The 121,896-nt window shown below is 41.3% G+C and overlaps 6 protein-coding genes and 1 long non-coding RNA gene across 12 annotated transcripts; 5 read left to right on the forward strand and 2 right to left on the reverse strand.

Annotated features, from left to right (window-relative positions):
• Window positions 1–3,459: 3,459 nt before the first annotated feature.
• On the reverse strand, window positions 3,460–13,073 carry LOC119902882. 2 transcript variants are annotated; one of them, XR_005444377.1, is made up of 4 exons: window positions 12,926–13,073; window positions 12,145–12,328; window positions 5,921–5,967; window positions 3,460–3,614 (listed from the first exon to the last, which is right to left on the reverse strand). It is a non-coding gene; the product is annotated as an uncharacterized LOC119902882 (long non-coding RNA). The 2 variants fall into 2 exon arrangements; XR_005444378.1 differs by lacking the exon at window positions 3,460–3,614 and adding an exon at window positions 5,399–5,821.
• Window positions 13,074–21,997: 8,924 nt separating this feature from the next.
• On the forward strand, window positions 21,998–24,593 carry ticam1 (toll-like receptor adaptor molecule 1). Its single transcript, XM_038719264.1, has 2 exons — window positions 21,998–22,266; window positions 22,492–24,593. Exon 2 carries the CDS (start codon window positions 22,640–22,642, stop codon window positions 24,428–24,430), a length of 1,791 nt encoding a protein of 596 aa, XP_038575192.1. The 5' UTR covers window positions 21,998–22,266; window positions 22,492–22,639; the 3' UTR covers window positions 24,431–24,593.
• Window positions 24,594–25,874: 1,281 nt separating this feature from the next.
• Window positions 25,875–66,264, forward strand: camsap2b (calmodulin regulated spectrin-associated protein family, member 2b). The gene is given in 23 exon segments (XM_038719263.1): window positions 25,875–26,553; window positions 33,648–33,907; window positions 42,028–42,207; window positions 43,214–43,300; window positions 47,795–47,827; window positions 49,067–49,208; window positions 50,322–50,461; window positions 51,987–52,077; window positions 52,230–52,334; window positions 53,061–53,130; window positions 53,224–53,499; window positions 53,763–54,489; window positions 54,610–54,756; window positions 54,853–55,084; window positions 55,335–55,405; window positions 55,407–55,519; window positions 55,610–56,303; window positions 61,762–61,898; window positions 62,047–62,261; window positions 62,341–62,440; window positions 63,787–63,902; window positions 64,032–64,150; window positions 64,238–66,264. Coding segments are annotated over 23 exon segments (4,494 nt in total). The 5' UTR covers window positions 25,875–26,414; the 3' UTR covers window positions 64,538–66,264.
• A 1,183-nt stretch (window positions 66,265–67,447) lies between these two features.
• wdr47a (WD repeat domain 47a) lies at window positions 67,448–83,125 on the forward strand. Of its 3 annotated transcripts, none has more exons than XM_038719265.1 (17): window positions 67,448–67,605; window positions 69,347–69,519; window positions 69,967–70,050; window positions 70,205–70,289; window positions 73,096–73,227; window positions 73,449–73,625; window positions 73,776–74,287; window positions 74,438–74,555; window positions 76,558–76,739; window positions 77,562–77,807; window positions 77,897–77,960; window positions 78,459–78,616; window positions 79,263–79,432; window positions 79,565–79,735; window positions 79,857–79,988; window positions 80,181–80,399; window positions 81,586–83,125. In XM_038719265.1, exons 2-17 carry the CDS (start codon window positions 69,362–69,364, stop codon window positions 81,726–81,728), a joined length of 2,751 nt encoding a protein of 916 aa, XP_038575193.1. In that variant the 5' UTR covers window positions 67,448–67,605; window positions 69,347–69,361; the 3' UTR covers window positions 81,729–83,125. The 3 variants fall into 3 exon arrangements, with proteins under 3 accessions (XP_038575193.1, XP_038575194.1, XP_038575195.1); XM_038719266.1 differs by having other exon boundaries at window positions 67,450–67,605; window positions 69,350–69,519; XM_038719267.1 differs by lacking the exon at window positions 67,448–67,605 and having other exon boundaries at window positions 69,329–69,519.
• A 40-nt stretch (window positions 83,126–83,165) lies between these two features.
• Window positions 83,166–92,893, reverse strand: gpsm2 (G protein signaling modulator 2). 2 transcript variants are annotated; one of them, XM_038719268.1, is made up of 16 exons: window positions 92,674–92,893; window positions 91,831–91,869; window positions 89,722–90,086; window positions 87,294–87,515; window positions 87,074–87,209; window positions 86,809–86,948; window positions 86,573–86,696; window positions 86,297–86,412; window positions 85,719–85,874; window positions 85,526–85,634; window positions 85,260–85,389; window positions 85,096–85,172; window positions 84,760–84,948; window positions 84,499–84,658; window positions 84,184–84,374; window positions 83,166–84,010 (listed from the first exon to the last, which is right to left on the reverse strand). In XM_038719268.1, the coding sequence occupies exons 3-16, from the start codon at window positions 89,784–89,786 to the stop codon at window positions 83,828–83,830; spliced, it is 1,998 nt and encodes a 665-aa protein (XP_038575196.1). In that variant the 5' UTR covers window positions 89,787–90,086; window positions 91,831–91,869; window positions 92,674–92,893; the 3' UTR covers window positions 83,166–83,827. The 2 variants fall into 2 exon arrangements, with proteins under 2 accessions (XP_038575196.1, XP_038575197.1); XM_038719269.1 differs by lacking the exon at window positions 89,722–90,086.
• Window positions 92,894–93,045: 152 nt separating this feature from the next.
• Window positions 93,046–105,300, forward strand: LOC119902888. 2 transcript variants are annotated; one of them, XM_038719270.1, is made up of 23 exons: window positions 93,046–93,427; window positions 93,972–94,015; window positions 94,145–94,402; window positions 94,834–96,035; window positions 96,184–96,258; window positions 96,345–96,501; window positions 96,926–97,074; window positions 97,150–97,209; window positions 97,360–97,493; window positions 97,603–97,795; window positions 100,341–100,483; window positions 100,818–100,982; window positions 101,296–101,455; window positions 101,658–101,752; window positions 101,889–102,094; window positions 102,196–102,310; window positions 102,489–102,671; window positions 103,250–103,356; window positions 103,491–103,634; window positions 103,758–103,862; window positions 104,128–104,242; window positions 104,632–104,800; window positions 104,923–105,300. In XM_038719270.1, exons 3-23 carry the CDS (start codon window positions 94,198–94,200, stop codon window positions 105,088–105,090), a joined length of 4,050 nt encoding a protein of 1,349 aa, XP_038575198.1. In that variant the 5' UTR covers window positions 93,046–93,427; window positions 93,972–94,015; window positions 94,145–94,197; the 3' UTR covers window positions 105,091–105,300. The 2 variants fall into 2 exon arrangements, with proteins under 2 accessions (XP_038575198.1, XP_038575199.1); XM_038719271.1 differs by having other exon boundaries at window positions 104,131–104,242.
• Window positions 105,301–110,380: 5,080 nt separating this feature from the next.
• Window positions 110,381–120,531, forward strand: fndc7a (fibronectin type III domain containing 7a). Its single transcript, XM_038719380.1, has 13 exons — window positions 110,381–110,437; window positions 110,903–110,921; window positions 111,119–111,376; window positions 113,266–113,526; window positions 114,112–114,369; window positions 114,522–114,776; window positions 115,386–115,640; window positions 117,151–117,408; window positions 118,019–118,276; window positions 118,366–118,620; window positions 119,488–119,751; window positions 119,884–119,913; window positions 120,500–120,531. Exons 1-13 carry the CDS (start codon window positions 110,381–110,383, stop codon window positions 120,529–120,531), a joined length of 2,460 nt encoding a protein of 819 aa, XP_038575308.1.
• The last annotated feature ends 1,365 nt before the right edge of the window (window positions 120,532–121,896 follow it).

Genomic DNA, 121,896 nt, shown 5'->3' on the forward strand with positions numbered 1-121,896 from the left:
CTTTCAAACATTCATATTTCTAATTAATAACCATATAGGCCTAATAAATGGACACAATCTCCCATGACCTAAAGTGGTTATCCAACATAGACACAATCATAAAAAGGCAGCCCAGGATGTACTTTCTGTGCCTTAGGAGCTTCTAATCCAGTTCTACAGTGCAATCATCCAGTCTGTTTTCTGTATCCATCACTGTCTGGTTTGGATCGGCCACCAAACAGGACAGGAACCGACAGCCAGGACTGCAGAGAAAATCACTGGTGCCAATGTCCAGAGTCAGGCAGGAAACATCCCAGCAGCCTCAACCTGCTCCAACAGAGTGTAGCCGAGGCAAATAGTGAGGGGTTCAAATTCCCAACAGGCTATTCTGCCCACAAGTTCTGGACGACAGGTGGCTTAAAATGCCTTTGATGAAAACAAATTAAAACATGTTCACAAAAATTAAAACATTGTTAGCCTTGACACATGACTTCTAAAAGACATACCTGCTCTCTAGCCACACTGGAACACAATGCCAACAGAGAGATCCCTAAGTGTTCCCTATAAATCAACTCTTAAGGACGCACAAGTGTGTGCCTGCTTCTGGAGAGACTGGGGCTTGAGCTTCACTGAGAGGCTTCAACCGACCCTGGCCTTACTAGGCCAAAAGCCTGCCTATCACAAGAGAAAAACAGTTTCTTTCCACAGGCCATCACTCTGATGAACAGCTAACATCAGTCACATAATGTTAGAAACAATCCCTGAGCAATAACCCTGTAACACTAAAAATCCAATTTACTGTACGGTAAAAATGATAAATATACATGTACATTTCATCACTGACACATTTAAATCTAACCACAATGTATGCATACACTGTGATATCCACCTACTTCCATATCTATATAAAGTAACCTATTACATTAACCATTGAATATTTATTCCAGCGCCCTTTGTACTCAGCAACATTGCACTATTGTATTCTTGTTTGCACTTTACAGGAACAGTTTGACTTGTCGACATTGTATGTTGTTGTTCATTGTTTTGTTTTTTTAATATTATATTTTTTCACCTACTTGTATGTACATACTAGTAAAAAGTTGATGTTAAAAAAATAAAATAAATAAAATTGAAATTGAAATTGAATGTTTAGCTCTGTTGTCATTGGTCTCCACTGTATGTCTATTTCTGTGTTGTCTGTGAGTCACATTCCTTTAATGTGTACACAAATTTGGCCAATAAAGGGGATTCTGAAAGTGTTGAACTGTTACAACAGATATGATAATAAAAAGCAGGAACAGAAGCAAATATTGTAGATGCAGAATGCATTGAAATTATACACAAAAATAGGTTATAATGTGATAATAAATAACCTAATTACAGTGATTTGTTCTCACTCATTTCCACAATAATTACAGAAAGGAATGGGCCGCTTGTACAGTCATGTAAAAAAAAAACACTAGATGGCAGTAGTATCACGTATAAGAAGTTCTCAAGTTTTGCTGTTTCAGTGCTTTTAAATGTGTTATCACACAGCATGATAATGTTCAGTGCTAGATCCCACTATTTCCTTCTCTTTCACCACCTTAACATTTGCACAGCAGAGCTCGTCATGTGTGGATTTCTGGGTGTTTTTTTTCTGAAAATTTTAAATTTTATTGTAGACTTACTTTATGGCTAATGGCCCTCAGCTGTAGCTGTTGGCAACACCAACAAAGCTGAACCGACAGACAAACGAGGGTTTTCTCCTGTCGCATGAATCCGTCCCAAATGAGTCTGGAGCCACGCTCGCAGCCACTATTACATCACCTCCACTGTTCTGCACCAATGTACAGAGTGCTTTTCTATGAATAATACAGAGAGACTGGGGAGAGGGGGACATAGACATGGGGTTTGGTTACTTAACGACAATGAGTGCATACTGTTATTAAAGAGTAATAGAGACTACGGAAAGAAGGAGTTGGAACTTGACTGAAAATGAGTTAGCATAATTCACACCGTAAATAATCACATCAGACACTGATGCAGTCTAATTGAACTTTATTTAATTAATTAACTCAGCAAACATCAGCACTTCATGAAGCACATTCCTACATATATATGAACTGTGTGAGCTGTGTGTTTACATGCCGTGAATTACAGATAAAAGACACAGATCAAAGAGTTGTAACAGAAGGGCGCAATGAGAAATGGCAGCAGCGTGGCCGGTCCCAGACTGTCTGAAGGAAGACAAGGTTATAGACTGTGTTTTCCAATGAGGGAGCTGACTGCTTTAGTATAGAAAGAAAATAACATATTGCACTCTGAGATCACCAGACAGGTCCTCTGTCATGGCATACGTGCACGCACGCATGCACGCACACACACACACACACGCACAGAGTCAGGCAGGAAACCAGACAGTCTCATGAAACTCAAACACAAATAATGAGATGTGCTCAGTCAGAAAGGTGAAAACAATCTTTCTGCATTTGGAAATTGCTTATATCCGGGCACATTTGCAGCAACACCAGGAAGATTATTATATTATACAAAATATGCTAAAAACAGGATCATCATTTTGCTGGTGCTATAATCTTTCTACTTTTTTGTTTCACCTTGTCCTCCCTCTCTCTGTCACTCCTTCATTCTTCCCAGCACGGACGCACAGTGAACACAGAGTTAACCGAGCTCAGTATATAATTAGACGAACAAAAAAGAGAGGGATGAAACATCTAAAGGAGAAGAGACTCCAAATGATTACACATTCACTCCGCTTCCTTCCCCTTGCTGCACACATAACCACCAATTAGAGGAGAAAAGAGGAGGATGAGGACAAGCAAGCAGCCAGAAGTCTATTTGTGTCTCTCTCTCTCTCTCCCCTGAAGACTCCCAGCACCGGGGAGGGAGGAAGAGTGGAGAAAATAGAAGTGAAAAACAAGAAGTATATAAATAAAGAAATCAGAGTGCTTCACATCCGGTCGGCTGATTGGCTGAGACATGAGTCAGGCAGATCTGGGCCACAGTTGCACTCATTGTTCAGTGAGCTTTTCTACACAGTCCAACCCAGCGACAGCAATGAATGTTGATTGTGACCTTTGGTCTTTGGGCACAGTGGAAACAGAGTTTAACTTTTATGCATCTGTATGTCTTCATCTCTGGATTAGCATGTGCCCACTTGCCCTTTTGTTCGTTTCTGCTCTTTCCTGACGTCGTCGGAGCAAGCCACGGGGCACAGTCAACGGTCGATGGTTTTTATGTGATCCATACCAAACTCACCGACAGCGTTGAATGTTCACCGAGGCAAGCAGGACAGCGGCGCGTGAGCGTGAGCCGAGCTGACAGACACGTGCAGGGCGTAGAGGAGGGAGGACAGACAAGTCAGACAAGCGGGAGGCAGGGACAGAGCTGAGGACGTCGCTCAAACCACAGAGGTCAGGTCGCACAGTGCAGGGACATAATGACGCAGGACAGTGGCAGACTGAGTCAACTGTCCAAAGGTTAAGATGGCTCTGGTTTTATTATACATGATTATGTGGTGCTTTTAAGCTGGAACATAAACTGAGACAATCTGCTTTGTTGCATTACCACCTCCTCATTAATCAGAGGAACTTGAAGTCCTTTCATCTCCAGCTCAAAATTGGTCGTAACAGCATCTGAAACACAGACGAAGAGGAAGTTGTTAGCACGGCTATTGCAGAGTATTTTTGTCTTTAAAGGGTCAATTCACTTAAAATTACAAAAACACATTTTCTCTATTTATTTCTGTAGCATCTAGCCATGCAGCTTTAATTTTGGCTTCCTTTGAGCAGGTTTTCAGATATTTTTTTTACCTATCTGAGATTTATGCTGTTAACCAGTTATGGTCACAGCATTAAGAAATAACATTTAAAATGTCCAACAGAAATGTGTCTTTCCAGACACAAAGTCCCAGCTACTCTAAATTTTCCACAAAACAGTTTCCACAGGGACTTTAAATGCCATTTTTCAATGCAATGATCAACTTAGACAAAAAATCAGTCACCTCCATTGTTTTGGGGTGAAGGAAGACAAATGGATGAATGAAACCTAATCTGTTTGCATGGATAGATAACACAACAATAGAGAAAATGTTTTTGTAATTTGGGTGAACTGACCCTTCAGTCAGTTTTACAAGAAAGAGATTATATAAAAGTGTGATAAATGAATAAAATATATCCTTTAAAAAAACTCTCTGTGGTTTACCATTTCTCAGAACAATATTAGAGAAATATCTTTGAGCGTTCCACGGTTCTTATGAACATCTAGTCAAGAGAACAATGCTGCGATGTCCTACTGTGCAGGCAAGCTTTTGATACCCCAGCCACAGCCTGAGAGCTCCCATTGTCAGAAGCAAGCCATAGCTGGGGAACAACAGTGTCACTGCGCTGCTGCACGGACTAGGGACTGACGTAAGGATGGTAAACCCTGATCTATGGTCATTCATTGCCACCGTTTCATCGGCTTGGGGCGCTGATGTCATTCAGCAGGCTAGACCTGCATCCATTACTCTGCCGTGGGAGGCCGACGTCAGGCTAGCATGATAACACACTGGCTACAATAGTTGAGTAATGCATCACGTTATTGCAGATGTAATTCAGACGGTCATAAAACAGACAATTTGGTTTTTGTCCTGTGAGTAGGCTGGGCCTCTGTGAGTAGAATGATTGCCTCTGCATTCTTTCACGGCATGCTTTCTATTATGAATATGCAAAAACATACAAATTCATTTGTATGATCGTATAAAAAGAAATGTTAGCTAGTAGGTAGTCAAATAATGTAATATAATTTTTACTAAATATCATAAAACACTAAACTGCCTGCATAATTAAAAAGGAGTTTTTAGAGCTTTTTTTCCTGTGGTCTGAACTGCAGCATGTGAACCAGAAGTCTCTTTTCTCTCAGGGTGAAGCGGACCAGCTCAGATAAGAGACAAAATTCATAAGCCATATTACATCTTCCCAGCTCCATCACAGTCTCACACACACACACACACACACACACACTTACACCTCACCCCACTATGAGACCTAAAATGAAAAATAGGCGAAGGATCGAGGGAGAGGAGAAAAGGGGGCTTTGCCATGGCAACCCCAATGTCAACCATCCATTTTTTCTTAATCCCCCCCAGTTCAATGTCGCACCCTCTGAGGGACCCCCCTCTCTACAGCTGAATATTTCTTTTGTGTTGAAACACTCTGTATATATGTGTGTGTGTGTGTGTGTGTGTGTGTGTGTGTGTGTGTGTGTGTGTGTGTATGCGTGTGTGTGTATTTCACAGAGGGGGGAGAGATTGGGGTTAGAAGGGGGGAGATCATAGCTAACCCAGCTTAAATGGGGGGCCAAACTACAGGCCACAGAGTCTCAACATTACACCGGGGGTGCAAACCAGAGATCAAATCACGCAGACACACACACACAATTAAATTTTTTACATTTACATTTATTTACTACTGGGAGATAATCTTTTGAAATAGCAGATAATTACATCACATGGCAAACAGCCGGACCTTTCCTCCCCGAGCCTATCAACGACAAACTTTTTTTTTCCTGCTATGAAACTCTCATGGTCACTCGCTCTAGCCTGAGCAGGCCACTCTACATTACTGACAAAGGTGGTTTTTGGAGGAGTGGGCGGCGAGAGGCGTCAGTTGCTAGACAAAATTAAAAGGCCTCTATTTGCCCCTGACAATAAACATCCCCATCTTCGGAGCTCCTCCACAGTTGCAGCCAGATAGGCTTTCATTTCTAAATGCGGGCTAATAGAGAGCGATGTCTCCTTCCTCTACCGTAAGCCGATTTAGTGTGCAGGATCAAATTCGGGATGTCTATAGTAGTCATCTTTCTGTGATGCCATTCCACCAAGAAAGAGGACAAAAGAATGTGACACATGGTGAATATTCAGTAATAGAAAAAGATTTTTTAATGATGATGTGCAGTGTACCTGATGGATATGATCTTCATGGAGTCACAAGTCAGCATCAGGAACACCTGACAAAAGCGATTATATTAGCACAAAACAGCAAAGAAATTGAATGGAGATGATGATTTTTGCATCGTACAGAAACACCCCTTTTTCTGGGAATCTGACCATCTATTATCTAAATTGACAGTTAGTCTGATTTTTGCTTGAAAGTTTCCTAATCAACAGACGATTAATGTCCAGTGCATCCTCCGGAAATCCCAAACGCTGTTCCCCCAAGGCTGAGAGGCAGGGGCGGAAGGAGGAAGTGCCAGTGGTGTGTCTCTGGGGTGGTCTGATGTGGCCGTGGGCGAGGCTTTAATGTAGCTGCATGTCCACTCCAGTGTATACTGTACATTCACTGGTAATGACTAACAGACCTGCAGTCTGCCTGTAGGGGCCTCACACGCCACTCAATGCCTACACATGGATACGCTCCACTTTAATGGCAACATTCAAACTTTACTTGAAGTGCGCTGTGGTCAGCCGGGCTTTTCACAAGGGAGAAAAAATATGACTTAGAGGACCAACAGTGCCCTCAGCCTAATATTTGACCCATGTGGGTTGATTATTTAAAGTGGCGATTTAAATAAAAAATATGGGTAATTACAGTTATGCTGCTTTATGATGGTTCATTTTCTTGCATATTGCCAAAAATCTGACTGGGATATTATATGTGACACAGGCTGCAAACATAAATTTAAAAAAGTATAGTGTTTTTGCAGCTTCTAGCAAACTTATGTTCTTGCCCTGTGTAGCAGAATTTTTATTTCTCTTTAAATGATACAATGAAAGAAAAAAATATATAATCTACTTCCTTACAAACCCGACATTGTACATTTAAACTATCAGTACCTGAGCCAGATCCGACTTAACAAACATTATAAAACAATGAAAGTGCTCCACGTCAGTCTAGTCTATTAGAGAGCAAAGGGCACATTGTAACACAAGGTGCAGGGTCTGTTCAACAAGTGCGAAGACATAAACCAAAAACAAAGGCACAGAGTTAGTGCCTTGGGACTGAGTGGCAGGGCGGGGTCATGGATGACCCTTGACCTTTTTAACCCCAAGGAATGTTGTCGTGCTGGTGCATGTATTGTTCCAGCCTCCCTGAGGAGCCCCAGCCGAGCATCAGATGAATGTGAACGCTGAATGTTCCTGAAGGCCTCCCCTTTTCCTCTTTTCCCCCCAAAAAGCTCCTCTATCTTCCCCTAATCCTTTTTTTCTGCTCTTCATCCAAACAAAAAGGTAACAGGTCTGAGAGTGTGCTGTTGTTGTCGGTCTGAAGAGCACATGCACGCAGAGAGGCTGGTAACGTGGGTGCCAGGCTGACTCTCCTCACTGACCTAAATGACCAACAAAGATGCAGTAAAAAGCTAAAGTAAACCTTCTTTGCCCTATCACTCATGGAATTGTGTTTCAGTTTATTGGTCCATCATCCAGATCTAAGAGATCTGAGTATCTTCAGGCAGTATGAGAGTCTGGCTCTGGAGGAAGTCACCAGCAGTAGAAGGAGACTGACAGATGAGAGGGCCAGACAGACAATTACTGGCCAGGTATGTCCTTTATACCCACCTAGGGCTGGTCAGAGGAAATGGAGGAATTTATGATGTCATAAAAAGTGCCAGAAGAGAAGTGCCTGAGAACAGGTTGTCTCTGGAGCTGGAGCCATAAAAGACTCCTGCGGCTTCCACTCCCTCCCACTGACTACCACCCGAGATGATAACACAAGACTGAGCGCCAGCGGGTTATAGAGCAGACAGAGATATGCAGCAGAGACACAGAACATTTAAGTGTATGTATGTAATTCAACTCTTCTGTACACAAGTAATTATGTGACAAAATATTGTTAACGACTGCCACACAACTGCGTCACTGAATACTAACCCTGTGTCTGAAAACTAGAGATGTTAAGTAACAAAAGTACCTTTATTCTAGTATGAATAGATTTTAGATTTACACTAATTTTCATCTGGTGTTGTTTTATAATTGTCCTTTTCAGCAGAAAATATTTGACTTTGTTACACAATAAGCTCATAAAATATGGTACATGTGTTAAATTCTCCAACAATAGATGTATTTATTCAACAATTAGACCCACTACCAGCCGAATCACATAGGAATGTTTTACTTAAAGCTATATTTTACTGCTAATATAAAATTACTTTACTATTTTTAATATGAAGGATTAAAATTGTACTATTGCCACTATTATAAAAAAATATTTTATCACTGACACAGAAAAATTTGTCCTAGTTGTTGAAACTGGACTGCTCATTATTAAAAAAAAGATTCCCTATATTCTTCTCTCCCTCCTTTCTAAGCCTCTTTTGACAGTTTAAACCACAACAAAAACAAACCTTAATACAGGAAACATCTTTAACAAGAGAAGCACCATCTGCCAGCTCACACTAAGCAGGTGTAAGGGACAGAAAGCCCAAAACATTGTATGCAGATATGAAGAATACCCATTCCTCTTTGCTCACATCTATACGTATACAGCACTGCTCTTCCTACAAGAAAAAGAGAGAAACACACTCTCATAGTCTCAGTGCTTGTTAAAAAAAAGGAAGAGAGAAGGTGGTTATTGGCTCTACAACCTAACTAAGGAGGTTTCCCATTGTAAAAAGGAGTGGCTGCACAGCCCCGTTTCCTTTCATCCCTCTCCTTGAGGCACGCTGCCTTTGTCTCAAAGAGGACAGAACAGCCAGCCTCCCGGCTACGGATGGCTACACTGGTCGAATACCTGGGAACTACCACTGGCCTGGTGGGAAAAACAACAAGAAGGAGGAGGAGTAGAAGGAAGAGAGACCGAAAGAGAGGAGGGGGGATAAGGTGTGAGTGTTAATCTGAGGTACGGCGAGACTGACCAGCTAAGACAGAAGAGCCTGTTAAATAAAGCCTGTTATTAAAACTCAAAGGGAAGGAGGGGGAAGTGGTACAAAGCTGCAGAGAACTATGAACACCTGGTACCAAACTACACTTGAAAAAAAGATGTTAGACTTGTTGACACTGAAGAAAAAAAACGTTACATGATTTTAGAAACGTAAATCATGACCACCTGTTTTTACTTTTCTTTTAGTTTTCAGTCAGTGTTCCACTTTCTTCCTTTTTAAAAGGTAGCAACTGCATGTGTGCAATTAAGAACCCTGAGGTTAAGGAAGGCAGGTCTAACATTTTCTTTTTCTTTCTTTCTCCTTCCAATTTTAAACTTTCATGCCAGCTCAGCAGAATGAACGCTGGTCCTGTATACGAGGTATTCTATAGGGGTGAAGTGAGTTTAAGTCTTCCCCAAGCCCAACCGCAGCTGCCTGAATGTAAAGCTTTACGTTCCAGTCCACACGGCCTGCCTCGGCAACCAGACCTCACTGTCACGCCTCATAAAGCAGAGCTCAAGCAGCGGGGTTGTGTTTAAAGCCACGGGGAAAGATAAGGCAAAATAAGGACAAATAAGGAGGAAAATAAGAATGCACCCATTCAAGAAACTGTAGAGAAGAGAGTCAAAAGCCTTTGACAAAAGCTCTTTAGCTAAAACTCTGATGGCATGTCTCCAGTGCGCTGAATAAGAAAATATACTTTCAGGACAAATTGCAGCAGGAAACGTTAAGAAAGTGAAAATGCCAGTGAGGGATTGTTAAGACCATAATCCTCTCTTCTTATTTCAAGTTTTTGCTTAGCTGTCGAGAAGGAAGCGAGAACCCTCAAGTTTATTTTCAAATAGTCCACAAAGAATGCCTGTCATTTCCTGGCGTTCCCCACTTCCATATGAAAGCCCCCTTTCCTTTAGGAACAATGGGAAAGATTCCAAAATTTCCATGGGGAGTTTCTTGCACGGCGATACAACAGAGAGCATGTTGTGCCAGAATTGAGACAGGCTGTTTCTCTCAGCGGTGACAAGATCGGGGCTAATGCAATGTTTTGTCTTACAGCGACTATACTTCATGATTAAAGCGGCCACACAACAGCTGTAACATCTCATGAATGAGCTGAGAGCGAAGTCTTTGACAACTCAGTGGAATATCTTTTATTTCTCATACCTAGGATGTTTCAAAATCTTAGTGTCAACTTCGGGATAAAAGGTAAAAACTGTTTGGACAGATGTCTGACTTTATTAAGCATAGAGGTGGGCTAAAAATCTAATTATTTCAACAGATGTTCTGAGTTTAACCTCTTAATCTGTGATTTCTAATCCACAGCTTTACCTGTTACACACACCCAAACACACACGCACACATCTTCACACAGTCAAACACAAGTCGTAAGAGTTTCTTAATTGACAAAAAGAACTTGTTTGGTCCTGAAGTGGAAAGAGTTCAAGTGTCATTTGCTCCTGGACAGGCCAACAGGCTCTTGAAAGCCACCTGGCTTGACCCGATCAGACTTGAGCCTTTTGGCTAGACATGAGGTGAGAGGTCATCCACTCATCTAGATAGGCAGTAAGTTGCGATGCTTGAGGCAGGGTGCATTACCTAACCTTTCCATTTACCCAACACTGCACACACAGAGAAGCACAAACACACACATATGGGCGCCGGTTCCTGCTGCTATGAACTCATTCAACGCTTAACTAAATTTACCTGCAATGCATGAACACAGTGACAAGTGAATGTGGCAAACGGCTGCTGTAAAATACGTAGGCCTACAATAAAGTCTGAAAAGCGACACGTGCACTAGGTCTGACTCTTCTGTGAATTTAGGTCATTATCCACTGGGCATCTGTGCCTTTTATGTCTGATGACTCAGAAATAATGAATCAAAAAGCTTGCATATTGTATTTTAATGACTGAAAGGAACGAGGCGGAAGCATGTGTGGAAGCATTTTTCTTCCTCCTCGTTTGTGTGCTCGCTGTTTGATGGCAGTAGGGAAAGAACTGGGTGTCTGCTGGGAGTCATGTGATGGTGGGAGAAGTGAGACGGGACTCCCTGATGCTAACAAAATAACACTTTCACTGACTGACATAAACTATAAGAACATAATATTTTTATTTGAATTGCTCTATGCATTCTGTTGAGAAAGAGATCATGTCTAACTATGTGAGGACCTATCGTGATCTTAGGCTGGGAGCCTCTCCACTGTGATAGCAGGTTGCTTCTCGACATAATTGCAGGGTGCTGTTGATGAAACTCATCACGTGTGATAATGAGCTACACAGGAATGATGATCATAGTTCCAGCAGGAGATGAGATAAGCCAACATCCAACCACCTCTGTGCCCACATAACACCAGCAGGAAGACAGTGGCTTTGCTCCATTCACTCAGCCTGCCCTGATAACTATCTGAGAGCAACTCTAAACTGAATTAAAAGCCCTACAAGAGATATGCACTTAGATATTCTCCACTCTTTGCTGTGAGGGAGCAGGGGGCTGCTGCTTTTTCTCTTCATGAGGGACAAAGCTAAAGTGAATTATGTGTAACTCAGCCCTGAGAGGGACGGAAGTGAGGCTATCACAGCACATCAGCACCTATCTGTACTACTCACTGACTGGGCATCTCTCTATATACCATGACACAGACTTTGCTTTCTCTACTGGACAATGTATAAGAAATGTAAGCACAAGCAGTTAATTGCCTGCAAGCATTAGGTAAATGTTTTTTGTATTTAGTTTTTTTCATTAAAGCATGCTGTGTACAATCCATAGCCAGTAAAATGTAGTGCTGCAATAAGCATCTAGAGCTACTATATCCAAATGGCAGAAGGATTTATGGAGACTGCCTCATTAACCTTAAGGCATATTAGTGCTTGGCACTGCACGCTGAGCCAAGAACTGCAGGTTCCACGGTCTCCTTAAAGAAAGCCTGTCTCAGCTGCATTAAACTGCCTGGAGGGTCACTAACTGAGTTACACATTAGGCCATCGCGCCCCCTAAACTGAGTATGTAACGCTCCTGATGAAGTGCGTTTATCTGGTCATTGTGCATCCTCTCAGAGTGTCCACCCTGAAAATGGCAGTCTGGTTGTTTTTGCCATGTGCAGGAGGCCCAAATTCCGGGAGGAAGTCAGATGCGCAAAGACTGTTTCCGAGAATTCAAGATGCGCAAAGCCATGCCTGTAGTCTGCACTATTCCAATTCTTGAATCTTTGAAAAATAAAACATACACGCACGCAGTACGTTGTGTTGCACCTCTCCACGACACATATGCCTACAATATTTGAACTGCACCACTTTTGTTCCAATGCCTATTTATTTTCTGGCTACGTTACTCACCCATCCACACAGACAGATCACAGCATGAGTCACGGCTTTGTGAGAGACGGGTGGCGGCTCTGAACGATCCGCTGTCTGTTTTCTGCTCTTCAGGTGTCTCGCTCGGATTCTTTGGGGGCAGGAGGGCTGCTGTATGTCAATACAATGACAGATGGTCCACACAAAGCCGGTGCGCGTTGTTCAGCTGAAAATAATAGCCACCATTTATCAGTGTTCGCCGACTTTCATGCCCAGTAGAAAGACGAGACTGTCTGCTGAGTGAAATGAATCAAACTTATATTGTTTGGGAGGCTCCTACCAGGATTCCTTTGGGCTACACTGGCTGTTTGAACATACCGTTAGAACTTCCCAAGCAACGGAAATAACATTTGTCTGCGCACTGGTGTAGGCTACAGTCGATGCGTCTGGCATATCATTAAAAGTTGAAATGTGCGTAAAAAGGCTACACAGACCAATCGCAAATCACGTTTTTCCTCGAGTCACATGTATGCCCTTATGAAATGACCGACGAAAGACACGCTTTTTCTCTCCGCTGGTATGTTTCCCATGCGCTGGATTTGGACACGAGAAGCCGCCTTTATTAGTGCTGAGCGCCAACCCAAACCCCATCACATAATGTCACAGTTTCACATTCATGCTAGAATATCTACTTCTATTAAAGAAACATAATTTCCTAACTAAATCATCAGTTTGCACAATTTGTACTGGATTTAGCAAAACGCGGCGTCCCTATTTTAAGGTTAAGCTATAGTTAATGCATTTTACATGATGGCATACTTACAACATTTCCTTCACCCCCTGCTTGTAAAACAGCAGGATTCACTGTCCTGCGAGGTGGACTGATGCGATATCTTCAAGTCTGCCACAGTAGGTATTTTCACTCTCATCACTTCGGTCCGAGTCCAACTCCTCACCGAATGAGCGTCTGCCTCCCTGATCCACAGATTACGTCTGTTTGAGAGGCAAGAGGGAGGGCATCCGGTTTACAGGGATCACCGGGAGGACCGGGATTGGCTCAGAGGAGATAGCTTGATAAAATACGCGTCAGCCATTGGGCGGCGGGGCGAACGAGGAGGGGGCTGTCGTGTATTATTCAGGAGAAACCGGGTGGGGAGAGGAGGAGGATACTCAGAGCAAAGCGGCATATGCAGACAATGCCCTATGTCTCAGAAATTCAGATTTTCATTGGTGGATTTATCCACCGCAGTTAATGGTTTCCAATAATCTCTTCACATGGACTAACAGTCAAATTGGAGGAGCATTTACGTTAACCCAGGAGGGTCTGCAGTAGCTATTAATGCTTATGATGACCTCAGAGTGCTTAATATAGGCTTTGGGATCATTGTAATAAACCCACAATGGCAATTTCCTACAGGAAAAAACAATATGACATAGAGAAACCCCTCAAATTTCCACTATTACAGCAGTATATTTCTCTTTTTTAGCTTTTTTCTTTCTATGTTTGTTCTATTTTAAAATTCAAATTGGACAAAAATAAAATATGCTGGACTAACCAGATGGAAGGGAACAACTATAAATAAATCAACATCAAACCTCAAGAAAGTCTGTGTGTGTGTGTGTGTGTGTGTGTGTCTCTTTGTGTAATATGTGTATGGGGCCCTGTGTGTGTTCTGCTGTGTGCAGGCTACGAGAAAGCTGGAGCTGCAGAATTTTCCACAGAGGAGTAGGGGAGGAAATGGTGCATGGATAATTCTCTCTTCAGATCCTCTGGTACTCGCTCTGAGAGTACTCGGCTGAATCAATACTGCTCAAAGCTTTCTCATGTTCCCCTTCGCACATCAGTGCTACTGTTGGGAGGCCACGGAGTCTAGGGCAGTCCACTTTAGGCATACTCAAGTGATGATGCTTTGAATTAAAAACTCCACCAGTACTTCTGTAGAGGGTTAATTACAATAAATCCCAGTTGACCTACAGGCCTCCCGAACACACACAGATTCACATCCATAATACAGATTGTGAGTTGTTAACCTGAATACTGAGCCAGTGTGTGAGCAGACAGAGAAATCCTAATAACCACAGCGGGGGATCTTCACTGACCGGTAGCCATGGTGATTGAACACATTTCTCCACACAGCAGAAAGGCAGTCTGTGGTGCACCACACAGGCCTTTATTAGGCCCAGACCCTTGGACTGCAAGGAAGGAAACACCAAGTGGATGATCACGCCCATTTCATTGTGACTCTACAATTTTTACGACAGTCAAGAAGCCGTCGACCACAAATTAGCTCATTTTTGGGAGACGCTCTGCTCTTGTCTCCGTTAAACCGATAAAATAGCATGCTCAAATCTCAACAAAGCGGCACATCATCTGATTATTGTGTGAATGTGAAGGCTCATTTGCATAACTGGTGGGAATGATGCTCTCAGAAGTATAGCACCTAGATTTATTCAGTATTCAGTCTAATTTCAAACATCAAAATGAGAGCAACAGCCTTGGCTTAATTTCCTATAAGCTTCTAATCTCTCTTTCCTCTTAATTTAGCTGCAGCTTCAATCACAGCTCTTTCACAAATCTAACCATGTGGGAGTTTGTGTGTGAGTGCTATCATGTTTGCAATTCACATTTCCCATATTGTTCTCAGTGGGTTTAAAGATTTTGGCACAACTTTCTGATAAGGCAGCCCTTAAAATGGATGTATAAATTGTAACTTTTGGATGGTTTTTAATTCATTTATCAACACTTTTTGTTATAAGCCATAAATAAAAACTACTTTTGGGCTGGGTTAAAAAAAAAAAACTATGGCTGGTGTGGTTTATTCTTCAGTGCACCTCTCATCTCTGGAATAATACAGAGGATCTATTTATTAATCACATGCTAGCATTTATAACACCAGGCTAAAAACTGCATTAGAATGTGAAAAACAGTCTTGAGGATTTATTCATCTTGTAAAGTGCCTAACTTTAGTGGATCATAACGTCGGGTATGGAATGAATCTGCAGATCCTGCAGTTCAACATGAAAACAAACTTTTCTATCAGTGTCAGTTTTTGAGCCTAGACAAAGGCCAAATTTTCACATGTAACAGATATACATTTTAAGAGTTTTACCACAAAAGTCACACAATAAGTAGCCTAAATGAAATGTGTACCGCATGTGTGAGGTTTTGAGCCATGCCTGCTTAAGCTAGACTGATGTGCGATGTGTCCATATGTGTGTGTGATTCAGACAGGAGCCAGCCCTGGACTCAACACAAATGGTAATAGTCCGATGTGCTTCTGTTGATTTCCATGACAACGTATTAAGCAGAGGCTTAAAACCATGGTTGTGCCATACTGTGCCTAGTGAGAGTGACATCTCCAACTGCTTCAGTAATGAGCTGTCTAACAGGCTGTCATCCTCTACAGATGGAGTACATACAGTAGGCCAGTCAACACTTTAGAGAATTATCCAGTCAGAAATGTTTTAGTGGAATACTTTGACATTTTAGGAAATGTTTATTCACTTTCTTGCTGAGAGTTAGACAGCTCTTAAGTCTGTACGGTAAATCCACCCACCAGCACCTGGGCATGTTTGGTTAATCCATACAAAACTGAGGTGTAAAAACATGAAAACAATTTGGTTTTTTGGAAGCCTAGAAATAATCCAGCTCACAACCCTCCATAAAACCACAACATGTAGTTTTTACACTTACCTCCCCTTTCCAGCCATTATGATACACTAAGGTAATTGGCTGCTGCTGGCTATACATGAAAGTGGGATCGATCTTCATCTAACTCTCAGCAGGAAAGAGAATAAAAGTATTTTCCAAAATGTCAGACTATTCCTTTAAAGTTTCAGCAGTTACATGACGTACATTTATCTGAAAGGTAAAGTAATGTGCACATGTCCAACATACAGGGCAATGGTGCTTGGGTAATTTGGAAATCCAGATATCAAGAGCTTCTAAAACAGAGCAGGGGATATTAGTAATAGACATAACCCTCCCTCCCTACCATCACCCCCCATCCAAACGTATTGTAAATAGCTATAAAATCTGGATAATCATTAGACACACACAGGTTTTGTTTACTTGATGGGTCAGAACATCTTCATATAGCTGTTGTCTGGTGACTGTTCTCATACAGCTAATTGCAAACCACAGTGTGAGTGCCTTATCTCACATCATCAACAGTATGGCACAGTCTCAGGCAACTCCGGACCACCTCCACCAACCCTGCATACAACTCTGCCATCATGGATGCCCCCCTGTTGGGTTTCATTCTTGCTTGATGCCAGGAGCAAATTCTCCATCTCAATTAATCACTGAGTTTCTAATGGAATGCTTCCCTTCAGGATGAGGCCCATCACAGAGGGGGCTGCAGTCAGTGCTGTCGGTGAAGCTGCTCTGATTGCCTGAATACATTCCCAGCTTTGGAGTCACTGCAGATGTCTGCTAATTGTGGTGATTATGGTAAACGGAGGGGGGTAGGAATATGTAATGAATTTCCCATTGCTTTCATGCCTCACATCCTTTGGTTATGTGCATCTGCTATACAAGCGGAGCATCCGCAGGGTCTGGAGACGGACAAAAGTAACATTGGCTTTTGGACGGGCAGCTATTCTAATGCCAAGTGCAGCCAGATTGGGTCCATTTATTCTTTTAGTTCTGTTCATTTTTTTTTATACAATGCTGGTTTAATTCCTCTCTGCTCCTCTTATGCTCTTGTTCTGCCACTTCTTTTCTCCTCATCCATTCACTGTAGTCTATATAGCCCAGAATCACAGATTTGTTTTAAAGGACTTTACAGTTTGAACAATTCTATCATCAAGTTGACAAGTTGTGGTTTTTCAGGAGATTATGTCTCGGACTACAGAGCCAGGCTAGGTGTTTTCCTGTTGTGATGGCTGCACTAGCAGCCACACATGCAAGCAACAACTCACAGTGGTAACTCTTTCATTTGTTTTGAGCACATTACATAGGTTACAAAATAAATAATTGGACACAGATTTTAGCTTTAAAAGCAGTTTTATTAGTTATTTGACATTAGGTCTCTATTTGGTTGCACACATTTAGTTAACTTTGTCAATTCTGCTAATTTCAGGCTCATTATCTTTGTTTAACTGAAGTTATATTCTGTGAAATTAATACCTTTTGTTTTGAGATACCAGTTACTGGGGAGTTGCTACTGGGAGTCTCTGGCTAGCTGACAGAAGGGCTTCCAACTGCATCTAAAGTGTTTAAGTAGGGGAATGGATAATTGGACTGCACCATGTTTTCCCATAGCGTGCTAGTTCTGCTTTTGTTGTTATAATTATTTGATTGATTTACCATTAGTTCATATTAGGTAGCATTGGCTTAACATATTTTGTAGTTATTGTGGTTTGTTTATATATTATGTGTTTGTCTACTCCCTTTGTGTCAGAATGGCCTGATCAGTCACTATATAAGTTTCCCCCATGTCTCCGTCTTGTTAGGTCTGTTATGTTAACTAGTTGCTAGCTGTAGTCTTATATTTAACTGACAGATGGGAGTGGTATCAGTTTTTTCATCTAACTTTTGACAAGAAAGCCAAAAAAACATGTTTCAAAAAATGTCATACAATTACAAGAAGGGGATACATTATAAATATACAATATTAAGTACATATTAAATGTAAAACTGTATTTGTGATAAAGCACTCCAATGGCAGAAATCTGTTATACAGTCCTCAAAACGTCAGAAACACTATCTAATTTTAATATTTTTTACAAGAGAAATAAAACTGGTTGTGCTCATTTAAAATCCATATGGTAATTTGGTAATTCATTGTGCAGTTTAACTGCCTATTAAATTGAGAGGATTATACATGCAACCACTGGCGACCTGTCCAGGGTGTACCCTGCCTTTTGCCCACTGTAAGCTGGGATTGGCTCCAGCCCCCCACGACCCTGTACGCAGGATAAGCGGTTGACGATGGATGGATGGATACATGCAACCTGAATTTCTGCATATTCTTCTCTCTATGGTTATCATGCCACTCTTGGACATGTAACTGAACTGAACTGGAACAAATAATATTCATACATTTAGCATACTAATTAAGTTAAATATCAGACATTCTCGCCCCTCTGTGGCAAATGCAAACATGCCTGATTCATTGTGGATGTGCTTTTGCAAGGCAAGAGTTAGCTAATTCCTTTGGGGCGAGTGCCCTTCCTGTCACACTGATCAAAGACTTTCTCTTGATATGAGCATAAACTGCTCCATGCCCCATCACCGTCAATGTCTGTGCATGCGTGTGAGTATCTGTGTGTGTCTTTGTGCGGGTATATGTCTATGTGTGTGTGCGTGTGGGTGGGTGTGTGTGTGCGTATATGAGGTGAGGTGGGGGTGTTGTGTGTGTGCATATGCATCCCCCATCACCGGAGGCTGTATTATGCATTGTTGTTGGCATGGCCTACATGCTCACCCAAGCATGGACCAGTGTGGTACAGTACACACGTCTTCCCATCTACACTGCACTCCCTTGTTGTGTCCGCAGGCCTGCTTCATTTACCTTTGCTCCTGAATTAATGCTAGTTATCTGTCACATTAACTCAGATCTGTTGGCTCGCTTTGTCAACAGCATAATCCAGCCTCAGTATGTGATAGCCAGGGTTATTTTTGCTTTGATGCACCGCACACGCATGGACTGAGTTGGACTCAATGTATATAGGCTACCCAAAGCTGCAACCATCCATATATAACTTCCATCTTATCTGAACAAAATGCACTGTCGCATGAGATTTTAAAGTTAAATGCTGCTTTGTGTTTTCTCAACAAAACTGTACAGAATGCAAAACTTCTCTGCTGAGTGCAAAAGTGGTTGTACCGCAGGTGTTTCATTCAGTGTTTCAAAAGAGGCCGAACTGTGGGGGTGGACGCTCGATTGAATGAGTACATGGCCTTGTATCTGTGTATGTCTTCACATGTACATGTGTGTGGAGCATATATTTGCCTGCCAGAAGCGGGTGTGTTAAATTCTCTTAGCATGTGTGACGAATCAAGTGGCTGGGAAAAAGAGCAGCGTGTTGCATGGCCTCTCTCTGTCTCTCACAAACTGAATTCTAAAGAGGCTATCGATCTGTCAGGGTCTCAGATGGTATTTTGCTCCGCCCCTGTCTCACTATCTCATCTATCTGGCTTTACATTCCCCTCTCTGTGTTTTCCTCTGTGTCTTGCTTTTCATCTTCTTCTTTATTTCTTTCGCAGTTTGAATAGGCGTGATGCAGAATATGGGAGAGAGATGCAGCAAGTGTGTGAGACAGATAAAAAAGAGAGAGCATCCCCCACTCGTACGTCTTTCATCCTAATCCGTAGTCTCTGTCCAAGAAAGGGCCTCCTTTTCACTTGTCTGCCCTAAAGCCTCTTATATGTGACCCCTCTGTCTCTCCCTCAGGGCTCTCTCCCACGGCCAGAAACCACACTCACAAGCAAACAGACACACACATCTGTGTATTTTAGTTCACGGCATGTAAAGAGAGAGTCGGATGTGTTTGTGTTGAAACAACGTAATATTTCAACCAAAAAAAAAAAAACAGGTCAGAAAGCATTTGCTCCAAACACCATTACCGAAGCTGTACAAAGTCACGATATGCCAAACTGACAGACCTTCTTTCTATATGTTTTGCCTGAAGGTGAAGGCAAAATACTGCCAGGCTGACTAACACAGCTGCTGGGAGAGTGTGTCTCTCTTGTTGAAAGAACTGACCTCAATAAAGATGGACGTTTGGCAGTCCGTTATGTAACTGACAGATGAGGATGATCCTGAGGCTGTGTAGATGTGTGTGTTGTTTTTTTGTGCAAGAGCTTTCATGTGTGCATCTGCTTGCATGTGTGTATGTGTTAGGGATGTATACCAGGGCACATATGGTGTGGGGGAGTTTATAAAAAAAATCATGTGCATATCATGGCTAATTAGGGACCGTACGGAACTTACTAGGGTGGGGATTGTTCTCAATCTTATGTTTCACTTCTTGGAAAAAGAAAGACCCTCCCAAGTGTGATTACTATTTTCATTGCACCCTTTACTTGACTTAATGCAACACTTCAACAACCTTCTCCTCAAATTCCAACAAGTTGTTTAATCGTGTGCCCCAATTAAAACCTCACTATCATTTTGGAACAATAATATAGCCAATGTACAAGTTTAGAAGTGGAAATAAACAGATCATGACAGATACCACACAATTAAGAACTTTCTATTTTTTAATAAAGAGTTACCAATACATAACTGATTATTAATGCCACTGATGTGGGTATAGATGGCAGCTTCGACGTGGGACTGCAAGCTATAATGTTTTGACCCCACCCAGATTTCAAATAAAAATAATAAATGTTATTAGATATTAGATCAATTGATGTTACAATTTATGTGTAAGACAAGTTGTCTGTCCGATTGTCCGTCATAAATAGGGATGGGTTTCCTGAAAGCCAGTTCCACTTTGGATTCAGTTCGAAGTTGGTAACATACCAAAGCTCCGCAACCAAATGTTCTTTCTTTCACAGTTGTTCTTATATGATCTCTTTTGTCTCTTTCTGACACTACAGACATCTTCAAAAACTGTTGGCATATACAAACACATGTTAACACATGCTAACTGAGCAACGCAGTTGTTGAGACTGACGGACTGAACATGGCGGATCACCTTAACTAAGACAAGTGGATACACTTCAGCAAAGTCAATAGAAAAACTGCTAAATGCAATCACAACAGATCCCTTGCTAAAATATTAATCTACTATTCTGTGACCCATCGGATTCTGTGACATGTAGCAATGCAACAACCATTTTGCCTTCAGGTAACTTTCAGTGCATTGTGCATGCAAAAACCACAAAAGTAAGATAAAGTAGAATTAATATTATTTCCTCTGTGTTGTTTTTGCTCAGCAATGAGCAAACAGATTTCCCTCGCAGCAAAAGAAAAAATGCGTCACGACAGGGTTAATGAATATCAAAGAGCAGTGACAAAATATGCGAGGAAAGCCCTACTCAGTAGAATCTCTGTGGTTGAGGTATGATACTGAGTGAAATAAAAACTAAACATGTTCTTTTAACTAAGAGATGTATTCACAACCCCCAAAAAACAAACTACCTAAAAAGATTCAACAAGGGATTCAAAAGGATATTTCTATATATATAGCTATGCATATATAAGCATATATATGCGTATATATGCGTATATAAGTTGGCTAAAATTAGCCAAAAGAAAATTTATGACTTCCCTCTTTTCTGAGATAATTTTCAGACAGTTCCTTAGTAGCTCGGTGTACTGTTAGCTGGTTAGGCAGTGAACTTGGAGGCATGTAATCTATATATCAAATTAATGGTGATACTGTATTCTGTAAGGGCACCACACTTCCTATAGAGTCACTGTAATCCCTCAGAAGTGGTCATACAGTAAACATATCACGCAGCACTCAGCACTAAGAACAGTGAGGCTCTCTGTCTGAATTGAGGGATTTGATGTTGGCTTTCACTCTGCCTGGTGTGACCCCACCCCTGGTAAATACAGGGTTGGAGGTTTCCTCTGTGGATAAAAATACACTTGCCTCTCAGCAGAGGGAGAAAAGCCAGAATTCTTCTCTCATCTGCGCCTATTGTGCGCGAAGAGCTTCCAAAGTCTCACTCAACATTCATCTCAAGTGCTTTATTTTTGGGGCAGATTTGCAATGTTATGTGAAATTTAAGCACACAAAAGTTGAGTGTCACAAAGTACGTTTTATTGAGGTAATCAGTAACTCTTGTCAATGTTTGCATTACAGTATTTTTAACACCTGGTGGAACTTATTTGGTAATGTGGAGAACTGTGTTTTAAATAGTCAAGAACTCTTCTTCCTGTTTTTCTCTTTTGTCCTTCAAGAGCTCCCTTACTTCACAACCTGTGACATCATCATCATCGTCATCACTATGCACAAAAGTGCAATAAGCTGGAAGAGGCCTCCAACTGACAAGTACCGTTGCTGATAAACTTGATACCAAAAGTTTCACAAGGCTCACACGTTTAGTGGTGTTCTGTCGGCGATCTTAAATGTGCACTAAGAACTTCCTGTTAAAAGGAAAGAGTTTTTTACTGGTGGAACCGAAGGAGAAAGTGACTTCCTTGTTTGAGCTGGAGGCTTACAAACTAAATGTAATGTTTTGGCACGTACAACTCCATACCAGTGAGTATTTGCTATCAAATTTTTTAATGTTTTAATGTCTGAAAATCTTTTTTTATCTGTCAGTTTGATCTTTGTAGAACAAAAATGCAAAGTTTAATCTATTCAATTTAATTTGTACTACACAACTTTATAACATGAGGTCAAACTACAAAAAGCTCATCATGTTGTGACCATATATATTGACTACATAACTTCTAAAGTTTATTGATTTTTGTCTCTTGACAGATATGACATTTTCTATGAAATTGTGCACCTCAACTCAGGTTTTTGAACAAATTAAGTTCAAATGAAGAAGAACATGTTGGAAAAGCGTGTGTGATCCTGTCGGCTTCTGTCATAGGCTGAAGGGGTTGAGTAGCAAGTGCAACTGAACATGAGTCACAGGGGACAAGAAAATCAGGGGACGGGACTGAGAGACGTTTTTGACATAATAGTTAAAGCGCCTCCCGAGCGACTGCTAAGCCTGACATTCCAGCTGGGCGAGTCTCCTGAAGATAATATCATACACGCCTTGTGTCTGATCGTTCTCCAGAGAGAGGCGCGGGCCCTGAACAAACTCCAGACGCTGAGGGACAACTACCTTGCTAAGTATCTGGCTGAAAAGTGGCAGACGAGTGGAGGTAAACTGGAAGATTTTAGCGTTCATTGTGGTCATTTCCAAGAGTTAACAGAAGAATCTTTGGCCGTGTTGGCTCGCATTTATAAAATTTTGACAGAACAGAGGCTGTGTGATCCGCACCTGAGAAATCTGGCGTATAAAAGAGCCCTTTCCAGTGACAACCAAAAAACAAGTCAATGTGAGGATCTGAAGTATGATCAACTCAGAGAGGAAGCTAAAGTGGTCTGTGGGCCTCAGTTTGCAGAGTGGATGTTCTCCTCCACGGATCTCAAGTCAGGGCATGATCCTCATAGTGGCCTGAATGAAGGAAACACAACTTTAAAAGTTTCTCTGTCCCAGGATCAGTCCGAGAGAGCTCACAGTCTGCCCAGCCCACTGCAGGCGAGCTCCTCAGTGCCCTCATACCCTTCTCATCTCGAGATAAGCATACCTCCAACAGCCTCATTTCAAGAGCACAAAATAATGACCCCAGAAACATTAGATAAATCCAAACTAATCGGCCCTGTCATACCTGTGAGTGAGTGTGCAGCAAAAAATACACCTGGGAAGTCTCAGACCTCTGAGGAGCCTCTTTTGTTAGGAGCAAAGAAACACTCAAAGATGGATGAAACATTAGCCGCTGAGAGCAGTAAGTTGGTTAGTCTTATCACTCAGAATGAGACTCTAGACCAAACCACCAAACCAACCGCTGAACCAAAATTTGCACTTCCCACTGCAACAAACATTGTTCAACCCAAGATGCGTGTTACAAATGAAATGCCTGAAAGTATAGGAGCAGAAGGGGAAGATGAGGCAATATTTTATGCCTTTGTTATCTTGCATGCGCCAGAGGATGCAGATATGGCCGAGAGCATGAGAGAAAAACTGGAAAAGGTCATTGATGGTGAAGGTGCAACATTCTCTGAGGACTTTGAGGTGCCTGGAAAGAGCACTCTGGTGTGTGTGGAGGATGCTATCAACAACTCAGCCTTTACTTTTCTGCTGCTTACCCGCAACTTCAACACTCGCATGCTGGAGGTGAAGACAGACTTTGCCCTTCACAACTCCATAAACAAGGCACACAAATACAACACCGTCATCCCTCTGTTGCCACGGGACAACCGCATGCCCAGCCTCCCTGGGCTTTTGCAGAGAATAGTTCCACTTGAGGAGAACGAGAACTTTGAGAGAAAAATCAAAAAGGTATTGTCTCCAGCAAAGATTAAAAGACAGAGGACAATCTGGACTGAGGAGCGGAAGTTGAAAATGCAGATGGAGAGACGAGAGAGACTAAAACGTTTAAACCAGCACCAAAAGCAGTTGATCACAGAGTGTAAAACAGCACAGTTGTTGGAGAAAGAGAGCCATAACCTTTTAATGGAACAAGCACATGTTTTCGGTGACAGTGTGCCTCCACAACAGGAAGGAGGTGCTTGGTTGCAACAACAACATCCAAATATTCACATTAATAATGCTAATTACATTGTGATTGGCAATAATTCTCAGATGGCTGTGGATAGGGGTGGAGGTCCAGATGATTCAATTTACAGAGAGGAGGGGCAATAAACTAAAATGACAGTTTAGAAAAAACCCAAAAATGATCATGTTCTCTGAACACTAAATTATCACAGCTGAAAGAGTCACTGTGGGAGGGTATTTACTGCAGCTTGTTCTACTGTATTTACAACTGTTGGTGAGAGAAATTTCAATAAAACTGTCAAAAGAGCAATTGAGTGGCATCTTAATGATTTTAGGGGAGGCTGTTAAGAGAGTCTATCAGCAGCATTTTGAAATGAATATATAGTTAAGGACTGCCATCTACTGACCGATATGTGATGTATACTTTCTGTTCTCATCAGCTGCATGAACCCACTTTAAGCACTAGGGAGCAGTCCTGTCACATGCTCCTAATTGCTCCTCATTGCCCTTCACATGATTTATGTAGTGCAGTGTCAGACAGAAGCACTGCTCTTCTATTTTCCATATTGTTCAAGTGCATGTTTAAATCGTTTGGTACAACAGTAACTTTTTCAGTAAACAGATCAAGTTCTAGCAGTTGAAACAATCTCCAAAATGTTTTATTTCTGACTCTTGAACTAATGCTCAAGGTGTTAACAAAACAAATCTTAAGAGTCTGTGTATGCCACTGATGACATATTTTAGACCATTCTCTGAGTGGTTGCACCTCTTATCCTTTCCAAGACTCTAAATATTATTAAAAAAAATATCATTGTAACCAAGCAAAAACAAGATTGTTTTTCTATGAAACACTGACAGTTTGGAGACACAAGTGTTCTTAGAAAACAGATTTTTAAAAATCTGATATTGATATTCAGTAACTGGGCCACAGCCCAGAAGTTTAGTGGTGTAAGAGTCTAAAGTCTTACAAAATGCAAATACTTGGTGTACCTTGATATGCAAGTGAGCTATTTGTAACAAAGATTTTTCCCTCGATAATCAATAAAGTATTTCTGATTATGAAATTAAAATCAGCTTTCTTTCTATTTCTTAGCATCTTTAACTTTTTTTTTAATTGACTCAATGTACAATAATAAGTAGGCTAATATAATATTCAATCACATCCACTTTTCACATTAGAAATGATCAAATAAATCATATCTTAAGTAATGAAGGGGGTTACACTAAAAGGAAGTAACAATGCAAAATACTAAATATTCGTTTAAATCATTCCACATTTCTAGTGAAAATAAAACAAATTAAGTAGATATGATATATAGGCTGATATAATATTAGGTGTATTTATGACTCTTGTTTCTTACAAAATGAGCAGCTTTTAGACAGTGTCTGCAAATCCACCAGTCAAACTGTCACAGAGATATATTTTTTTGAAGAATTAAAAAAAAATGTTTTTCTTAATCAGTTTCTCCATGGAAACAACATCTGGGATTTAGTCAGAAACCCTGTCTAACTCCACCTTTGGTTTGTGTTACACTCGAGGTGACTCGTGTCGGGATTGAATAGACTGGGTGGGTGGATCGCGCGTGCGCACTGATTCTATCCTCCGATCAGTGCGGCAGGAAAAGCGCAGAGGAGAAGACGCCGCGGAGAGATAGAGGGAGAGAGGAAAACAGTTAGAAAAGAAAGGCGAGAACAACATGGACACAGACAGCGTCTTTGGTTAATGTGGGAAACTGTCCTCCGCTGCTGGACTGTAGCTTTTCCTCCTCTGGCGCACAGCTGCTCCGTTATGTCGGACATCCTGAGGTGAATAATGTCAGGGAATGGAGGAAATCTTCAGAAATCCTGCTGAACTGCGTTGCGCTGTCAGGGTTTAAGGATATCACTAAAACATAAGGACATAAAGACGGATGCTCAAGTAACAGAGGAGCGCCTTTTTGGTGTCCAACTCGTCGTGCTCTCCAACAATCAAGGCCACGCTCAAAGTTTTTTTTTTTTTTTTTTTTCTGGAGAAGGGGAAATTTTTGCTGCATTGAATTCCTCTGGACGGGATGTCATCCGCAGTCAGAAGGAATTCCTCGGGCTGACAGATCCTCCTGCTGCAGTGTAGCGGGATCCGGAGAGAGAAAACATGGGAGATGCGGCAGATGACAGGGGGATGAGACAGACCTTCATCGTCCCTGCCATCAAAAGCTTTGATCACTACGACTTCACCAGGGCCAAGATATCATGCAGCCTGACGTGGCTTGTGGCCAAGGCTTTCGGCTCGGGTAGGTGGCGCCTCCTAATCGTTCTCATCTCTGGATTAGATTATTGGATTTGATGATAAGATTATCATAATGTAATAATGTGGACTGAAGTTGAGTTGAATACATAATGATCACCAAACATAGATAGGCTAGGTCTCCTGTATCCATATAGTTGGCTAAATAATATCACTGATGATAACCATATGATAAGCTTATTGCATTTCTGTTTACATTACAGTGTTTACCTGCAGTTCATAGGTCAAATCCTCTACATCACTGCCCTTGTCATCACACGTGTCATCGATTTAACCTGTTGCATACCTATGCTAATTATTCCCCACTGCAGAAGTCAGGCCAAACCTATTATGTAACACTCTGACTACAGATGTCTGTGAAGATTCTCAGTCATCCAGGTCAGAGTTATCCAAAGAAGGTTAAAATCAAGGTCAACTGGACTTGGCTTAAGATACTTGACTGCACATCTACTGTCAGCCTTTACTGTTTGATGGCTGATCAACAGACGCAGGGACTTAAGGTCAATGTTTAGGACTGCCAACAAGCCAGAAAACTCAATGCAATTTGAGGCAAGCGAGTTTGAAAACACAATTCACACATGTATTAACACGCATGAAAACAATAAATATTTTAAGGTAAGAAAATAGTTGAAATGCATGACTAAAGGTTAATGGCAGTGGTGAATCTGTAGCTGGCCAACAGTGTGCAACACCACAAAGACACATCATGTCAACAAGTGCAAAAAGGGGAAATTAATTTGTCATTCTGTACACACAAGAGATGCACACAGTTTACTCTTGTCTTGTGCTGTGGATGTTCATAAGTCTAATGGCTGCCTTCTGTTTTTTTTTTACTTGCAGGCGATCCAAATGTTCTAAAATATTTAATCAAAATGTTGATTAATGCTCATCACACTTTCCTGAAGCCCGAGGTGGTGCCTTAAAGTGTCTTGTTTTGACCAAACAACAGTCCAACTCCAGAGATATTCAGTTTACTATCACACAAGACAAAACAGAAGCACGTCCTCTTTGATGCATCTGCTTGAAAAATGACTTAAAAGCTCAATTTTTTGTTCTATAAAATGTCAGAATATAGTGATTAATGCCCATCACACTTTCCTAAAGATCAAGGTGATTTCTTAAAATGTCTTGTTTTGTCCAACCGACTGTCTAAAACCGAAAGATATTCAGTTTACTTAATAGTAAGACAATAAAAACAGCAAATCTTCATAATTAAAAAGCTGGTGTTAGAGAAGCTTCTTCCGTATTTGGCTTGAAAAATGACTTCAACAGATGAATTTAATTCAATAAGGGTTTATGATATAACTGACTAATTATTTCAACTATACTAAAGTCGTTCCTTTCTAAGCACAATATAACAACTGCAGCCAGCCAACTGTTGTGTTTTGCTTTTCTTGACTGTTACAGTGGTGGTGTTTTCATATGGACATGTGCGTCAGTAATTATTCTTTATACGTGACTACATGTGTCTGTGCTCTGGCCCGTCTCCTGTCCTGAGTGTGGTCTGAAAGCAGCTCTGGCGGCCTGCCCTCATAAACAGTAATGCCAGCCTGCTCTCAGGCCCGAGGTTTACCCCAGCTCCTAATGGATGCTTTAACTGCTGCTCCTCCATGTACAGTACTCAGAGCCGCCACACGGACAGACAAACCTAGAAAGAGAGAGATCAAAAGACCGACCTCTGAATCATACCCATTGATCCAACAATGAGTGCCGAATAGAGCTGCATATGACCCTTTTTTAAACTCTTGGATAGCATGAAATGGTGGGGGAGACATACAAAGTTAAGGACAGCAGCATGTGAGAAAGCCATTCTTAGTTCAACAAGACCTGTGGCTGTTAGCATACCGCTGCCGCCGTGTTTTTTCCCCATCCCTTTAGTGACACAGTTTCAGCTCCCGGCACTGCCGAGAACTGTGGCCCAATTCGTTACCAACCAGTCCTCAGAGCCTCGTTTGGCCTAGTTTGGATGCATGAGCGATGGTATGAATCTGGTGATGCTCAGATGCAACAACCTGTTCACCTGCTGAAAACTTGTAGTTAAGCTTCAGAGAGACAGATGTATGTGCTAAAAATACTCCACATATACACAAAGTGCAGTAGCAAGCACAGAAGTAATCAGTATAGTTCATATAGCACTTTTCAAACATAAGTTCCTAAGTTACGAAGTGATATACAATAAGAAGAAAGAGGAGGGAAAAAGAGGACAGTTTATAAAAGGAGGAAACTATAAAATCAAAAGAACGCCAAAGAAACCAAATGGGCTTTAAGATGCTTTGTAAAGATGTGGACCGACATTTGTGCATGTGGAGTTTTGTGAGAGGGTGTGTAATAAATGTCAGAGCACAGCTTTACTGCCTCCACACTTTTGCCCTGATGTGTCTCCATTTTGGCATCATAGGAACAGTGCTTAAGTGCTAGCATGATGGGTTCAGTATTGTTAAAGAGCCCCACATGCTTTAAGACCAAAAAAAATCTGCTTTGATTAATTATTGCAGCCTGATTTTTCACAAAAAGTTAAATTACCTAATTGAAATTAATTAAAATTACATCTACTCCATCTTATTGAAAAATCCACAATATATTAATACAAAAGCAAACAATAAGCAAACCACATTTTTGATTGGAGGAAGATTTTAACAATCAGTGCAGGGATAGCATTGTCAATTTACATTTAAATTTAAATTGTGAGGTCAGATCTTTGACACATGGTGAAGTTTTGTAAATCACAGCCAGCGATTACCTTGTCAGACAGTTTTGAATATTGATTTCATTTGATGGTAGGTTTACACCAAAGGGTTATTATAGAGCTGCTCCGATAAGGATTTCTTTGGCCGATCACCAATTGCTGGCTCTATTTGGAGCATTGTATTTATCATGTAGCATTATACAGTAAACTGTATTTAATTGGTCCTAAAAACAATGTATTATGGTCATGTAAGTGTTAAAGTTACCAGATGATAAAGTATCATGAAATGACAACTGTTTATTTTATTGCCAGGAAACATGGGCAACAAATTCCGCTCAATCTGTCTTAGAGACTTAAACCAAAGCAGCCACGAACAAAGTGGAACTGTTACTGAAAGTAACAAGGGAGTACAGAGAGACGGCGGCGGCAGAAGCAGACTGGGAGTTGTCGCAAAGTAAATACAGCAACATGCACAGTAGGCTAACTGTTAAGTGTTATTTACACAGTAGCCTACATATATTTTTAATAAAAATATCAAAACTAAAATTGTAAGTAGCGTGTTTTTCCTTTGCATGATTGATAAGACCGACTCACAAAGCCAAATGTGAGTGTGTGTCATCGTATTATAAAGTCCTCTGTTTGCCCACTGGGGCAGCTGGACGGGAGGGGGAAACGTAGCAAAAGGTGTCTGTTTTGTAATGAAAACTGAAAAAGAGAGGCATCAGTAAACTTACACTGAAGGATCAGTCTCTCTCTGCCTGATGTGTCTATTAAACTCCGGTTGCGGGTAGCGTGTGGTTGAGCACAGCCGCGACAGTTTCACATGATCGCTCCTGCTTGTTGCTCCACTTGTCTGATTGCTGCTCAACTCTAATTGTAAATGATTAAGTGGGCGCATCAATCCCTTCCTGTCTGAAAAGGACTTTGGTGCAAAGCTAGCTTTGAAAACCGCTCAGACCGCGTAGTGAAACGTTTTAGCTGTTTTGTCTGGTGAGCATTGCATCATCTGATCGGCTTTTCTTATCGGCCTTTTTAACGACCACTGATCAAACTAGTTAAAGCCATTATGGTCCGATTACGATCGGTGACCGATCAGTCGGAGCACCCTTATCCCATTATCAACTGCAGCACAGACACCACATTGATTCTGGATTGACTTGGCTGCATCACTCAGGTAACAGCAGGGATGTAAGCAGCATCACCACAGGTCACCAACACTAACCTTTCATTCAGCTCATTCAGAACTGCGGAAATGCAATTCCTCAGCTCCATCAGCATCACTTGAAGAACAAATGACCACAGAGAGCCAAGAGTAGGCCTATTATATCCATCCATGGTGGAATAAATTCTGCTTTTTTATCTAAAGCAATGAGGGAACTTCAGTGAAATCAGAATTCAGAATCAGTGAAATCAGATGGAGTACATTAGTGAAGGGACTTGATCAGCTAACAGCTGTGCAGGGATTTTCATGTCTTTCTGCTCTGTGTTACGGTCCTTTGAAATGAGAAGCTAGCTTATGTGTAAGGAAATAAATACATAATGGTTATCCAGTATATGATTACGTTTGCCACCAACAATCAAGTAGACAAATGCTATGAGAGATCATTTGTAACCTATCTTGGCATCCTGTTCTCATATGGTAGAAAGGGTTGGCTGTTAATCATGAGGTTACTGATTTTATCCGTAGCTTCTCCTGTCAGTATATGTGTCACTGAGCAAGACACTGAAAACTAAAATTGCTCCTAATGTGGTCCTCATGAGCTGAATGGTCGTAAGTCGTTTTGGACAGCAGCATCTTCCAAATTAGTTTAATGTTGAAAAAGCGAACATACTCAATAATTTTATATGTACAATGGACATGAGTACGTGATAGATTTTGCTTGTACGACAAGTAGTCCAGCCGCAGAGAATTATCACTAGATTCTTATAAAAGCTGCATACAGTAGAACAGCTTCCAGACTGTTATGTTTTGTTATTCTTGGTGGTGTTTTCCTTTGGATATGTGTGTGTGTGCGTGTGTGTGTGTGTGTGTGTGTGTGTGTGTGTGTGAGTAAATATTCTTTCTACGTGACTACATGTGTCCGAGCTCTAGCCTGTGTCCTGTCCTCATTGTGGTCTAGAAGCAGCTTTGGCGGCCTGCCCTCATAAAGAGTCATTCCTGCCTGCTCTCACTTCCCCTCAGAGTTTTAGCCTCTTTCAGCTCATTGTTTTGGTTTTACAGTATGTAACTTTACTGTTTTGGTTCACTGTCATCATCGCTCTCATAGAGTTGTATTTCGTCACAGCAGGCAGCTGTTTTCAGAAGAGAAAAGTTGTAAAAACCCGACTTCACGCTAACTACCCAGCACCAAAATACAGACAGACACAGTTAGCAGCAAGCTGGTGAACATAATGCAGCATTTAGCAGCTAAAGCACCAGATATTTCCCGCAGGAGTTGGTAGAGACCAAAAACAGAAAGAGAGAGAATATATCACTTACATTCATCAGGTGGCCAAAAATAGGGCTCTAAATGAATAATGATGTTGCTCCATGTCTGCTTGATATGTAAATTGGCAACTGTTTGCTAACAAGTTCACCATACTAGCTAAAAAGGTGATAATATGTCAGTGTTCTATTCACAGCTTGTTTCTCAAGTAACAAAAATGTAAATGCAGGGTGAAAGTCATTTTTTATTATCTAGTCTATCGTGTGACAATAATCTGTATAATTTGGGATAGCGCTATTTCAAAGGGAGAGTGAGCCAGCACCACGTACTAACAACATATAAGCCAAAGCTAACTACTAACCTAATCTCTGTAAAAAGTCTAGACCTCATTACCATAGTTCACCAAGTTTTTTTTAACATAGAGCAGTTAGGCAGCAGAGATAAACACTGCTGACTGTGATGTTGTGTATGCTGAGCTGTGATCCCGCGGGTCTTTAGGGAGCAGGCTTCTCCGTGCCTGGACTTCCTGTGGCAGCTACTTCCTGTCTGTTTCCTCTTTGATGGCCAAACACAAAGGAGAGGGTTTTTACTTGACAAGGCAGATTTCCATGAACTCTGGAAAAACTAGCCTGCTGTTCATTATTAAAATATATGTTATAAAAAATGAGTTTGTTAACCTCGAAGCTTAAAGGTGAACACTTTCAAGAACTTTCAAGTGTAAAGGCAAGCCATTATCTGAAATGAAAGCTTTATCTTTATGAACAGCTTCTAAGTGAATGCTCTTCAGAGAGTGTACTTTAACTGACCATTTTTAACGAAAGTACCTTAATCACTTTGCACAAATATGGATAAAAGTTGTATTTAATAGTTGTGACTAGACACAGGAGGGCTTGTTATAAAGTAGATGCTAAGGTGGTTTAACATCTGCCTGTTGCTTTAAATATATCTTTTCATCACCCAGCGCGGGGTTATGGGGTGGCTGCTCTAACCACAGACACATTCAAAACTGCTGAGGTTTGATCACACGTTATTTTTCTGAGCTTTCATTATATAATTTTAGTTTTGTTGAGCTTTTTTTGCTTTACATTGTTGTTATTTTGGAGGGTTAAGTAACAGAAAGCTGTAGCTTTAAGATAGATTCCTTTAGTGTCCTTTGTTTCCTTCAGTGTGATTCAGGCAGGCAGAGAGGAAATGACCCCACACACCAGGAACACACACTCACACAGAAGCATGCCATGTTATAAAACACTCACAAACACACACACACACACATTCCCATACAAAGTTTTTTTGCATGACTAAAGCGATACACATGGGACAGAGGTGCATAGGATGTATAGGATAACTTTGAGTCACAACATGTGGTTAACAACAACATAGTCTGGTGAAGAAAGAAGGAGAGACGAAAGTGTGTGTGTGTGTGTGTGTGTGTGTCCAGCTATTTTCAGATTTACTGGATGAGGTAACAGGATTAGAATGTACTCCATGCTATGTAACTTCCACTTCTACCTACACACATATAGGATGCAGCATGCCTGACACACACGCACACTCACACTGCGGCTTGTACTCACAAGTTGCCCTGTGTAGATCTTCAGTAAGATAAGCACCTGCAGATATACACATGGCATTGGTGTGCCTTTTGCTACTAACTGAGTTTATGGCTTAGATGAACTTGCTTTCCTCTATGTTTTCGTGTATGTGCAGGTTTTGTGGTGTTCTTTTCTGGGTGTATGTGATCGTACATGTGCAACAAGCTTTGATCTGGATGTGGCCAGGAGGGCGAGGCTCTGAGCTACAACGTAGTGAAGCCATAGCAACAAAGGCAGTAAAATATAGAAAGAATAATAGCATAGCTATTTTTATTGCCTGCCTGCAGTAACTATTTGCTTCTCTGTCGATGGTGGCGTCTCAGCATGTTGCTCAAATTCAGCTCCAAACCCATATCCTGTCTTTCTCTCCCCTCAGATGCAGTACCAGAGGAGCTGGCTGAGCCTTTATACAGGGACCAGTACAACCAGGAGCACCTGAAGCCTCCGGTGGCCTGCTTGCTCCAGTCTGCAGAGCTCTACTGTCGGGCGGGGAGCCTGATCCTCCGCAGTGATGCTGTCAAACCTTTACTGGGACACAACGCTGTCATCCAGGCCCTGGCCCAGAAAGGCCTGTATGTCACTGACCAGGACCGACTGGTCACTGAGAGAGATCTGACCAACACGCCTATACACATGGTGAATAGAAACATCCAAATTTTTAGCTGGTTTTGCATTTTACAGTTCAGACCGATTTATCTTTTTTCATGTGTATGGACAAACCTAAACGTTTGCATTTATTCATATGCACTTTTCCTGTATACATTTTTTATTACTGCACATAAATGCATAGGTTAATAACCTCAGAGATATGGTGAAATGGGATGACTTTATTTAGATCTCAGTCTGTTATCCTCAACAGTTCTGATAAATGTATATTCACTCACTGTGATGGCATTTTTTATGCATTTATCTGTAAAAAAAAGAAAATCAAAATGAAAAAAATGAAGTATCTATAAAATGTCAAAAACTAGCAAAATTGCCCATTAAAATTTCCTAGAGCCCAATATTCCATCTTTTATCCGCTTGATTTGACTTATTGATGCTCAGGTTTTGAACAGTCCGAATCCCTAACATATAACATTTACTGGAACCAGCAAATGTTTGTTACATGACTTAAATTGATTTATTTTCTGTCAGCAGACTAATTGATGAATCAACTAATCTCTTCAGGCCTGTAACAGTGGATTTTACTGTGTGCTTTGCTGTGTCTTCCCTTCATGGGCAGTAAGTAGGGCTGGGCGATATGGCCAAAAATTTTATCACGATATAAACATTTCATATCATTCGATATCGATAATTATCACGATATATGTCAAATCATTATTTCTTTGAGTTTAAAGGCTGATTTTTGCTCCTGAGTGTAAATAGAAGAAACCAGATGGTTAATTGTATGGTTAGTCAGAATCTGACAAACACTTGATGCCACACAGTGGATCACTTAACAAATCTGAGGTAGAACAATTAAAACTATTATGATAAAAATCTTTCTCAACAAATATGACTAGTAAATCTTTTTCTCAACAAAATAATTATTTTAAATGAAGTGCTAATTTGTTTGTGATTCAAATTAATCAAACCAAATATTTATAGATGCTATATTGGACATTTATTATATTGTTATTGAGGAAAATTATAATGCGATAATTATCATTATTGTTTTATTGCCCAGCCCTAGCAGTAAGTGAGTTACATGATAGTGTGTTTGTGTGTGCCGCTCTATATGTCCTGCTGTTAGACCGTCCTGCAGATCTGTCCAGTTGAGGGAAAACAACCGCTAATGACGGGTTTCCTATAGCAACCTATTACTCACTGTTCAGCCTCTGTGTCATTAGACAGCACCGGGCAAACATGCCTTAGCTCACACCACCAAGAGATGTTCTAGTATTTTGTCAATACTGGATGGATGAATGTAATAAGGCTGCAACGTACAATTAGATGTTTATTTATAGCATAGGCATTTAATCTATAGAATATCACAAAATAGACAAAAATGCCAAGGAGTAATGTCTTTTTAATGCTCCAAAACCCAAAGATATTCCGTTTACATTTATATGAAACAGAGACAAGCAGCAGATTCTCACACCTGAGAAGCTGGAAAAAGCTAATTTGGGGCATTGTTGCCTGAGAAACAACTTAACTTAAGCAGTTATCACAATTGTCTGTAATTCCTTGTTGATTGACTAATCAATCAATAAGCTCATTGTTTCAGCTGTCGAACATAGTACTATCACCTTGGCTGTGAGTGGAGTGGAATAGATTCTAAACCACAAAAAGCGTTAATTTATGGTGTTTAAGTTATGAAAGGAGGGAGAGTCTGTGGCAGCTCGATCCAGACTAGCACACGCATGGTTGGAGACCAGGCACTTCTGCTGACGCCAAAAGGTGTCTGCATTGCAGTGCACCCCCCCCCCCCCCCCGTCTCTATCCTGTCCTCACTCTCTCTGTCTTCTGCTTCTTTCCCCGACTCTCTTGTCTATCTCACAGTTTGCCACCTTCTGTCTCCATCTCTCTCTTCCTGTCATGGTCCTGTTTAGCCTGTGCTAACCTCTGCCTCTGTCTCACCCAAACTGTCATTTCTGTGGATTAAATGAGACTGGGACATTGTTATCTCCTGAAAATTTTAATTGAGGCTTAAGGGTATTTCATCAAGCCCTCTAGTGCCCACACATTCTTTCCTTCATGCATGTTGTAGCCAGTATTTTACTCTGCTTGCGCTCTCCCTTTTTACAACTCATAAGTCAGTGAAGGATATTTTTATGTTTACGGTTGATTGTGCTGACTGCATAACTCATTGATTGAGGATGTCATGAAGGTGCAACACTTGTGCATTCACACCTATAAAAGTGCATGTGTAGTCTCTGTGTATGTCTTAACATCTCTCTCTCTCTTCGTCTGTGATTCTGTGTGTATGGTGAGAGATTTAGTGACAGCAATAAGTAGACAAATGGAGCCTGTAGTCCATCGACTCCCTATGACTATTGACCTTCATTTGTGTAGCACACAGCCAGTCAATTTGTTAATCTGTCCATCCTTATTGTTCCTCTGAGCCCTATGAATTTGTTACATTGGTTCTGCAAAGTAGAGGAGCTGTGTGTGTGTGTGTGTGTGTGTGTGTGTGTGTGTGTGTGTGTGTTGCGCGCGTGTGTGTGTCTGTGTGTGTGTGTGTGTGTGTGTGTGTGTGTGTGTGTACTCAGCAGGATAATTTCAGTCACGCTAAAGTAGAGGCTTTTCATTTTGGGTTATGGTATATCTGCAGAGAAAATGATGACCTCATGCTTTTCCAAATACAGAAGAATAACTCATGTCGGGGGGGGGAGGAGCGAGTCAGTCTGTCAGACGGCGAATTGATATAGAGGGAGAAAGAGTGGTTTGGTTTTGGGGGTGCTAGGGATGGAGTTTAGGTACTGCCATTTGGCTGTGATCCAGGGGGAAAGTAGAGTGAGAGAAGAGAGGAAGGGGTGAATGTGAAGTCTGCAAGAGGATGAATGGAAAGGGGAAGGAAAGAAGAGAGGAGAGGAAGGAAGGGTAAGGTATTGCCTTTTTGGCAGGCAGGACAAAGTGTGTGTGCCAGATAACGAGTGGAAAAGGTCCACTGTTAATATGGCCATCTGGAAGGGGGAGGGGGGGGTGTTGGGGGAGGAGAAGAGCGGAGTACATGGGGAGCAAGGGGGGTTGATGGGAAGAGAGGAGGAAGGAGGAAGACGTGATGTGCATTACTGCAGCACTGTGGAGGGTGGAGTCTCGCAGTGAGTCAAAGCACGTCTGATGCACAAATGAGAGCCCCCCCCCAAATTACCCCCTCTTCACACACACACACACACACACACACACACACCTCCAAAGAGGTGTCAGAACTCCTGCAGTCTGCACAAGTCCAGTGTGTCCTTTTTGTAGCTCTACTTTCCTTTTACTCAATGACTTCTTTTCCGTCTCGCGCATGCTTCGAACGCGCTGCCTTCTGAGCGTTAAAACGCTGAAATGAGAAAGTGATCTAGGAACTAGAGCCATAGTGGTAATTGAATTTTACTGCAGAGGGGCGTGTACCTCCATGTAAAAGCTTTCTGACAAATATTGCTGAAGGATTTGTGGGATTTTTTGGATGTGTGTGAGAAAGATAGCGAGAGTGTATATTATTATTTTTAGTGGTGGTTTGTTTGTCAGTACACACTAACGCCTCAGTAGGACCAGACAAGCAGGTGTAAAGTTGTACAATAAAAAAACATTTGTGTTGCTCAGATGTAGGAGCGTGTACCTGCATTGAATGGACACTTGTGATGTTTGTGGAGAAAGAGCTTACTTTGATTATCTGTTTGCTCAGCTGTATTTTGCTTTCCTATACATGCCTTTGTTCAACGGCACACACACGCATACACACTTGTGTAGCCACACTGTAGATCTTTACAGCTCTTTATGACCAGTGTCTGCCATTTCCACAGCCTTATAAGGCGTGTCTGTCACCTTGACTGGTTTAGACTTGTGTCTGTGCGTGCGCGCGCGCGCACACACACACACACACACACACACACACACACACACATACGCCAAAGGTCTTTGTGACTGGATAATAGACAGCACATGGCTTTTAAACCCATGCTGTAGTGTCAACAGTAGTGAATACGAGAACAGTCTGTAGATATGTAATCAGCGGCTCCATATACACAGTGACACAGAAAAACCTAGATGTAGTTCAGTCCTCTGACCTTTCAATCTGTCTATATTTAAATAGTAATAATATAATTATTGTAAAACTTCAGTTAATAGTCGTGCTTTTATTTGCTCCAATCACCGAACTCACCCTGCCTATATTTGGGACAGGCCTTTAATTCCTTCTGCACAAAACTCTTGTTCAGCAAAGATGGGAAATAGGCTACTATTAATTTAGACTATCGGATAACATATTAATTATGAATCATTCATTTGATCTAGGCCAACCTCAAGCACAGAGAGAAAGAGAGAGAGAGACTAACTGAAATAAAAACCAGACCAGGCTTCTAATTGAGACCTGTGTTTATTTGTCAAAACAGGTAGCCATACCAGGCCAGTTAAAGGGACAGGCATCTGACTGGGACTGGGCTTGTAATTTAAGTTTTACGGTAATAAAATTATAATAATAATAGTTAGGGCTGACCCCAAATAGTCGGAAGATTCGATGCTTTGATGTGCCTGATTTGACTGTGAATCTCACAATTGAAGCTTCGCAGCAAAACAAGGATCATGCCATTTATGCGATATGGGGGTGCAAAACGTTTGATTTTACATAGAACTACCAGTTTTCTCCCAATAAGTTAATATATTAAATATATTTTTCACTTAATGACTGGATGAAATGATTGGGGTCTGGAGAGGGGCTGAACATCATGTTTCACTTTTTAAAAAGCAACGCCCTCCTCAATGTTATTAAAGGAATAGTTTGACATTTTGGGAAATACACACAGAGTTAGATCAGAAGATCAATGCCACATGTCATGTCTGTTTTTTTAATTACGGAGCTAACTTACCTCAGCAAACAAAATGGAAACAGGGAGAAGCAGCTTGCCTGGCTCTATCCAAAATATGCCTACCAGCACCTTTACTGCTCACTAATTTCACATGTTGACTGTTAACGTGTTTGTTTAATCTCTGCACAACACAGAAATGTAACAACAATACACCGGTTAAGGACATGTGGTTTGACACACACTCACATACAGGGCGTTACCTGTTGTAACTATTAGACAGTAGTACTATAATACTAATACTTTACTTTACTAATACTCCGCTTTTCTTCAAAAAATGTACTCTCCCCTCAGAAAAAAGAAAAAATACATACAAATACTCCTCCTCCTTTTTTGACCACCTCTAATACCTTTCATACTGTTCCTTAGAAACTATATAAAAAATTTGTCAAGTGGTGGCCAAACTTTTACGTTCCACAAAATATGTTTTTTGAATGCAGCTATTTGATTGCAGATGTAAATTTATAAAAATCCTAATTAAAGTGATTTGCCATTACCATTTAAATTCAAGTGGCTTCTCCACCCAACACACACATACACCCCCACAGGCACACATAGATGCATGTGCACACACCTACACAAGTTTCTCCGCATCATTAAAGATTTAGGGTTTTATGCAAATGTGCTCAGAAAAGCTTCAATCACAGAAAAAGCTTAGTGGATGTCATGAAAATCATGTTTTCTGGACCTGCAGCTCCAGTGTAAGCTGCTTGGCCTGTCTCTCCCTTCCTCTCTCTGTCAGTCTGTCAGTCAGTCCAGCTGTCAGCCAGGCCGGCTACTGTACCTCTGGTGGAGAATGCATGAAATGTCAAATATCTGGCAATATCCTGAAGATGCAGGAATTCAAAATAGTGTCTGCAGACTGTTTCATGGATAATTCAATATCAGGATCCAGCAGTGTGGCAGCTCTGTGTTCAGAGCCAATTCAAACAATCCTGTATACCCATGTAATACAGTACAGCTGTAGCATTCAGCATATATACCGTAGGTCCACCAGCATATATCTTTATACAGTGTCTATAAACAACTGTTCAGCTTACAGTAAGAGTTTATAGTTAATCTCTCTATTTGGTTAAGGAATTTCTGTCAGGGCTGGAGCTGAAAATTATGAATTTAATTAATTAAATTAAAAATAAAAAAGTTAAATTAATTGCTTAATTGTTAATTCCCCCCCCTCCCCCAAATAAATTAACTCATTTGTGAATTTATTATTCCTTTGAGTTCAGTTTAGGAAAAAAAATTCTCTGGTTCCATCATCTCAAATTGTGATGACCTCTGTTACTATTTTATGACATTTTATAAAAAAAATTAATGTTTATTTGGAGAAAGAATTAATAGATTAATCAGTAATGAAAATAATGGTTAAAGGAGGAGCATTTGCACAGCAATATTACATTCCTGTCAAACAATTGTCTTTTGTTGCTGTTTTTTCCTTTTTAGTCAAATCTAATCAGATTAAATGATAAAAGACCAGTTAATGACACATGCTGACGTCAGTTGACACTTGAGTCCAGTTTATTTAAGCATCTCAGCACTTATTTCCATGAGGAGTGTATTTCTTCTGTACACGCTGCGTCTGTTTAGACTGGCAGAACAACATGTGGTGCTCTAGTAGCAGCAGACCAGAGTCATAGCATTGGATCAGTTGTCTGTTTCTTAGGGAAACACTTGGTCACACTGGCAGTTACGTGAGGGCCTTGTGGTTATGAATAGAGGCTTGTGCTTGACAGTACAGACTCTGGTGGGACAAGGTCTCACTGCTCATAGGTGTCTGTTGGTGTGACTCACCTGGATCATGGAACACCCGACCTTAGGTGTTTGTTCAGTTAGGTCGGACGCACAGACATACACACAGAGCTTAAATGTTTTTGAGTAGATCTATGGAGTGACAGGAAAGGGAAGGGGAGGTCTGTTGGTCTGAGTGGCCTGGAATGGGATTAGAAAGGCCAACAGAATGTCAAGCTTTGTGTAGGTGTTGATGGCTGGTAAAACCACTCACATAAAGTCAGGGACTCAAAATTAGGTCATGTGTGCTCTGTAAAAGTAGTATTGACATTTAAGAGTGTAAAGTGGTTTCAGATGTTGGACTAATGATAATGAGAAACCTCTTGTTCATTGGATCCCATTTAACTGACATCTCAGAAACGTCCTGCTGTCCACTCAACTTCCTCAGCTGACATCCCAAGACATGATAGATTTACAGTAATGTAGATCACATACTACACATTGAGCTAACAAATGTGCGTGGCACATGCAAGATCCTTGCTTACATAGCAAACAATTGCACAGAGGACTTGCACTGAAGTCAGCAAACATGAAACTGCGCAAAGTGAGTGTGATGGTGAGGAGCAGGCTGAAAAATAAAAAGCCACCATGGGGGAATGTGTGCTTTCATAAGCTAAATTCATGCATCGTCCCCAGTTTGAGTAGTGAATTTTATTTTATTTTTAAATGTATTTTTACAGCTGGATGTTGCATATTGCCCCCCCATCATTTCCTGTCATCGCTCTACTGTCAACTCTCTCATTTAAAAAGGCGTAAAATGTCCCCCAAAGATATCACTGTATGGCAAAATCTTTGCTATAGACACAGTTATATTGCCTCACAGTATATAGCGTCATATTTACCAACTCTAATCCTTAAGATGAAAATTCTCACCTTTTTTCCACTATTGCACCAGTAACTTGGAAATTACTTCATCATTATTAGTTGCTTAGTATTTTTCTTTCAGAACTCCTAGTTGAAATGTGTAATGCTGCAGCAGATGTCAGCATCACTTCATTGCATTTGCATCATCAAGCGGGTTCCTGACACAATTTCAAGGAATTTGGCAGGTTTGACAAAACTGCAAGAAAGTGGGGTGGATACATACGAGATTGCTGAAAAGCATTTTAGACAGAGGACATGTGACATTTATGAAATTAGTGTTGTGAAATCATAATATCTGTTTTGTAGGTGCTGTTCCAGACACCTTCTGGAGCTGTATCCAAAGGGTTAATACTTTGGATTACATCCTTTTTCTTTCAAGAGAACTAAACTTATCATTTCAGTTTTTTGTTGAATGAAAACTGAAAAATCTGTTTTAACCATTTTGGCAACTTCAAAAATACCCAGAAATTGTCGATCCACAGTCTTTGTGATGTGCAGGAGCACAGAGAAGCACTATGGAAATAAAGAGTTAGGCCTTTAATTGTCAGTTTGATGCTTTTGGAAAGAGAGAGTAAAAGGCAATCCTTGCAACGCTGCTGTGTGTCTTTACAGAGTTCCCATCTGGCGCTCATAGACACCCTGATGATGGCGTATACCGTGGAGATGGTGAGTGTGGAGAGGGTGATGTCCTGCATCAACAGGTACTCCTCTGCTGAACCCTCGCACAGTGATGGACACATCCAGGAGCTGCCTTATGACACTGAGGATGCAATCACCACTTGGATCAACAAGGTACACATACACACACTCGTGTGCACACAAAACCACAAGGACGTGCTTTCTCATTTCAGAAGATAGCAACTGTACACATCTGTGAGCCTTTTGTGACAGCGGACACAGTACTTTGTTTTTCTCCAGATATAGAAGGCACGAGAGGTGTGAAAAGTGTGTCAGCGCTCAATTCCTCTGTTCCTGGTTCAAAATCTAATATATTTACAAAAGAGCTATATGAAGAACTGGCACCAACTTAGCGAGATTACTAAACGATAACTGACTCTCCCTAACCCCTTCTGGTCTGCTAAAGCAGGATTGGGAGGGTAAAGTCAGACCAAGAGCCTCTGCTGTAAGCTTTAAGAGGGAAGTGTTTAAGTCTCTGTGATTGCATCTTTAGTTTAGTTCATCACCTTACAGATTATTTAGTCATTTGAAGTAATTTTTACAGACGTTGCAGGACATTTTAAGGGAAGACAGTTCTCTCAAAAGACACTTTGCTTAGTTTCAAATAATGAAACAAGACCCAGCATGGCATGAATGAGTCAATTAAACATACAATGTTCACTGACGTTTCTTGCTGAAGAAGCTCATGCGCTTGCCGCTCTCGTTCCAAAAGCAGGAAGATACATGTGCAGGATTCAATTACAGACACACATAAAGAAAGCACATGTGCATTTCTGACCATGTGTATCCTCAGGACAAAATGTTTTTCAGAACCTTTGAAGACGGAAAAGCAGTGACTGTAAAAAACGTTTTGAAGGAAAAATACTATCATTAGACTACATTGAGTTTGAGTACTGTAGGTTATATTGATAGCATCAGTGGCTAATGAGCAGAGGTGGTGTTGAAACGTTTTTCTTTGATGTGTAGAGCCTCTTGTTCTAATGTTCATGTTTCTCCTCTTTCCATTGCAGACTCACTATTCAGTCTGTCAATGTGCACAAAATTCTCTTCTGAAATTTTACCTTCATCTCTGCCTGTGTGTGTTCTCTCTCTCTCTCTCTCTCTCACTCTCTCTCTCCAGGTGAATGAACACCTGAGGGATATCCTTGTCGAAGAGCAAAAGCTAAGAGAGGCTTCCTTCCAGGAGTCAAACACAACAGCACACAAAGTGAGAACAGACACACGCACTAACGAAAACAAAACTCTCGTTTGTCAGTTGTCCAAATAACAGGGCGTCTGAAGGAATATTTCTTCATTTTGTCAGTTTAAAGGAGCCAGTATGGAGACTGTTCAGCTTAGCTTAGCATAAAGAATGGAAACAAGGGGAAATAAAGTTAGAAAATCTTCCTATCTTCACCTCTAAAGGTCACTAATTCATTACAAGTTACTGCACTCAGCAGATTGTTACAGTGCGTAATCCCTTTTGAAACCACAAATTGTGGATTAGCTTAGCTTTGCATAAACACTGGGAGCAGGGGGAAACAGAATGCCTGGCTCTGTCCAAAAATTTGAAAATACACCTACCAGCATGTCTGAAGTTCACTTAGTAAGAGGTTGTATCTCTCATGGTTTAATCCGTACACTATGCAGTACAAGATTCATGTTAAAATTAATATTTGTAGTCTAGGTACCATTATTTATTGGAACAACAGCATGTCAAATTGCTTTTTTTACAACACGGCTTGTGCATAAATTGAACAAAAGAGAGATACGGCGTATTAATTTGTGAGCTTTTAAGGTGTTGCTAGGTGTATTTTATTACTTTAGAGAAAGCCAGGCTAGTTGTTTCCCCCGCTAAGCTAAGCTAATCTGCTGGCTCCAGCACTGTACTTAATGCTCGGGTATGAAAGTGTCAATCGTCTCATCTAACTCTGCAAGAAAACAAACAAGTGTATTTCCTAAAATGCAAACTGTTTCTTTAAGAACAGCAAGGAAAACAGCAGCAAAACTTTTGTTGCTTTTGTTTTTAGTTGTATTGTCTGCTTGTATGTAAACATTAGATTTTCCTACTTTTACCCATAGGCATAGCACATGTCTGCATCCACGCAAGGCACATGGAGATGCACATGATATGTACACACACAGATACAGCACAGTACACAAAGGTCTGTAAATCAGAGGAACAGATAAGCTCAGTCTCAGACCAGCTGTGGAGAAATGTTTCCACAAAAGTTTCCACACTGCTGCTTGAGGAGACGAAGAAATGTGCAGGCGGAGGAAGAGAGAGAGAGAGAGTTAGAGAAAGAGAAGAGAAATGAAGAGGAATAATCAGAGAGAGGGGAATGGGAGAAATGACACCAGGGTGGAGAACATGGGGAGAGAACTTTGTCAGCTGTAGCAAAAGAGAGTCAGTGGCAGACAGAGACAGTGTTGTCACCCTGCAGGCCTCGTAGTTATGTAAGGTCCCTGTGACACAACGAGTCAGTCTGCTGGGACAAACACACAGCAGTCAGCTACCGTCCTCTTCCACTCACTTAACCATGAAGTGACAGCACAGTGCCGTATGAGGTCTCGACCCTTGCCTCAGGTCAGTGATCTAAAACAGTGATGAGGATAAAGGATAGGTAGAATAAAATTATAGTAACAGAATATACACAACTTACACAAAACAAACAAAATTTACAAATATATTCATACACACTACGATACTACTAGATAACTTTAATAAAATAATAGGCTTTAAGATATATCTCCAACTATATCTGTGCAAATGAGTCTAAAAATAGGATAGGTAAACTTCATGCAATTTGATACAGACTCAAAGAGATAAACATTGCTTCAAACTCTGATTTAACTGAATGTGCCATTGAGTAAACCTGTGCTAGCCTTTGTTTTGAGTCAACAAGACTAAGAGTTTACAGCCACGCTAGCTGCTTTGTGAGGTTATGCTTAGACACAGGGCTGCTTTGAGCTAAAAGCTAATGCTAGCATGGCGACATGTTCACAGTGACAATGCTAACATGCTGATGTTTAGCAATAATGTTTACCATGTGCACTATTTTGGTTGAGCATTTTAGCATGATAACATATTCCAAACTAGAATGGGCATTTCCTTAAGAAAATGCGTGTGAGAGCTGCCAGCTATTTTTTGCGATTGCTACCGCTGTCAGTGCAATGTCCGGCTCCATCAGCCAAGAGACTCAATGATGTGCTGCACACTTGTTCAGCAAACATATGTATTAAGTTTGGCCCCCTTTTCGTTAACATGCTGTGAGTAGGGTTTTGTCCATCAATCTCTGGATCTGGAGCAAGAGCAAAACCTCCACCACCGGACTACTCAGATACACTGTGAAGGGAAGGCTTTCAAGTTTCTTTGTCAATCATGTCTTATTCTCACAAAAAAATGGCTCCTAAGCACCAATAGAAGGCATGTTTTGCTTATAAACATATTTTCTGTGATGGCTACTGCGCTGTTGAAGAACAAAATAAATGAACATACATTTATCTGACACTTTTATCCAAATTACAATTGCTATACATGTCAGAGTTTGCACGCCTCTGGAGCAACGAGTGTTAAGTGTCTTGCTCAGGGACACAATGGTGGATGGGTCACAGTGCGGGATTGAACCCGGGTCTCTCACACAAAAGGCAGGCATCTTATCCATTGTGCCATCAGCTATTGAGTTATCAAGCTATTAAGTCAATTCTTTGGCTGTTCATTTATTTTATTCTTCAACAGCGGAGTAGCCATCACAGAGCAAAACATGCCTTCTATTGGTGCTTAGGAGCCATTTTTTTGTTAGAATAAGACATGATTGACAAAGAAACTTGAAAGCCTTCCCTTCATAGAAACACAGTCATTTAAAAATGCATAAAAATATTAATATAAAATCAACCATTACAGATATCAGCAACACAGGTAATAGCACCCATCTCATGATGTACAATTTGAAGTTGGAACCAAGTTTGTAGGACAAACGGTACAGAACTAGTTAGATGCCAAAAAAACGGCGGAATAAATAATAATAATAATAATAAAGAGTGAAGAGAACAAAAGCGTGAGATCTGCAGCTTGAATCTGAGAGGGACATGAATGTTTGTACCAAATTTCATGCAAATCCATCCAATGATTGTCGACCCATTTCACTCAAAACCACAAATGTCAACCTCATGGTGGTGCTATTGCCAGGGGATAGTTGGAAGGGGATAGGATTCATCCTCTGGGCACCATGAATGTCTGTACAACATTTCATGGCTATCCATCTGAAATATTTATATCTGGAACAAAGTGGTCAGACACACTTTGCCATCCATAAAGCCACAAGCATGGCTGAAAACACACACACAACGGCTTGTAAAATGGCTGTACAGTGTCACACGTTGTGTGTGCCTAATCAGTTTAGAAGGAGCTTTTATTTGCTGTGGGAGAATCTTGGCAAATTTTCTCCCTCTCATTGTCTGTTTTTGTGTTGGTATAGTGAGACTGCCTTACTGTGATTGCTCTGTAAACTGATAATACACATGGGGTATGTGACCTATCCCACACTGACTGACATATTCAGGCTTTGTGAAAGGCAACAAGTTACAACGAGAGAAGGGGTGTGTCTTTTAAAGAGTGTTAGGAATACTCTGCACACAGTCAGTGTCAGTTAGCTGCTTTCCTGCTCCATGCTCCATCACACAGCTCCCTCTCTGCATTATCAGCTTCAACAGAAGTCTATTCACTCAGTAGGACATACTCAGAGGAGATAATTTCACATGTACACACACATACACTCCTGTGCGAACACACACTCTAATGGATGAGCACAAGACACTTCTCAGTAAGTTCGGTCTATTCTGGGACGGTGTGAAAAATCTTAAACTGCTCTTGTGACTAAGTGTTCAGCATTTCTTTGTGTGGATACTCTTTGAATTTTTGTGCTTATTCATGTGACTTTGTGGAAAGTCAGGACAACGGACATGTTGCATTATTCTATGTGAATCAGGAGCTTTATAGCAGTTATAAAAAAGTTTGTATCTTTGATTACTTGTATCAAGGTGGTTAAGTTTTAGGTCCCATTTTTTATCTTGTCATTATTTTGCAACATATCTCAAAAACCTTTCAACAGATTTCACCCCAGCTGAAAAACATCAGAGACAATTGGATGGACTGCAATTAAATTTTGTACAGGTGTTCGTGTTCCCCAGAGGATGAATTCTTTGGTGACCCCATGACCTTTTTTCTAGCGCCACCATCAGGTCAAATTTGAAGTTGTCCTTTGTTGTTGTGCGTATGTTACCATGTTGATGTTCACTTTTATAGCCTCACAGACAGTGTAAAGCGTTATAAGGAGAGAATTTAACCAAATGTTATGTGATTTAGGTGAAACTGAGTCCATTTTTATTACTCCTTATATGACGATTTAAAGGCGATTAGTGAAATGTTCCTCTCTTCTGAGGACTTCTTCTGGTTGGATGATTGCAAAATAGATGTGTTTTAGAAAAGCACCGTTTTGTAGCAGACCATTTATAGGGCCTTGCTTGCAATGAAATGTTCAGTACTGTTATAATAAATTTTGAAAGATTTAGATGGTTGTGCAACCATGTTTTTTCTAGCGTTAAGAGAGGGCTTTGTTCACTAGACTCAGCTGTAGTAGCAAAACATTTTTGCTTTCTGTCTGGCCTAATTCCTGTCCCACTCTCTCCTGTTGTTGTTGTCCAAACGTCATCCACCATCAAGTCTCCTAGCAAATGGTACTGGAGATTAGTACCTGTAAGTCCATCCATTCTAAAGAACTCTTCTTCACCAACCACCACAATCTACCTCCTCAGTATCTAATCTCAAACCTGCAAGGATACACCCATTCACATTCTCCTCTCCAATTACCTTGTCATTGCATGTGGCTGGCCCTGAGCCCCATCATGCATTGGTTAGACACTTCCCACCCTATCCCACCCCAGCCCTTGTTTCTACTCCTAGGAGTCTGATTGAATGATATAGAAACCATTTTAAACATGCATCCCTCTCAGGGTTCTCTACCTGGAAGAGCGAGAACAGTCTGGTAGCATGGTCGTATAAAGAATTTGCCAGTTTGTGATTTGTAAGACTTTCCACTTAAAACAGATCAGAAACTAATGCCATTGCTTACCTTTGTAAGTTACCCATTACATTGTTAGCTACCCATTTGTTGTTTGATCTGGCATGTCTGTTGCACATTGAAAACAGTCGCAGGTTGCTTTTTTGTTCTACTGTATGCATGTTAATTGGCTGGTGTGGAAACTGTGCTCAATACGATGTACCATATTACCGGTTTATACAAACCAAATGGAACAAAGGACAGCATTTTATTCCTCAGAGCTCGATGCACAGACTGAGAGGCTGTCAGACAGATAGAGCTGCTGGGATTAAAGCTTCCATCATATCTCTTGTAAAATGCATACATGACACCACTCGTGTGCTGATGCCCTGAAGACTTACGTAGTAGTGTTGTCTCTGTGGCTTTTATAGGCCCAGAGGGAAATAAAGAAAACCTGCAGGCAGGACGGACACATTTAACACAGATTATTATTAAACTTTAAATCACATGGATTGTCTGCTACAGCACCACAGTTTAGACCCCGTTCACCCCCCTGATGCATAAAGCTGAAAACAATGAGTTTGCAACATGCAAACCTCCCCCCTCCTCATCTGCCTCCTCCTTCTACTAACTACTAACTAACCACTCCTCACAAGCGATCAAAGGCAACCAAATAATGTTTAAGTGTCATGATTGCATCTTTTCTATCAATTAAAATTTTTGATTATTATGTGCATGAACAATTTAATCTGCACTATCTGAGTCGAGCCTGAAGCCCACCGTATGCTTGAAATTCCTCAAATTAACACCTGGTTGTCTGCGAGTGTGGGTGTGATGGAGTTGTGCATCTGCACCAACAATCAGAGCGCCAACTGTACATATCCACCCCAGTGACACATATAGGTGATGTCTTTGTGCCGTTGCCATGGTTTCAGGCTCGCTACAGGAAGGAGCATGCTCAGCAGAGGAGCGCTCCATCGCTCCCCCTGGTGGAGAACCTGCTGAAGGACAACACAGACGGCTGTGCCCTGACCACCCTGCTGCACTTCTACTGCCCACAGGCCGTCAGACTGGAAGGTGGGACCAACCCCTCATTCTGTAACCACACCCACTTGATCTCACTGGCCACACCCTTTCCAAAAGCAAACAGGCTAAAGTCAGTTCAGTTGTGCAGTTTGAAATAGGAACGAAATGACACACAATGAGCTAACCACAATGATCAGTCAGCACAAAGGACACTCTTTTCTGCTCTCACTGCTCTAACTGCAACCACACATTTAAATAAGGGGCTTCAAACAAAGAACGTATTTATTAATAATTATTTTCTATTCACTGAGTAAATTCAATAAAAAAGTAAATAATTCTAGTGTAGTAGCCTTTAGCAGGAAATGTTCTAATTGTAATCTTAAAAAACAACATAATCAAAAGATTAAGACCAGTTTTGACTTTCTGAGGTTACATTTAATGATTTCCAGGATATTGACCCAAGAAAGACGCTGTGAGGCAGAGAGGATTCAGGACAGACATGGAGAATGAGAACGAGACAAAGAGAAACAAAGACTGGTTTCCTCTCAGCTTCCCTGCGCCCTCATTTCTAAAAATGCCCTGGGTTGGGTTGTGATTGGTCATGAGGGGTGTGTGACGGAGAACTGTTAGAGGAGTAGCTGGCTGCTATTTCAAAGATAAACAACACTCGTGCCGGCGCTCTGAGACTCTGAGGGATCGAATGTAGTTCACAGGGAGCTCATACACATGTGGACCAGATGTGGAAGCGAGTTAAACTTCATTTAGGTCTGCTTGCTGGTAGCTTGAGTACATTGAAGTACAGAATGATGTCATGTTTGGTTGTCTGTCCCTGATCTGTTCTCTTATTTTAGTCATTATACACATGCATGGGCCGTCCTTACAGTAACGTCAGGAGATAGAAATCCTGATGAGTCATCCAGAAGGAGTTGAAGACGGTTTGAAAACGTGTGTCATGAATTGTTTCAAGGATTTTGAATGATTCAAATCAGCGACTGCATATGGCACAAATACTAGTGGGAAAAGTGGGGTAATTTCCCTTCATCAGCTATTTTGTTAACATAAACTATGCCTTATCTTTTCCTTGTCTTCCTGCCTGGCCTTTTGCTATCACCCCTCCCTTGTGTGTGTGTTTGTGTGTGTCTGACCCCTCCCCTGGCTGAGCAGATATCTGCTTGAAGGAGACAATGTCTTTGGCCGACAGTCTGTACAACCTCCAGCTGGTGCAGGAGTTCTGCAGGAACAACCTCAACCATTGCTGCCACTTCAGCCTGGAGGACATGCTCTACGCACATGCATCAATAAAGGTAGGGAGGCTGGTATTCCAAAAATTAAAAGAGAACATGTATGTGGAGGATGTGGAAAGTGCTATTTATACAATGTGGATTAATGAAAGAAAGAGAAAAAGTGTTTTGGGGAATAAGGAGGGTTAGGGCGGGCAATGAGAAATGGCAAAAATGAGTCATGCAAGGAAAAGTTTAATAGTGAATGTGTGTGAGCTGGCTTGGTTCTCACAGGGGTTATTATTGTGTGTGTGCGCGTGTGTGTGTGCGTTAACAGTAAAGATCATTTAGATCACACATAAAGATCATTTGCTACAGTGAGTACTGCTTTGGTGCCATATTTAATGAATATGTGTGTGTGTTTGTTCGTGCTTTTCTAGTACAGACGTTGCAGGCTAACCCCCCCCCCAACCACCACACACACAGAGGACACTGTTCTCACCCGTCTCTGCCTGCCTCTCTTGTTCTGTCCCCTCTCTTTTTATCAAAAAACAAAATCTGTGAACTTCAGAGATAGCACAACTGCTGATTCACTCAGTCCTCAGGCTTACATCTTCCCATTTCACCCACATTTGTTTCTGATTAATAAAAGAAACTTACTGTACAACTTTATGAGCATCTCTGTGCCATCCAGACATTAGTAGCAGCAGAGCCAGTGTGGGTAAATAGTATGCGGGGTGCGTGGGTAGAAACATTCGGATTCAAGGCATGGTCCAAGCTGACCAGGGCTTTCCATTCTTTAAAACAACAGAGCAGTCTTCACACTTGTGCCCTCTTTGCTCTGTATTTCTCCTTTTTTTTCTTCCCTTTTTCTCATTCACTACATTGTTGACAGTGAGTGTGTATTAACTGTATGGTGTTACAATTGTACAAGTAGGCAAAGGAGGGGAGGAGAGGGAGAAAAATGCTTGTGAAGAGCAATTATAGTGACTGGCACACTGCCTTTTTACCACAGAGTCACTGCATGTAAAATGAAGATCCAGAAAATAGGAACTTACATCCCAGTTTTTGTTTGGTTTTATCTTTCTATCCCTGCTGGAAAATAAATAAACTAGGCCGTGTGTGTTAAGCAAAAGGTTTCCTACAGATGAAATCATCTGTATAGGCCTCCAGAGACTTTCTGTTTATAACATGAATGCATTTATCATTGATTTGGGTTACTCACTCACTGCCTTCTGCATCCATCTGTGCACATGTGACATATTTAAACTAAACTCCAGATGGTGTTTTGGCAGTTTTCTAGAGGCGTATGGGATTGACATTAAACCACTCAGACAATGAAACGTGTCCCTATCAAGTGCACACATGCACACACACCTGAGCCTGTTACCTAGCAACAGTTGGCTGGCTTTGACCTTATTGATCTGTCAACATGCTGTTTAATATTGCTATTGTATCTCATGTAACATCTTTAGAGAGACTCTGGAGAAGGGGCCATGACTGCAAAGAAACAAATATTGTGCTAATGACATTAATAACTAACACGTATATCATTGCAACATTAACCTAATGTCTGTGTATGTGTCTTTATGTGTGTGTGGTCTTGCAGAGTAACTACCTGGTGTTTATGGCTGAGCTTTTCTGGTGGTTTGAAGTGGTTAAACCCTCATTTGTACAGCCTAGAGTCTTCAACCCAAACGGTACAGTACAGCTTCACAGTAATATCAGCATGTTATTGTTAATTGTGACAATGATGACAATGTTTCCATCTTACGCATACTAATTGTTAACTCTAGTACTTACATCAAGGTTGCACATGGATATTGAGTGTTTGTCACGTTTCCCTCTGCAGCCTGCCAGCCTGTATCATCCTGTAGAAATATGGCTCCTGTGTCCAGTCCAGTCAAACAGACCTATGCAGACAGACCTAACAGCCCAGAGAACATCCCAGCCGAGGGTAAAAAATTTGTTATCAATGGCTGACTACTAAGTGAAGTGGTAGTCCAAGTGAATATACAGTATGTACAGCATGTGTTTGGCAAGCTTAAAGCAGAGTTTTAATAAAAATCACATATGTCACTTACAGCACTAATTAGATGCTTATCTTTAGTGATCATGTGGGCAGAGATGTCACAATGCTAGTTTGGACAGGATCATGTAAATATAGCAGGAGCCTTGGTATCACTATTCTTTTTAACTTTAGCTTTCACAGGACAAATTTGTCTTCTACTTTCTTGAATTTGCCCATACTTCTGTGGTGCTTTTAAAAGAAAACATGACATAATCACAACAATTAGCAGTTACCTGGGGCATGAATACAGAACAGTGCAAGAATGTGTAGACACATTTTGTTTTGAAACTACAGGCCCTCTAGTGGCTGATTTACAGCAATGCAGTAGATCGTATGCTGTACTATTGTGTATATATGAATGTATATATATGTATAATTTTAACTTGGAATAAGTAGCCAGGAGGTGAGGTGTGGAGCAGACAGTTTAGATCTCCAGACTAGCTTGGAAAATCTGGGCCAGGTAATTTTACTCATAAGTTAAACTGTGTAAGTATGCCTCTGTCTTACTGAAACTGAAGAACTCCACTGCAACATTTGTTGTTGACTGGTGAAAGAAGGGATTTGACACATACAATTAGAAACTCAAACAAACTTCACCTTTTTCTGTAACAGGTGTAATGGAGAGATCTACCTCCATGTCCTACGTGGATGGCTGCGTGGGGACATGGCCCAAAGAAAAACGGTTAGTACTTCAGTAGTACTGCTCCACAGCTGCCCTACCAGAGCAGATGACCTACAAATGCGAATTAAACTAACAATTTTCTTCCTCCCTCAGCACCTCCTCTCGGGGAATCTCCTTTGAGATTCCTTTGGATGGAGAACCGACTATGCCGCTCTGTGATGCTCCGTCCCTCCGCAGTATGACCCGCTCAGCCAGCAGTGATGGTCTTGGGTTCAAAGTTCACTTTGCATCTCGAGGGGGCATAAAGCGCCACCTCTCCCTCATGCCTGTCAGTGTAAACGGCCAGGGCAGGCACATACCAGAGGAGGATGAGGACTTCCACAAAACCCTGGGGCGGAACAACACATTTTCAGTCAAGAGCCAAAGCAGGTACAGCAGAGGGATGTGTTCGTTTATGATGTTTAAATAATAGTCCCCTTTGAGACACCTCATATTTTGCATAGTGGTTGAACGATGATGTTTGCTTTGTTCAGATTAATTTATCTGCTGTTTAATGAATCAAGCTAAGGAAAGCTAATCTGTTAAAAATATGCAGCATGAAGAGATAGAAGTAGTATATCCATCAGTTTATCTGACTCTGGGTTAGATGATTTTAAACAACCATCAGTTAATTTACACAAACCTGTTTGTAGGTACTCTAATGGAGTCCTCCCTGACAGCAGCCAACGCTCCAACAATCACAATGGCAACCGCAGTTGCCACAATAGCCCATCAACTCCTCCGAGCATTGAAGAGGCCTTGAAGATTATCCACGACACTGAAAGGCCCCACGCCAGCCTGGGCGTGGAGGATGGAGACAATGGCTTCTTTCTCCACGGCGCGGAACCATCCGACCCTCCAGGGGCCCAAGGTCAAGGAGACGACCCGGGTTCAGCTAAGGCTCGACTGAATGACCACGACCCCAACTCTGTGTCCACTGATGAAGTGGACACAGGCATCCACGTGAGGACAGAGGACATCCAGAGCTTGGATGAGGACTCTTCCTCTCTGAGAGACTATTCAGATATAGACCCAGACTGTGAGGCCATGATCCGGTCGTGCCCTCTATCTGACCAGCCACAGAGGGAGAGAAGCAGGGAAGGAGGACAGATGGGGGTCGGTGAGGCTAACTCCGAGGGTGAGAGGGGAGATGGAGGTGACACGAGCAGCCCCTGTCCCAGTTCAGCACCCACACTCCCCAGGTCCCACACAGCCAGCCCCGCCTCATCCTCTGGAGGATCTGGAGGCATGGTCCGGATGACGAGCTTTGCAGAGCAGAAGTTCAGGAAGCTGGAGGGACGGAGTAGTGGAGGAACCACACCAGAGAGTTCAGATCTCAATGTGCCGTATACACACCAGGCAAAAACAATTTCTTCTCAGGTGTGTCACTATTTCCCTCCCTTTTAGTTTACACTCAAGTTTTGTTGTAGAGAAATGCAATTTGGAGTGACGTGGGTTGTCATAGAATTCATGTGAATCATCTTTTCACTTTTTTTCTAGATCTCTACACCTCCTTTGCCAATCACATCTCCCTCTCCAGTAACGCCTTCCCCCAGAGACCCCTCCCACCTGATAGCATCAGAGATGATTCACCTGAGGATGAAGCTGGAAGAGAAACGGAGAGCCATTGAAGCCCAGAAGAAGAAGGTAAACACATATTGACAAAGAAAGATTGCCAGTAGTGTAGCTTATGTTGTTCGACATAAAATGTTCACACTGTGTCGCTCTCTTCACATTTTCCAGGTGGAAGCAGCTTTCACCCGCCATCGTCAGAAGATGGGCAGAACAGCATTTCTGAATGTAGTGAGAAGAAAAGGAGTCACTTCCCCCCTCAGCCCCAGCTCGGGGGGAGCAGAAACACCTTCTCCAGAGCCTCTCACATCCTCCAAGGGAACCAGCGAGGGCAGCATGGAGTGGGCGGAGAGATGCAAGCCAGATGGAGCAGCTCCTAAATCTCCCTGTGTGGACGGTGGAGGTGAGTGACGACAGTAGGGACGCAACTGAAATTCTCCCACCTTTAGTTCGGTTCACTGGGTTAAAGAGGGAAAGGAAAAAAGATACTTTACAGATTTTTTATTTTATTTTTTAAGATCGTTTCATTGACCGTTCACAGACAGAAGATAAAATCCTGTGGAAATGGAATATTCCATAAAATGGAATAGAAGAGAGACAAGCCCAGAATGATGATTCTGTTTCTTCCTCTGTTATTGTTTACTATGATACAGGTGTGACTCCAGGAGAAATCGACCTTGCAGATTACACACGCTCCATTGAGAGGCTGAACACGTCGCTAGGCCTTCCTGCAGACCGAGATGCAGCGTTTGGCCCAGCAGCAGGAGAAGATCATGTCCATGAGAGAGCAGCAGCAACAAGCCTGGGTCATTCCTCCTCCTGCTCCATCTCCACACAGGTATCAATTAATGATATATATTACAAAAATTATTTTACCACCATCCTGCGATCACTTAAATGGCCTTGTGTGTTTTTTTCTTCCCACCAGGCAGCTCCGTGAGTTGCGTAGCAGCAGCGTCACAGGCCGCGGATCAGGCCGAGGCTCAGTTGGGTCCCTGTCTCCCATCCTCTCTTCTTCCGGCTCTCCCCATGCTCCCAATCGTTCCCCTTCTGGCATTAAGCGGCGACCAGCCTCCTTCCATGCAAGGACACCCCGGACTCCACGACCAAATGATCTGAAGGTCACGCCTTTTAGTCGAATGCTCAACACCCCCACCTCAGTGGACAGCCTACCCAGACTGAGGCGTTTCACCCCTAGCCACACCCAGCTCAGCGCGTTTGACTACATGGGCCATGATGAGGGGCCATGTGAAAGGAAGAATCGTGAGGCCAGTGACAACAAAGAAAACACAAAGTACAAAGAAGAGACAGTGGAAAAGAAGAGTGCTGGCACTCCTCAGCCTTCTACTAACGAAGCAGCCAAAGAGAAGGAAGACGAGACACGGGAGGAAATAAAACAGTCAGAGCAAGCTCAGTCGAAGAGTGTCGTTAAACAAACCTCAGAGGTGTTGTGTCAACCGGTGTCTGAGATCCGGGTCAAGGGAGACCCTCAGGACAGAAGAGACCTGGTGGAGGTGCCTCTATCTGGGCTGAAACCTCCAGGAGGATCACCCCTTGGTCAGGAGATGACAGGGGAGGGAGAGCCAGGAGACCAAAAGATGTGCTGTGGATTCTTCTTCAAGGTGAGATGGAGCTACAGAATTATAGATGGGATAATATTTATGGACATTTTTAGGATAATAAATGTAATGATTTCTCTAAAATATTATCTATAACATGAATTTAATTTAATTTAATTCAATTTTATTTATATAGCACCAAATCACAACAACAGTTATCTCACAGCGCTTTTCATAAAAGAGCAGGTCTAGACCGTACTCTATGATGCTAATTACAGAAGCCCAACAGTTCCCACCAAGAGCAAGCACTAGGCGACAGAGGCAAGGAAAAAGAGAGAGAGAGAGCCTACACAATATACACACAGAGGTACAGACAGTAAAGGTGATGTTGCTATAGACTAAATGAAAAATGGTACAGATATTTATAGTAGTGTTAATGGTAACAGTCGTAATGTTAATGATTATAATAACAATAGGACTAGTAACAATAGTCGTTGCAGCAGAGGGTGTCGAGCAGGAACACGGGGGCAGCAGGTGACCCGCAGCCACAGATCCAGACTCCACAGCTCCAGAGCCAGAAAACCTGCAGGAAGTGATAGGAGGAGAGAGGAGAGGGACGACAAAGCACAAGACTACCAGAAAGGGGAGAAGTTGTGTTAGTAACATGCAATAATGGGATGAGGTTGCATACAGAGGGAGAGAAAGTAGAGGAGAAAGGAGCTCAGTGCATCATAGGAAATCCCCCGGCAGTCTAGGCCTATAGCAGCATAACTAAGGCATGGTTCAGGACTCACCTGAGCCAGCCCTAACTATAAGCTTTATCAAAGAGGAAAGTCTTAAGCCTACTCTTAAATGTGGAGATGGTGTCTGCCTCCTGAACCCAAACTGGAACCTGGTTCCACAGGAGAGGAGCTTGATAGCTGAACGCTCTGGCTCCCATTCTACTTTTGGAGACTCTAGGAACCACAAGTAACCCTGCATTCTGGGAGCGCAGTGCTCTGGTGGGGTAGTAAGGTACTATGAGTTCTTTAAGATAAGATGGTGCCTGACCATTAAGAGCTTTGTAGGTAAGAAGAATGATTTTAAATTCTATTCTGGATTTTACTGGAAGCCAATGCAAAGAAGCTAAAACAGGAGAAATGTGATCTCTTTTCCTGGTTCCTGTCAGAACACGTGCTGCAGCATTCTGGATCAGCTGAAGAGTCTTAATGGACTTTTTCGAGCAGCCTGATAATAAGGAATTGCAGTAATCCAGCCTAGAAGTAACAAATGCATGGACTAGTTTTTCTGCATTATTTTTAGACAGGATGATCCTGATTTTCGTAATATTACGTAGGTGGAAAAAGGCGGTCCTTGAAATTTGCTTAATGTGAGACTTAAACGACATGTCCTGATCAAAGATAACTCCAAGATTCCTCACAGTGGTGCTGGAGGCCAGGGCGATGCCATCCAGGGAAACTATATCTTTAGATAATGCGTCACGGAGGTGCTTGGGCCCCAGAGCAATAACTTCAGTTTTCATCCAGGTTTTAACATCCTGAAGGCACATTTGAAGTTTAGCTAACTGATGAGTTTCATCTGGCTTGATCGATAGATATAACTGAGTATCATCTGCATAACAATGAAAGCTTATGGAATGTTTCCTGATAATATTGCCTAAAGGAAGCATATATAAAGTGAAGAGGATTGGTCCAGGACAGATCCTTGAGGAACTCCATGAGTAACTTTGGCGTGCATGGAGGACTCATCGTTAACATGTACAAACTGAAATCGATCTGATAAATAGGACTTAAACCAGCTTAGAGCGGTTCCTTTAATGCCAATGAAATGTTCCAGTCTCTGCAATAGGATCTGATGGTCAATGGTATCAAATGCAGCACTAAGATCTAATAAAACCAGTACAGAGACAAGTCCTTTGTCTGATGCAATAAGGAGGTCGTTAGTAATTTTCACCAGTGCTGTCTCTGTGCTATGATGAGCTCTAAATCCTGACTGAAAATCCTCAAATAAACTATTGCTCTGTAGAAAGTCACACAGCTGTTTAGCAACTGCTTTCTCCAGAACCTTAGAGAGAAATGGAAGGTTAGATATAGGTCTATAGTTGGCTAAAACATCCGGATCAAGTTTGGGCTTTTTCAGAAGAGGTTTAATTACAGCTACTTTAAAGTACTGTGGTACATAGCCTGTTGATAAGATAGATTGATCATATCTAGTATAGAGGTGCTGACTAAGGGTAAAACATCTTTAAGCAACCTAGTCGGGATGGGGTCTAAGAGGCAGGTTGATGGTTTAGATGAAGAAATTATTGAAGTTAGTTGGTAAAGATTGAGTGAAGCAAAACAGTCTAAACATGTATCTGGTTCTACAGCTGTTTCTAAGGTTCCTGAGTTAAGAGATAAGTCGGTGCCAGTTGAGGGCAGGTCTTGGTGAATTTTGTTTCTATAGCTAGAATTTTATCATTAAAGAAGCTCATGAAGTCGTAACTACTGAGAGCTATGGGAATACTTGGCTCAATAGAGCTGTGACTCTCTGTCAGCCTGGCTACAGTGCTGAAAAGAAACTTGGGGTTGTTCCTATTTTCCTCTATTAATGACGAGTAGTACGCTGCTCTAGCATTACGGAGGGCCTTCCTATAAGTTTTAAGACTATCTTGCCAAATTAAACGAGAATTTTCCACTTTGGTGGAACGCCAGTTCCTCTCAAGTTTCCGCGATATTTGCTTTAATTTGCGAGTTTCAGTATTATACCATGGAGCTAACCGTCTTTGTTTTAGTATTTTCTTTTTTAGAGGGGCTACAGAGTCCAGTGTCATTCGCAGCGAGCCTGCAGCACTATCAACAAGGTGATCAATTTGGGAGGGACTGAAATTAGCATAGGAGTCCTCCGTTACTTTGTGACTAGATAATGTATTTAGAGCTGATGGAATCGCATCCTTAAATTTAGCTACAGCACTATCAGACAGACATCTTGTATAGAAATTTTTGCCCAATGGCGTGTAGTTCAGCAATACAAACTCAAAAGTTATCAAACAGTGGTCGGATAAAGAGGGATTCTGTGGGAACACCACTAAATGTTCAATTTCAATACCATACACCAAAACAAGGTCGAGGGTGTGGTTAAAACAGTGAGTCGGTTCATGAACACTCTGAGAGAAGCCAATGGAATCTAACAGAGAGATAAACGCAGTACTGAAGCTGTCATTCTCATCGTCCACATGTATATTAAAATCCCCTACAATAATAACTTTGTCCGTTTTAAGGACTAAAGTTGACAAAAACTCTGCAAATTCAGATAAGAATTCAGAATACGGGCCAGGTGCTCGGTACACTATAACGAAGAGAATTGGTTGCAGTGATTTCCAACTTGGGTGCGAAAGACTAAGAACAAGACTTTCAAATGAGTTATAATTTAGTTTAGGTTTAGAGCTGATTAGTAGGCTAGAGTCGAAGATAGCTGCAACTCCACCTCCTCGGCCTGTGCCTCGAGGAATGTGAGTATTAATATGACTGGGAGGGGTGGATTCATTTAGGCTAACATATTCTCCATCACCCAGCCAGGTTTCAGTAAGACAAAATAAATCAATATCATAATCTGATATTAGTTCATTTACTAGTACACCTTTAGAAGAGAGAGATCTGATGTTTAAGAGTCCACATTTAACGCTCCTATTCGTTTGCACTATTGCTCTTGTGGTTTTAATTTTTATGAGGTTTTTATGCACAGCTCCTCTTCTGTTTACCTTTTTAAATAATTTCGATGGTCGGGGGGCAGACACCGTCACTATAGGATTTTCACTAAGTAACTCCTGAAATGGAGGAGCAGAGAAGTGTGTTAGACTGCGACTCTGCATAGGGTTTTAGGTGGGTAACTGCTGAAAAAGAAGGGCAGAGAAGTGTGTTAAACTGCGACTCTGCTTCCTGGTCTCAACTCTGGGTTGTCATGGATTTGGTCCACTAATAAACTTGGCCAGATTTCTAGAAATGAGAGCTGCTCCTTCCCAAGTGGGATGGATGCCGTCTCTCCGGATCAGACCAGGTCTTCCCCAGAAAGTCTGCCAATGATCAACAAAGCCCACATCGTTTGCTGGACACCACCTCGACAACCAGCGGCGGAATGACGACATGCGGCTATACATGTCATCACTGGTCAGATTTGGCAGGGGTCCAGAGAAAACTACGGTGTCCGACATTGTTTTTGCATATGTACACACCGACTCAACATTAATCTTAGTGACCTCCGATTGGCGTAACCGGGAGTCATTACCGCCGACGTGAATAACAATCTTACTGTATTTACGTTTATCCTTAGCCAGCAGTTTCAAATAAGACTCAATGTCGCCCGCTCTGGCCCCAGGGATGCACTTAACTATGCATCTATTCTGTACTAAAGCTGGACAAACACACCTGTAGGTAGGGGCAGAATAGGTTTAGCCATAAACTTTATCCATAAAGAAAACAACATGAATTTGGGGTGCTTTCTGTTGCCATATTTTATTACCTAGTAGTGACTTTGTTTTCTGAGACCTTTTTGCCAGAAAGCAAATAAGCGTATTTTTCAAAATATAACATTTGCTCTAAACATTGCCCAAAATGCCAGACTTTATACACACAAAAGACGTAAGGCTCTCCTGCTATTTTGACTGTGAACCATATTGTTTTTGACTGATATATTGGCTTGATGAGTTTTTATTTTCTTCCTGTCAAAAGTCTCTCTGTTGTAGCTAATGTGCTAGAATGAGTCTTGCTAGCCTTGCGAGCATCAGAACACCCTCGTTGCTATATTGTTTCCAAATGAATTAAACTTTTTTCACAGCAGACATTAACATTATTAAAGGCTTTGTAACTCCAAATGCTGCAATGCAATATAGCAATTAAAAATGTCATTAGTTGGTACTGACAGGTCAAACGTCTGCTGTGAAAAAGGGCTTCAGTTTCAGTTTAACTCTGCATTTCTGCCCCCACTTTTGAATCCACTGCAGTAAAACTATAATACCAACTAATAAACACAGTTAATTAATGTCTCATTAATAATATAATCTATAAAACCTTAAGGTGCTATATGCACGTAGCAACGACTGGAAGAATCTCATGCTGTGAGAGCCTGGCACAACATGTGCAGTGTTGTGCCTGTTGAGCTGTGAGCTGATCAAAGACAATACATGAATGAATCTAGGCCAAAATCAACAGCCAGAACACGGACACACGGTAGACCATTGGAGCATAGCAATATAAGAGCTTTGTTGACAGAAGGTAATTACGCTAATGCCACTTTAAATACCAATACCACCATAATTATTAAGAATAAGTATCTTCCCTTTCAAACATTGGAGTTTTGAGGGAAGCGATGACAAAACAATTACACACTAGGGCATTATTTGTTATAATAACTTAATGATGTAGTAATTCAATTCAAGTAAACCTTAATTGAAAAATCTGCCAGCAAGTCATGAGATGCAGTCTAAATATTTATACATGTAATCTGACGTATGCATATTGTGTGTTTCCCACCCATCAAACACCAGGATGATATGAAAGGGGAAGAGGACATGGCAGCAAAGAAAGCAGCTCTGCTGGAGAAGAGGCTGAGGAGGGAGAAGGAGGCTCAGGAGAAAAAACAACAGCAGGACCTGGACCAGGAGCAGAAGAAGGAAGCTGAACGGTTTGTGTGACTTTCTTACGTTCTGTTTATTTACTGTACCACCTATATATCACCGTTCCCAGGTTTATGGCGTCAATAAATGCATTGTGTCTTTTAAACTTGAGTGTGCAGCCGTGCAATAAATCTTTATCTTGGTCTCCTCCTGTAGGTTGAAAGCCGAGGAGGAGCTGCAGAAGAAGGATGACGAGAAGGAAAGGAGGGAATACATCAGGAATGAATACATGAGGAAGAAGCAGCTCAAGCTGATGGTGGAAATGGACGACGTCATCAAGCCCCGATCTGGAAGTCTCAAGAAAAAGCCACGGCCCAAGTCCATCCACAGGGACGTCATGGAGTCGTCCACTCCGCCTGTGAGAGCATCGGGTGAGCAACACGAAAATCATGTGCACAAACACACTCTACGGCTGTGTGGCGGCCGCTGATCCATGTTGTTGTGTTGCAGGGGTGCGTCCTCGAGGCTTCTCCGTATCGAGTGTTTCTTTGGCGTCTCTCAATCTGGCTGACAACGACAGAGACCAGCCAAATAACAGGAAGAACAACAGGTAAGACCCGCTCACTGCCACTCTCTTGCCTTGCCCTTGATTTACAAATCACAGATGTAAACAAATATTCTACCTGCAGCTGTCTTTGTCAATAAAACCCTGCTAGCCTAATGTTTACCTTTTATATATATAAATAAATAATAAAGTTACTTCTTAAAGTTGGCAGACAGCTTATACAGTAGTACTACCAGCTGACTTCATTCTTTATGTCCATCTCATTTTCCTGCATCTTTTCTTCAGTCCTTTGTATTTCATATTTTATTCTTTAAATATGAATCTCAGACTTGTTATGTGTGTTTATAAAATCTACTTAACTACTGCAAGTCTTTCAGAATGACTTGTTTTATTTTTTTGTCACCTTTTCAAATATTGCAGTTGGTTTGTGCAGCTGACCCTTCATTTATTGATTACCACCATTGTGTTGTGCACTCCCACAGTTACACTTTCATAATATCCCAACTCACACTCACCCCATATTTTGAGTCACACCCAGATATTATATACTGTGCTGTAAATTTTTCGATGGGGTGTTTTGACATTTATGAGGCTTACACTCTGCATCTTGATTCTCTCGTATCCCCCTCTCCTTTCTCTCTATTTTGCCTGCGTCCCCCTCAGAGGCAATAAAGTCGCTTCTTCTCATATCCCGTTCTATCTAAGCTCTCCCAAAGAAAGAAAGGGAAGGTTAGTAATGCTCTGAATAGTGGTGCTTCAACAGATGTGGCTCCATGTAGAAATAGCTCCATGTAACTGCATTTCATTACACGTCCTTTCAACACAGACAGTAGACAGATGTGTCAACAGTGAAATAGTTGAACATATTCCATTACTGCAGTTCTTGCTTCTGCTTTAAGGTACATGGGACCCAAGATGTTTCCGCCTTAGTTCTCCCGCTCTTTATCCTCTCTCTGTCTTTTGCAGTATTGCTCTCAGGCTGTTGTTTGCTCTCTTCTCTTGTGCTGCTCTGCGCTTCACCGCTGTGTTTGCTGTTTCCTCCACAAGTGCTTGAGCTCATCTCCCACAGTAGCCATAAAGACAGCACTGAGACGTTGCTTCGCTTGGCTGAACATGCCTTTCTGTCCCACGCTGCACAGCTTCGTATCATGTACAGTATGATGCGAGACAACAGGCAGGGTTTGGAGTATTGAGTCATAGCGTCTGACCTTGCTTTACCTCATGAGTGTGTGTGTGTGTGTGTGTGTGTGTGTGTGTGTGTGTGTGTGTGCGCGCGTGTCTGACGTACAATCTGTTGTGTGTGTACTTTCATACCTCGTACATGTGTATATCGTTGTGGGGTTTTGTCACGTCTGCGTGTCATTTGTTGGTTTGTATGTGATCGTCTCCAGGCCAGACTCTGCAGAAGGTTTTTCTTCTTGTCCTTCGACCGGCAGTCGTAATGGGGAGAAGGATTGGGAAAATGATTCGACCACCTCATCCACTCCCTCCAACGCTGAGTACACAGGTATAAGCCATACCTGTACTGTTGCCACAGTTCATCAACATTTACTATTTACATCATTTACATCAACATAACTACTGTAAATAACATGTATTGTTTTTGCAATTTCATGCCTTTGCCTTCTGCCCACAGGACCCAAACTATACAAGGAGCCAAGCGCCAAGTCCAACAAGCACATAATCCAGAATGCCCTGGCTCACTGCTGTCTGGCTGGCAAGGTCAACGAAGGGCAGAAGAACAAGATTCTTGACGTATGTCTTGCAATTGTGTGTCTGCGTCTATCTGCACTGAATAACCTTCTGCACTAAATACTGACTTTTCTCCGTGATTTTCTGCAGGAAATGGAGAAATCCGAAGCCAATAACTTCCTGGTGTTGTTCCGTGACGCCGGATGCCAGTTCAGGTCTGTGTACGCCTACTGCCCTGAGACAGAGGAGATCACCAAACTGGCCGGCATCGGGCCGAGGAGCATCACGACCAAGATGATCGAGGGCTTGTACAAGTACAACTCGGACAAGAAGCAGTTCAGCCAGATCCCAGCCAAAACCATGTCGGCCAGTGTGGACGCCATCACCATCGCCAGTCATCTGTGGCAAACCAAGAAGCAGGGGACACCCAAAAAACTGCACCCTAAGTAGTGCTAGATGGCTGGGCAAGCTTTTGGCCACGCTTCTCTGGAAGGGTCACAGAAGAATTAGTGGATTTTACGTTTTCATTAAAAGGACACACTCCCACTGTAATAAATCACAACTGGAATGTAGAACACAAGTGGCCTCACGAAGTTGTTGTTACAATACAGAGATGACTGTTAGACTCTGGACTACTTTAACGGAGCGCAAGTGTGTACTTGTCAGCATGTGTATCGATGTTCTCGTGTGCCAAAAAAGAGAAGAAAATAATAGGCGGAGCAATGCCTTACCTAGTTGAACCACTGAAGCAGTGAATGTCACGCCTCTGAGAGAGGCAGTTTTGGTTTCTTAAGTAGATCATGTGTGGCCTTATGCTTGTTTTGTGTCATATGGATGCGCTGTGAGTGTTGGTGTCATTTTGTCAACGCCTGTTGAAAAAGTGTGTTGTGATAGAGGAGAGGTTGTGTGTGCTCCCAGGTTGGGGATCAGATCACGCCCCCTCAAGCCCAGGTTGTTAAAAGGGTGGCCTGTCTGATGTGTGATCAGGCAGAGGCAGCATTTTTGATGAGAGTTTTGCTGCTACACAGGCAAGGTTTATTTTTTTTGTTGTTGTTGTTTTTTTTTGTTTTTTTTACATATGACTGAAAACCTTTCAATTCAAATTCGAAGTTCAAATTTGTGCATCTGTGTGTATAGTGAAGTGCCAAGAAGAGTGAGGAAAATACCTCAGTTGGGGATTGCAATTACTTTCCAAAATTATTGAGCATATGGAGTACCATCAAACAATTCTGGAAAGCACCTGTAACGCACTCTTAATTTATTTAATTTTGACAATGCTTTGAAGATATTTTAAAAGGTGTCTTAGATTTTATTCAGAGAAACCTAATATACTATACATATATAAGTTAATTAATTTGTATATGATGGCAGATCCATTCAAAATGAACAAGTTAGCTTGTTGTAGCTTTTGAGTAGCTTTTATAATTTATCACGTATGTGTATCAGTATTTTGTCGTTTCCGGCCTTTTAATGTGCTACAAATGCAAAAAAGTGTGATCACTCAACAGCATCACTGAAAAGACTGTAAGTAGTAGAGTAGATGGAAATCCCACACTATGTCACCAGTCTGTGCAATTGAAGAGTAATTTAAATAATCACCATTGAACATGTTGCAGTTGGAACTAACAAATACTCAAAATACCACAATAATGTGGATATTGTCTTAACTACCTAGTTCTTGATTACCCTCAAAGTAGTCCACAATTGTAAATAAATGAATTCACCTATGATAGCACTTCAAGTCCCTGTGTCGCTGAGTCGTTTCCACTTCAGGACTGTCACGCTTGATACTTTACTTTTTACATTACTGTTACATTTTTTATCATGTGTTCCTTCACTCTGTGTTGACACTGTACAGATATATTTTGGCATATAGAAGTATTTTTTGTAATGACATTTACCTGTGGGAGGTGTGTACTAATGAAGCAGTACAGTTGTTGAAGGAAGTGTGTTGAAAGCAAAGTGTACCTGATGAGGCAAGGTATATAAACCCTTAATAAGGCTTTGTGGTAAGAAATCCATTAGGTATACTGAGAAATATTATTTCCAACTCTGAATTGTATTTTTTCCAACTCCGAATTAATTTTCTTTTCAATTTACTAAATATGCTCGACTGTTCATGGATTTTTGTTTTTCTATTCTTTTGAGCTTTATTAAAATGCCAGCTATCAACAGCATTCATGGTGTCTCATTTCACATATTCAAGTGTAATGATGAAAAAAGCCTAATTTAAACTGATATTAATGCTGTGTGACACAATAACACACTTGTGCTTATCTTAAGTAAACAATATAGGTAAGTATTGTACACCTATGCAATACCTTCTTGTATCATCATCATCATCATTACTGTGCCATGTACAAACACAGACCATCAGTAGAAAAAAAGTCTGGTTACTCTGCAACGCCAGATATACTTTTGTCCTCATTATCATCATCTTAGGCATTTTCTGCTGTAATATTGCTGTATATTTTTGTCCCCACTAAAGAAGCTTTACCATGACACTGAGTATTGTAGACTTGATTTTAAATAAAACATGGAGTCATTCAGAAAATCTTCACTTTCTCTACCATATCCCTATACTGTTCTTACATATTATATATGTATCATGTAATTTGGAAAGTGTTTCCAGTACATTGTTGCAAATACAGAAACATTTTATTCTAGTTAGGGTTATTTTTTAACGGTAAAATGTCCACTCATATCTTGGTGACAATTCTCTAATGAATACATAAGGGATCCTTAGCCTACTGTTAAATATAAAAAAACAAGAGCGCACACAATACTGAGTTCTTGAGGCTGATATTGATATTTGTAAACTTTATATTTTCTAAATTAAGCCCTAATGAAAGCTGCCTATATTAACATAATGGAACAAATGTGATAATCTTAGAAATTATAACTATAAATCCCCACACAGCTCAGTAAATATTAAATATTTCATAAACATATTTTTAGTTTTGAGTAAAGTGTGGAAACAATGCTAATAACTTACACATGTTTCTTCTATTGGTTTGGCCAATTTGTATCCCTTATGCCAAGTAAGCAAAGTCAAAGTAACATCACTTGCCCAACTCTTTTGGATGAAAGAAAAAGCCCCCCCCCCCCCCCCCCCCTTTTCAACCTCTGTGCACGCCCCTGTTTATTGACAGAATTTATATAACCTTATAAAACCTGTAATCATTCATTTTATATCTCACCTCGCAATATTTATTGATTTCTATCGTGTTGTACTGTCTGCGCGGTTGCTGCTGATCTGAAGTTTGTGTCTGAGGGATGGATGGAGGCGGTGCTCCTGCAGGCAGCAGGGCTGGGCAGGGCAGCAGCACACCGCAGCGGCGGGGCGGCAGAGAAAGATCCAGCAGGGAGGGGACACACAGTCAGACAAGGAGGAGGGACAGCAAGGCAAGAAGACAAACAGCACTGACGATACCGAGCGGTACCGTCGTGACAGCGTCTGTCAACAGCGCGGACACACCCGGGGTCAGCGTTTTCATCCCATGTATTTTTAGAAACAGGTGAGCATTACTCGCTGCACACAGGCAGATTTGTGCTGTTCTTGGGAAAGCTGTCACAGTGCGCACCCCGCCCGTCCAGCTATAACTAGCGGATGATGCCTCTCTCTCTCCCCTCGGCCTGGCTAGCTAGTCAGTCTCCTCTTCCAACCGCCGGTTAAATTAGTCAGCTTTGTATGAGCTCTACGTAACTAGCTATTTGTTGGTTTTGCTGTAATCCTTTCTCTAAACTCAGCAGCTACGTAAAGCTAGCAAGTAGCCTAAGCTTCTTATACTGTTTGACTTGTGGCTTAGTGCCAGTGTTATTAGCTAACCATCTCATGCTAGCTTAGCAGGACTGCAGTGCTTCTGTGTTTGTGTTTGATTGTTTGAAAGCCAGGCAGTGTTGGTTTCCAGCTAGTTTTGTAGCGGCTAATGTTGAAGCTTGTTGAAGCCCACCCACCCAGAGAGATAACCATAAATGCGTAAGGGGCTACTTACTGTCATGATAATAATAATAAAAGATTGTTCTCTCAACTGTAAACATGATGAGGGGGAGTGTTCATCTTTTCAACCTAAGTTAGACACAGTAGTCTTGATTCAACAACCTCTGTTGTCTCTGTGAAAGCAGGATCTGTCTGGTGTAATCACAACATTAAATATTTAGGTTGAATGTGATTAAGGACTAAATGCTGCAGACACTGTCCTCACTATGCTCTGATCATTTGATTAGGAAACGCTGCACTGCTGGCATGATAAAATATTAAGTTGTATTCAATTTCCACAACATTATGATGCTGGATAGTGGCTAGATCTGAAGAGCATTAAAATATCGACTAAACAGAGTCTCAGGACAAGTCCATCTGGATAACACTAGCAGTTTATTTGAATATAGGTATAGCCTAAAGGTAAGGTGGACAAGCAAACAAATTTGTTGCAAATCACAAGAGACTGCACTGCTGTCATGTTATACCCCTTTGAGCTGAAAAAAAGTAGGAGAAGTAATGTGAGATTTGTGACCATGCATTCTGGCTTTATACGTAGATGAAATTTGATCAGTCTGTGGACTAAGATGAAAATCTGTACTTTTGAGTTCATAAGGCCTTTTCATCCTGCAAAACGAGGCACTATTCATTTTAGATACACACAGTTCCACTCATGCATATTTAGGAGCATCCCAGTCTAACCACAGTCCTCCACAGAATATGCATTTTAGATGCTTTCTTCAAGAATAACCTGCCACTGGGGCAACTATATTACATATAAAACATATAATAACTATAATGGTATTTTCTGATACTGATATACAGTATATCTAGATGCAGTAAATGTTTGCAAAATCAGATATGGAGAATAAAACTGATGTTCAAAGAAATGATCTGTGTCCCTCTTTTATGCATTACTTGCAAACAAACATGTGTAAAACATAACTGATTTTGTTGGTTTTAAATAATGGCTTGCTTAGAATTATTACTTTGGACAACAGAGACTTGTAGAATGATAACCAGAAACTAAGATCATATCATCACTGTAGCTGTGGCTCTGCTGACTGTTGATAAATAATAATAATGAATTATCGTCCAGTCCTATTTGACACTCATATTTTCACCTACAGAGATTCAGACTGAATATGGTCACAAGCCTGCTTCTGCTACCTCAGGGTGTTGTTATGCCTGTAGCATCAGAATAACATAGATAATGATTTTTATTTTTTTTGCATGTGTGCTGTAGTATTAGTATTGTGCTGCTTTGCCCTTGTCATTAGCAGCCCGTCGTCACCATGACAGCGGAAGAAACCATAAATGTGAAGGAGGTGGAGATGATCAAGGTGATCCTGGACTTTCTCAACTCCAGGAAGTTGCACATCAGCATGCTGGCTCTGGAGAAGGAGAGTGGTGTCATCAATGGGCTCTACTCAGACGACATGCTCTTCCTCAGGTAGATAAACTCAACACAGCAATAACCACAGTGTGGATACAGTCGTCTCAGGTTACAGCTCCAAGAAGCTGACTACTATGAGACAAAAACAACAGGCAACGGTTCCAGTTTAGTGTTTCTGATAGTGTTCCCTACGTAGGCAGAAAGTGTAACGCTGCACCGCTTCTGTAATTGTGAGTGCTTCCTTGAAAGTCAGCCAACAGTACTACAGTTATTGTATTAAATACATTTTGGTATTTCTCCTTCTAGTGTGAAGGCTGTCTCATCTTGTCATGATACACCTTTATTAGGAAAATACCAAAGCAATTAGCGAGTCAGAGACTCTTTGCTCTATATATGTCCATGTTTTTTGAAACAATTGAGTTTACACATTAATCTGACATTTAAAGATAAGGACATAATTCTATGTGTTAAATGTGTATTAAAAATGTACTGTTTTTGTTTCAGGCAACTGGTGCTCGATGGCCAGTGGGATGAGGTCTTGCAGTTCATTCAGCCATTGGAGTGCATGGATAAGTTTGACAGAAAAAGGTGTGTTTACTGTCAGTATGTTCAAAGCCTTCATCCTTTTTGTATCAATATTTTCACCTTATTTAACGCACAGTTATTTGACACAAACAGCATCAAAACTTAAAAGCGCTTCTTTTTGTGTCACAACTTCTAATGCCAACTGCGATATCCTCAGGTTTCGCTACATCATCCTCAAACAGAAGTTTCTGGAGGCTCTGTGTGTGAATAACGCCATGTCTGCAGAAGATGAGCCACAGCATGTAAGTCACTGAACTTTGCGAACGTAACAATTATCAGTCTTTTTTTATTGTTCTCTAAGCCTCCCAAGTGACAACGCAGCCTTGAATTCTGATCCTCATGAACAGACATTGTAACAGCGCTGCTTTGTCTTCCCACTGACTGTCACTGGTTGTCATGGCAGTAAACAAGAAGGCTCCATCTCAAACACGAGAAGACAACCAAACAGCGTTTTTTAATACACGTAGTTTGAAACTGCAACTCTGCAAGTCTCTCTCTGAACAACCTCAAATCTGTCAATCAAGAGAGGAGAAGGCTGTGTGTGTGTGTGTGTGTGTGTGTGTGTGTGTGTGTGTGTGTGTGTGTGTGTGTGTGTGTGTGTGTGTGTGTGTGTGTGTGTGTGAAAACGATCAACAGTGGCTACATTTGCATGCTGGGAGTGACGTGACTATTTGCCTCCCTGCGGCCAAGGATTTATCTGGATTAAGCTGTTTATGTGTTACTCTGGTACTATGTGATTGACTAGCCATGGTTCTGAGAACAAGTCCTTTTCCAGAATGTATCTGTTCACCTGTGATGTCCCACCCAGAGATGAAATGGTCAAAAGGCAAAAAAATGAAAGGTGGCCATCTGCTGCCCTCCGTCTTTTTGTCTGAGCCATAGATTTCATTTAACACAGGGGAAATAATAGATATCCAGATAAGCAACAATAATGGTAAGCAATGGATACTAATATCATTTAATTTGGGAATGAGCAAGTTGCATCTGAACTGGGATTCTCATCGTCTGTGTGTTGTTGTTATTGAGTTGTATCTCAATTATGACCAAAATCCAAAATCTTATTACGGAATAACACATACATGTAAATGTTGCCATTAAAAGGTGAGGATGTGGTACCAGAGACAGTAACTGAAGAATGAAAATGGTGGTCACCTTCTCATAAACCCTTACAGAGGGTTATCTGTAAATCAGGGTGTCCGCGGGGTCTTAAAAAGTCTTAAAAGGTAATAAATCAATTTTGCGAAACTTAAGGCTTTTAAAAAGTATTAAATTCTTATTCGCCATTTAACAAGGTATCAAATTTGTAGATATTGTTCAATGTGAAAATCATTTTTGCCCAAGAATTTGTCTGCTAAAAGTGTGGGTGAACGTATTTATTTATATTGCATAGCCAAAAACACTTGATAGGTAGGACGTAACTTTAGCGGCTGTGCGATTATTCTGTGTAACGTTAGGCGCAGGGATCTACCATGGGAATGTTTCACTGTCATACGCCCCTAAAAGTAGATCCCGAGCACAACCGACCGCATTCTTCCACCACGCTGGACCCCCAATGCTAATCGTTTAAAACATAGTCGGACTGAGCGCTGTGGCCGCTTAAACAGCCCCGTTTCTCAAAAACAAAATGCGCCGTCAGCAGGTGAAGCAGTAAGACAGAAGACAACAGGGAAATATAAGCAGCGTTTGGGTTTGGTCTAACGAAGGCTGTCTATTTAGCTGAATCAGTGCCTTTTATTGAAACACGTTCAACTGTTCATAAAGCCAATGTGCGCATCAGTGTCACGGTTTGTGAATGGAGCGGGACATTAAAAAAAGTCATCGTCCTGCATAAATAGTTTGACGCATTAGTAGGCTGCTTAAAATTAAAGTTAGACTAACTACTACCATGTAGAGCATTTTCCTGCACAAAGTTGGTGAATAAAAAACGCCAAAATAAAACAGCTTGAACTGGAATTATTATGATAATAGTGGGAAGCTATATACTGTACTATTATATGAAATTATAATGACTATACTAACAAATATAATTTACATATTAATATCAAACTAACAGTTACTATTATATTAACAATATACTTTTAATATAATGTTATATATTATACTAATCCATTCATTTATACTAGCTCCTCCTCCAGGTTGTGGATGGATTCTCTGCAGCAGACAGATGTAGCCAGGATGCCATTGTGCCAATATGTGCTGCCTCCAGTCGCCTCCTCCTGAGAGCAACATATTCATCTTCTTCTATTTAGATGTTATTATATGTTTTACTAAAGTTATTGTTATAAAAAATTACATAAAACCCTTTTAAAGGTGTGTCTGACTTAACCGGTTACAGCTCAAAGCAGCGCTGCAGTTTTAAAGTATGTTGAAAAGGTCTTGAAAAAGTTTTTTAAAAGTATTGAATTTTACTTCAGGATTCCTTAATATACCATAGACTGTATAGGTATATACCCTATAAATATTAATAAACGATCAAAGAAATTAATAAATCTGACACACTGTTTCAATCACACATGCAGAGACACATACAATTTGGACTCATTCTTTCTTCTTGTATTCATGCTCTCAATTTAGGCTAGCTGTGGGCTTGCTGTCACATGGCAGAGCTGTGAATGCAGCTTGTTAGGACACTGTGCCAGAGCTATCGTGTCCTATTAACTGGATTAGATCAGACCTCTTTGGGCATCTGTGGACACAGTGTATGTGCATGTTCACCAGCAATAGTGTGCCGAGGGGTGTGTATTGGCTGTTGTGATATGACCTCAATTGTGTGCGTTGGCAATAACTTTTCAGGATGGTGCGGGACAAAATATTAGGAATAACAACAAAGTGCTGTCCCCTTTTTCTGGATCATTTTCTGATTTCTTGTGCATGTTAGCCTTGAAGTACCCCTGTCTTACTGACATTTAAAAGTCATCTGTGCCTCCGGTGTGCTGCTGGAGATAAAGCTTTTTTCAAAAAGTACCATGTTTTCTTATCTCTGCTGTCCAGAGAGAAACTTCTCCTCAGTCATCCATGACAATCTAAAATAAATTTCATGTTTTTCAGTTGGAGTTCACCATGCAGGAAGCAGTCAAGTGTCTCCATGCCCTGGAGGAGTTCTGCCCCTCTAAAGATGACTACAGCAAACTGTGTCTGCTCCTCACGTTGCCTCGCCTCACAAACCATGCAGAGTTCAAGGCAAGAAATTTTGTGGATTGAAACAGAAGTATTTCAGCATCATTAGTAAAGCATGGGAGCCTCTTCTTTTTATTCTATTGTGCCGTTTTCTGCAAGTTGAAATGACAAATTCACAAGTTTAATTAATTCCACTAACAAACAATTGTGTGTTTTGTTGGAAAATTCAATGTGATCGGCATGTACGTATGTTGATTTCTCATTTCTCTGCTGGTGTTTCTCAGGATTGGAACCCGAGTACAGCCAGGGTGCAGTGTTTTGAGGAGGCGTGCACCATGGTGGCGGAGTTCATCCCTGCAGACAGGAAACTGAGTGAAGCAGGATTCAAGGCCAGTAGGGATCGACTCTTCCAGCTGCTCCTCAAAGGAGTCCTCTATGAGTGCTGTGTGGAGTTCTGCCAGGTTTGAACTACTAAAACCAAACATAACTACTGTGATCTAAACTAGTTTGTGCCTCTGAACAACTAGCTTACAGACGGGTTGGTGTGAGCAATTGCAGATGATTTCTACTTAAATTTGCCGGATTTTTTGTGTGTGTGTGTGTGTGCGCAGAGCAAGGCGACAGGTGAGGAAATCACAGAGAGTGAGGTTCTCCTTGGTGTTGACATGCTGTGCGGTAACGGATGTGACGACCTGGACCTGTCCCTGCTCTCCTGGATGCAGAACCTCTCCCAGACCGTCTTCTCCTGTGCCTTCGAACAGAAGCAGCTCAACATCCACGTGGACCGCTTGGTCAAGCCCGCAAAGACCGGCTACGCTGACCTCCTCACCCCGCTCATCAGCAAACTGTCTCCTTACCCCTCCTCCCCACTACGCCGCCCCCAGTCTGCTGATACCTACATGTCGCGCTCCTTGAACCCAGCGTTGGACGGGTTGTCTTACGGGCTGTCCGGCCAGGATAAGAGAGCTAGTGGTGGGGAGGTAGTGCCTGGTAAAGGGGTCTCTCCCATGTCCCACTCCTTTGCCAACTTCCATTACCCCGGAGCAGGAGGGCAGAGCCTGAGCAGGAGTCTCATGATGGAGAGCTCTGACTGCCACAGCATCTTTGAGGAATCCCCTGAAACGTAAGGGTTTAGCTTTGAAAGGTTTTTCTCAGTTTGAAAATGTTTTGTCTAGAGGTACAATGGAGCAAGCTCTCTGGTTTTTTGACACTTTGGTTTGATGTAGTATCTTGTCAGATGTTTTAAGTAAGCTGTTGCTATTTCTCTGTGAAGGTCAAGGACAGACACACCTGTGGATAAGATGATGAGTTCAGGTGGAGCTCAGAACCTGCGTCCTGCCTCAGCTCCAGGTGAGGATGCACCATCAGCTGGCCCTGCTGACAAGAATGAGGTAAACATCATTGACTTTTTGCTTTTTAATTCGTTAGACCATGTTGATGGGTGTTGCCTACAGTGAAGTTCTATATATAGGCCACTTCTAATTAATCTTTTTCAGTATGGGTCCTCCTGCAAGTGTGAAGTATAGCCTAACCAATGTCAAGGCTGACAATGATTGTTTAGAGTGACATGTTGGCTGGTTCAGTCCATTTTAAATCTGTTGTCCTCTGCCTGATGAGAGACTTTATTTCAAAGGAAGTTGCCCTTGTTTTGATTTGTTTGTGTGTAATGTTAGTATGCTTTCACCATGTCACGTGCACCTCAAACCTTTATGCAAGCAGGAAAGGGGCTTTTGTATGTCTGTGTACAGAACGTTGTTAACACATTAAACCTCATACTCAAACTCATGCACACTAGTTTCTCCTATAGTTTGTCCTGTGAGGTGTGCCTTCCCAGTGGTACGCCAGAGAGTTGATGGGGGAAGGCAGAGGGAGAGATGTGAAGCAAAAATACCGCTTTAGGCGAAAGGGAGAGGTGCACGCTGCTGGTCTAAAAAGAATGTCACTTATTGAAGCTTGGATCAGTGATTCTTCAGGATTTGTACTTCTTCTCAGATATCAAAGTCAAATCTGAACAGACTGACATGATACACATATTTTAAGATTCAGTGTGACTTACACTTTCCAAGGACATCATTATCTCTGATATAGATATTAAATAATGGTCCATACATCTGCTTAGAAATCATGACTCTAGAACTTGCTTTAGAATCATCACAAGGTTTCTTTAGTATAAAAGTATTTCAGTACTAGCTGTCTGTACATCCATGAATACAGTGCAAGCAGGAACTGCTAATTCGGCATACTTTTAATGGTGCTAATTTACCAAAATGTTAATATATATATGCAAAAAGGTGGGGGGGCAGTTGTCTCGATTTTGTCTGGGGGGCGGGGGTCTCACTGTCAGACTTTGAAAACATTAGAGAAGCTTGCTGCATAAATTTATATATAAATAATGAAAATGTGTATCTTATGGTCCATTAATGATTTAAGGCAATTTTGTTTTTACATTACGTTGTGATTATTATGAGACATAAGGCAGCTCTAGTTGTTTTTAATATCCAGCCAGTAACAAAGGGGGCTGGGCAGAGCAGAAAGGGGAAAAGAAGCCCAGGTGGATTTGGCCTTAGTCAGTAGGGACATGTGGCTCAGCGACCCAGGAGCTTAACCACAAAAACTAATCATTACTGCCCTCATGTTGCCTGTAAACACAGTTTTAACACAGTGTCTGTTTCTGTCTGTCTCGTGCTTTCTATTCTGGGCCCCGTGTGCATCGCGGTGTGAAGTTAGTGCTTTGCTCTGCCATCCCCGTCGCCCTGGAGACACATAAAGAGGCCAGAAACAGAAGCAGACTTTGGGCCCTCTGTGATCTCACTGTCACACTCCTGCCCTCTCTTTTTTTCTTGTCCTCTCTGCCCTCCATCCCTTTTTCCAGAGCTGGCACAGTGCCAGGGTTCTCTCTCCTCCTCCTCCAAACATACAGTAGATTCTTTCCCACCAGATTGTCAGGACAGAGAGGGAAAGTGACCTGTCCTCGGCTCTCAGCCTCACTCCTCCTCTAATACCTGAGCTGACAGAAGAACGGGGTGGAGCAGGGTTCATCTGATCACAATGCTGCCTTTGAATAGTGTTAATAAGAGCTGGAAGTGGCTTACTTCAGATGTTAACATGTGTCACTGTGTGCTATGAATTTGAGTTTTAATTAATTACTTAATTGTTTCCATGTGTCCTTGTTTATTTGTACTTACCTCTGTTCTTATTTTCTTTCAAGCCCTTTAGCTGTTTTAATTTATCTAGAGTGACTTATTCTGCTTTCTAGGATGAATCACCATTATACATTAAATACATAAACAATAAACAACCAAAAGGACTTACTGAACAACATAAGGAGAAATAGGAAGAATAGGGAAGTGTACATGTGCCACATATATTTATGGCATCACGTTCAATCCTCAGCTTCGCGACTCAACAGAGAAGTATGAGGAGTTCTATCGGCAGCGTCTCCGTGTGCAGCAGCACCTGGAGCAGAAGCAGCAGCAGAGGCAAATGTACCAGCAGATGCTACTGGAGGGAGGGGTCCAGCAGGAGCCCCCGCCCAGCGAAATGCAGCATAGCCTCACAGAGAAGTTCCTCAACAGGTACAGGCACAGCAAGAGATGCTGGAAATGTCCAGGGTATCCATCCATCATAACATATAGACACCTGTCAAGTCATATGGCAAACTTTATAAAAGCAGTCGGGGGAGTTCTGGTACAGCTTGCCTGATTAATATCTTCATACAATAGAGGAGCAGCTGTCAGAGAAAGAGAAGTGGACATGTTCAGGCCCTGATAATGATGAGTCCCATGTGGCTTTTCCTGGCATGGCACACACCTCCCCTAAAACCCGCCTCCTGCCAAACTGCACCATCTGTGGCTACATCACATCACATGGGACCATCACTTCATGTGTGTTGGTAATGCACAATATTAGACCAAAAATTCACAAAAAAATAGCAGCCATCTTAAACTTGTACTGTGGCAACTTTAGCATGCTCCCAAACCACCACAGCAGTATATTTAGTGTTCAGTCTGACAAACATGGCATGGGAAATGTGTTCATTTTTGCTCTGTCAGCAGGACAAAGGACCCTTTGATTTGTCCCTCGAGAGTTCCTCCAGTCCTCCCCTACCTCTCCCTGTCTCTGTATCCTCTGCATTATTCACAAGGTGTAGCTGTGCATAATGACGTCATTACTTCAGTTTTCTTTTGTCCCCTGCCCTTGGTAGTTTTAACTAGATTTAACTAGCCTACCAACTCAGTCAGTGTACTGACGGCCTGTCGTTGGGAAAAAAGCCTGCAACAGGAAAATGTGAAATGCAAATGACTGGTCCCCACAAAGACAGTGACAGTGTGTGTATGTGTGTGTGTGTGTGTGTGTGTGTGTGTGTGTGTGTGTGTACCCACACACGCGCTCCTCAGGTCCATCCAGAAGCTGGAGGAGCTCAATGTGGGGATGGAGGATTTAGGGGAGGAGGTGAAGTCTCTGGCCCAGCAATGTAATGGCAACGGGAATACGCCCTCCGCTGAGGACAATAACAATCCTCCATCTGTGACCCCAGACCAGACCCGGACCCGAGGGGGAGGGGTGCTCAGCAGCACCCCACAACACACCACAGGGGGCCACACAGTCCTACCTCCAGATGAGTCCCCGGTCAAATCCCAGAGGTATTGTAGGTGTGATTTCTTCTGTTTTTATGCTGGAGCTCGTTGGAGGGTATTGATGATTACACTTTTGTGTTTTGTTTTTGTCACAGTGAGCAGAAACACAAAGGAGGTCAACAAGATGACTCACCAGGTTCCTTATCCCGAAGTAAAGAGGTATGTATGTACACAAACATGTTAACACATTTCTGTCAGACCTGCTGCAAATAATCTATAATAATGTATACCTCAACAAGCATGGAAATGTCTCGCTGTGCTGAATAATGGACCTGGAATGACTTTTGTTCATGCACACTTGTCTTTATTATTCACACTCAGTTTGTAACTCATTGTCTCTGACATTAGCTGTTTATTACTGACCGTCACACTTAAGTTCTGGTATTCTGCAGGAACATTTGTTATCTTGCACTCTGAACTTGCACTGATTTTAAATGCGTTCCCTCTTGCTGTCGTCATCATATAAGACGATGCAGCCTAGCGCTAAATTGGCATTTAACTAAGCAGATTATAACAGTTTCATTTGAGTGGCAGTGATGTCAAGCTAGCATCATGACACTATGGATGTCACACGGTAGAGTCAAAGGAGATTATGCTGCACAGATAACTCCTGCAATCTGTGTGTTCATGTGTTTTCATATGTGGGTGCATTTTCAGGGTGACAAGCCAAAAAACCTGTTTGTGCCAGTGCATACTCTGGAGGACACTCAGGCCGTTCGAGCTGTTGCCTTTCACCCGTCTGGAGCGCTCTATGCTGTGGGGTCCAACTCCAAAACTCTACGTGTCTGTGCTTATCCTGAAACATTAGACCCAAGGTAATGTCCGCATTCACCTCAAGAACTTAATGTCAAAAATGTTTTTTGATAGTGTGATACATCCTGTTCCTGTCCACTGCCAACCACAGTTACTGGCCATGACCTAATTTCGCATTGTGGAACATAGATGATGATGAGTTTTCTTTTAGTGCCCTAAACTTTTAATGAAGAACTTTTTAATGGTCATCTGTTAAAAAACACTAACTTGAAGATTGAATGTCACCACAAGGTCCACTCAGTAACTGTTCTGGAGCTTTTGATCATATCACACTATTTTCTTCAGCAGAAGGATTTGCCAAGTTTTTTTTAGGAGTTCAAATTTCCATATTTTTGGGCACCTATCAGTAATTAATGACTAAATCAATTAGAACCTACGTAATGCTAAAAACAACTGAGTGATTCTATTCAGTTACAGGAATAAAAGTTGAGACTTGAAGTTCATTCTATAAACTGGGTAGGACTTAAATCAAATTGACCACTTCCAGAAAGCTGTACTAATTCCAGAAAATGATAATCCTTCTTTTCATCAGTTTATAGATGGCTACCTTTACCTACTTTGAATGTCTACCCGTTTCCTCATCTTCTCTCCTATCTGTCTCCTCTTTCTTCTCCTTTTTTTCCTCTTCCCCACTCTTCTTCTCCGCAGTGGTTCAAGTCCAATCAAGCAGCCGGTCGTTCGCTTCAAGAGGAACAAACACCACAAAGGGTCCATATACTGTGTGGCCTGGAGCCACTGTGGGCAGCTGCTGGCGACAGGCTCCAATGACAAATATGTCAAAGTCCTACCTTTTAGTGCAGAGACATGCAATGCCACAGGTTAGTATACTCTGCAATAATGCATGATCAAAGTCTTGTTTGTTGGTGTCAACGCATATATGTGTAGACAGTGAGATAACAGTGATCTGTTATTATCGGCATCTCATGAGCACTGTCATTTCTGTGCCTTAGGCCCAGACCTTGAGTTCAGCATGCATGATGGCACCATCAGAGACCTGGCCTTCATGGAGGGTCCAGAAAGTGGAGGAGCAATCTTGATCAGCGCCGGAGCTGGAGACTGTAACATATACACCACCGACTGTCAGAGAGGGCAGGGTCTGCACGCCCTCAGCGGACACACAGGTACACTGACTGTTTCATCCATCCACGCGTCCTTCTGAACTCAAGTGGAGAGTCAAAGAGAGAAAGAGTGCCACTGACAAAGTGTGTGACGTGTAAAATAACGTGTTGTGTTGCTGTTCAGGTCACATTCTGTCACTGTATACATGGGGAGGCTGGATGATCGCCTCTGGTTCTCAAGACAAGACGGTGCGTTTCTGGGACCTCAGGGTGCCCAGCTGTGTCCGAGTAGTGGGAACTGCTTTCCATGGCTCAGGTATGACCTGTGTGTCATGAGTTTCTCCTTCATTTTTGGATCAAATAGCGCAATTCAGCAATCCCTTGAAAGTTTTGACACCAGAAGTGCTTCCATAATGGGTGCTGATGATTCTCTCAATCAGTACATAGTGATTTTACTGGTAATTGTGTACTGGTTTTTACAGCTACGCCCCCTTATTTCGCTCCACAGGCAGTCCTGTTGCCTCGGTAGCGGTCGATCCTAGTGGCCGTCTGTTAGCGACAGGCCAGGAAGACAGTGCGTGCATGCTGTACGACATCAGAGGAGGGCGAATCGTCCAGGTGTACCGGCCGCACACCAGTGATGTGCGATCCGTCAGGTTCTCCCCTGGAGCACACTACCTGCTCACTGGTTCTTACGACACAAAGGTCATGGTCACCAACCTCCAAGGTACGTCCCATCTGCTGACTTATTAATGACTCAACAAACCTGCTGCCACTGCTGATATATAATACAGACATACCTTCAGGCTGGCAGTAGTGAAGATCTCTTACTAGAGGATATACATAGTTGACTGCTATTATCTACCTTTAGCTTCTTCATGTGGGCCATCCTGTTTTACTGACTATAAATACAAAATGGTTTAAATGGGCCATAAGTGCCATGCACTTGTGTTTACAGCCACGTACTGTTGAGGCACCTGGTGAATCTCGTTGTTATCCAGATGATCCATGTAATGCAGGGTGCATTTCTCTGGCTGTGTAGTGAAATTAAAGGAGTCATTTAGGTAATTTCCCTGTTTTATGTAATTGTAAACTGAATATTTTTAGGATTGGGACTATTGGCAAGGCATTTGGCGTCTTTATAGTGTAAGTAGAAAACAACATGTTACAGTTTTAGGGTGGTTTTATGTGCCAGACTATTTCTTGGCCACAAGGAGTGTCTTCCTGGAGATGACAGGACATCACTGCTCCCAGGCAAGAAATACGCACATAAACTCCTGTAAAATCATAATGTGTCGTTTTAACACATTTGTTTTTGTACAGAATAAACAAAAAAAGATATGATGTGTTAATTAATGAGCTTTAGAGGTGCTGGTTGGAGGACAGAGCCAGGGTAGCTGTTTCCCCTTGTTTCCAGTCTGTATGCTAAGCTAAGCTGCTGGCAGTAGCTACAGAGTGTATTTACTGGACAGACATTGATGTGTTGAAAGATTCTATAGAGGTCCCCATGTTTCATCACATCTTCTGATGTTTAATACCTGTATTGTAAGTATATTGTTGCCATGAATGTAAATACCTGTTGTAAGTACATATTATTCTGTACCTTTTGATGAAGAAAGGGAGACTACTTACAGAAGAAAGGGATGGAAATATATACCACTTACTATATATTTCTGAATATATAGTAAGTGGTCTTCACTTAAGTTCAGGAATGATCGTGGATGCCAAAATTAACAGGAAAAAATGTTTTTAATCAAATGCGAGACATGGTTTTGTCAGGATTGTATATCTGCCTGCCTGAACTCCATTTCTTGTGTGTGTGTGTGTGTGTGTGTGTGTGTGTGTGTGTGTGTGTGTGTGTGTGTGTGTGTGTGTGTGTGTGTGTGTGTGTGTGTGTGTGTGTGTGTCTACAGGGGACCTGACCAAGCAGTTGCCTCAGACCGTGGTGGGAGAGCACGGCGACAAGGTGATTCAGTGTCGATGGCACACACAAGACCTGTCCTTCCTCTCATCCTCTGCTGACCGCACTGTCACACTCTGGACACACAACCCATAGCACATGCACGCACAGACAACCAGTCGCTATAATCTAAAACACACACACATTCCTCTTAAACAACACTGCTCCTGAGTGCATCAACACTGTAACACCCTGAAACAAACACACACACATACAGGTGAATGAGCCTTTCACTCCTGTCTGTAAGAAACCAAATGGATACAAACCTGTGACACGTCAAAAGCACACGTTGCATGTCCCCCTTTTATCTTTACATCTGTCACATAGCATTTGTCAAGCTGATTGTTGTCATCTTCAGTGGTAAAACAGCAGTTTCTCATTTCATCCCTTCATGTGGTGTCATCCTACATCTTCACTCCATACACTCACACACCCGTCAGTTGCTGCATGACCCTTTCACTGAGGAGTTGTTGAGGTTTGACAGGACAGAGTGCTTTGTTCATGATGGTGCCTTCCTTCAGTTCTCAGTTTCCATAACTAAGATGTACAAAAAAAAGGGTCATTTTTCAAGATCAAATTTTGTTAAGTCATTTTGAGAAGTCCTACATTCCTTTTGCATATCATTTTCTTACAGCTGGTGTTATGCTGCTATTTTTTGTTTGAGAAAACCAGAGCTGAATTTATGGTGTGAAATTTAAATTTTAAATGTGTCAGTAGTGAGCATTTTCCATCAGGAGGCTCAATCTGTGGAAGTGATACGATCTGTTCATCAGTCAGCTGTTGCTTCCCTGTGGGATGTGCTGATGTGTAATGTAACTGTATCCACTGCATTACTTCAACTCAAAAATGTGTAACTTTAGCTTGTGTATTTGTTTTAAATTTGAAATCAGTGTTTTTGCGCTGAAGCTGTTAGTGTCTTGCAATGGCTTGCTTGCAATGGAAGATTTTTAATTATGTCCGCCTCAAAGGGAAATACAGAGTGTAAAGTGTGTGGTTGAGTGCCCTAGCATTCTGTTTAGGATTTTTCAGTGTTCAAAAGCTTTGGTTTGTCTACTGCTGTAATAACATAACAACAGTAGGTGGCAGTCTTTTCCCATAACAAGGGTGTAACCATATGCACAAAGAAATCTAAGTGGGTTTTTATTTAGAGCCAGTATTTTGGGCATATGAATTGTATTATTTTCTTTAATTTTACATGCGCACTTTGTCCTTTACCATTGTCTTCTAATATTGATTTACTTATAAAGATGCATATTTAAGTTTTTATGTTAATGTATAGTATATATTGTTTTAACAAATAAGGCCAAACTAATACGTACATAGATGTATTTATTTCAGTTGTGTTTATGTATGTACAGGTATTAGTATGTTTTTGAAATGCTAGTGGCTCTTGTATTAAGCCTTTCTAATTCTTGTTTTTAAAAGTGACTTAAATTAATTCAAGCTAACTCATTTTGACTGCTGGTACGTTCAATAAAGTGTCTTTTACACAAGCGTTGTCTTTTTGTTAAACAGTTTACATTCAACATTTTGAAAAGTCAAAACAAGATGCCTACTGTACATTTATTCCTCTGACCTCGTTGAAACAGTTAGTACAAAAGAGCATAAGTAAGGACTGTACACCGGTTAAATTCATTATTTTACCAGTTTGCTAAAAAATTCCATTAACTTTGACCCTGGTAACTCTTAAACCAAAAACCAAATACCCGCCCTCACATACAAACAAAATACATGGAAAGAATGCTGTACCTCTGTGTCCACACTGACTCAAGTCACCACTGTGAGCATTACCACATTACTTCGTAGTGGTAGGGACGGCAGTTAACAGAATCATAACAATCATTAACAGTACAATGAATACAAACATTAATGCAGTTGTGTATTGAAAAATACACATAGGGTGAAATGAAATTACGAGGACAGAATCATGACAAACAAGGATAAAAAAACAAAACACTTTTGTCCCTGATACTAAAGAGTTTTTGTTGGTGCAAGTTGTGCGAAACAAGTTCTTGTTAGATTGAGATTTTTCCATACTGTATACTATATACAATCACTGACAGTGCTTTTTGTCCAAAAGGAAAAATGTAAAAGAGACACGGGTTTCTTCCCAGTGACCACCGACTGTTTAGTCACACAGCTGTCCACACCTTCATGAGATAAAAAACCTAAACCCTATCCCTTTAGTGCTTTGTTCAGTTGGAGCTGGAGCTGGGCCTGGCAGTAGTGTTTGCTGCAGAAGGCAGGGTGACACGTTGCTCGTCCATTCGTTTGGCCTGAGAACGCATGATGAGGCTGAAGAAGTCCTCATCTGGTACAGTGGGCCCTCGGACAGGAGGAGGGGGAGGGGCACAGCGCTGGTCATCCAAACGGGACCCCTGGTAGAGTTAAGAGGAAGGAAGAGATCATTAGTTTGAGATTTGTTTTTTTTTTATGTTCTTGTTTAGAAAGGCACATTATATCTTCTTGTGTATTAAATGCACTGTATGCTTATCATTGTGAGGGAAACTGCACTTTTTCTTCAGCCACTACATTTGGTCATATCAAGTACCTGGCATTTGACAAGCATATCGAAGAAGTCGTCGTCAGGCTCGGCATTGTCAGCATTGGCCATCAGGTGGCTGAGCACGGCCTGGTTGCTGTTTTGATTGAGCCTGAGGCCGGGCAGGCTTCCCCCTGCTGCTGAAGATTCCTCTAACCGCCGGCCTGGGATGCCTGAGACGTTGGCAGAATCCGATACAGCTACAGAGTTTAAGAGAACAGAATTGCCAGAGGAGATTAACAGCAGCAAAGTTTTATTTCAGTATGAAAAGGAAGATACACTGTGGGAATTGCATGACTCTTGAGTGTGAAGGTATGGACTTACATTTCCTGATGGCTCTGGGAGGCGACTCCGGACCACTGTTTAGTGATAACCTGCTGCCCTTATCCTGTATTGAACAGCGTTGGTCATCCATACGGTTGCTCTGGAAACGGCTCAGCAGATCAAAGAAGCCCTCGTCTCCGAGCATGTCCGGACTGAGTCGCTAAAGAAGTACAAAAACACAAACATGTTGTCCTTATTTGACAACAGCTGTAGGAGACTAAATGAGGTCTCAGCATATGTGTGGTTATCGGTTGAATGTACCTTCTGTGGTCCCTGTGCTGCTGCCTGACTGGAGTCCAGCATGTTGCTGGTGTCCTGGAGGACCTTACTGGAGCCACTGGTCTTGTACTTCTTCCCACGCAGGCGACTGACAAAGAACAGCTTGGAGGAGGTCTTAGCCAGCGAGGGTTTGGACTGTTTGGTCAGGATGTCGCTGTTCCACTTTTGACCCTTCAATACACAGGAATGGATTAGTTACCACAATGCAGAAGGAAAAGAGTTTAAAGACGCTAAAAAGAAACGCAAAGCCTGGAGAAGATAAACCCTCCAATTATCTGTGGATTGTGCACTTCATGTGGCAGGACAGATGTTCATTACATTCATTTTGTCTGGGGTGAGTTTCATCAGCTCCAGGTTCTCCATGCTGTGTCTTCGGCTCATTCTGGGCCTCGCTCCTGAAACACAAACAACATAAACATCTGTTATACTGTGCAAATTACACAGTTACAACAACACATACAACTTATAACTGACTAACTTACCATGCAGGTTGTAGTCTATATCCTTATTCTCTGACAGAGTGGAGTTATTCGTGCTATAACTCAGACCCAGAACCATCTGGAGATCAGAAACATTCATACGAGCCGTCAGCTCCCCGCTTCTGTCTCCAGTCTGGGAAAAAAAAAAAAACACACATACACAGAGGGAGATTAGTTTTCTCCACTGCTTTATTGTAAAGGAGAAGTCACAGACAGAAGAATGTGTCAAAGAAACAAACCGCTTTCATTTATTCATGTATGTTATGTACCTCTTTGCAGATCTCCAGGTGTTTCTCAGCAAAGTGCATGGCTTGGTCATGATTCCCCAGTGCAGTGTGAGCATTTCCAAGACTCCAGCATGCACGGCCCTCCCCAATCCTGCGTCAAAAACACATTTCAATACATCAGCATGAATGTTCTTCTTCCTAAAGCAAATTTGTGTGTGTGTGTGTGTGTGTGTACCTGTCATTGAGGTCCTGGGCTATGATGAGGTGCTTGAGATGGTAGTCTATTGCTCTCTCATAATCCTGGAGAAGTGTGTAGGTGTTTCCCAGACTGTAGCAGGCTTGGGCCTCCACAGCTCGATCCTTCAACTGCCTTGCCAGCTGCAGTGTCCTCCTGACAAACACAGACATGCTGGTTCAAAACAGTGCAGAGAGGCCTCAGTGTTTGCCTCTGGCTTCCAAACATGCCACAGGCTTACATTCCCAGAAGCAGCACAGCCTGGGAACACAAGATATAATGTCAGACACGAGGGAAGGGAGCGTTTGGTCAATTAGCCCAAATCACATTACCTTGCGAGGCAGCTGAATTCAGAATTTGGCAAGATCATGCGAGGATCCAACCCTTTTTTGCTACATAGCTTCCCCTGAATATATATTTGAAACACTATGGGATAGCTCCTGGAAACAGTATTGCCAAATCTCTACCTGTGGACACATTTTGGTGGTTGCACAGTATATACCATTATATCACCCACCCCAACTTTTTATATACAGAAAATGATTGATGTAAAAATTCATATGTGAGCTGTGGCTTACTTGTAATGCTCTGCTGCTACTTCAAATTCTCCCAAAAAGATATAGGCGTTCCCCAGATTGCAGTACGCCCGTCTCTCTGCCGAGCGGTCGCCAAACTCCTTAGCTATGAGCAAACGCTGTTCAGAGGAAGAGATATAGAAACATATTTTAGCATTTCTTTCAGAATAACTGTAATTACAGAAGTAACTGAGTGGCATTTATAATGCTAGTTTATGCAGCGTGAAGACTTTACAAATATTCTTTCAGAATGAAAGGCTTTTTAGGGTCACACCACACCTGTTCGTGAGAAGCTACAGCTCTGTGAAAGTTTCCCAACAAGTAGTGCGTGTTGCCGAGGTTACCGTAGGTTCGACCCTGAGCGGCGCGATCCCCAAGCTCCTTCACTATCGCCAAGTTTGCCCTGTAGATACACATCCAGTCAAATGCAATATAATTTGGATAATAGAATTAAATTGTATCATTAAAATGTCGCCCACACATATTCACAAGCACCACACTGCACAGTCACTTACTCATAGTACTCAGCTGCCTTCCTCAGTGCCATCATGACCTCCTCTGGGAAATCTCCAGGCTCAGCTCCACTCCAACAGATACTTTTGCCTTTGGCATGGTACACATTCCCAAAGTTATACAGAGCTCGTGCCTGACCCACCTAACACAAATCCAGGAAAAACAGGTCAATGCTGACATTTAATGTCTTCTGAATGCCCTCATACACTACAAAATATTCTACAGTACACATTACCACCAAAGTGCTTGAATATTGTGCTGCCACACCTTGTCATTAATGTCTCTCGCTATGTCCAAGTGCCTCTGACAGCAAACCACAGCCTCGTCAAACCGCCCCAGCACCTTTAATGTGTTGCCAAGGTTTCCACTGGCTTTGGCTTCTCCAAGCAGGTCACCAATTGTCCTACGCAACACACATTATGTTAGTATTAGTAAATATAGTAATCATCTGTCAGCATGGTTGAGGGGTTCTTGTTGTAGGTCCAACCTGGTCAAGGTGAGGTCATGCCGGTGGAACTCCAGGGCCTTAGCGTAGTCATGCAGGTGGAAGTAGGCATTGCCCAGCTGGCTATAGATGGCGCTGAGCACCTGCAGGTCCTCTGTGCCCACCTGCATGGCAGCTTCAAAGAAGGAGACGCCTGCTCTGTAGTCGCCCGCCTTACAGAGCCGCTCACCCTCCAGCGCCAGCTCCAGGCAGGACACCTCCATCCTACAGCAGACAGAAGCGGAGTTAGTCCGTCAGGTGATCAACAAGGATCTGGCTTGCTGTTTGAAGTGGTTCAGCTTCAAAAAAACAATTTCCACTGAGCAGCACCAAAGTATTACAGACAATAATTTAGGACCAGTATTGAAGAAAGTTGTTGAGAAATAGCTCTTCTCTGGCTGAAACCTACAGCCAACTGACTGGACTCTACTCACAACCAGGGAACAAAACCTCTCTCTAAGCAAAGGCTTTCAACAGGGAATGTTTAGCTACTTCCTTCCACCTACAGAGAACAATGGCTCAAACTGGGGTTTGTTTGCTGTGGTAGAGCTCACATTCTTTTGACATGCTTCAGAAAGTAAAGTGGGTTCCCTTTACAGTAAAATAAAGCAAAGATTGGGTAGAAATGTTTAACTATACTAATGTTCATCATTTTGTGTTCAGAAAAGAAAGAAAAGATTCTGTATATTTTAGCCTATTAACTGCAAGCTGTATCTACTTCACATGATATCAACTCCAATCACTTTCCATCTTACCATAGGTTTTTACATTCATTCCTATTATACAGGCATTGATTTCAGTACTTTGTTACCAAATGGCATCAAAATGAACTTCCAGAACTTTTATTCAGTTAGTAACATTTCTCATGAGATTGTGGTAATGCACCTACAGCAAGGACTGTTTTGAAAACACTTAACTATGTCAGTGTGTTTACAGATGTCCCAAAATAACGTGGAGTTACATATGAGGTTAGGCTCGGGCGTTTCAAGGCCGGATGAAAGGAGTGTCAGACAATGGCTGGTGGCTTATCTGCAGATGGATTATCTTTAGATTAAGTGGCATATTTGTGCAAAGCAAAAATTGTTAGTCTGCCAACTTTTGTTTTTCAGGAAACAGTATTGTGGGGAAGAGATCGGCTTCACACAAAGTCTTTTCAGTTTGTTTATCTCAAGCTTTCCTCCTGTAGCCACCCAAGGTTTTGTCTGAAAACTCTTAAAAACTGACCCAGACTCATTTAAAACACACAATCTTGTCTACATGCCCCACAAGAAGTAATCCCTAACATAGTCTATGGTGTGCTATTAAAATGACACAAAAACACCAATCAAAGTAGTTTGTCGGCTAGGCTATAATTTGTGAACAAAAGCAAACATGGTTCTCTGAATAGTCCAGAAATCTCAGCAGTTTTAGGCCTCAAATTAGAAAAGCCCACTTTTTATTTACTAGCAGGTTAAGCAACATACTTTTCCAACACTGTAGCTGTGGCAAATGCTAGCCTACCTGCTGGCTTTTCGTGTCTTACAACAACAACAACAGCACATGGAACATCTGAGAGGCATCTACCGAGGTTTCCACTGGAAAAACTTCCAGGCTGCAGCTCCTCTTTGTCATTGCTCATCTGACGTCAGAGTTATTTTAGCATCACGTGCTGGAAAACTTTCAAGGAGACGCGTGTGATGTTGCACAGAATTAACTTCCAGGGAATGGCAGCAAGTAAACTGCTCAATTGGCATTTTCTCGGCTAATCTGCTTGTCTTTCTTTCAAGCTCTCTCTTCTGACCTGGTCACCTGAGATTGCACCTGTCGAGTGTGCACCCGACAGATTACAGTGCTGGTGAGTGCTAAGTAGCTTTACTAGAACTGTCACACAAGCAGACTCTGGCGGTAGTATCCACTGGGAAAAACAGACATTCTCCCGCTATATGGACGCCTACTCTATCCAAACAAGTTGGACACACATGTGGTGAAAAACAAAGCAAGCAGTGATGAATTTTTCAGGGCTTGTTAAATATTGAAGCTAACTGGACGTCACACCTGCTGCCAGAGCTCTTTGCCTGGATATATAGGGACAGCTGCCTGATGCTTTTTTTGGGAAACTCACCTGCCTTTAATTAGCAAATTCATAGAGAGCACAGTGAAAAGGGGCCTCCCACTCTATAATTTGCATTAGGCCTCAATTTTCAGTTCAATATTACACATAATACCGCCACTTCCTCAACAAGGTAACACCAAATAATTTAATACCGTATCAGTTACTTAAGAACAAGCATTAAAATAACTACACATACAATAAATATAAAGAGGTCTTTCTTCTAATAACCAACAACTTCATTTAAAGTCCTTTCTAAAACTCCACAATGTTCAAAAGGAAAAGACAGCCAGGCAATCTACTCTACAACCATACCTTAGTTGAGAGAGAAGAGATTCCTACCTGTAGCGAACATGAAAGGACTGCTCCTCAGGTCCCGTGCTAACCACTGAGCCACTGGTGTCCATTGATGTACATAATATGAGGGACAATCCCAGTTTCGTTCCCGAAAAAATGGTTGCGTTTAAAAACAAGAGCCAACCAGAAAGAAAAAAAAATGTTTTTGCTAAAAGGAGTTGGACAAGAGGAGGTCAACCAAACAAAAAGTCACCCAACGTGGTCAGGTCTGCGAGTGTCTCTCTGCTGAATGTTGATAGGGGAAGGTAACCCCATGAGTGTTTGGACAGAGCTGCTGCGTCAGTCCACACGGCTGCTTTCATATACTGTGTGTTTTTGCGTCACTGCACTTCAATCTCCTCGGCCGCCCTCTGTGAAGAGAACACAAGATGCTGTATGTGAAGCCTCATTCTGGCCACACGGTGCCATGGCAACACCAACCAAACAGCGGCGTGCACAAGTGGGGCAGGCAAGAAGTGAGAGAGAAGGGCGGGAATGAATGGACGGGGGTCATCACAGGCAAGCTGTCAATCTAAGACTGTGATTCTAAGACGAATCAATTCATCCAAGCTTGGACATGTGTGTGTGTTCTCTAAAGTTGCTAGAAGGTGAGCAAACTGAACACCACAAAAGGCAACATTTGCAAGCAGAGGTGGCAGGAAAAATACCATCTTCAAAGTGTGTAAATGCAAATCAGAGGTAGCCACTGAAAAGAAAGCAACCAGCTACCTGTTGCATGATTTTTTTCATGAAAAAAAAAGTCACAAAATTAAAACTGAAGCCCTGAAAAAATAATAATAAAATTAACCTGCTGTGTGTAGACACCTTCCACCAAAGGAAAGGAAAGGACAGTGATAAGCAAGCTACATGGATAAGATAGACAGCACCAGACCAGAGCCAACCATTACCTCATTTCTCCATGAGGTCATAGCAGCCACACCCATTTGTCCCCCCAAAGTTTAACCCTTCAGCAGCGTCCCCCAAGCAGTGCACGTACTTAAAAACCTTTCAGAGCTCGTTACAACCATAAAACACATAGCACTGGTGCATAAATTGTATTTCATTTTATAGATGCGACACATCCACCAATGTGTCCCTGAGTGAGACACTTAACCCCTAGTTGCTCCACAGGCATGCGTGCTTGGATAAAAAAATCAGCTAAATGACTGTAATGTAATGTAAATCAGGCATTGTACGTGACCACTTCTGTGTTCTTTATATATATATATATAGGCAAGTGGTATGCTAAATTGCCTCCTTATGTTGCCCCCCCCTCCAAAAAAGTAACCTGTAGAAGAATGTATAAGTTTAATAATATTAATAATTATAATCATATCAAAATATTGTCAGATATAGTCAGATAGTTAGTTGCAAATCTTTCAAACAGATGACATCCAAAACAGCAATGACGCAACTGTTTTGCAACAACTTACATTTATTCATTCAGCTGACGCTTTTATCCAAAGCAACTTACAATTGCTATACATGTTAGAGGTCGCACACCTCTCTCACACCAAAGGCATGTGTCCATACATATATATGGAATGCCTATGTAATGTCAACCTGTCTGAAAAGGTAAAAAAAAAAAAAAAGAGTAGAATAAAATCATCTCTTTGCACACCTTGTTCTGCTTGCTGCTGTGTGAACTGTTATAACACAATCTAAGCGGGGCTTTGGAAGTCGGTGCAGCACTCGTGTTCCTGCTCATTATTATAATCACCCATTAGTGTGTGCCAGTGTTCGTGCAGCCTTTTCCACCACTGTATGCCAACTGGCTGTGTTTAAGAGAGACATTTTCTGCTCGCAAAGCTACAGTGAGCATGAACAACAGTGTAAGAGGAAGAAGTGATGACTTAAGGCACATCAAAGGAAACAAGAGGTTGTTTTTAAATGACAGCTTCACAGGAGGTAATCACTGACTCTTGGACATGATTTCATCTTAAACACACTGCATCTATTTTCTTTGTGCTTACAGCCCATTGATGTGGTAAAATGACTACTGGCACTGACAGCAGAATCTAAATATGGAAACACCACTCGGCATTACACCATGAGTCAGCAGAAACCTACACCAAAACAAAAAGAAGAAACTACATTAAGTAATGGGATACTGACCGGTAATTCTTCCTCACAGGAACAGGATATCTGGAAAGCCTGCAAGGAAAAGTGTTGTGATCATGAATAACTTTACATCTAAATGAAATGGTGCAGTACATTGTTATTTATGTTTGTGTATGAACACTTGTGTATTTTACCTTTCATGATTATGAACACTATGATACAGACCTGATATAACAATAAACTTGACTTGTTGGTTTAGTACACTAGATGACATGCTCAGTCGCCAGTTTATTGGGTACACATACTGCATACATATATACATTTCTTTTGCTAGTAGGGCCTACATAATAAACCAGGTATTCCTAATAAATAACACTAAATGAAGGAAGACAAAATATCATATACAGTTCCCCTGTATAATACATTTCAACAGCAACCTCCATCTATAGCCTCCAAAATACATGAATAAACACCTTTCTAAAACAGTTTCAGCAAAAACTAAACATTTTAGTTTTAGCTAAGTGTAAGCTATGTTTGTAATTCTTACAGATGTTTCATATGATACCAATAATAAAAACAAACTACAACACCACTAATCCGAATTCCGAGATACTGATCAGTAACGTTGACAGTTGAACTTCTGCTTAATTTAGCTAACTCGACAATGGACACATTCCTGTCAGTGTGAGCTCTATTCAGACAGATTTTAGCGCTACTCTTCCATGAGGATGCTTGAAAGAGAGGACTACAAACACCACATTTACATGATGGCACTACTACCAGAAGTTTAACGCCAGCTCGAAGCCACAAACTCGGGCAGTGAATTCATCTCTCTCCGGTTACAGTATCACATCCAGATAAAGATTAGCTAGTTAGCATGTTAGCTTCTAAACTTACGTTAGACGATCCAGTTCGAACAACGGATACTTCTCCTCTTCTTTACTTTCTCACAAGAATAAAAACCTAGGTCCGTTTGAAAAAACGGATGGCTGTAGTGTATTTATATACTGTATTATATCCAGCCTAACACTACATTATCCTTTAACTTTTATAAAACTTGGATTTTAACTTCTATGAGAAAAAAGTAAAGCCTTACGGCTGCACTAGCGTATGTGTTTTCGCCAAGTAGCCAATCAGAGGGCGACATTCAAAGATAACCACGCCCCCAACTACAGTTATTGGACCAATGGATTTGAATAGAAAAGACATGACGTGTTGTCATTATTTATCTGTCAGTAGTAGCTTAAGACTATCATTTATGAAAATGTCACACACCTTTATAAACCTTTTGTAAATTAAGCACAAAGTATGTATATCGTTAAAGGAGGTGAGGTCGTAAATTCCCCCTTACTCGGTCCTCTTTAAAGATGTAAAACGTAAAGTACTTTACTTAAAATAAGTAAATTACTGAGGTCAATTGTCCACCGTTACCTAGCACCCAGACTCTGCCTGTACAGCTGCCAGTCCGGCTCCAGACGCTCAGCGCTGCCGTGTTAGACTGGCTACATTATTAATGATGCCACAGAAAATAAACCTGTCCGGGAAGCCATATGTAAAGAAAAAAAGACCGTAACACTGTAGCTAACGTGGCCGTGGATTGGAACAACTTGAAACTAACGTCGTACTGCTGAAGGACCAGTTCAAAACCCCAGTAAGTTACCGCCACAACATCACAACATGAGACTGAACATTTAGCACAGAATAAACTTACTCAAACTGAATTTTGAAATAGCTTTTCTGACAGTCTGACTCTACAGTGTTGTAGCCTATGTTTCACAATACACACACGTCTTTAACTTACTAGCGGTGGAAAGAAAGCAAGTACGTTAATATTGTACTTTTACTTTATTGCATTTATTTGACAGATGTAGCTACTATACTTTACATGCAAAACATATAAGCTTATAAAATACGATGCAATGTTATAGATTAAACTACTCAACATTATTACACAATATTAACTCCCTCAACCATCGACATTAACGTACTACTAACGTGTTGATGAATGCATAATAATACTACTACAAGCATATCATTTTTATAATAGCCTAATATAACACTGACAGGGGCCTTTATGCTGATAGATACTGACAACACTTTCACTTAACTAAGATTTAAAATGCAGAACTTTTACTTGTAATGGAATATTTTTAATTACTTTTATTTATGTAAACTTGTTCCTCTGTTTCTCACAGATTCTTTCACCCATAAACATCACTCACGCTAACACCTGACACAGGTATCTCACACAAACCTCTGCCCACACAATGCATTAATAATTTACAGCTTTACACATTTTCATCCAATGTTGTCATCTCACAAGTTGCGTTGCTAAGTGATGAACAGGTGCGCCATCCTCTTTTCTTAGCCCCCTGTCTTAACAGGTGAAGAGAGGTTGTAGCATTTTCTGCTAAAGTGGCCATGGAGGGAGATCCAGAGGAATCCGATGAGGAGGTTCAGAGAGAGGACAAACCCACTGTGCTTTGGGAGAAGTGCATTCAGCAGAGTATCTTTGTTGATCTAAGTGAGGATGAAAGTCTCCACTTGAGTGATTTGGAAAGCTCCTTAGCTTTACATCTGTCCCAGGCAGAGTCTGCTGCTTCTGAGGCCAGCATCCATCTCAGTGGTAAGTCCTGGAGTCGAGGAGCTTTTTCTGAACCATACATCACACTGTCTGAATAATTCGATATAGTGTTATAACACATGTGTAGCAAAGTTTGCATTCAAGCAATAGTTTTTCTCACAGATCATTAGTGGTGATTGTAGGTTTGGACATGCATTTCAATTTGAAAACAAGGGGAAAGACTTTGTGGTGCACTGTTAATGTGATACAACAGTAATGAGGGAAATCTAATAATAATATTTTTTGGCCGCTTCCATTCTTTTCTGGTGACATGTAATGTGACTGAATAGTTAGGCAAACAGTATACATGTAATGTTGGCACAGTCGCAAAGTAAATTGAAACTGTCATTGACACATAAATGCAAAGACTGAGGCTTAAAGAATCTATACAACCCTCTAAATAGGTATTTATGTTGTTGGTGATCTGTAATTAGCAGGGAGCGCAGAGCTGTCTCCCTTGGATGTCACCTCGTCAGAGTCTAGTATTGTCAGCAGTCAGAGTGAGAGGGTGGTAGGGAGCAAGACCAGCAGCAGCAGCATATTGCATGTGTCTGCACAAAGACCAAACACCATGCAAGATGAGATCCCCTTAAACCAGAGGTATGAGGACCCAGAGCAAAATACAAGTGATGAGGATCAGGATGACCTACCTTACGATGGTGACCTTGGAAGCCTGTACTTCAACCAGGCAGCTAACTCTGAGAGCAGTATGAGCTCTGATGGAAGAGAAACTGTCCATGCTAGTCCAAATGTTCCTGGTTTGCTTGAATGTCATACAAGAGATAGAGATGATACCATTGAACACTTGGTTTCCGCTGAGAAACCAGCAACTTTGTCGCAGGAGGATGCCAACACCAAACAGGACAACTTGTTTGATGCTTCCAAGCCAAGCGAAGTTGCTCCGTCATGCCCCTACCCGGAAGACATTAACCAGTTGTTGCTGCGACACTTCTCTCAGGAGGAGTTGCTGTGGACGGGTAGGCTGATTGAGGCGGAGACCCTGCCGGAGGTATCCCTGCTAGAGAGCGTGGATGACACAGTTTATAGCTGGGCTCCAACACAAAAGACCACAACACTTAATAGTAACCGCTCAGAGAGCCCTGCTTATAATTCTGAGAAAAATCTGATTATCTGCTGTGACAGGACTGATGAAAAGAGTAATACAGTATCCAGAGAAGATGAAGAAGCAGAAAGGGAAATTGATAATGTCATCTCTGCTGCTACTGACAGCATTACATCCAGCTCTGCAAGTATAAACTCAAAACACTGCAGTGAGGATACAAGTGCCGTAGATGTAGTGAAGCAGGAAAGGGCAGAAGAGGAAGATCAGGTTCAGAGAGCCCCACTTGTGCGCACCAGGTCCTTCAGCGAGATGAAGTATGGCCAAGGCCAAGTCCATTACAAACTCCCGGATTTCTCCAAGGTTGCCCCCAGGGTGAAAATCCCCAAAGCTCCAAGTGGTCCAGCCAGACCTGTCCCTCAGAGCCCCACCACCATGCACAGAGCCCAGCCCTCTCCGGTGATGTTAGAGGTGATCAGCAGAGTCCTGGAGGATGCAGTCCAGCCATCAGAGAAGCCCTACATCTTCAAAGACGAGGACAAAGAGACTCCTCCAGCACTAGTGCATCACCTGCAGGTAGAAAGCATTCTGAATTTACTCTTCACAGTGCTCCTCTACCTACACCTTTTGGTTTCTTTTACTTGTATATCCTCAAATAGTAATAAATATAAGTGCTGTGTATAGGACATAGGACTAACATTTGTCTCGTTCCATATTTCTTCAGGCTGAATATGATAAATTACTAACCAAATATGCTGAGGCAGAGAACCTTATAGATCAAATGAGACTAGGGACCAACGTAAGTAGGCGTGTGAGAAATCAGTTATAATTTCATAATGTCATATTTTCAATGCAAGTTTCAAATATGTGTCTCTCGTTTCACAGACTCAGCCCTCCTCAGATTTGATGCTTGACTTAGAGTGTGATGATGACCATAAGGGAAATCCTCAACCTGTATTTGAGGGAAGCCATCTTGGATCCTTGGCTCCTCACCTTCCCCCATCAGATACGTCTCTGTGTCTGACATCTGATATTATGACAGGTAGACGCTATGCTTCACTACCTGCAAATTGCGCTGTGAAGTGCAACCTGTTTCCATGGAGACTAATGGGGTCAGATGACACTATTCTAGTTGCACAAACATCTTTTCTTTGCTTTTGGAGCACTTTTATTAGGTAGAAAGCAACGGCTGTGAACTGGACAACCTAACCAAACTAAAATAAATCACTTTTTGATTTCTATATCATAGAACTCTCTTAACTGTATGCATCATGTGCAATTTTTATTGTTCACAAAACACAAATAACAAATTCTTTGCATGTTTATGCTGAAAATATAAAAAATTAGTTACGCTTAGTTTCTTAATCTTTTGATTTCACTTTTCCGTACCAATCAGACACTCCATATCAAGGATAATTTTGCTAATATGTTCAGGCTGTATCACTGAGGTCTTGCTTTGTTTTTAGAAAACCTTGGTGAAAAAGGAGAAACAACCACCCATAGCAACATTAAGGAGGCGAACACAGCTTCCTCCAGCCAGCATGAAGTGGGTCCCAGTGATGGGGAAATAATGACTGTTGAGCTTAAAGACATCATCAACCAGTTCATGGAGAAGGTAAGTTTACATATGTGTCAGGATTTAGGTACCATTAAATGCACATCTAAAACCATTTATGAACCTTCTATTCAGGTAGAGGAACTCAAATGGAGTGTAAGCAACATGTCAGTGAGCACAGCAGAACAGCAAATGGTATGAATTGTTTACTTCCTATATCTAGTTCAATACTCAGAATAACTTGATTTTATGTCTGAGATGCATTATAATTTCTGAGAGCAGTAGTTTTTTTCTTACCCCTCTTTCGTCTTCATGTGCATTCATGTAAAATGTATGTATTGTTAGATGTTGAGGAGCATTATGGAGGCTCAGGACCAGCTGGAAAGAAAATACATCAGTAAGAAGGAAGAGCACAGAGCTCTGGAGATGCAAAACTACATGGGCCTGTCCAGGAACACTGGCACCTTTGACCCAAACAGGTTAAAGAGACCTCACTACTGCACACATGTGAACATGTATCATGTTAATTGGTCCATTCATGTATGTGTGTGTGTGTGTGTGTGTGTGTGTGTGTGTTAAAACGTGCAGGCTGGTGGAGGGAGACATATTCAGGATAGGGATGCACCTTGAGGACATAAAGGACATGATAGACAAAAACGTGTGTGAGCAGATTTCTCCACCCCACTCATCCTCCACTCCCGCACCCATGAAAGACATGCTGCATGTACAGTCCAGTCCTCTCTGCATGCCCGCACCCTCACCTCCACCATCGCTGCATGAGGTAATCAACAATACACCCATCGCCTCACTCACAACACTCACTAACCTTCACAATTTTTCGCCACTCTAGCGACGGGGCGTTCCATCACTTTGTCCACAGTGAGATATCTCAACAAACATTGGACAGATTGTTTTAAAGTTTTGTACAGACATTTATGATCTTAATGGTCAAAAAAGTGAATGATATAATAAACTCACTGTTAAGTTGCCATAGCATAACTTGTGTTACTAAATGATAGTGATTTATTTATTTTTAGATTGTGGACCAGCAAATACAGCAATATAAAAATAACTGTGGATCAAACACAGCTGTTTTGTCTCAAACAGCTATCCCTGCTGCTAGAGTGTTCACTGTGGTGCCATTTATTTTGTACTTTCCTACAAAGATCAAACTATAAAGCCACTTTATCATTTCAAAGATTTCACATTTGTTTATTCAAGAAAAGTCAAGTCAAAAGAGTGACGAACGATAAACAATAAAGGGGGTCAATGCTCAGTTGACAGGTCTTGTCACTCTAGTGCCAGCTGACTTTGCTTTATCTTTCTGGGACCTTGGGCACACTTTGTATTTTCAGTTAATTGACCTCCCCAACTTCAGTGGTTAGTTTCTGCCTCAACTCCATCTCTTTCTTGAGCATTTGAATGAGCCACAATATGTCGAGGAAGAGAACTTTCTCCTTCTTTTCTTCCATTTCCAGCCTGATGGCAATTGTATTTTGCCTTATAGCTAAATGGTGCTCTGGCACTCTTTTCAGCTGCCAATTCTTGGCTGTCTCGTTCTGGTGCGTCAGGATGTTTTGCTTCTTGAGCAGCTCCACAATTTCCTGTTGGAGACCATCCTTTTCCTTCTTCTCTGCCATGTACCTGTTGGCCACGTCCTCGATGCTCTTCTTGTTATCAGAGCACCTCTTTGAGACCTCGAGGACCCTTTGTTTATGCTCTACTTCTTTACAAAGTGCCTCTGCCACCTTGACCGCCATAAATGTGTCTGCCTCTGTCTGGACCCTTAATTCTGTTTCCATCTGAAGGAGCTGTTTCAGCTCCAGAATTTCCAGGTGGTGGTCTTTCACCTTTGTTTTAAGTTCAGCATAGAGCATTTGGTCTGTAACTGAGGGCTCATGTTATGCATCTCCTCCAGTTTCTGCATAAGTTCATCTGCAACGTCAATAGCCTTACTTGCTTTGGCCTCTGCCCTCGCCCCACCTCTTTTTCTCTACTTCCATCTGGAGCTGGTGTTGAGCTCTGTAAGGTTTTGACCAGGTGACTCCACGGCTAAGGAGACCACCTTCACACTGGTCACCTTGTCAGCGCTCAGCGGTGTAAACTCTCTGAAGCTTTTTCATCAGTTTGTCAATTTCTTGATGCAGGGATACTTTATTCTTCCTCTCTGCTGTGAGCTTATTTTTGTAGTGCAGTTTTATCTCCGTGTTTTCCAGTTAGAGGTCATTGTGGTCACTGCAAAGGACCCTGAACTCATTCTCATACATCTGGAAGAGGTCCACGATGTGCTCGTGGCTCCTCAAATCCTCCATTTTCTGATATTTTTAGTTAGGTCACTGAAAATGCTTGTCTGTACTATAACTTAATGAGAGCTATGTCTTACAATAAGTGTCTGTAATGAAGACCTGTAGGTTTGCTTTGTGGAAGTGCTGATATCGAACTGCTGACAGACAGTTTATGTACTCCGGTAGAATTCTAGAACATTACACATTATAATGATATCATTAAGAACTCTGGGATTGTGGCTTTGTATTGATTCAGTAATATAAAAAGACATTAATAAACGTTGCTGTGCAGTGATTAAACAATATGTCATCATTATGCCTAAATTTTCCCTCTACTCCTCAGCGTGATGGAGCTATTTTACAGTTAAAATGGTTTTACCTGCATCCTAACTATTAGCTAAAATGTTAAAACATACCCTTTTATTGTGACATTGCCCCTCTGTGTCTGTCCAAGCCTTTTTATAAAAAAGTTATCACAACCAGTAGAACTGACGCCTACATACTATGAAAATGCAGGTTTCAAATATACATTGGTTGAAATTGTCAGCAGGACATATTGATATATCTATCAATTTTTTGGATATATAGTGTTGTGTGTTCTGATTATTTATAGTGTTTAAATTACCTAATTTACACTGTATATTTCATTTAAGTTTTGCTTTAATAACATTGTTTCTTATTTCCTGGTTTATACTTTAACAGGTTAGTTTAAACTGAAATATTTCAACATCAGAAGGTTGACATTTTCGGAGTGAAATGCTTTGACAACTATTGGATGAATCACCATGAAATTTGGTACAGATATTTGTGCTCCCCACAGATGAATCATGACATTTTGATACCGTCAAAATGTCTCAATCCAATATTTCTTATGTTAATATGAGATACTCCAGCCTGGACCGGTAGAAGCTCATTTGTAGCATCCACGCCCTGCATTCATAATTTGTGATCAATTCTCTCTTGGAGGAAATGAGTGTGTGTTGGTATGTGTGTGTAAGATTACACTAACCGCAAATTATCTGACTGGGTCTCATGTTTCAGGGACTAAGTGCAGGTTTTTCTATTGCGGGTTACAAGATGGAGACACGTAAAGAAAAAGAAGTGGAACAAGCCAATGAGGTCCATCGAGGTGATGGATTACAGCGAAGCGGTGAACGCATAACAACTGACTGCCGCCATTCAAGGTACTTGTTTAAATGTTTTAAAAGCTCAAGTAATATTTCTCTTTTGTTATGTAGCGCAATGTTTGGTCTGATTCGGATTCTGTCGTGGATTCTATAATTTAAGTAGATGTTCTGGCTTAGATACATAAATATAATACACCACTGTTGTGTATGTTTTATTGTCACCATTGTGGATAGCTTTTGAAATGTTTGTGGTGCTTGCATGTGTGTTGGTGCACGAATAATAGGTATAGTCTCAGCCTTCCTACAGGCTGATAGCATTTCAGGTGCACTGTTGGTGTTAGGTTCCACTGAGTGTTTGAGCAGCTGTGTGCAGGTTTTCTTCTCTGTCCAGTTTCAGGAGCTCATTGTTGTCTTTGGAGGGTCTGGAAATCCAGACAGCTGAGGCTGAAGAGGAAAGGAGCTCTGCTTTGTCAGAGCTGATAGATGACAGTAACATCTTAGCATACTTAAGTGGAACCAGCTCATCCTCAAGACAGAGGCAATGGACACCCGACAGGTCAGTATGATATCAAAGTCCATATAAAAGCGCTAACTGTGACTCAACTGACTCTCCGTTGTTGCTTCTATTTAGTGGTTTGCTCTTAATTAATTAATGGCTCATACAAGAAATCCTATCACAGTGTAAGAGACCTACTTTTACATACTGTATGTATTGTCAGTCCATAAATATAAAGCATGTGCTGTACCAAGAGGAGTTACCTTTATCATGCAATGCTTTTCAGGTCATGCTCTTAAAATACTACTTAAATTCCCCTCATCTCCACCACACAAACATTTAAATTTCTCACTTGTTATTGTTGTTGCTGCAGTCATAGTGCTCCAGATAGTTTCCTGAGCCCAGTGGGTAAATGTGATCTGGGTGAATGTGTGAGTCTGGCTGTGGAGGTCTCCTCTTCCCCTGATGCACCCCGAGACTCAGCCACCCACAGCCTCTCAGAGTCTCCACTCAACACCTCATCTGTATCACAGGTCAGTCACAGACAATAGTTGTTTGATGAGTTTAGTCTCTGCTCATATACCACTGTGGAGTCTTCCAAGCCCCCCATCTTAGTTTATCATGTAATGTTTGATATACAACAGATTTTCAGGGATGCTGTTTAAGTTACAGTGGTGTGTAGGATTCATAGGCTACTTTATTTGAACTGATTGTTTTGTTTTTTCTGGGGTGCAGAGGATTGTGAGCCCAGAGACAGACAGTGGATTTGGGAGTTCCTATTTGAATCAATCAGCTTCTGGACCATTTCAACAAAATCTGCTCACACAAAGGTAGACGGCAACAATAAAATATTTTTTGAAGTAGTTTGTAAAATGAGCTCCAGTAGATTACCGAACGACGGCTACTATGTGCATATAACACGGATCTAATTTAACAATAACTCGAGTTTGAAACTCCCATCTACAGTGTGCAGTCCCAGAATGATGGTTTAAGTAGCTCAGACAGTGAGGGCTCCTGCTCCAACCTGCAGACAGCCATCCATTCAGTCAGCCTCACCAGCCCACAGTGGGCTCGTCCCCACCCATCTGTGCAAACACAGTCCTGTGTTACAGCAGCGGCAGTGGAGCGGTGGGTAGAGAGCACCACTAAGGAGCCTTCAGTCAGGCTGCAGGGTGAGCAAATCCTTACTTCATCATCAAGAAGTTCTCTTTTTATTTCATCGTAACTGGTCAATACTGAAATGATGACAACTTATTCACCACTGACCAAACAGGATCTGAATGCAGCCTTCCTGCCCAGCTCCATCACCACATGTCTGAACCTGTACTCGGCATCACCATGACTACGGAAGAGAGAGGCAGACCGCTGTACTCCTGCTCTTGTAATAGGCCAGTATATGCTAAGGAGCAACCAGTTTTGGTGGTTGACTGCCACACTGCTGAAAACTAGAACTTTAAACAGTTTATTCTAATTTTCACTATTTACACAGTGAATATCTGTGTGTGTGTGTGTGTGTGTGTGTGTGTGTGTGTGTGTGTGTGTGTGTGTGTGTGTGTGTGTGTGTAGTGAGGCTATCCTGGCCTTGCAGTCAGAGGTATCCAGGCTGAAGAAGGACCTTGAGGAGGGCTTGGTCCAGCTGCCTCACCTGACAGAGAAGATGGACTATCTCACCTCCAAATACAGACAGGATCGTCAGGAGCGCAGGTCAAAAACCAAATCCCGGACCCACCACAGACCAGCCTGCAACAGGTGGGGCAGTGATCCTGCTGGTATTAGTGGAGGACTTGAAGGACAACCGGCATTGCTGGGGTGTACAGTGATATTTGGTTGCTATTTACGATTATTAATTGAAAAATATTTAAACATGCCAATTGTCCAAGTTGTCCAATGCCAAGAGTCCAAGTTGATGTTTTCAAATGTTTTTTTTTTTTTTTACCAAAGGTTTTGTTTCGTTTTACCAAAATCAAAAGATATTCCGTTTAAAGTGATATACACTGATATACACTATGACCTGGATGACTGAGAACCTTCATCCAAAACCTCCCATTTGAGAAGCTGGGAAATTGTAGCATTTTTCTTTTCTTTTTTTTGGTTGATAAATGACTTTAACAATAAATCGATTATCAAAATATCAAAAAATGATTTTCCCTTAAATAAACCATTGATTAATCGACTAATTGTTTCAGCTCTAGTGAAAAGCTTGCATGAGAAATACAGATGCTTTCATCTAAAAGTCCAGGATAGGCATTCAAAGTCCGGTCATGTTCTTTTTTACTCATGATACAGTTGTTATTGTGACCCTTTTTATATTTTATTCTTACATCTAGTGTGTGGAAGCCATCGAGTAGCAGACAGAATGTGAGCAATCTCAGTTCCAGTCAGGTGTGGATAGATAACTGGATCTCTTCAGACATGGACCCCGGCAAGAGCAAAGGTACCACCACCACCACCACCAAAACATGCTAATAAGCTAATTGAAGCAAAACATTTTCAAAGTGTGTTTCTACATCTATGTCTGTGTATTTCCTTCATTGTCTACTATGTTTTTTTTTATCATTTTCTCTTCAGGGACAGACAGTGGTGACACAGCTGGCTCTGAGAACATGTTGCAGTTCCACAATTCACCTGTATGGGACAGGCGAGGCAGCAGCAGTGTACGCTCGGCACCTGAGTTTCGATATAAACTTCAGGGGGCACTGCAGTCCAGCAGAGGTCAGAGCCATAGCTATTTTTTACAGTAAAGTACACACCCAAATTGTTTCTTTTTTTATGTTTATCATTTACATGGGGATATTGCATCCAAAATGGGACAGCATGTGTGTTATACTCTGTCAGGGTCAGAGGGACATGGCTCAGTGACAACGTCTGGTCTGACCAGATCCATTTTAAAAGGAGGGAAAGAGGAGGCTTCTGACAGCCATACCAAGCAGAGACCACAAAGTGAGTGATTCCATGTTTACAAGGTCAACATTTTGTTGTCAATTTACACATGGCAGATGTCAACTTACTTTTTCCATAATAGACAAATTAGTTCCAGAGCATCTACTTGAAAACCACAAGGGTAACAGCCTGGACATAAACAGCAGGCAGACAGTACATTACGATTCATCATAAAAAGCCTAAATTGTAACAACAAAAAATTATAATATATGTAGTATTGTATTTTATCTTTGTACAAGTTGTTGTGTCGTGTTTTCATGGTCAGCAGCTGTCATGGAGAGTTTGTACTGCAAGGAGAGGTGGTCTCTTTTCTCTTCTCCGTCTCTTCAGAAGCCCCTTCTCCAGGTCAGCTATGGCTCCTCCAGCAGCCTGCCTGCCAGGTAAACACATCTTATGATAACTCAAAACACATCCCTTACTGAAACAGACAGTCTGTGTGGAATGTATTGTCTCTCCATGTCAGACTGGCCCCAAGCCTGCCGGTTTTTAAATCACGACTTAAAACACATTTTTATTCCTTGGCTTTTAATCTGGCATGAGAACTGTATGTTGTATTTGTCTGGTGTTGTATTTTTGTCTATTTATTGTTTCATGTCAATGTACAGCACTTTGGTCAACCTGGTTGTTTTTTAAATGTGCTTTAGAAATAAAGTTTGATTGATTGATTGATTGATTATTAGCAGTTTGAGTTTCCAAAAAAAAAGTTAGTGAGTTATATAATTCTATTAAAGCGGAATCGTGATTTCTCGCTCTCTATCCTCAAATCCAGCTTTAAAGTCAGGGAGCGACCACTGCAGTCCACGTGCCATCAAAGAAAGCACTCTACCCAGTCAGACACGGCACTCCTGCCCAGTAATGTGTACTTCCAGCGGACAATGTCTCCAGTATCGGTGCCCACAAAGACTGGCATCAGGACAGGCAGACGCAAGGGGAACAAGGTGAGATGTCTTTCCACATGCATGTGTGCCGACTATACTGAAATTGCTCCCTGTGTACAAGGACATCTGCTGTGTATCTGCTTCATGGTCAGCTCACTGGAAAGTTTCCTGTTGTTTTCTAGGAGGAAGAAATGAACAGGAATCTAGACCAGGCTATTGAGGTGGCCCGCAGTATTAAGAGGACCACTGACCAAATGGCCAAGAGACTGTCAGCTGACCTGGCCAAGGCTCAACTCCACAGGAAAGTGCTCAAGATGCAGCCACAAGGGGGCAGGAAATACCAAGCATAACAATCAGGGTCCAGATCTGTAATCATCAATCTGCTAGCCCTTATAATACCTGATACTGATGACTATGTAGAATATATCTTTGTTGGATTTTGAGTTATTTAAGGACCTGTTTGTGTTAAGTTGTTGCCTTTGTACATGCTTGTAAATTTTTAATATGCATAAAAGTCTGAAATCACACTGTGAAAATACAATTTGGATTTTATAATCTCACCGGTTTTGTTTAATCTTTGAGGGTTGTTTTTAAAACAAATTGATATTTTTGTTGATTAGCAGCATTTTATTTATATTGAATGCCATTATATTATGATTTGAAGTCTTTAAGGCTCCTTTATTCTTTGAAGAAAGTGAAGAAATTATATCCCCTATAGTAGATAAAATTCTTTTCTAACATGAGTATTTTAATATAAGGCAAATATTACATCAAAACAGCTCAAAATATTGCTCAGACCCTTGTTTAGTATGACCTTTAGTTATCAGGCGTCATCAGTCAAACCATTCAATGTCACTTAGTAGGGAAGCAACAACCTTAAACTTTATCTTAACACTTGTCACCTTTTTATTTTACCTGCATCCTAACTGTTAGCTACCCAGTACACTAGGGGTGGGTATAGCATAGTATCGCGATATTTTGCAAGGCAATATCGTATCGTAACACGAACGTCAAGTATCGATCTTTTTTTATATAAATTGTACATGAGAAGTTTAGGCGGAAATGGGCGCGGCCTATACCAGGAGATTCAGCTCGATCCCCCGAACGCGTGGATATAAGGTTTTTGATATCCGCCTTTCATAGGCGGGAGTTCCAAGGCCAAACTCGTTGACCTTGCTTATAGCGCCCCCTAGAGGTAGAAGTTTGCAGATTTTTGCGCCTGAGTTACTTGCAGGGGCTTGTACCTACCCTATGAGTTTCGCATCCCTAGCAGTTACAGTCTAGGCTGCAGTAGTGGAATTAGTGGCGGAAGAATAAAAAATAAATAAATAAATAAAATTGAGAACGATTACAATAGGGTTCCCAGCTCCGCTGGTATTGGGAACCGCGATGCCTTGCATTCGCGGGTTCCCAGCCCACTTGGGCTTGGACCCCTAATAAGGGATGCTAGAGAACTCATTATTGAGTAATTGGAATATCACATACACATGGAAAACTCTTGTTATTTTACCTCTTTGTGATGATCAGATGACTAATATCAGAGATCCTTATGATATTCATGTCTTTATTTGAAGGAAGGGTCTAAGGGCTAATAGACCTGCAACCGGATATTGTGGTCATTCATTGCCTCTCTTTAAATGAAATTTTATAACTAGGAACGAGGACCACGTATCAAACACATCCCATTTCCAGTATTTAAGCACACCTTTCCCATTCTCTTTCCACTCCTGAACTCTCAGAGTCCTCTCCGTCACCTAAGATCCAACCTTTTGGTCACTTAGCAATCTATATTCTATCTATAATCTATATTCAACTCGACTCGACTCGCCTGAGGAGGGGGGAAGAATGCCTTCAGGCGAATGACTCAAAAGAGTCATCTCAAGGATGAAGTGATAACTTTTGGCAAACTTTTGGAAATGCAGCTCCACTGATCCCCTGTCATCACTGACAGACATGCAGGAGGGATGCACTGGCACTGAGATCCCCTGCCTTCTTGGCCAACACCAAAGCTAAGAGGAGCACCGTATTAAGAGACAAACCCTCCAGGTCCACCTGACCCAGCTGATTAAAGAGTGGCCCCGCAAGGCTGTCCAACACTGCTTGGAGGTCCCACTAAGAAACCAGGCAACAAGTAGGGGGCCTCAACCTTTGGACCCCCATAGAACATGCTTCACAAAATTATGGCTCCTAGGGCCATCCGAGGATCAGTTGCGAGAAGACAGTGCCCTCTGCCTGATGTAGAACTGTAGAAAGATACCCTACAGGCCACAGACCCACCACGGCTTGGAAACTACCTACTAGTACTAAAGCCAGAGATCGGACAGTGAAGCCGACCAAAGCCTGCATGGAGGGATCCATGTAGGCCCAAAAATGACCCTGTGACACCCCGTCGCACATGAGAGATGTAACCATATTGCTTAGATTAGAAACTCTCTGCAATCAAAAAAAAACTATCAGAGTAATCAGAGACGCTGCTTTGGTGTTTGACAGGTGAACCTTGTAGGTGGGCTGATTAAACAGTGACGATCCAAGTCAGACAAACACTTTTTGTTGCGCATTTATACAGCTACCAGAATTACGGTGTTTCTGCAGTTGTTCTACATCATTAAACCACAGTTATGCAGCGCGATCATGCGCAGTAGACGCTGGTGCCAACAGGAAGTGGCCCTGTAGTTGTATTTTATTGGTCCAAAACTGGCTTCACTGCTCTCCATTCAAATCAGCGGGGTGGCTTCGTCCAGTAATATACTGTCTATGCTGGCCACCCAGGCTCTCCAGTGTCACCATTATCATGACAGATGCTGCTTACATATAGCAGGCCAGTAGGCCAGACCGGGTGAGCTAACGCATCTACCCCCTAAGGGCGGGGCATCAATTAGCCTCAGGTAGAACCAAAGTGGAAACGATCAGCCACCGGTTGTCCAATTCGATTCTCTGATCCATTGCCAGAGCTGTGCGACTTTGTCTGGAGAGAGGCTCCAGTCCTTCTCAAGTGGACCCCCTCTTGACATCCTCTCTGACCCCGTGTTGAGGGCTTCCGGGATGTTGTTGCTTTGACAGGTGTGCAGTTATGGTGTGGAAGTCCAAGAGCAGCCCGAGGTCTGGCATCAGCTGGCTTGGTTGGAAGGCACTCTTGCTGCGATTGGTGGTGAAGCCCAACTGGCAGCATAATCCAGCAGGGTATGGGCTTCCACCTCCTGCCTGGACACAGTGAGAATCACCCAATTGTTGATGTAGGTCAGGAATCTCAAGGCCTTCTTCCTGTGTGGCTGAGTTTCCACACACTTGGAAAACTGGGCAGATCATTGAGAGGATAACAGTGACCAGCAGGCACATCGTTACCCCTGAAGCGGAGAAGCTAGGTCTTCTTCCTCAAAAAGAAGGAAATCCTGCTCATCATGGTCAGCCCATGGCTTAGGTCAAGCCATTGCCATTGGGGTGGTGATGGGGCAGTGGTTAAAACACAGGCCTTCAGTGTGAGAGACCTGGGTTCAATTCCCCACACATCCACCAATGTGTCCCTGTGCAAGACACTTAACCCCCTAGTTTATACCTCTGATATACTTAGCAATTGTAAATCGCTTTGGATAAAAGCTTCAGCTAAATGAAGTAATGTAAACAAGTAATGTGTACAACCTGAGAGTGTTCATTATCACTAACCTATTACTTACTTTTGTTTAAGTGAATTAAGAACAAATGGCTGACAGTTTTATGCAGTAAAAGTATTATAAAGCCATATTAATATTGTGATGGTGGAGTCTTATACAGTATGTATTCATACATACTGTATAAGACTCCACTCCATATCATACATACATATTCATACATTCTAGGTTGTAGCCAATATCAAAAAGAAGTGCTGTGATGTCTTTTGACCCAAAAAGGACTGGAAGACACTGCACACATGCATGCAAGTGCAAGTAATACATCTGCAGCACACACACAGTAAGACTTACCATCATGTGAAGTGTATAACAGCACAAATTTGTGTTCAATAATTTCCATACAATACTGTATTTAAAATGTCTTTTGAATTTGTTCAGTTTGAAGCAATAAATCATCATTATTGCTGAAACCTAGTTTCATTTGTTTGTTCAAAATAAACATGATTACATAACACATAAATATACATACATAGGCTACATACATAATAGTGGTGGAAGAAGTACTATTGGTGATAATTAATATTGAATTTCACACCTGTATCCTCTGTGAACTCCACAGTGATGAATCTTATTTCATATTTTATCTTAACCTATGATAATCTACGTAACTTATTTGTTAAATTTTGTATTAAACGTTACTAATTTCTTGTAATTATATTTAATTATTTCAATTGAGTTGATGTTATTTAATTATCTAATTATTTTATATTTTTATATACAATTTTATCAAATTAATTTAATAATTATAATTCAATCTTTTTGATAAAATTTAAAATTACTTATCATCAAATAAATGTAAGTATTACATTGTGTCGTTTGACACACTACAGAAAATAAAGAGTGTGGAGAAATGCGGGAGACTCCTAACTTGGCGGTAAATATCCTTCTTTTTTGTTGTGTCTGAAAGAGAAGAAAATCTGACACTGTTACTTTTTGTTCTTTAAACTTTTGGGAAAATGGTGATTATCTCATCTGTGTCAAATTAGATTCGATCTCTTCCCTCCTTTTGACCTTTATGCACAAAAGAGTTTGTCCATAGCTGGTCGATCCTCCCAGCCCCCACCCACTTCATAATACGCAGATACTCGGCCACTGGGGAAGAATGGTTATTGTTGTAAGCTTGCCTTGCCTTTGTCACTGTAACTGTTACTATTTGCAAGTACACTCATTCTATGTATGTTGTATGTGGTTACATAAACCAGCTTGTTTATGCTAGTTTGATTTGTTTGTCAGCATTGTGGTGTAGTGAAACTGACCTCAATTGACTCTGCATCTATATCAGAGAAAACAAACACATATGTTGTATAGACCACATCCCAGGGCACTTCAGCAACTGTCTTAGTTAAAATACTATCAATTGCAGATGCTATACTATCTACTGTATATGCTACACTAAATCTTGTGTTGATAGATGTGTGTTTCTTCAGGCATTGAAAAATTTAGGACAAAATGACTTACTGCTTTCAAAAAGAGGTTTCACACGATACAATGGATTTGGAAACCATGAGAAATCAAATTGTTAGGAAACCTTAAACAGGCCAAAAAACTTCCTTTCAGACACACCAAGCAATAGAAATAGATCATCACTTGTATCAAGTAATCTTTTTGTGTTAGGTGTGGGGTTGCATATTTCTCAACAGGGATATCAGAGTGGTACCTTTGGTTTCTCATGGTTGCATTTATAATTGCAATAATCTACATCCTCATCTAACAAAGGTGAGCTTCCTCCTCTCGCTCTGATAGGCCACCCAAGCACCCCTGAGGGGAGGAGATACAGCATTTGGACTCTTTAGGTATTCGCTGAAACAATAAGGGACCTGTCGCTTCATCTGAGAACAGAGCGAGAGGGAGGGAGAGAGAGACACAGAAAAAAAAGAAATAAGTCACAATTAATCCTGAGCAGTTTCCCTGAAGTTGTTTTGAGAAACAGCTTCATACATCTTGCCTTCAGGCTCAGCAGGAAAAAGCTGCAGGCATGCGGAAAACACAGTTAAAGATTCTTAAACTTTTGCTTTTATTGACCTTCACAGAGGTAAGAGATAATCATTTTCTCTCTGTGCACTGGTTTTCTATTCAAATAACTATTTTAACATCATCAGTGTTCAGTAGCTGACATTGATATAGTGCACATTTTATATATCCAGATAAATAACAGTGGGAGGACTTTTGAAACACACAGGCTCTTTTGAGTGTCACTGCTTTCAACAAGTGTGTGTGGCATGCCCAACCTTAGCTCAATAGACAAATTCATTCCGACCTGAAAGAAATACCTGCACTGACCAGTCCTGAAATCTGTGTTGAGTGAGGGTAATGTGCAGCCTGCTGCCTCTGATGCTCCAGGAATATGATACAGGGCATAATTTGTCTCAGGATATAATGTGAAATACCAATAGCTTGCTACCCTTGGAATGATGTCCTTGTCATGAAAACGCTGTATTTACTGTCATTTATCATCAAGTTATTTCCTTGTTAACGTGCCATGTTTTGTCATTTTCAGATGTGTGCTGCTCAAAATGGTAAATTATCTTCTTTTACATTTACATTTAGACACTTCCCAAACAAATAATTTGAAATGGAAATTTCTTTGAAAAGTCCCCCCCCCCCAAAAAATCAGATTATGGCACCAATATTATTCTATTTTTTATCATATTTTAATGGCATCAGGCAATTTATTTTTTGAATGTCTCATTCTTTTCTTCTCTATCTACTTCAGGCATCACTTTGTCAGTATTTACCGTCACATCTAAGAGTATGACGGTGCAGTGGAGTGGCCAAACTGGTGCCAGCTCCTACAAGATCACAGCAACACCCAAGAACTCTCCAAAACAATCCGTCTTTGCTCAGTTCGGTGGCAGCACCGTGATGGGCTCAGTCAACTCCCTGTCGCCAAACACAGTTTACACCATGCAGCTAGAAGCTATGGACAATGCACTCAATGTCCTCAGCAGCGCAGAGACAGAGGAGACAACAGGTCAGTAACAGCAGCAAGGACAGGTAAAGGAGGAAACTGACTCCATGAAGACATAAATTTGGCTGCACCTGACAGCACTTCATGTATCTCACGTTTCTACAGTAGTAGAAGTCCTCAGATTCTTTACTTACGTAGAAGTAGCAATTTATGTGTAAATACTCCACTACAAGTGAAAATCTTGCATTCAAAGTGTTACTTAAGTAAACACACCTCTGTATTATAATCTTAATGTACTTAAAGTATCAAAAGTAAAAGTACTCGTTAAGGAGGCAGAAAGGCCTCAATAAATGTCATTTTTTAATATGTTATTAGATTTGTATATTGATAATTATCAGTGTTGGAAGTAGCATTTTGATCTTTCAGCTGGTTGAGGTGGAACTTATTTTAACTACTTACATCAAGTAGTTAATGTAAAGCGATACGTCATGTTTTTTTAGCTTAAATTATTATTGATTGAATGAAAATTAATCTGTCAACCAATAATCGTTTAAGCTCTAAAAAATATGATGTATTGCCAACCATCCACTGGCCCCCGTGGTATGAACTGAATAACCTTGGGTTTTGGATGGTTGGTTATCAACTTGGGCTCTGGGAAACTGTTCTCACTTATTTCAAAGTTTAACAGACCAAACAATTAAGCGACATGGAAAACCAAGTTAGATGCACCCCTAATTATAAGATTTTCTCATATTTTGCATATCTTAATCTGTAAAGAGACTTGTGGACATATCATAAATGTAGTGGAGTAAAAAGTACAACATTTCTTTCTTAACCCTTAAGAGTTCCTGGGTACATTTTGTGCCATTCAGTTTTTTATTTTCAAACCATTTTGGCTGTGTCGAATATACACTTAACAAAATTATAAACGCAACACTTTTATTTTTGCCCCCATTCATCATGAGTTGAACTCAAGATCTAAGACTTTCTCTATATGCACAAAAGGCCTATTTCTCTCAAATATTGTTGAAAAGAAATCTGTCAAAATCTGTGTTAGTGAGCACTTCTCATTTGCCGAGATAATCCATCCACCTCATAGGTGTGGCATATCAGGATGCTGATCAGACAGCATGGGTATTGCACAGGTGTGCCTTAGGCTGGCCACAATAAAAGGCCACTCGAAAATGTGCCCGAATGGCACCAACAACCATGCCACGTTCTAAGTCACTTAAATCTCCTTTCTTCCCCATTCTGATGCTCGGTTTGAACTTCAGCAAGTTGTCTCGACCACGTCTACATGCCTAAATGCATTAAGTTGCTGCCATGTTATTGGCTGATCAACTATTTGTGTTGATAAACAATTGAACAGGTGTACCTATTAGTGTAAGTATGAGCAGTAACTTAGTGTGGGAGTAGTTATTTCGGAGATGGCAAGACAGCACACAGGACGATCTGTAAATGATTATATATCATTATAAGCTAAGATTATGAACTTGAATGAAAATAACAATGCAAATACTCTTTGAATTGTATTTTATGGAAATTATTATTATTTTTTTTTTCAATAAAAAAAAACAGTGGAGATATGGCATTTAAAGTGTTAAAATCCCAAAAATATAATTAATGTATGATATGTATATTTCAGGCTTAAGTAGCTTAAGAGGACTGACTCTTATAATATAAAATATTAATTTATGATATTTTTACAGCATTTTTTGTCATTAGGGACAAATGTGTAATTTTTTTAAGGGACTCTTAGGGGTTTCTTAAATGTTGTAGATTTGAAGCATCATAAGAAGAAACTGCTCAAAAAAGTAAACAGTATTTCAGCAAAGTAGTAGAGTAGGTGTACTTTGTTACATTCCACCAATACATTTACAAACTATTATTATATAATAAAAAAACAGAGAAATAGTCCTCTGTCTAATTTGATTCCATCATTTATTCTCCAGCTCCTGACGTCCCAAGCATTAAACAGGCCTACTCCAAACACAGCGACAGCATCACTGTGGAGTTCACAGAGGTTTCAGGGGCAACTAGCTACATCCTGAGGGCAGAGTCGGAGGTTGGTAATTTCTTCTCTGAGACCGTGGTGACCGGCTCCCCGGGTACTGTGGTGCAGCTCCAGCCCTACACAGTCTACAGCATGAGTGTCATGTCTGTCAACTCTGGGGGGAGGAGTCAGCCCTCATACCCCGTCAATGCTCGAACAGGTATGGAAAAAAAGTGTAATGCTAGAGTCTTAAATACACTTTATACTGTGGCTGCAGAATTTCAGAGAGTGATAGATGATTGAAACCTTCATGTAACAACACTCATTAACACCACATATTTGTGATTTTTACCATGAAGACTTAGAGTATTATTACTAATATTCTGTAACAACACTACACATCACAGGAAGTTTACTCTCAAGATGGTAATCAGTGTATAAAGAGTGAAATGCAACCTGGCTGTTGTTCCTGTTGGACAATAGCTTTTTATCACACTCCGCCGGCGATAACAGTGTGTCATTTCACCATCCATTGTCACAGAGTATCTACCTTTTGCATCCAACGCAGGAGGGTGGAAACTGTATCCACCCCTCTGCACTGTACTGTTCTCATAATATGAAAAGCAAAACCATGAGAACTAGGTTCTCTCCATTCCTGCAGGAGAAGTGACTGTAACATAATCACATAAGGGACACATAAGCAAAATTGTTTCTATTTCACACCAAGTTAACTAATCTGTGTGTTTGTCCATTTTAATTCTTTTCTCATTATCCCTCATTACTCTCTACCTGCACCTGCTTGTAGTGATAAAGGCACCCACATTGAACACCACCTCCCCTAACAATGGCACCATCATTGTGACTTGGACCCCGGTTGAGCACGCCGTCCTCTACACGCTCTGCCTTATCCAAGAGGGCTCCAGCTCCCGCTTCAAACTGAACACCACTGACACCACAGTGACCTTTAATAACCTTGAAGCAGGGACTAACTACTTTATCAAGGGCACAGCCTGGGACTCTGATGGTCGAGCTGGAGACGACCTCACTGTCAGTCAGATCACACGTAAGCATAATAAGAATTAGGTTGATGAGAATGTGAAAGAAAACCTACAGTAGACCAATTTTTACTTATAATGCACAAACCCAATAGGTAAGTTGGCGGTAACATGAATGTAGGTGATCTTGTTACTAATTTACTTCCGGTTTCATTTCCAGGTCCTGGCAGCCCAGATGTGACCCTCGTCCAGGTGACTCAGGGTCGATCTCTTGGTGTTGCTGTGTACTGGGAGTTAGCGCAAGGAGCTGACAACTACATAGCTTGGACCACTAATGGCCAAAACTGTACTTCAGCAGCTAATAGTAACTGTTTTATTGCACCTGTGGAGTGTGGCCAGAACCACTCTGTCTCTGTCATAGCTTTTAACCAAGCAGGTCCCAGCAGACCCTCGCAACCAATAGACTACATTACATGTGGGTATATCACACACAACTACAGCCACATATCAGACACAAAATCCTACATGTTAAAACAGTTTGACATTGTGGGAATTACGAAAATATATAGTCAATATGAAGCTATAGCCAGCACCCGGTTAGCTTAGCTTAGCACAAAATCTGGAATCAGATGGAAACAGCTAGCCTGGTTCATATTCAACTAAATTTACCAGCACCTCTAAAACTCACAACAAATTATATCCTGTTAGTTTAATCACAAAAGTGAACGCTCCTGGCTAAGAAATACTCACCATAACTTAATATAAAACTACAATGTGTAATTTGTACATTTAGATTTTTGTACAGATTAAACAAACTAGAACATGTAATTTGGTGTGGTTTAGAGGTGCTGTTAGATAGATTTTGTTACTTTTGACCAGAGCCAGTTTCCAGTCATTATGATAAGCTAAGCTAACCATCTCCTAGCAGTAACTTCATATTTACCATACAGAAATGAGAGTGGTATCAATCTTCTCATCTAACTCTCAGCAAGAAATCAAAAAAGGATATTTCACAAAATGTCAAACCATTCCTTAAAAAAGTGATGTCCATTTTAATTTTTTTCTTAACCTCTGTCTGTGACAGATCCCTGTCCCCCAGAGAACATCTGGGTGGAGGAATCCAAAGCAGGCAACTGCTCTGTGGTGTGGGATAAGGTGCCACTGGTGGAGTTCTACATGGCCTTCATAAAGAGGGACGACGGGACAGAGAAGTCATGTAACACCACTGGAACCACTTGCCCATTTTTCTGCATGTGTGGCTACACCTACCTCACCACTGTCTTCCCCTACAACCAGGCCGGCTCCAGCCCTGTCGCTCCTGTTCGCAATTACACCACCAGTAGGACCAGACACACCACCAATACATGTTTTTGTTATCAAATCAAAGGATCATACTAGTGGTTTTGTATGTTTTAGCCTTATAACTTCACATCGTGTGTACTTTCCGTTACAACCAACAATTATCGAAAGTAACATAACACTACATTTAAGTGTCGTTGTCTTTTTTATTAGTAGAACACACGCTGTGAGTGGCGTTGCACTGCCACATGAAAATTAAGTTGCAGGTCATGAAACTTGCTTTAGATATGGGCTTGGTTCAGACCAATAAACATTAAGTCTGACATATTGAGTTGACAAAGAAATCCTTTTGTCATGTGCTAATCCACTCATCCAGAAAGACCGTTAAACTAACCTTCCCAGCACCATTTTAAGAAACACCTCAAATCCACATTATACGGAAGCCTTGAGCAGCAATACATTTATACATTTTATTTACTCTGTTAACCAGTGATAACGGGATCATTTTCTTGAGATCTCGAGATAAAGAAACTCTGTTTTCCCGAGATAATGACATAATTAATCATGATTATGACATAATTAATCATAATTATTAATTATAGATCTCAAGAAAACAAAACGATAGTGTAGTACAGGTGTTGGCAAGTAAATTTGGCATCAATTTTAGAACGCAGGACTCTCAATATAAGGGTTGTGTGTTTGTTCCCCACTCGCTTTTACATTGAGCATACCATGCTCTACTGACTGAGCTAACCAGTGACACTGACAATCAAATTATCCTTAAAAAATTTGCCTGATGCCAAACATACTTGTGGACTCATGTATTACACTATTGTTTTGTTTTCTCAATATCTTGAATTAATTATGTCATTATATCCCAATATGTTATTTCGAGATAATGATGCAAGATCTTGAGAAAACAAATTAAATTAACTTTTTGTCAAGGGAAAATGAAGTAAATAAAATGTATGAATGTTTGGCCACTTGGGGCTTCTGTAACATTATCCTTTTCATACCCTACTTCTTTTGGTTTGATTTCCTGACATCACTGCTCATGGCTGCAAGGATTTTTGGGAACTGGCTGACAGCTTTCCTGATTACTCCACAATGTCATTGTTGTAAAACTATGCATGCAAAAGTATTTTGATATGCCATGACGGGAAAACCACAGGTGTAAGTAATACCATTTAATTACTGTATTCCATTTAAGTGTGCTACTTCTTTCATAATATCATTTTCATGGTATTAAGCACACTGGCATGGCATTCCAGGACACATGAAACTTAGCCCATATTCTTATTTACACCTGTGCCTTTTGTGATTTGCTATAAAAAAGTAGCGAATGCTCACAACTGTATACAATACAAACATATATTTGAGGGGAAAAAAGCAAAGTGATGGACCACCTAAGTATCAAGTACCCGCAAGTTGACTGCCAAAAAGGTAGAACATAATTTTAAAACATGTAAAACCATCAGTATGGTCCTTTGCACAATGTTGATTATGATTCTCACATATTTTTGCATTTGTTCTTCCCGCCACTCCCCCAGTTCCTTGTTGCCCACAGGATGTTACCATAAACCTAGTTTCTACAGAGACCCTGGAGATCATGTGGTCACCAGTCAAAGGGGCCGAGTTATATGAGACAACAGCAGCACAGACTAATGATGTCATCCACTGTAATGACACGGCACCCGTGTGTGCGCTGTCTGATTTGAAGTGCAACACAGCTTATTCTGTGACTGTCACACCATGCAGCGACTTACGAGGATGCAACCTTACCTGCACACCACAAACACGTGAGACAGGTATTGATACACAAGGTTTGATGAAGAATGACATATCACATCATAAATACACATTTATCCACATACACACAAGCGAGTGAAGGCTGGGAATCCTTTGAGATTAAATATCAAACATGTGACGTTTTGGGAAACATGCCTTGTTGCTTTCTTTCTAAAAACTCTTATGTCTGTATGATAAATATGAAACTATAGCCAACAGCTGGTTAGCTTAGCTTATAGTACAAACAGCTAGCCTGGCTGTGTCCAAACGGAACAAAATCTAATACCAATGTGTCGTTTTTTAATTTTTATTTTGTATGTCTTAAACAACTAAGATGTGATGTGTTTATCACTGAGCTTTAAAGGTGTCAGTAGGTGGATTTTGTTACCTTTAGAAAAAGACAGACTAGCTGTTTCCAGTTTTTTGTGCTAAGGTAAGTTAACAAGCTGCTGATGGTAGCTTCATATTTACCAAACTGACACTGACAATATTCTCATGTATCTCTTTGCAAGAAGGTGAATCATCATATTTCCCAAAATGTTAAACTAATTAAAATTAAAGTCTCACTCTGTGGCATGAACGTGTGTGTTCATTGTATGAAAAGTCAATTTCATGTCTGTTGTGCTGCAGCTCCGTGTGCCCCGGAGATCCTGAGTATGACACAAACCAACAGCTCCATATACCGTGTCCTCTTCACTACCCCCAACACCCTCAACACAAATTATACCATCACTGCCATTGGACGCTATGACATACACACTTGCAACGCGAGAAATAACTCCTGTGAGCTCACACAGCTGCCCTGTGGGTCAACCTATGAGGTCACGGCAGTGGCCACCACATCTGTGGGGAGAAGTCTACCTGGATACAGTAAACCTTTGGAAACAGGTATGATCAAGTCATACCAAGTAAAAATATTCTTATTATACATGGATACACACAAGTATTGATTATTGTTCTGCATTTTACTCACCCAGGTCCTTGCTGCCCCGTGTCTATTAATGTCACCCAGGTCACCCAGGCTATGACCAACGTGACCTGGGCACCTGGTGGAGGAGCTCGCTCCTACATCACCACCCTGATGTCCTCACGCGGCTACGCCAAGTGTCACACCCTGGACACCCACTGCCTGATGGGATGCATCACCTGTGGCACCACCTACAGCGTCATCCTGGAAGCCATCAGCAGCACAGGATACAAGTCAGAGTGCAGATATCGTGGATTCTCATCAAGTGAGGATACATACATACATGTACACACACACAAAAATATACATACAGGTGCCTATTTGAGAGTGTGAGGTGAGGGGTGAATGATAAGGTGGGACAATTGATGTAAAACGATATGTTTCTGTAACTTTAAGGGATCAGAACAGTGGTTTGGAATAATTGAGCAGAAATTCACACGTACCTGCAAACATATTGTCCAAAGAACGTAGAGCTGAAAATTTAAACTTAGTTGGCTGAAAGAAAAACAAGTTGCAAACATTTTAATAATCAATTTATTGTTAAAGTCATGTATGAAGCGTAAATGCCAAACAGTCCTCGTTCTAGCTTCTTAAATGTGAAGATTGGCTACTTTAAATTTAATATCTATCTGGGAACTTTCCCTATTTTTCCCTGTTTCCTAAACAAAACAGTTAATGTGATAATGTTGCACAGTGTTGTATTGTTTAGTGTATATTTATATCAACATTAACATTTCTCGTTTTATTGCTTTGAATGTTGTGTATTGCATGATTCACTGTAGTATGTTTTTAGTAACTTAGTAACTGACTAGTTAGCATAATGATGTCCTGTATTGTATTTTCACTAATATTATGTTCTCTTTTTATTATTGATCTGCTTGCTTATGAAAGATTTCAATAATCTTTCTTAATTATAATTTAATCTGGTTTAATCTGGTTTATTTAATAATGGAAAGAATCATTAGCTGCAGCACTACATAAATCTAGGGAAATCAACACATACATAGGACTAAAACTAGTTTTGGAAACAGTCAGTGGTGATGTAGTTTGTAGTTAATGGTCTAAAACATCCACAACCACCAGTATGGTCCTTGACATGGACACCAAAAAACTTATCCTCTCATTATGGCAGGTGCCTGTTGTCCAACAAATGTCAAGCTCTATCGCAGGGCCAACCAGTCCCTCAGGGTGTACTGGCTCTCTTTGGGCCCTCAGATTCAGAACCACACAGTAGAGCTGTATGGGACAGGAGCCAACTACTCCTGTATCGCAGCTCCCGGCAACATGTACTGTGATATCCAGGAGGAAACATGTGGGGACGTCTACACAGTAGTGGCCACACCAGTTGGACAAAATGGGATCAAAGTCAGCTTTTGTCAACCCAGGACATACTCGGGTGAGTCATAGAGCAGATGGAATGTCTTTACTCTGAAATAATTAAAAGCATACATTTTCATTTGTTCTTATAGTATGTGTATGATTTTTGGTAACAGCTGCATTAATGTGTTTATTTTTGTCATATTCTCAGTTCCCTGCCCAGGAATTAATATTGGCATGGGTAAGTTTCCTCTAAACCAGTGGTTCTCAAAGTGGGGTTCGGGGACCCCAGTGAGGGGGCTCCAGGGGGTCCCCAGCAAAAAGATGAATCATTTATTTTCACTAAACATTCCATCCATAAGTAACACAATGAAAAAACTGTATGACTATTTCGGTGATGGTTTGTATACACTATCTGTAATAAAAAATATAAAGAAAAGAATCCTTTCAGATGGGAGACCGTGGGACAAAATCTTATCATTATCAATTTGTGTCAGTTTAGAGGTCCTTGACAAGAAAAAGTTTGAGAACCACTGCTCTAAACTGTAAACATTTTGTTTTGCAGTAGTTTAAGGAATAATTTGACCTTTTGTTAAATAAACTTATTTGTATCTTGACAAGAGTTAGACAAGAAGATTGATTCTACTCCAATTGAATTTCCAGTCATTATGCTAAGCTAATCTAAGCTAACCAGCTGTAGCTTCACATTTACCGTACCAACATGAGAATGATATCGATCTTCTCATCTAACTCTTGGCAAGAAAGCCAATAAGAATATTTACACCAAAAATACACCATCGGAATCTCATGTCTCTGTCCTTCTTTAGTGATCTCTCGCGGAAAACGAAGTGTGGATTAATTGTGGTAAGTTTATTGTTATTATTGTTATTACTGTGTTATGCTTCCTACAGATAAAAGAAGCAGAGAGAGAGAGAGCATATAGACCAGCACAGGTGAGGCTGATCTCTATCTGTTTTTACCTCTGGGACTATAAAAATGGAAAGAAGAATGGGAGGAATGTGACACGGAAATCTTTTTGCCTGTGATGAGTGGCTCCAAAGTGATAGATATTTAACAGCCCCAGACTCAGTATGAAAAAGCTAAAGTTTAACAAAGAACGACCACTTACTAGTATGATGAATTAGCACTAAAGCTATGATGAGATATTGTTAATGACCAAGTCCAGGCTACTAATTTCTCTCTCTCATCTTTCTTGCCCTACAGTGAACATCTGCCATCACCATCAACTACCCAAAATGGACAGAGGAATGTGTGTACACCAACGGCAACCATAAAGATCCAATATACCCAGATGAAATATCACTCTTATTTAGGGCTAGGGTATCTCTGCTGTAAGCTGTATAGAGTCTGACAAACTGTTTCCTCTGAACAAAAAATGCATAAATAAAAGCTAAATTACACTAAATTAAAACAATGAAATATATAAAAGGGGGGGTTAAATAAATAACTGTGGACATTTATCCAATGTATTTGAATGATATTCTCCATATTGCAAATTGTCATAGTAGACTGCATGTTATTTTAATTTCTGCTTTGCAATTCCTCATGTTTAATCAATTCAGTTACCCTTTCATGTTGAGCCTTGATGTAACCTCAACATGTAATGACATCTAGTAAAAATTAAAAAGAAACAGGAATAGAAACTTTACAGTGAAAGCCCACATATATGTATCATGGCAATATCCATTTTAAGACAAAATACATTTAAAATACTTCTCCAAGTAAAAGACCTCCATAGGGCAGTCTTATGACATGTCTCTGAGTTGTAAAGCTGCTTAAAAGTAGGGCAGCAGGTATCCATCTCGTTAGCCTGGAGTCATGCTCAGCATGTCCTGTGGATGATACGTCTGATCAGATTGCTGGAGATAAGTTCAATGTTACCTCTGCTTTCATTGAATTTGTTTTTTCTCCATTGACAGACAACGACAATAAAGCACATCATTTTTGAATTGAAACACTGTGTGGCGTCAATCATCTTGTATGGGTTTTTCTTTACGAAATATAGATGTTTCATTCAGGTGTGTCGGGTTGGATACATCCATCCATCCATCCTTCCATCCATCATCAACCTCTTATCCTTTGTACAGGCAGGGCTGGAGCCAATCCCAGCTTACATCAGGCAAAAGGCGACGCGACCTGTCCAGGGTGTACCCCGCGGTACACCCTGGACAGGTCGCCAGTGCAGGGGGGTTGGATACATGAC

The sequence above is a fragment of the Micropterus salmoides genome, unplaced genomic scaffold (genome assembly GCF_014851395.1).
Source record: "Micropterus salmoides isolate LMB-PRFRI ecotype aquatic unplaced genomic scaffold, ASM1485139v1 Ms_hic_scaffold_14, whole genome shotgun sequence".
Classification (NCBI taxonomy): domain Eukaryota; kingdom Metazoa; phylum Chordata; class Actinopteri; order Centrarchiformes; family Centrarchidae; genus Micropterus; species Micropterus salmoides.

Bases quoted from the DNA above. Each gene is read 5' to 3' on its own strand.
- fndc7a (XM_038719380.1), top strand. From the start codon at position 110,381: ATGCGGAAAACACAGTTAAAGATTCTTAAACTTTTGCTTTTATTGACC. The intron at 118,621-119,487 runs GTGAGGATACAT...TCATTATGGCAG, and splicing joins ATATCGTGGATTCTCATCAA to GTGCCTGTTGTCCAACAAAT. The intron at 119,914-120,499 runs GTAAGTTTCCTC...GTCCTTCTTTAG, and splicing joins AGGAATTAATATTGGCATGG to TGATCTCTCGCGGAAAACGA.
- gpsm2 (XM_038719268.1), bottom strand. From the start codon at position 89,786: ATGGACACCAGTGGCTCAGTGGTTAGCACGGGACCTGAGGAGCAGTCC. The intron at 87,516-89,721 runs GTAGGAATCTCT...TGTCTGCTGTAG, and splicing joins TCCTTTCATGTTCGCTACAG to GATGGAGGTGTCCTGCCTGG. The intron at 86,949-87,073 runs GTGTGGCAGCAC...GATTTGTGTTAG, and splicing joins CGAGAGACATTAATGACAAG to GTGGGTCAGGCACGAGCTCT.
- wdr47a (XM_038719265.1), top strand. From the start codon at position 69,362: ATGACAGCGGAAGAAACCATAAATGTGAAGGAGGTGGAGATGATCAAG. The intron at 74,288-74,437 runs GTAAGGGTTTAG...TTCTCTGTGAAG, and splicing joins TTTGAGGAATCCCCTGAAAC to GTCAAGGACAGACACACCTG. The intron at 74,556-76,557 runs GTAAACATCATT...TTCAATCCTCAG, and splicing joins GCCCTGCTGACAAGAATGAG to CTTCGCGACTCAACAGAGAA.
- ticam1 (XM_038719264.1), top strand. From the start codon at position 22,640: ATGAGTCACAGGGGACAAGAAAATCAGGGGACGGGACTGAGAGACGTT.
- LOC119902888 (XM_038719270.1), top strand. From the start codon at position 94,198: ATGGAGGGAGATCCAGAGGAATCCGATGAGGAGGTTCAGAGAGAGGAC. The intron at 103,357-103,490 runs GTACCACCACCA...TTTTCTCTTCAG, and splicing joins GGACCCCGGCAAGAGCAAAG to GGACAGACAGTGGTGACACA. The intron at 103,635-103,757 runs GTCAGAGCCATA...ATACTCTGTCAG, and splicing joins GGCACTGCAGTCCAGCAGAG to GGTCAGAGGGACATGGCTCA.